We start from the raw sequence: 140,423 nt of genomic DNA, 5'->3' as shown, positions 1-140,423 counted from the left end.
GGTCACTCTACACTCAAAAGAGGAGCTTTTTTAAAAATACCCAGTTGCACGAGGGCCCACTCTTAGAAATTCTGATCCAACTGGTGTGGAAAACGAGCGTCTCAGTGGCAGAGTTAAAGTCTTCAGATGATTTTTCTTACTGGAGATTGCGCACTGCTCGGCTGGGCGGGAAGCGGCCGGGGCGGGGCCTTGAAGTCACGTGGCCCAGCCGGCGCGCTGCGCGGCCGTTGATTGGCCCCGACCTGAGCGGCGGGTGCGTGAGACGAGAGGCCGCCGCTCTCCTAACCCGACCAAAGAGTTCCGAAGCCTCCGCTCTTCCTAGAGGGTACACGGGCGGAGACGCTGGGCTCCACGCGCGCGGGTGAGGGCGGGCGAGTGGCGGGGATTTCTTCCGCGTTCGCGCCCTCGGGTAGGGGGTGGTCATCGGAGGGGCGCGGACCGCAGCGCGGGTCCGGTCGGGAACCTCGAGAGGGGAGCCCGGCCCCTAGGGCCGCAGCAGGTGGATACTGAGAACTTCCTGGCGGAGGTGGCGCGGCGGAGGGTCGGAGGTGCGGAGCAGGTGTGGGGAGAGAGGAGCTAGTGTGATGCGAGGGGTGGGTGGCGCGGGAGAAACCCCGGCGGCCCCGCCACGGCAGGGTCCGGGTTCGAGAGACCCTCAGGGGAGGTCGCAGGGCATTTACGGAGCGTCTTCCTGAAGATGTCAACTTGTGAATATTTTCCGTGGTGTCAGGTCTTCAGCGGTAGGGAAGAACAAGTCCGATGAATGAATGGTTGGTGAATACTGTGGTTTGGTTTCGTTATAGGGGAAAAGGAGATGTGATTTAACGTTTCAGGAGTTCAGGTTATTGTGAAGTGGCGTTTTGGATTCTCACTTCCGATTGCACCATGCTCACGGTAGACAGTATCATTTAGTTAATGAAAGGGTTGAGGTCCCTTCCCCAATCTTGAAGCCCTTGGTCAGGACATTTTTTGGAGTGCCTCCTTGCTTAAAAGCCAGAGCATCTTCCAAATAATGGTTTTAAGGAACGTGAATGGTTCGAGAGACTTTCTTACAAATGCACTCACAGAAAACAAGGTTCACCCCTGGCCAGAAAAGCACAAGAAAAGAATGAAAATCACCTGTATCCCATCACTTGTGTACTTCCCGAGAGTAACGATGTTGAGTTTATAATGATCCAGAAAAACCAAAGTGGAGACCACAGTTTGGGTATACCCCTAGCCAACCACCCTTAGCTGTGGAATCAAAACTTGAACTGTCCTAATTTCCCCAAATGCTGACTCTTCTAGGAAACTTAAGCTGTCTTCATGTCATGTTGACCTTGTAGCTTCCTGGCCAATCAGCTAAAAACAAGTAAACTTGTACAGTGCTTCTATTCTAAAAGGGTTGTAAGTTTCTAGTAAACAGTCACAATAGAAAACAAGGTACTTCCTCATTTCGTGTGTAGGGGTGGAGAAATAACCTTCTTTCTCCATTCTCAGCTGAGATCCCGGCAATAAAAGATTAAGAGAAAAACGAGTTTATTAACATGTATAGGTGGGAAATAACCACGGAAAAATGAGTAACTCCTGGAGTGGCTTAGAATTCAGGCTTAAATACCCTCTTAATAGGGAAAGGGGAGAGAGGATGTAGGCCTCTTAGAGGAGAGTAAATGAATTTTAGGAAAGATGAATGGGTCCCTAGAAGAGGAGACAGGAGGTCCGATGGTTTAGGATAGTTTGGGTGTGGTGTCAACAACATCTAGTCTCATCTCCTGGAGGGAAATTTATGACAATTGAGTTCCTTTTCGAGGATCGGTCTTTAGGCAGATAAGGGGAGCTCAGAGAAAGCCTTTCTCTGTGTTTGCCGCTTTTCAAGTGCCCACAGCTCAAAATAATCTTGGGGTGGCATATTCTGCTACCCCTCACGCCTTATGAACTAAGTGGTGGCTGCTGAGAGCTCAGTGTCTTCATGCTTTTGGTTTTGAAGTCTTGTTTGCTGTGTGTTTCTCAATAAATATTCATATCAAGTAAAGCTCTCTGAATATTCTTTTGACAATGGTTGCTTCTGTGTCTATGATAGGTAGACTGAAATCTTTAACTGCCCTAAAGTCATTTTTATACTCTCTGAGCTGATCCTGTAGGATGTAGAAATACATGACCCCTACCCCCCACAACGAGAACAAACAAAGGCTCTTCATTCAGATCCTGCTATATAGCAAGGGCGTGAGCCACCATTGCTTGTTTGGCAGAGACTCAAAGGCAGGCAGGGGAAAGCTTTATGGTGGGGAAAAAAAGGAAAGCTCAGATGTGCCCATTTTGGAGGTTGTTGGCTTGGGAAAGCTGGAGGTTAATAAATAGAAGCAGAACATCCTATGTGGTTGGGTAGGGGAGTGTATTTGGCTTTCTCTGCTGGTCCTAAATTGTAGGAAGCAAGTCAGAATTAAGTATAAGTTGGCCATTATTGACCCGATGTTGGTTTGGGGCTGATTGCCAAATGGGGTGTGATTTGGATTCTGGGCTGGTGGCTGCAGGTTGTGGGCCAGAGTTCTGTTCTTATCTATGGTCTTGTCCCTTTGTGTATGCAGTCTTTCAATGAGGTGCTACAGAACATATTCTAGGGAGAAGGGGAGGGCAGGGCCCTGGGATAAAGCTTTGGAAATTGAGCCAACTTCAGAAGTTCCTAAAAAAGACTATTCTAGCAGCTTCTTTCATTTTATCCCCTATTTCAGCACCAAACACCGTGACTGTATCCTAGCTCAGGTGTGTTGGCCCTGTTGGAATTCCCTGTCCCAGGGCTGCCTGGTGAGAGAGCCTTAAATTGGGACTGGCCTTTACTCATTATCTTTTTTCCTCCTTCAGTCCAGCCTGATGGCGGCAATCCTGCCCCATCTCGGAGACCAGGACTTGGAAGCTGTATTCCTGACAGCTGGGTGGAAGGTGAGCTGGGCTCTTCCTCCCCTTCCTCAGGGTAGTCCTGCAGCCAGGCAGTGGCTTTGACTCCTTTGTTCAGGTTGAGCCATCTTTATTAATTTGGGGATTTTTTTCCTTCTTGGAAAGTGTGCTGTTAAGGAGCTTGAACTCTGGGGTCAGACAGGTTCAAATCCAGGCTTTGTTGTAGATGTTTTACCTTCAGCAAGTTACATAAGCTCCCTGGGCCTCAGTTTACTTATCTGTAAAGGGGATGATACCACTTATCCCAAAGAGTTATGAGAATTAAGTGAGGCACTTGGTGAAATAGGTAAATAATACTTTACATAGTATCTAGTTCTGTTTTAAGCACTCTCCAATTTTAGATACTGTTACCATAGTTGCTCATTGTTTCTGTCAGTGAGTGTTACTATGTACCAGATACTATCCTTTGTGTGGGGAGATAAACTCTCCCTAAAGGAGTTTACAGGGGTTTTTTTTTTGGATATGTAAACAAACTCTTGCATTACAGAGATAAATTCTGATCTGGGAGTACTAAAGGGCATAAGGGAAGCTTAGTTATTGAATTTGCAACATCATGGAGGTTGATTCTAAAAAGTTGCATTTAAAAGTAAGGAGACAAGTTAGGAAGCCATCCTAACAATTTTCTTTTTTTTTTTTTTTTTTTTTTTTTTTTTAAAGATTTTATTTATTTATTTGAGAGAGAGAGAGAATGAGATAGAGAGCATGAGAGGCAAGAGGTTCACAGGGAGAAGCAGACTCCCTGCTCAGCAGGGAGCCCGATGTGGGACTCGATCCCGGGACTCCAGGATCATGACCCGAGCCGAAGGCAGTCGATTAACCAACTGAGCCACCCAGGCGCCCCCATCCTAACAATTTTCAAAGAAAGGTCGGACACGGGCGCCTGGGTGGCTCAGTTGGTTAAGCGACTGCCTTCGGCTCAGGTCATGATCCCGGAGTCCCGGGATCGAGTCCCACGTCGGGCTCCCTGCTCAGCGGGTAGTCTGCTTCTCCCTCTGACCCTACCCCCTCTTGGACTCTCTCTCTCTCACTCTCTCTCTCTCTCAAATAAATAAATAAATAAAATCTTAAAAAAAAAAAAAAGAAAGGTCGGACAGGAGGGAGGGAAGTTGAGTTATTGCAGTTTGACTGCCTTGCTCCAGCATGTCCGCACTTTCTGAGGAGTCCCGAAGCTCTGCCAAGTAGGTGGGGGCAGGGATGCCTTAGAGCAGTTGCAGAGGTGTGATGAGGCTTAAACCAGACAGTGGCTTACGCAGCGACTGGAAGTGTGTGTAGTTTTCTCCTGGGAACTTGTCCCTTGAGGGAAGGTTAGAAAACAGAAACCAGAGGGGAAGGCAGGCACAGGAATGTCTTTTTAAAGATAGGAGAGGTTTTGGGGCATCTGGGTGGCTCAGTTGGTTGAGCTTCTGCCTTCAGCTCATGTCATGATCCCAGGGTCCTGGGATCGAGTTCTGAAATCGAGCCCTGCATTGGGCTCCCTGTGCAATGGAGAGACTGCTTCTCCCTCTGCCTCTGCCACTTCCCCTGGCTTGTGCTCTATCTCAAGTAAATAAAAAAAACTCTTAAAAAAAAAAAGATAGGAGAGGTTTTGGCATTTTTGCTGATGAAGGGGAAGGAGGGAGGGGAGAAGTGAGTGTTTAGGAAAAACACTCCTGTGTTTCTCTGCTTTCTACTTTCAAGCCACACTTCACTTCGGACACCAGACATGTTGGGGTTTGTCCCACACATCAGGCAATTCTGTGACACCAGTGGGGTGGGGTTGGGGGCTGCAATTTAACTCAGTTTTGACACTCTCTACCTGGAGTTAGCATCAGACCCCACAGGGTAAGGGCTCAGTCCCCTGAGACTGCCCCTCCCCCCACTTCTGCCACCAGCCAATTGCGAGTCCAGGTTGTCACCTGTACCTTGACTGGCTGTGTATTTGGAGGTTCCCATGACCCCCTCCGTGGGTTCGATTAATTTGCTTAGAGTGGCTCAAAGAACTCAAGAACACAGTTTACTTTTACTAGATTTTACTAGGTTTATTATAAAAGGCTGTAACTCAGGAACGGCCAGACAGAAGAGGGGCTCAGAGCTTCCGTGTTCTGAGTGTGCCATGCTCCCAGCACTCCATGTGCTCATTAGCCCTGAAGCTGTCTGAACCCTATCCTTTTGGGTTTTTATAGAGGCTCATTACATGGGCTTGATTGAATAAATCATTGCCCTTTCGTGACTGATTTGACCTCCCGCCCCTCTCCCTCCTCTGAATTGGGGGGTTCATACCCTCTAACCACATGGTTGGTTCCCTTGGCAACAAGCCTGCCATCCTTGGGGCCTTTCCAAAGATCACCTCATTAACGTAAACTCAGGTGTGGCGAAAAGAATTTGTGATGACTAAGGAGACACTCCTTTCTTTCTCTTTCATGACTCTGGAGCTATTTCAGAAACCAAGGACAGAAGGCCAAATATGAAGAGATGCTCCTGCTCTTATCCCTTAGGAATTCCAAGAGTTTTAGGAGCTCTGTGCCAGAAATGAGGATGAAGATTAAATATATATATATATATATTTTAAAGATTTTATTTATTAGAGCATGCGCACGGGGGGAGAGGAGAGGCAGGGGGAGAGGGAAGAGGGTGAGAAGCGTACTCCCCGCTCAGCAGGGAGCCTGGCTCTATCCCAGGATCCCGAGGTCATGACCTGAGCCGAAGGCAGTCAGTTAACGAGTTAACCGACTGAGCCACCCAGGTGCCTCTAAATACATATTTCTTGTTAACAATCACAGTATCACAGGGGAAAGAGAGTAAAGATATGGAAGAGTCCTCGTCATTGGATTAAGACCCTGGGGGAGGGGCGCCTGGGTGGCTCAGTTGGTTAAGCGACTGCTCAGGTCATGATCCTGGAGTCCCGGGATTGAGTCCCGCATCGGGCTCCCTGCTCAGCAAGGAGTCTGCTTCTCCCTCTGACCCTCCCCGCTCTCATGTGCTCTCTCTCTCTCTCTCTCATTCTCACTCTCTCAAAATAAATAAATAAATCTTTAAAAAAAAAAAAAAGACCCTGGGGGAGACACAAGGGAATGGAAGCAGAGGCAGAGCGGAGGGATGGCTCGGAGAACAGCTGCTTTCCCCGAGGGAACAGAGAAAGGGATGAGTGAGAACATAGGTAATGCCTGGAGGGGATGGTGGGGAAGTGAGAGGAATTAGGGAGCATGTGCTCTGGGGGCTCTTTCCTGGGACATCACCGGCAGTGACTTCTGGAAGGGAGTGGTGAGGTGAACCACATGCCCTCCTAGGCTCCTCTGAGTACCTCCCACTGGATCGTTACCGTGTTGACTCCAGCTTTCCCCCTGGATGGTCCGTTCCCTAAGCGGGACCAGGGCTGCTATAGAATCATACAGGTTGTGCAGGTAGCAACTCCAGGGGCCCCCATTCACACAGCTGTGATGTAAATGGTGTCCTGTAGGTGTGAGCTGTGCACAGCCTGAACAGTTATATCCTGTGACCTCAGCAGGACTGGACCCTTTATTGCTGGCCTATGGCTTGAAAGCTAACAACTTATTGGTGCCCAGTGTTTCTTGAAAGAATGAGGGTGGGAAAGGTACAGAAGACCCTGGGGAGTAATAGGAGGGTGAGAGTTTGGGGCAACATTAAAGGCCATACGATTGCATGTATAGGGATTACTCTGTGGGAGATTAAGCCATTTTATTCCCCAGCGCTTACTCACGCTCATGCTTACGCTCACGTAGCATCAGAGAATGTCAGCTGAGGAGACCCACAGGACCGCTGTGGTAGGAGGAGGACGTTTGGGATGGGGGTAGGAGGGAGCTCGACATGGTAACTCTGGAAGCCGGGCTCGGCCGGGAGGAAAGAAGGGCCCTGTAATTTGGGAATTCCGGTATCTGTTTCCTGAGGGGTGGTAGTGGCATTTCCTATTACGGGATCGCCCTTTCCCTGCTCCGATAGCCCCTCAGGCTACACAGTTTCTCCTAAGGGACGGGAGTGTGGTGGGCAGACACCGGGCCTCTGCTCCAAGGGCTGCAGTACTGGGAGGCACCTTCTGTTCTCCGCCCACTTGAGTTGAACACAATTGCAAATGGAAACTTCTGCCGTATAGATTGTACTAAACAGTCTCTGTTTGCCCACCTTTGATGTATGCTTCACCCTCCCCCACTTTGGTCTGTGCCCTCGGAGGCTGACCTTTATACACCATCAATGGGTTCTCTTGCCTTCTGGCTTCCAGTTGGCTTTTGGCAATGGGGTGGAGAGGGTCAGGGGACCAGAAACCTGGAGGAAAGTGGTATTGGGTTTTATTCCCACGGCTCCCGGCCTGCTGGGCTGTGGGATGACAGTGACCACATGGCCCCAGTCTTGCTTCCTCTCCAACAACTTTCTGGATTCCAATAACCCCTCCCCTACCTTCTTCCCCCCTTCAGACACGGTGGGTGATTGTTCCCCGTGAGAGCCCGCCTTGTTGGTTTCCATGAAGCACCTTCCTTTGTGAATAGCCTGCGTGCTAACTTATCTTCAGTGACCTCCTTGAATGCGCCATCTCTTTCCTAGGGGACCCGGGACAGAAACATATTCCGTGTTAAAGGTAGTATTGTATAAGAGCAGAGTCAGCAAACTGACCTGGAGCTGGTAGTCAAGTTTTACTGGAACACAGCCGTGCCCATTCACTTACCCGTTGTTCCTGGCTGCTTTTGTGCAGAATAATCATAGCAGAGACCAAATTGCCTGGGAAGCCTGAAAAATTTACCGTCTGGCCCTTTACAGAAAAAGTGTGTCTACTCTGTAGTAGAGAAGAATGAATGAACTTGGCCGAGTCACTTGACCACCTCAAACCTCACCTGTAGAATAATAGTGGTAGCTCACAAAGTTATTGTAAGAATTGAGCCTATAATCAGTCTCTGTTTTCAGGAGTTGCTGTCCTTTGAGGATGTGGCTATGTACTTCACCAGAGAAGAGTGGAACAAACTTGAGTGGGCTCAGAAGGACCTCTACAGAGATGTGATGCTGGAGAATTACAGAAACATGATCTTGTTGGGTAATGACGTGCGGCTTGAAGATTTGGCTCTGAGTGTCTACACAAGTCCTCAGTCCCTTACGTGCAATTCCAAAATCAGAGAAACTTGGAAAACTAGTTGTTTTTTCATAATCCATTTGGCGGCAAGACCCAACCTGTGAAGTCCTCAGGTGGTAAAACCTGATCTCTTCCTACAGGAAGCTATGTCGCATCCTTATTTTTCCCACTTGGTCTTTGTTTTTGTTTTTCCCACTTGGTCTTTGTATCTATCTATTTAGCATCAGAAATATCAATGTGTTTGATTAAGCGTACAGCTCCAACCCCTGTTGGGGGCGGTATGTAATAGAAAATATACACACCAAGTTGCCTTTCTAAAATCTGGAGAAAAATCTGAATCCTGAAACACGTCTGGCCTCAAGGTTTTCAAATAAGGGATTGTACACAAAGAATAGTTTCCTTTTGTTTTAGAGGTCAGAGACGCTTAATCCACTCCCACCCCGATCCACATCCTCCACATCTGTAGAGCCTGTATGAGCTGAAAAGATTATGGCTGATTTGGATTCCAAAGGTTAGGTTCTTTTTCTCTGTCTTCTCTCTGGAAATGGGTTCCTTCCTTGTTGGCAGCATCACCAGGTATCCAGGAAACGACTCTTAACTGACTTCATTTCTGAACCTTCACTGCTTCTCTCCTTGGGGAGCCTGCCTTTGTCTTATTCCAGTGCAGAGTTTCCTCCTGTGGGCGTTTCCTCCACAAATAGCTTTCTTTCTGGGGCCACAGCTTTGACCCCCACACTGACACTCTTGCCACAGTCTTAACCACCTCTTGTGGGATTGTCCGCCCACCTCTGCAGTTTTTGATGTCTGTTTTCCTTATAAAAGCATTACAAGAGCAGACTTGAATACATAGAAGGTACAGGAAATTATGACAGGGAGGGGAGAACATTCAAGGATAACACTGTTCATATTTTGGAATAGTTCCTTCTAGTTTTTCTCCCCCTTAAAAAATGTGGCTGAACATATCCTTCATATAATTCTGTAATTCCTTTAAATCTTAACATTACAATATCAGCATTTTCCCTGTGCTATTAAAAGCCCCCATAAATATAGTAAATGACCATAATGTGATTCTATTGTATGATCTATAATATTTAACCATTTTCCCATTTGGGGATATTTAGTTTGGCTTTTGTTGTTGTTGTTGGCTTGCTTATGAATTTATCATTTTCTATATTCTCATGTTCTAGTGGATGTTTCTGACCATAAATCCTTATATAAATTTGTGACTATTCCCCAAGATACAGAATTTTGGTGTTAAAGGGTATGGGTACTTTCAAGTCTCTTTGTATTACCCAATGACTTTTCAATAACAGAGTAGGAAATAAAAATCCTCTGCAGGCCCACTGCCCAGAAATGATCCCCGTTAACATTTTGGTTGGACTTTTTCCTCGTCTTTTCATATATGTGTATACTTATGTACATACACACACACATGCATAGTTTTTAAGAACAAAATTTGGATCGTACTTCACATGAGTTTTGCATTCGGCTTTATAACACATAGGGAACATTTTCCCATTTCAATATTCTTGAACACATGGATTTTTAGTATCTGCCTAATACTTTTGCCTTCACTGCATTCACATGCTACGCTGTAGACATTGCCCTGTTGATGTTTACTTTATTTCCAGCTGTGCGCTGGTACAACTCTGCTGAGCGGCTCTGATCCATTCATCTTGGCCCCAGTTGTTCCATAGACTCTAAGAGTGAAATGACCACATCTAAGGCTGCGATGATTGTTGAGGCTTTCCATAAAGATTGTCAGATTGTGCCAAATTCTATTCCCACCAGCCCTTTTGATTATTGTCCTTATCTGTTTGCCACTGTAGACCCAAGGGGGTTAAGCTGAGGTCTAGGTCATCTCTCCGTAACTCACTAACCACATCCCATTTACTTCTCCATGAGTAGGATTTCAGTTTCCCAAACCTGAGGTGATCTGCCTGCTGGAGCAGTGGGAAGAACCATGGATCCTGGATCTACCAAGAGCTGGGACTAGGAAGGCTTCCAGTAGTGCTTGCCCAGGTGGGTGAGGAGAAGGCCCAGTCGAGTGGAAATCCTGAGGAGGCAGGAAAGCCACATTAATGAAGCCCCTTGTGTTGCCCCAGAGATTGAGCCAGGGGTTTGGTGTATCTCCTCCCACTTTTTCATCCCTGCTGCCCTCTGAAAGTAGTACATGTGACCATTAGCACTATTTTCCAGATGAAGAAACTAAAAGATTCAGGGGCTCCTGGCTGGCTTAGTCGGGTGGAGCGTGCAAATCTTGATCTTGGGGTCATGAGTTTCAGCCCCACGTTAGGTGTCGATTACTTAAAAATGAATAAGTAAACTTTGAAAAGATTCAGGTATCTGTCACACAGTAGATTAATAGTTCGGATTCGATTTCAAGTCTGCAAAGCTCAGCCTCATTCCATTGCAGTAGAATGCTTCTCTGAAGCAGCCGGTCTGACAGTTCTTATGCCAAACTAGATATTCTTTATTCTACCCTCGTTACTTATCCTTCCTCTCTGTTTTCTCTTGTTCCTTTGCTTTCCATAGTCCCACAGTGTTTCTTGATGTACCTGCTTTTTCCTACTTACTATGTCCTGATTGCTGCTTCTACCTTCTTCCATATCCTCTGCTCCAGAGTTTATCAGCCTCTGCTCTATTGACGTGCTGGGCTGGATAATTCTTCATTGTGGGGAGCTGTCCTGTGTATTGTAGGATGTTTAGCTCTGCCCACTTGATTTGAGTAGCACCACCCCAGTTGTGACCACCAAAGGTGTCTCCAGACATTGCCAGCTGTCCCCCAGGAGGCAGAATCACCCCTGGTTGAGAACCACTGCTGTATTCCCTTGGCTTTTGTGCCTACTTCCGTCTGGTTCCTTTCCTATTCTGTCTTACACTCCCCATTTTAAGGAGTTGTTTCTCCCAGAACTATTGAAAACCTGCTTATCGAGAAAGTATAAGATGCTCCCTCTCCTACATTACATCACACTACTGAGTACCCAGAGTAAGTTACTTTTCCGGTAGTCGTGATGGGTTTATGCGATTCTCACTTCTCGGGCACACACTTGGGCATTTATCTGTCGGCTAGTTGATGTCCAGAACTTTTTCTGCTATTGAAGCCGGGAGCCCTGTGAAAATCAGAGTTTTGGCCTCTTTAGCCGGATGATGTAACTAAGCAGGCACTTCGTAGCTTCATTTGGGTGTCTGATAGCACACACAGTTGGCTTCTCTCTTTTTTTTCCTTCTGCAGTGCACAGGTCATTTCTGTGTTTTCTTTTTATTGGGCTAGGTTCTGAAGCCAGATGCAAGATGAAAAAGCCAACTCCAAAGCAGAAAATTTCTGAAGATTTAGAGTCGTCAGTGGTGAAGCAGACAACAGCCAACAGATCTGCAGAAGAGTTACATAAATGTAATGAATTGGTGGACATTTACAGACTTGCATTCCCCACTCTTGGTGATGAATGCCACAAGGACTTCCTTCAAAACCTCCAACTTACTCAAGATCACAGTGCTCAAATAAGGAAGAAGCAGGGCAAATGTGAGGAGTATGGAAAACCTTTCAGTCAGAGATCGTTGCTTTTGCGGCATAAGCAAATTCTTACAAACGCAAAATCTTATGAATGCAGTGAATGTGGAAGAGTCTTCAGGCGTCAGGCAAATTTCATTCGACATCAAAGAATTCACACATCAGAGGATCCCTTTGAATGTGACATATGCGGGCAAGCCTTCAAACATAAGTCTACTCTTCTTGTCCATAAACAGTGTCACCCTCAAAAAAAGCCATATAAGTGTCATGACTGTGGAAAATTTTTCCGTCAGATGGCATATCTTATTGAACATAAGAGGATCCATACCAAAGAAAAACCCTATAAATGTAGTGAGTGCGAAAAAACGTTTAGTCAGAATTCAACCCTTATTCGACATCAGTTAACCCACAGTGGAGAAAAACCCCATAAATGTCTCGAATGTGGAAAGGCCTTCGGTCGGCATTCGACCCTTCTGAGCCATCAACAGATTCATACTAAACAAAACACTCACAAATGCAGCGAATGTGGAGAGTCCTTTAGCCGGAATGTGGATCTCATTCAGCATCAAAGAACCCACACCAAGGAGGAATTTTTTGAATGTAGAGAATGTGGAAAAACTTTTAGTTTTAAGGCAAATCTTCATCGCCATGAGGTCATTCATACTGGAGAGAGACCCTACAGATGTGACAAATGTGGAAAATCTTTCATCTGGCGCACAAGCTTTATCAAGCATCAGGGTACTCACAGAGAACAGATATCAATGTGATACTAACTGGAAAAAGACCATTTAAAGATGAGAACTTACCACTCTTGTAATTATGTGTAACTTCATTGTTTTATGAAAACTCATAAACAGGAATTGAAGTGGTTTTGCTGTGGGGACCCTCTTTTTGTAGCTAAGCCTTCTTGCTGGAGTCAAGAATTACTAGAACATGTGGGGCGCCTGGGTGGCTCAGTCGTTAAGTGTCTGCCTTCGGCTCAGGTCATGATGCCAGGGTCCTGGGATCGAGCCCCGCATCGGGCTCCCTGCTCCGTGGGAAGCCTGCTTCTCCCTCTCCCGCTCCCCCTGCTGGTGTGCACTTTCTGGCTGTCTTTTCTCTCTGTCAAATAAATTAAATCTTAAAAAAAAAAAAAAAGAATTAATAGAACATGTAATAGGCTGTCATGTTCAGTCTCCCTTGAGCTCCTCATACCTTCATTGTCCCAAGTCCAGGTGGAAGGGAGCCATAAAAACTTTGTGGTTCCCTAGGCTGGAGACCATTTGATGGATTATGAACGATGTAGGAATACTTTTATTTCCTGTACAACTGGGGGAAAAATGTTTTTAAGGCAAAGAAAGAATGTGAAAAGATACTTTTCTTGGTTGTATGTAGAAAAATTACCTGATACTACATTGACTTTTTAAAAGTAAAATAAGGGCTACTCTCAAGTAACTATTAAGAATTACTAAAATTTGGGCGCCTGGCTGAGGCATCGTGAGTTCAAGCCCCACTTTGGGTGTGGAGCCTGCTTTTAAAAAATTACTAAAATGTACCCAGAAACTAAAATTAGCGTGCTACTAGATTTCTACTCGGAGTTCTAAGTCAACTGTTACCAGGTGCTGTTGGCCTGCCTGTCCTGTGCTTACTCCCTCTGTTGGGCTTCATCTGACTTGCACTGTGTGTCTCGGCCTGCAGGCTTTTTCTAAAACCACAGAAGGCCACTGCTCTGTAGGGTAACTACATCGTGGGAGCAGGCCTCAACTAATGCTTGATGGGAATTTCACAAATAGGATCCTCTCCCCTTGGGTGGAATATCTCTGAAGCATGTGTTTTACACTTGTTTTCGGTCTTGCCATGGGATTACACAGTCACTCACCTTGGCAGCTGCTTTATTAGCAGTCTTCCCTGCTCTGTCTCTTCTATACTCCCCTGCCAGTATTTCAACACTTCTTCTCCCCACAAGTGAGTTGCTTGTGCTCAGAAAGTGTCGACTGTAGTCCTCAAGGAGCCTTAGGTTACATAGGTTGAACTGACCATATGACTCTTCCCTACAGCTCACCAATACAAGAAACCCATTCCTAAGCATCATCTTAGTTCTGCAATATAAACTGCTATTTGGACGCTCTCCTATAAATCCCCTCTAGTTTCTTCTTAGTTTTATTTTCTTGCTCCTACCAATTCCATGACTTCTCACCCAACCTATAAAAATAAAGATCTATTGAGAAAAAAGAAGTGGCACCTCAGAAAATTAAGGAATCTTGAGCCTTGCAGGAGGAAAATAGTAATAGACTGTATATTGTGTTCAAAAAGCAGTGATTTTGTACTGGTCAGCATGAATTGGCTAGAAGAACCTAAACAAAATTGACTTCTGACTGAGGGGAAAATAAGCCAATGAGAGATAAGTCCCACTTAAAACAACCTAGGGAGATGCGGACCTCTGAAAAGTGCTTCCCTCCACTGCTAAGTGGGAGCCATAAAGCTCCCTAATAAAGCAGTAAGTAAGTAAGTAAATAAATAAATAAATAAGCCTGATGGGCTCAATCGGTGGAGCATGTGACTTGATCTCAGAGTTGCAAGTCTGAGCCCCATGTTGGGTATAGAGATTACTTAAAATCTTGAAAAAGAAATACATACATTTAAAAAATGGCACCTTGGTTTCCTGATGGCAGCTCTCCATTGCATGGATGAGAACTGATTTGGAAATCAGCGATCTGGTCTGGGGAGTCTGTTACAGGCATACACTCAGCTGTAGGAGAACTGGAGGCATGCCCTAAAGGCTATTCTTGGGCTGTGGCCAATAGCTGAACTAAGCCCTACAGTCTGGCAAGTGGGCCTTGGACAATTAAAAATAATCATCAAAGTGGGGAGCCCAATTATGATAAGCCCTCTGCCCACCAGAATAATCAGGGTGGATTCTGAAGATAACAGACGTTCTAGGTGAACCACTTGAAGTGGCAATGTGGATATGTGGGCATCCACGATGAGTGGCCACGGAGGCTCCCAAGCCATGTTGTGCCATAAGATCCCACAGTCCATTGGACACCTGCTGGGGCACCAATGGTTGCCAAAGACTGTTCAGAATCCTGCCAGGTTAGCACAATGGGAAATGGGCTCACCTGCTCAGCCTGGCCCACCCCACTGTGTGTGCCTAGAAGATGGCCCTGCCCCACGTCCCTTAACCTCAGATGCCTCACGACCCCCTGGTCCCTCACTCTCTGGTGGGGTTAGTGAGAGGGCTGTCTACACCCCAAAGCCTGAAGGCACCCAGCCCAGCCCTCTCACAGTCCCTCCTGCTGGTTTCAAGGAGGGTCCAAGGAGAAGACGTGCACCACTGTTCCATCACACCCAGGATCAAGGAAGTGAGCTCTGGAAGGCAAATAATTTAGTTTTGGTTTTTGAACATTTAAGGAAAGAAAATTAAGATGAGGTGAGGTGACAAGGCTAGAGTAGGACCCTCAGAATAGAATGTAATTTGGTACTCGCTTTGGGGGAAAGAAACCAGGACAGTGTATTAGCTCACACACTGATCAAGGAATTCTACTTCTGGGAATCTCACCTTAGATTCTAAAGAACAATCCAGATCACAATGACATTCACTATAGCACTGCTTGCAATGAGGAGAAATGCCTGAAATGTCCAATAAAAGGAAAATGTCTCCATCATTATGTCCCCTTGATGTAAAATGATGCAGCCATTAAGCGTAAAGGTTATGAAAACCATGTAAAATCCTCAAGACATAATATTAAAAAGATGTAAAATATAAACACTATGATTTTCATTATATAAGTATGCAGAGAAAAAAATCAGAAGGAAATACGACAAAATGCCAGTAACGGGTGATCAGTGTGGGAGGATTATGGGTAATTTCTTTTCCTGTTATTTTCCCAAATATCCAATAATGTCCTTATATTCCCTTGATTAAAAACAAAAACAAAGGGCGCCTGGTTGGCTCAGTTAGTTAAGTGACTGCCTTCGGCTCGGGTCATGATCCCAGGGTCCTGGGATCAAGCCCCACATCAGGCTCCCTATTCAGCAAGGAGCCTGCTTCTCCCTTTCCCTCTGCCGCTCCCCCTCCCTGTGCGCTCTGTCAAATAAAGAAATAAAATCTTAAAAAACAACCACAAAAAACACAAAAACAAAAAACCCCAAACAGGTTAAAAAAGAACTTAGATACAATACAGGCTCGTGTGTAGAAGTGGAAAGGTAAGGGACGCCTGGGTGGCTCAAGTTGGTTAACTGTCTGCCTTCGGCTCAGGTCATGATCTCAGGGTCCTGGGATTGAGTCCCGAGTCGGGCTCCCTGCTCAGCAGGGAATCTGCTTCTCCCTCTCCCTCTTCCCTCTGGTTGTGCTCTCTCTCGCAAATAAATAAATCTTGAAAAAAAGGGAGGGGGCAGCCTGGGTGGTTCACTCGGTTAAGCATCTGCCTTTGGCTCAGGTCATGATCCCAGGGTGCTGGGATGGAGTCCCACATTGGGCGGGGAGACTGCTTCTTCCTCTCCCTCTGCCTGCCGCTCCCCCTGCCTGTGCTCTCTCCCGCTCTCTCAAGTAAATAAAATCTTTAAAAAAGTGGAAAGATAAGATTGGCTTAGGCTTTGTGGCATGCCTCGTTTAATCCACCAGGGACAATAAAGCCAACCCCAGGGGCGCCTGGGTGGCTCAGATGGTTAAGCGTCTGCCTTCGGCTCAGGTCATGATCCCAGAGTCCTGGGATCGAGCCCCACATCGGGCTTCCTGCTCAATGGGGAGCCTGCTTCTCCCTCTCTCCCTGCTCATGCTCTCTCTCTGTATCTCTGTCTCAAATGAATAAATAAAATCTTTAAAAAAAAATAATAAAAATAAAGCCAACCCCATATCCTTCCCTCACCAGTCACATGGGTGGAAAGATGGCTCTGGGAAGTTAAAGAATGATCAAATTTGAAACCCTTTTAGAGCTGGTGTCTCTCATCATGATGCATGTGCACAAGCCGATGGCCCTCCACCATTACTACCACAGAGGTGCTCCAGCTGGGCAGAGGGGAGGCAGGGTGGGGAGAAGAGGCAAGGCATGGTGGGGTGGGAGCTCAGTGCTAACTGCAAGGAAGAAACTCACGTTACTGGATAAGCAGTCAGATCACCTGAGTTCCTTTTTTTTTTTTTTTTTAAGTAGGCTCCACACCCAGCATGGAGCACTGGGCTTGAACTCACAACCCCGAGATCAAAACCCGGGCTGAGATCAAGAGTCAGGTGCTTAACTGACTGAGCCACCCAGGTGCCCCTGCTCACCTAAGTTCTGAAGCGTCAACTGTGAGCCTTCATTTCTTCCTCTCTACCTGGGAATGATGTAAGTCCCTACTTACCTCATAGGGTTGCTAGAAGTCAAATGGAAAAATGTCTATGGGTGCATTTTATGAACAGAGTATTAATGTCAGTGAATACTGGTAGCAAAACAAGCAAGAGCTGAAGGAGCTTCTGCCTTTCGTGACCTTTCGCGGAACACGCTCCAGAGCACTTCCTTATGTCCCATAAAGAAGCCCTGACAGAAAAAAACGTGGTTTAGGCTATTTGATATCACAAAAGCCTCCCTCTCTCCCCAACACACAAAGCTTACTGAAAGGTTTAGGGAGGACTTTCACCAAAAACCCAAAGTTTTCAAATACAGTGCCCTTAATTTAACAAACTTTGAAAATAATACAGTGACAGGAATTAGGGGGGGGTTGGGTAGGGCCTTCTTTTGCTTCTCATTTTTTTCTTTTTTTTTAAAGATTTATTTATTTAGGGCGCCTGGGTGGCTCAGTTGGTTAAGCAACTGCCTTCGGCTCGGGTCATGATCCTGGAGTCCCGGGATTGAGTCCCGCATCGGGCTCCCTGCTTGGCAGGGAGTCTGCTTCTCCCTCTGACCTTCTTCCCTCTCATGCTCTCTATCTCTCATTCTCTCTCTCTCAAATAAATAGATAAAATCTTTAAAAAAAAAAAAAGATTTATTTATTTATTTTGAGAGAGTGAGAATGAGAAAGAGAGAGAGAGAGGGGAGAGGGTCAGAGGGAGAAGTAGGCTCCTCGCTGAGCAGGGAGCCCGATGCGGGACTCGATCCTGGGACTCCAGGATCATGACCGGAGCAAAGAAAGAGAAACTCTGCAAAACTAGTGTTTAAAAAAGTAAAAAATGTAGAATGCCTCTTGTATGCACCAAACTTTACACGGTGTTTTGGATTATTGTGTATTTGAAATCCTGTCCACCATCGAGGTAGAAAGATAATTAAAAAAAAAAAAAAAAAAGGAAAGGAAAGACAACTCTAAGTGACTAAAATATTTCTCAGGGAAGTAAGTGGAGTGGGTAAGGTTTGGGTTCGAAAGTGGAGGTAAGAAGAGACAAGGACAGCACTGTCACACGTCAGAAGACCCTTCCATGGGACCATCCTTGGGAAGGGTGCCCCATTTACGAATTCCTGCTTCACTTCGATGCTCTGTCAGAGCACTTCAAGACTCAAGTCAGACTGACTGTTTTGGGTGTGATGCCCATGGAAATACGATCCACAATTGACTGAAATACTCCAAATACCAAAGAATGTAGTTTCTGGACAATGGGAAAAAACCAACCAACCAACCAAGCAACCAACCAAAATAGCCAGACAGCAGCCATGTCAGAACAGGGGGACTTTATTTCTGTGGATCCTTTGGTGTCGGATAAGGTGTGGACTCTGTCTAAAGCTTTCCCCACATTCAAGACATTTATAAGGCTTTTCCCCAGTGTGGGTCCTCTGGTGTGTAATGAGGGTTGCGCTCTGACTGAAGCGTTTCCCACACACAGAACACCCATATGGCTTCTCGCCGGTGTGGACTCTCTGATGTTTAGAGAGGTCTGAGCACCGTTTGAAGCTCTTCTCACATTCTTCACACGTATAGGGTCTCTCCCCTTTATGTATCCTCTGGTGTCTGAAGCGGTTGGAAGTGCGGCAGGTTTCCCCACATTCGTTACACTTGAAGTGTTTCTCTCCCACGTGGATTCTCTGGTGCCGGTTGAGGTGGGAGCTCTGTCTGAAGCTATCCCCACATTTGGGGCAGGTGTAGGGCTTCTCGCCCGTGTGTGTCCTCTGGTGTTTAATCAGGGCGGCACTCTGACTGAAGCTCTTCCCACATTCTTGGCATTCGTAGGGTTTCTCCCCCGTGTGGATTCGCTGGTGTTTAAAAAGGTCAGAACGCTGCTTGAAACTCTTCTCACAGTGGTCACATCTATAAGGCCTTTCTTCACGGAACTGCCGCCGGATCTCAGAAAAACCCGCCCTGCGGGAATGTTCCTCACTGTCAACAGAGCTGTGAGGCTTCACCCTCTGACGTTTTACTGGGTCTCGACTCTGTTTACAACTGTCCCCCTGTTGGTTCCTGTTAACGGGCCTCTCCACTGTCCGGATGTGCTGATAAGGAACAAAGTTTGAACTCGGGGCAGTGTTCCCAAATTCATTATTTTTGGAGTCTCCCTCTTCCATGGGACCATTCTTGAGATCGGTGGTGCTGGAGAGTCCTTCCTCTTCAGGAGAATTTTCAAGTTTCAGCGGTGAGGGATTTCCTGACTGCTTTTCTACCCTGTTCTCGTGGGTATCACTACACCCAGAAAACGGGGGAGCCTTCCAGTGGGACCCTTCTTGTAGCTGCCCCTGCGGCTCTACTTCTTCTAAAACCTCTTGCTTTGGAATAAATTCTTTGTTCTCGGTTCTGGTTTCCAAACCTGAAACATTAAAAAGAAACATAAAATGGCTGACATTTCACCCCTTTGCAAGAGTGAAACACGCAAGTGCCTGCAGTAAAATAACCCCCCAAAATATTCTCCATGAACCACTCCCCAAGTTAAATTATTTGAATCAACCTGCCAGATGTGCTCGTATTTACCAGTATGAACCCCATTTCTTTCTTTTTATGTTGTGCCTACACCCACAAACCCATCTCTTTTCCCCCTGCTCCACTCCACTGTTGTAGGAGGCACAATGTCATGACAGAGGCATATCTGGAAGGGGTGTCAAGAAGGGCAGGACAGGGGCGCCTGGGTGGCTCAGTTGGTTAAGCGTCTGCCTTCGGCTCTGGTCGTGTTCCCAGGTCCTGGGATCGAGCCCCGCGTTGGGCTCCCTGCTCAGCGGGGAGCCTGCTTCTCCCTCTGCCTCTCCCCCTGCTTGTGCTCTTTCTGTCAAATGAATAAATCTTAAAAAAAAAAAGAAAGAAAGAAAGAAAGAAAGTAGGGCAGGACATCCTGTACCCCATGAATGAAGGATGGTTTAACAAGAGACATTCTAGTCACATGATGAGTTATCGTAACAGATACCACGTGCCTCCAATGTCTGGAGGCAGGGTCTGGGTGGGAGACAAATCTCAGACTGACTGAGAGTCTATAGAGGAGCAGTCAAGCCACCAGATTCCACCCCAATCCAGAATTTTTGCAGCTTACACTCCAGGGACACTGAACTAGATAAGTTCTGGGTTGGGGATGTCAGGCACAGCTGAGAACAGGGGACAGGGACCATTTCCTATCAGGAGAATCAAGTGAAAATGGACACACAGTTGGGAGAAGTTCAGTGCACTGTTTCCTGCTCATGCCCCAAACTGTGAGCTCTGAAGCTGACATCCTCCAGGCAGAAAGGGAAGGGATTTTTATGGCAGGGATTTCATAGGTTTTATTCCCTATTATGTCCCCAACACCTAGAAGAGCACCTGGCTTATCGCTGACACTCAAAATATTTGTTGAATAAATCTCTCTGAGGTAAAACTTGCCAGCCCAGGCCTAACATATAGGAATTCCCAAATAAAACAGCACCTGAGAGCCAAAGCAATGCTGAGAAAGAATAAAGCTGGAGATATCACAACACCAGATTTCAAGATACGCTACAAATCTGTAGTAATCAAAATAGCATGGTACTGGCACAAAATCAGACACATACATCAATGGGACAGAATAGAGAGCCCAGCAATAAACCCACACTTGTGTGGTCAATTACTTGATGACAAACGAAGCATGAGTATACAATGGGGGAAAAGACAGTCTCTCTAATAAACCGTGCTGGGAAAACCGGACAGCTACACGTAAAAGAATGAAACTGGACCACTTTCTAACACCGTACACAAAAATAAACACAAAATGAATTAAAGACCTAAATGTGAGACCTGACACCATAAAAATGCTAGAAGAGAGCACAGGCAGTAATTTCTCTGAATTGGCTGTTTTCTACATATGTCTCCAGAGGCAAGGGAAACAAAAGCAAAAATAAGCAATTGGGATTATATCAGAATAAAAAGAGCTTTTGCAGAGGGCACCTAGCTCGCTCATTTGGTGGAGCATGTGACTCTTGATCTCAGGGCTATGGGTTTGAGCCCCAGGTTGGGTGTACAGATTACTTAAAAATAAAACCTTAAAAAAAAGAAATAAGAAGGGGCAGGGAAGAAGCTGATGCAATCAGTCCACAAGTTCCAACATCCAAATAAAAGAAATCCCAGAAAGAAAACAGGAAAAAAATGAGGTAAAAATAAACAGGTGGCTAAGTATATAAAAAAATACTAGAAAAATTTTCTCGCAACTCAAAGACATGGGTGTCTATGTTACAAGGAAAATGAATGAAAAAAAAAAAACCCTCACACTAAGTCACTTCATTCTGAAACTTTATGTTAGCAGGAGTAAAGAGGAGATTCTAAAGGCTTCTATGCAGAACAAACAGACCACACACCAAGGATAAAATATCACAATGGCATCCAATTTCTTCTAGCAACATGGCAAGCTAGCCAGAATATTCAGTCTTCAAAATGTAAAATCATTCATTCATTTATTTGAGAGAGGGTGAGGGGAGTGTGCGCAGGGGTTGGGGCAGAGAGAGAATCCAAGCAGACTCCATGCTGAGCCCAGAGCCTGACGTGGGACTTGATCTCACGACCATGGGATCATGATCTGAACCGAAGTTGAGTCTGATGCTTAACCAACTGAGCCACCCATTAACCCTGTCAGCAAAATCATTTCTAATGGGGAATCCAGCCATACTATGATTCGGATGTGCGAGAGGAATAGAGACATTTTCAGACATGCAAACTTTCAAAAAATTAAGCTCCTGAGTATATGTTCTCTAGAAGATACTAGAAGATGTCCTCCATCAAACTGAGGTAGGTAAACCAAGGATGAAAATGGTCCAGGAAAGAGAAAAGGAATTCCAGGGTGACAGTGAAAGAAGGTTTTGGGGACAACAGTTGTGTAACTTCTCTCCAGGAAGCCCATTCACACTGGAGCAGAAGAAGCTTCTGGAGGATTCCTCCAAGGGGAGTATGAAACTGATGGTGTATCTGATACATCTGAACATACAGTTTTACATTTCTAACAGGGAGCCTGTGCGTGAACTCACGTTCAATAGTTAGAAAAGCAAAACTAAAAGTTGTAAAATAAGACATATAATCATATAAGCTATGTGAGTGAATACAGGTAATATTTTCACAGCTGGAACACTGAAACATTACACATCGATATACGAAAGGACTGATTTAACTATAATGAGAGAATCACAGATGGCTAAATGTGTGTGTGTGTGTTGGGAGGCATAATTCCTGTCTTCTTCAGGAGACAGTCAAGGGATAATGCCTGAAATCGGGGAAAAAAATAGCCCAATAAGCATCCTATTTAGGACTATGAAAATAAATACTAGTGAAAAACAAATAAAAGATTTTAAAGTTGTTGTCTCTGCAAAGTTGGAATCAGGACTGAGAAGGGCCTGGTATTTTCCTAAGATTGGAAAAACACAAACCACCAAATAAAAGATTGAAAAATCTGAGCATAGCTGACCCTCAAACGAGTGTTTAAACTGTGCAGGCCCACTCATGTAAGGGTTTTTTTGGTAAAGACAGTACAATACTGTAAGAGTATTTTCTCTTTATGATTTTCTTTAAGAAGGATTTTTTTTGTGCATGTTGAATGCATTTTTTTTTAAGATTTTTAATTTATTTTTTGACAGAGAGAGAGACGACGAGAGAGGAAACACAAGCAGGGGGAGTGAGAGAGGGAGAAGCAGGCTTCCCACTGAGCAAGGAGCCTGATGCGGGGCTCGATCTCAGGACCCTGGGATCATGACCTGAGCCGAAGGCAGACGCTTAACCGACTGAGCCACCCAGGCGCCCCCCTTATGATTTTCTTAAGAACATTGTAGGTAATACATGTAACATACAAAATATGTGTTCATCGACTGTTTATGTTATCCATAAGGCTTCCAGTCAATGGTAGGCTATGAGTAATTAAGTTTTTGGGGAGTTAAAAGTTGTATGTGGAGTTTTGACTGGGGGGGAAGGGGCTGGTACCCCTAACCCCTGCATGTACGAGTCAACTGTATATTAAAATTTTTAAATTCTACATAACTAAAGATGTCATTGTGAAAAGAAAAGCCACTTATATAACCAGTAAAACAACAAAGAGTTAATAACAAAAATACAAAGAACTTCCACAAAACAATTAAAAAAATAACAGAGGGAAAGGAAGGGAGATAGGATATAAACAGGCAATTCATAGAATGTTCAAAACAAAAATCTGAAAAGATATTTAGCCCAGTAGGGATCATCAGGGAAATGCAAGTTAAAACAATAAGATACCATTCATTCATTAATCCACCTGGTATTTATTGAGCGCCTACTGTGTGCCAAGCACTATTCCAAGGTCTTGGGATATATTAGAACCAAGCAGACAAAATCCCCCCCACTTTGTGGAGTTTACATTCTAGAAGGGGTGGTCAGACAATAAAATAAACATAACATAAATTATACAAGAAGTCAGAGGGTGACAAATGCTATGGACCAAGTCGAGGAAGTTAAGGGATCGGTCAGCAGTGTGGGAGAAGGAGACAGTAAAGGCAAACTGCAGGGCGCCTGGGTGGCTCAGTTGGTTAAGTGACTGCCTTCGGCTCAGGTCATGATCCTGGAGTCCCTGGATCGAGTCCCGCATCGGGCTCCCTGCTCGGCGGGGAGTCTGCTTCTCCCTCTGACCCTCCCCCCCCTCATGTGCTCTCTCTCTCATTCTCTCTCTCTCAAATAAATAAAATCTTTAAAAAAAAACAAAAAAGGCAAACTGCAGTATTAAACATGATGGTCAGGTCAGGCCTCACTGAAGACTGAAATCTGAGCAAAGGCTTGAAACAAGTCAGGGAGTTTGCTTAGTGGAGATCTGGAGGAAGATTATTCCAGGCAGAGGGATCAAATAGAGAAAGAACAGGAGGCAGGATGCCCACCATGTTCAAGGAGCAGCAAGGTCAGTGGGCTGAAGCACGGTGAGTGAGGGGCAGAGTAGGAGAGGAGTGGGCAGGGTGACGGGGCCTTGTCACATTAGGCTTTTACTCTGCGTGAAACAGAGAACCAATGCAGGTTCTGAGCATATGTGTGATGTAATGTAGTATTTCAAAAGGAATACGTGAGTTACTGTGTTACATCACGCCATCAGTTTTGAACAGTAAATGTTGACAAGGATGCAGAGAAAGAATTCTCACATATTGCTGGTAGGAGCCCAAACTGGTTACAGTCCTGAATAGCAAGATGGGCAAACATGTCTAAGTCTATTCTCTTTAGGAGTTCCTATAAAGGAACACAGAATGATTCAAGAATGTTTGATGTGATGCTATTTGTAACGGTGAAAACCTAAAAGCTTTGATGTCCACTGATAGGACAGTGGATAAATGAATTCTGGACTATTCATACAGTGAAATAGACAAGTGTTAAAATGAATAAACGAGAGCTACATATGTCGACATGGATAAATCTCAAAAATGTAATGCTGGGAAAAAAAAGGCAAGGTGCAAAAGAATCATACAGGAATATATTAAAATATTGAAATATTAAAATTTGATAAACCCGGGTGGTAGATACACAGGTGCCCATTATATTTTTTATATTTTTCTGTATCTATTTTATTCAAAATGAACCAAAATAAAAAGCTGAATCTATCATCTAACAATATAGAACAGCAAGGTCCTGTTGGCTCACAAAAGAGACACTAACGGATCTCAACCTGGGTATGTGACTGGCCCTCCACAAATCACACACAGCTTGAAACAAAGTCAGCACTTACTCAGCGAGACCAGCGAGACCGTGTTTCTACGGTCCTTCAGTGCGCTCTCCGGGCAGAAGTCCCTCTGAGCTGGGTCCAGACGGTCCCACTCCTCCCAGGTTAGAGACACAGCCATATTCTCAACCGTCACCAACTCCTGAAACAACATGAGACCTCTACTCAGTGCCTGCTGTCCCAGGACAGCATAAGTGACCACTCATCTCAGGATGAGGCCAGACTCCAGAGGAATCTGCAAACACTGAGCAGAAAGCCCTAGGAATCAAGTTAACAACCATGGCTACTGAGTCTTTTCCAGTGAGTCTTGTACTGACTGGAGTTTCAAAGGAACAAAGACAGAGGCTGAAATTCTCTTGCAATCCTGAAAAGCTTTTCTGTGGACCGTCCACACTAATGTGGGGAAAGAGCAAAATCTCTGAGTTGTATCACTGTGATTTATCAAATAGGAAATCTGATCTAGATTAAAAATATACAGGTAAGCAGGAAGTCCCAAATTGCAGGGCTGGCTCTGAGACTCGGTTACCTCATGTGTGAAAAACATACAAATAATTTAAGAAGATGAAGGTAGCTCACTGACAGCAGGTGTTCAATAAAATTTACTTTCCCTTCCCTTGACCATTGCATAAGGTAATTATCCAGAAAGATGATCTTTTGAGGTAGCTTATTTAAATGTAAGTTGACCATTCACAGAAGGTAAAGCCATAGTTCTTAGAAAGGGAAGGTTCTAACACTAGTGTGGAGAGATGTCAGTCTAGGTTTCAGTGATGGGTCACAAATGGACTCCAAGGATCTCTCACTAAAAGATAGGAAAGGGAAATATATTTTTAAATTTTCTATATGTTATGTTTTGACATCTTAAAAAAAAAATCTTTCTGGCTAGGGAGACTGCCCTTCCCACAGCTAGTCAATTCTTAGAGAGAGCAAAAGGCTCAGCCAAGACTATTTAATCTCAAGCCATACCTCCTCTACCTGGCCTGTATACTGTATCTTCTTCATTCTAGGATCAGGTATCAAACCAACTAGGGACCAACCCTATAGGTTAGAGCCTGCTGAAATTATTCAAACCAACCAATCCTAAACTGTTCCCCCTACCCTGCCTTGTCTTTCCCTGGGAAACCTCAGTACAGGCTCTGGCCTAAACTTTCCCCTTTGCTCCAGTTTTCTGCCTCCTGACCACCCCAGGTGTCCTTCCTAGGAAGCTCTGAGGGCCATGATGTGCCTCCTCTTTCTAAGATCTGAGTATAATAAAATTTGTTTTTTCCTGAGCCTTGCCTCCGCTTCCTTGTAAAGGAAAATCACATTCCTGTGTGTCTCTTCTACTTTCAATACTCTGAATATTTTCACTACAATACTTCACTTCTGACACCAGATGTAGGGGTTTTCACATATCAGGCAATTCTGTAATACCAGCTGGGTGTCCTAAAGTTTAACTCAATTCTGATACTATCTACCTGGATATAGAGTCAGATCCCACAGGTTAAGGGCCCGGTCCCACAAGACTATACTCCCCTCCCAACTTTGGAAGCCAACCACAAGTAGTAGGTCTCCAGGTTACCCACAATTCTTGTCTGACTTGGCCACAAATCAGAGGTTCCCATGACCTCCCCTTCCCAATTCGACTCTTTGCCTGAAGAGCTCACAGCACATAGGGAAACACTTAGATTCGCCAGTTTATTACAAAAAGATATGATAAAGGATACAGATGAACAGCCAAATGAAGAAATGCATAGTGAGGTCTGAGCGGTCAGGAGCACATGAGCTTCTGTCCCCAAAGAGTTGGGGTTTTTCACCCTCTGGGTACAAGGATGTGTTCACCAGTTGGAAGCTCTCTGAATCTCACACTATTGGGATTTTTATGGAGGCTTCACCACATAGGCATGATCAGTAAACTCCATTATAGCCCCTCTCGCCTCTCCAGAATACCGTTACCAACTGTAGGAGGACGGGGGTCGCTAAACTTCTAAAATGTAAAACAGAGTGGTAGAGAATTGCTGTTCTAGCCCAAGTCGTTAACGACATGAAGCCACGTTCCACCCGTCACCTTTCTTCCCCAAATAATCTAGTTAAACAGGGTGTCCTGCGATGGGTAAACAATGCTCCCACGTTGGTTTTGTGCTCAGAGGTCTATAACTCAAGGATCATTTCCTGGATAGATTTACTTGTCACTGTTTCCAACGAAAAGAAAGTTTCATGCACATCCCGAAGTTAGGACAAAATGTAGTAAGGAAAGAAGGCCTGAAACTCACAGCAGCCCGTACACCTCTATTCCCTACACCCCCGCCACCAGAATACTTTCACTCCTCACCCGGGGTGGGGCCCCATCAAGCGCTCTCTGAAAAGCGCGCACCGCGGCCGCAGCCTTCTCCCCGCTCTGCGGGCAGTGCCTCCGCACCCAGGCCTGGAGTTCTTGGGGCAGGATGCTCAGGAACTGCTCCAGCACCAGCAGCTCCAGGATCTGCTCCTTCGAGTGCATCTCGGGTCTCAGCCACCGGCGACAAAGTTCCCTGAGCCGGCTTAGCGCCTCTTCAGGTCCAGCCACCTCCTGGTAACGGAACCGCCTAAAATGCTGTCGCGACTTTTCCGGATCCTGACAGTCCCCAGGCGCGTCGGGCTCCTGACCTCCGGGAGAGTCTTCCTCCACTTTCACTATCAAAAGTCCATCACGCAGAGACGGCGCGGCGACCCTGGACCTCGCAGCTGCCATCCAGGCTCCTGCCTCAGCGTCAGTGACTTGACTCGCGGTCAAGCTCGAACTCATCTTCCTCTGGCGCCTGCAGACTTTCCCGGAGTTCTGCCTTCAGGGGACAAGACAGCAAACCCTGCAAAAAGCAGCGGAACTAATCAGACTTCCCCAGAGCAGCGGCTCCCGACTATCCCGTCCCCAGCAGGGCCCTACCCTACCCGACCCCTCCGATACTCCTCCCACCCGCAGGTATTCCCCCCACAACCCGCTACGCCCGGTGACAAAAAGTACTAAAAAATCAGGCCGGAAGTGCGTGACCGACTCCCTGCGGTGCCCTCCCCTCCCGGGCATTTCCGGGGCCTCTCTAGGCGCCCTGGAGGAGTGAGGTCCATCTCGGTGGTTTGCCGTCCCGTTACTTCCAGAGATACTGTGTGTGTACCCTCCTGGAGGCGCTTACGGTCGTTGAGCGCGACAGAACTAAATGATACTTATTTTACAACTTGAATGTCATTTTTAAACACATTGTCCGTGAGTAAAGTTTTGTAAATTTTGTTGCAGGAAAAGATAAAACTCCCAACTGTACAGTGAATGGTAAACAATCATCCATCCATATGGTATTTATTTATACAAAAAAGCTTTGTAGAGTAACTGCTACACTCCCAGGCATCCTGCTTGACACTACGGCTACAAAACTGAGTAAACATAGTCTCTATCCTCAGTCTCCTAAGAGAGTCAGACACTTAGATCGTTACAGGACACGGTGGTAAATGCAACACTTTGGCATGTATGAACAGTACATTTGTACGACCAGGGGTGGAAATAATCATGGCTGATGGCGAGGGTACGATGAAAGACTTCACCTAGGAGATTAAAGCTTAAAATGTCCATGTGGGCTGAAGACATATTTTATTTTATTTATTTTTTAAAGATTTTATTTATGTAATTTGACAGGCAGCGAGCGAGAGAGGGAATACAAGCAGGGGGAGCAGGAGAGGGAAAAGCAGGCTCCTGGCTGAGCAGGGAGCTTGATGCTGGGCTCAATCCCAGAACCCTGGGATCAAGACCTGATCTGAAGGCAGAGGCTTAACGGACTGAGCCACCCAGGCACCTCAGAATCTGTATTTTTAAAATATCCCCAGGTGATTTGTATACACATGAATTGAGAAGCAGTGATCAGATGAACATTTCTGACCAGTACAAAATTTAAATAGTGTGTGTAAATAGATTACCTTTGTCCTTATCGGGACACATAAATATTTTGTGTGACAATGTGAAGCAGAGTTGTATTTCAGGGGAAACTGTGGAAGGAATGGAGATCCACCGCAGGTATCTTGCACTAAACTTTAATTCAGTTTGCAACAGGAAATTTGGTCATTTTTAAACTTTATTTAAAAATATTTTATGATGGGGCGCCTGGGTGGCTCAGTTGGTTAAGCGACTGCCTTCAGCTCAGGTCATGATCCCGGAGTCCCGGGATCGAGTCCCACATCGGGCTCCCTGCTCAGCAGGGGGGTCTGCTTCTCCCTCTGACCCTCTTCCCTCTTGTGCTCTATCTCTCTCTCTCTCAGATAAATAAATAAAATCTTTAAAAAAATATTTTATGATGATATGATTTTGACTCCAGGACTCTATTATGTGACTGCAGCTCATTATAGTGTGTTTGAAAATATAAAAACCGAAGACTTATTTAAGTATCGTGGAAAGAGCTTAACCTTTGGATCCCATGTAGTCAGAAAAGTCAGAAGCAGAAAACAATCTAGCTATTTAATAGAGAAAGATTTTTCTAGTGGTTTTTTTCTTGCTTCAAGAAACAATATATAATAAAAATACAATAGTCATGTTTTACATGTTTCATATCCATTTATACTTTAACAACGTTCAGAAGACAAATCATGCAATTGAAATGAAAAAATACTGTGCATTGGTTTAACATTTACATGAAATCATCTGCATTATTTATTTAACAAGTGAAGAATTATCCAAGTTATATGTTGTAGGTAAATTCATTTTAAAAATTTATCTATTTAAATGAGTACAATTAATATCCTGATTTATGAATGCCAAGTCCCAAGCAAGGTCAGAATTCCATAAGACATCTCTATGGACTAAAGTTTAAATTACAAGCTAATGATTTATCCAAAAGTTGTGCAAAAGCACAGGGAGTCAACCCCTACTTTATGCTTTAGCAGGTAAGTGGCTGTACTAGTCTGTTTGGGATCTGTTTTGGTTAGACATTAACAGGCCACGAAAGAGGCAAAGGCAGATTTTTCAGGATTTATCTTTATGACAAATCCACCTCTAGAAAAACAACTTCATTATTCTCAAGGCTCAGGTTTGTCATTCTAGAAATTTGGAGCAATATATAAATAATTTAATGACATAACTGGTCCCACATTTATTTTTTTTTAAGATTTTATTTATTTATTTGAGAGAGAGAGAGAGTGAGAGACAGACAGCACGAGAGGGAAGAGGGTCAGAGGGAGAAGCAGACTCCCCGCTGAGCAGGGAGCCCGATGTGGGACTCGATCCCGGGACTCCAGGATCATGACCTGAGCCAAAGGCAGTCGCTTAACCAACTGAGCCACCCAGGCACCCCTGGTCCCACATATATATCTGATCTCTCCAAATGGTCTGAAAGTCCCTGGAAGGCAGAAACTTTGTATGAGTCTACTTATTCATCTCTGTGGGAATGTTATCACAATCCAGCAGGAAGTCAAAAGTTCTTTTCCCAGTATTGCGGGATGAGGCTTCCAGTAGGGCCACGTGGCCAAGGATGGGCAAAGGAATTAAGGACAGAATGCAAATTCCTAAGTACAGGCAAACCTAGCTTCAGAAAATATCCATTTATATAACTAATTATGGAATCTGGAAGTGAATAGCAAGTACTGTGAGGGCAATACAAGCATATCTCATCCCCTCCCATCAAGGTGGTCTGCTCACCAGCTGATTACCAGTCAGGTTCTACCAGCTCCTGCCTCTGGGTCGTGTGACTATGGGCTCTAATCATGACATACTGTCTCACCTTCAAAAAAAGAATTGGGAAAATAATTTAAAAATAGGGCAAGGATAAATGGGGCCACGGATAAAATGAGATTACAAGTTGCCTACTGTAAACTCCTGTGTACTGGCAAAAGATAGCTCACAATTTGGCTCCGAAAAGCCTCAGCTGCCAATGCAAGAGGAAAACAAGATCAGTTACATGATATGCAGCGTGCCTTGGGTAAAAGCAAACTATTAATAGTAGCTTAGGAGAAATCCAGCTATTCTTGATATCAAGTGGGAAGAGAAATTTCCCATGACTGCCCAGGAAAAGGACACTGTGTGACATAGTGGACAGTGTCTTAAGATCTCTGTAATAGATAAAATTAATGGATTTTAATGCCCTTTCAATGTTAGCTGATGACAAGTACTAAAGCACAATTCAAAAGAGCTAATTCTGTGAAGGAAGAAAAAGAGTGTGGTTTAAGATTCAGCTCTCTGAAGGTCTGGTTTAATATAAAGACAAAATTCAAAGCGCAGCTCTTTCCAGACCTTTTACCCTGCCATGCAGGCTGATGGTTATGTGAAAAGTCCATTTCCAGTACTAACTGGATCACCACCCTTTTCTCTCCTCTTGATAGTATCTTATTGCGGTATATTGCAAAAATGGCCAAGAAAGTAAAACAAAAAGTATAGAAATACACTTTGCAGTTCCTCCCTGAGGGACTGGAGTCTATTTCCGTTGAATAGAAGTGGAGTCTATTTCCCCACCCTTTGAATTTGGGCTGGTCTTGTGGCGTGATCTGACCAACAGAATGCGGCAGAAGTGACACTGTCTGAGTTTCAAGCCTCAGGATCAAGAACCTTTGCAACTTCTGGTCTGTTGCTTTTGTTGTAACCTGCCACCACCAAGCGAACAAGTCTGAGCTAGGCTGCCAGGTGATGGAAAACGTGTGGCCCACATGCCTCCTAGCACTCCAACTGACAATCAGCCAATCCCCAGAAGGAGAAGTGCTTATCTCACCCACAGCTGACCACAGACAAAAGGAGCCCAGCAGAAAAGTCACCCAGCTATGCATGGACCAAATCACCAGCCCACAGAGTCATAAGCAAAATAAGTGGTTGCTTTTTTAGGTCACTAAGTTTGATGTGGTTTATTTATGCAACAAAAACTAACAGACATACTTTTAAAAACCAGAGTAACTCAAGTCACAATTTTTTTAAAATGTTCTTAATTCTTTTTTTTTTAAAGATTTTATTTATTTATTTGACAGAGAGATAGGCACAGTGAGAGAGGGAACACAAGCAGGGAGAGTGGGAGAGGGAGAAGCAGGCTTCCCGCCGAGCAGGGAGCCCGATACGGGGCTTGATTCCAGGACCCTGGGACCATGACCTGAGCCGAAGGCAGATGCTTAACAACTGAGCCACCCAGGCGCCCCTCAATTCACAATTTTAACAAAAAAGATAAAATACTTAGGAATGAACATAACAAGCTATGTGCAAAATATATGAAGAAAACTAAAACACTCCTGAAGGATCCAAAATTAGGCTTTCTTCCCCCACGAACGGAAAAACATACCATGTTCTTGGACAGGAAAATCAACTTTATAAGAATGTCAATTCTAAGTGAATATAAATTAAAAATGATCCCAATAGAGACTTCTCTCTGGAACTAGAAAAACTGAATCTAAAGTTAAATTTGGAAAAGAACTAAAGAAGCAAAAATATCTCGAAGAAGAAACAGAACTGGGGACATTTGCCCTAAGAGATATTAACACCAAGGGCGCCTGGGTGGCTGAATCGGTTAAGCATCTGCCTTGGCTCAGGTCATGATCCCAGGGTCCTGGGATCTAGCCCCGCATCTGGCTCCTTGCTCAGTGGGGAGCCTGCTTCTCCCTCTGCCCCTGCCTGCCGCTCCCCCTAATTGTGCTCTCTCTCTGTGTCAAATAAATAAAATCTTTAAAAAAGAGAGATATTAAAACCAACGACTGATCCTCAATAAATGAAAACATCATATTATCACAGGTATAGAACATTGCACCAGAATAGAAAATGTAGAGATAGACCACAAAACACGAGGATTTAGTGTATGATAAAGGCAGCATCACAAATCAATGGGAGGTAAAAGACACTTTGTCATAAATGATGAGACAACTGGGTAGCGATTTGGAAAAAGACAGAGTTAGAGCTATACTTCACACCATACACCAAGATAATTTTGAACGGACCAAAGGCTCAGTGTTTAAAAGTGAGTATACGCAAAGTAAATGTAAAAAGTGAAACCACAGCAGACATACCGCAGTGTCAATTTAGGCGTTTGTAAACACATACACAAACGAGAGGTTATTAAGAAGGGCATCCCTTTGGCTAGAGAAGCCCTGCATAGACGAGTCCTCTACTTCGCAGTAATGCGTTGCTCCCAACTCCACTCTCCCCAGCCTGGAGAGCAAGCCACTCCGCCACCATCGGCCTTCCCGGCGGAGGCGCTCGAGGAAACGCCTCCTTGCCCTCCCGCATTCTGATAGGCTCTCGAGACCGAGGCCGCAAAGAGACCCGCGGCCCTATTGGCTAGAGGGCGTGGCCTGCGCGGGGCTTTACGGGAGTTGTAGGCTCCTGCGACTCGGTGTCTGACGTCGGTGATTTCGGCCCCGTGAGCACTGCGGTGGTGAGAGGAGGTGGGTGTGTCTGGAGACGGGGTGCTGGGAGGGACGAGGATGCAGGTGGAAAAAAACGAAGGATTTAAAATTAAAGAGAAATTAGGGTTGCGGGCCCTCAGGAAGGGGCGAACCTACTTGGAAGTGGGGCACAGAGTGTTGGGGTGGGGGAGCGCAAGTTCTACGGCCAATCAGACATTAGCAACTCTTGCCTTAGCAACCACTCCGGACAGCTAAGGCCCGGTCCCTTGCCCCCACTCCAAAGAAAGGGGAGGAGCCCGGGCTGTTTAAATGGCTTTGGGCTCGGGTGGAGAGAAGCCGGCTCCGTTTCCTTCCCGGCTCTGGTGGCGCGGAACCGGCGGCTCGGTGGGCGGGGAACAGCCGCGTCCCGGAGGCACCCCAAACTCCCCGCCGGTTGGCCCACAATTCCTCGGGGGCGGGGTCTGGGACGGGCAGCTCCCGCCCGCTGCGGGGCGAGGACCTCCGGGATTCCTAGAGAGGACTCGGAAGTGCTCTCGGCGGTGGGATTGATGGCTCGACCCCGTTGGACGGGGAAAGCTTGGACTTGCTTACTTCCGGCGAGGAAGTGTTGCGAAGTGTCGGCTTCGGTTTTCTCTCCGTTTGCGGGAAGAAACCTATCTTCCCAAGCGTGGCTGCGGGAGCTTGGTCTCCAGGAGAGCTCCCCGGGACTGGTGCCTGGAGGAAAGGGGATGGGCTTTGTGTCCAGACGGGGGTCCTGTCTCTAACCTTGACCTGCCCGGTTTCCGTGACTATGGGGCCAGGGGCGCTTCTGAAGAATCCAGGTCCAAATCTGTACTTATAACTGTGCTTCTCTTCGGGACTAATGAAGTCTCCTCTTGGTCTGTCATGCTCTTGTGTCATGAAGGACAGGACCCGTTTTGGCCGTTGTAATGTTTTTGACCCCTGTTTTGACTTAAGTTTGGCTTGTGGTAGAGAAAAGCAAGGACTGCGTCTGGACTAGTTAGTAAGTCTTGTCCTATTATTTATATGAAATGTCATGTTCCTCACCATTAAAATTGTATTCGGTTAGGCGTGATGTCAGATTTTTATTGCTCTTCTTTACATTTTTTAAATGTTGGAAATATTCTCTATTAGTAATGTGATGGGTGGAATGATGGCTGTCTTGTAGTCTATATTTTAAAGTAAATGGCACTGTTGAGTGGTCTTTAGTATCGATGACCTCTTTGTCATCTCTTTGCTAATAATGATTTCCAATATATCAGTAGGTTGCACACTAATGGAAGTGCCCTTCAGAAGATCTTAAAGGGCAGAAAACAGATTTGATCTGTGACAGCTAACCTGGAGAGACCTCCCTCTGAGTTGGAATGATAATGACAGAGTCTGGGGAAGTTATAGACTTAGACCCTCCAGCTGAGACTTCACAGGAGCAAGAAGACTTTCTCATAGTGAAGGTGGAAGAAGAAGACTGCACGTGGATGCAGGAGTACAATCCTCCAGTGTTTGAGACTTTTTACCAGCGCTTCAGGCACTTCCAGTACCATGAGGCCTCCGGCCCCCGGGAGGCCCTGAGCCAGCTCCGGGTGCTCTGCTGCGAGTGGCTGAGGCCCGAGCTGCACACCAAGGAGCAGATCCTGGAGCTGCTGGTGCTGGAGCAGTTCCTGACCATCCTCCCTGAAGAGTTCCAGGCCTGGGTGAGAGAACATCACCCGGAGAGTGGAGAAGAGGCTGTGGCTGTGGTAGAAAATATACAGAGAGAACTGGAGGAACGCAGACAACAGGTGAGCGAAAGGGGGAGACATCGGAGCAATGAGGAAGGAGAGGAAGAGAGGTAGTGCTGCTGAGCAGGGGTGAGATCCTCTGAGCTCTGGTGCTTCATCCATATTCTTTTGTTCTCCTGGGATTAGGTACACTGTGGAGATTTCCTGCCACTCCAGCAAAGAGAAGCAGTGTCCAGTGTGTTAATCTGGAGAAGACAGTCAGCGATTTTATTTATTTTTTTAAAATTACTCTTTTCTGTTTTTTGAATGACATGATACAAAATTCAAAAGGTGCATAAGGTTGTTATGAAAAGTAAGTTTCCTCCTGCCCCCAATTCCCCGGCTGCCTAGTTCTCTTCAGACGCAGCCACTGTCACCTGATACCTGTATGTCCTTTACAGAGATAGATTCTCTTCTCTCTCTATAAGCATACGTGTAGATGACATGCTTTAAGAAAACACAGATGTGTTTAAATCACTGTGCGCTTCTGCCTCTTGCTTTTTTCTCGTATCTTGGTGTGTTCCATGTCCGTGCAAGCAACCTGCCTCACTCTCTGAAACTGTGTTATGGTCCATTGTGTGGATGGATGTACCATAATTTAACTCCCATTGAAAGCCATTTAAGTCATTCCTTTAGGATGTTTCTGAACTTTTACTGTAACAAGCTGCAATGACTGTCTTTTACATACACTATTAATTATAGAATAAATGCTGAGAAGAAGTCAGATTGTTGGCTCGGGGGCTATATGCATTTGTAATTTTGACAGCTGTTGACAGATTGCCCTTGGTAGAGCTTATTCCAGTTTTTTCTCCCTACTGCAGGGTGTGAGAGAATTTTTGCTCACAGCCTGATAATGTGATGTTATCCAACTTTTTGTTAGTGCTAATCTGAAAGATGCAATATTCCATTTCTGTGCAATTTTAGTATGCATTTCTCATATTATGAGTGAGTTTGACCTCAGTATGTATTTTAAAGGGCTATGTGTGTACCGTTTGTTTTGTTTTGTTTTTTTAAAGTAAGCTCTACACCCATTGTGGGGCTTGAACTCACAATCCTGAGATCAAGAGTCACATGCTCCACTGAGTGAGCCAGCCAGGCGCCCTATGTGTCTACCTTTTTTTGTGAATTATCTGTTTACATTACTTACCTATTTGAAAAAAGTAAGCAGTGTGTCTGTCATCCGAGTTGCAAGTTTATTTTTCCACTTTGTTGTTTGGCTTCGCTTGTGGAGATTTTTATTTTGCAGGGTTTTTAATTTTTATGTAGTCCATTTATATCTTTTAATTTATGGTTTCTGGGTTTTGTGCCATACTTAGAGAGGTCTTCTCCACTACAATATTATAAGAAAATTTTCTAATAGTCTCTTCTCAGTTTTTTTATTTTTATTTATTTTTTTGGTGCACGGTGTTTGATACGGTTATAACTTTCTTTCCCCAGATGTCTATCCGGTTGGCCTGGCAACTTATAGTAATCCCTTTTTTCCTCTCTGATTAAAATGCCATCTTTATTATTACATACCAAATTTCTGCATGTATTTGGGTCTATTTATGGTCCTTTTATTTCTGTTTTATTGACCTTATTACCTGTTAATATGTCAGTATCTGAATTACTTGAGCTCTGTAAAGGGTTTTGGTATTGATAGGGCTACCCTCCCCCCTTCCAGATTTTTTTCAATATTTTCTTTTTTCCTTATGAACTTTATTTTTTTTTTTAAGATTTTATTTATTTATTTGACAGAGGGAGACACAGTGAGAGAGGGAACACAAGCAGGGGGAGTGGGAGAGGGAGAAACAGGCTTCTCGCGGAGCAGGGAGCCCGATGCAGGGCTCGATCCCAGAAGCCTGGGATCATGACCCGAGCCGAAGGCAGACGATTAACAACTGAGCCACCCAGGCGCCCCCCTATGAACTTTAGAATTACTTATTAAAGTTTTCACCACTCCAAAAATCCTGTTAGTTTTTTTTGGAGGGGGGATCCAGTAAATCATGTATTAATTTAGAGAGGATCGATGTCTTTATGTTGCTATATCTTCTTGTCTTGTCTTTTCTCATTTATAACCTGACCCTCTACCTTTTTGTTGCTAGGGTCACACTCTCTTAAGCCTTTTTTTTTTTTTTTTTTTGAGCAAAGAAACAAAATCATGAGAGCTTAGGTCACAAGAGTTTGAAGCTAGTTGGAGAATTTCCCTCTTTTTTTTTTTTTTAAGATTCTATTTATTTGAGAGAGAGAGAGCGTGAGCAGGGGGAAGAGGAGGGACAAGCAGACTCCCTGCTGAGCGGGGAACCTGACATCGGGCTCGATCCCAGGACCCTGGGATCATGACCTGAGCCAAAGTCAGCTGCTTAACCAACTGAGCCACCCAGGTGCCCTTCCCTCATTCTTGAGAGCCATTGCACTTCATTGTAAGGTCCCAGTCTCATTATTCTTCATCTCTGGGTAAGGGGTACTTCAGCCTTCCAGAACATCATTAGGCTCTTCAGCTAGTTTAATTCACTCCATGAGGCAAGTGGGCAGCAGAGGGAATTGCTGCTGACCCTCAGCCAGACCAAATGATTGTCCTCCAGATGGGAATGTCTGAACCTTTCTATTGCCTCCATCAGGACAGAAAGTAAAGGCTCATGGTGACATCTCGTTATTCCTTTTTTAAGCCTAATTTGGGACATTAACGAACAAACTTTTCCCTACTTTATTTATTTATTTATTTTTTTAAAAGATTTTATTTATTTATTTGAGAGAGAGAGAAAGAGAGCACGAGAGGGAAGAGGGTCAGAGGGAGAAGCAGACTCCCCGCCGAGCAGGGAGCCCGATGTGGGACTCGATCCTGGGACTCCAGGATCATGACCTGAGCCGAAGGCAGTCGCTTAACCAACTGAGCCACCCAGGCGCCCTCCCTGCTTTTTTTTATAGTAATAAATATTCAAAAGTACGGTTAAAAACAGGATTTTTGAAACAGGATTTACAGCTGCTATTTATCTCTCTCATTGTGATATGCAGCCCATCTTTCGAAGGGACACAGAGAAAAATAATTTCTTAGTGGTAGTCTGGGATTTGAGGCCCATACAGGGGATTTTCTTAAGGGCCTCCACAGCTCACTTTGTTTGCCTTTCTCTCTGCCTGTCATCTATATCCCCAACATTGTTCCTCAGCTTTATCTCCAGGCGGTTTTTGTCTCTGGCAGGCCTTTTCCCAGGCTTTATCCTTTACCCCTCCTCCTTGGTTTCTCTGTCCTAGTGTCAGGGGACCTCAAGGCTGCTTTGCTTTTCCGTGCCAATGTGCCCTTTGACATACTTGGCATCATCTTAACTCTTATCCTGAGCGGGTCCACAAGGACACACAAATTTCCATGCAGAATGATCGCAACTGTTTTGCAGCCACCTGTTGATGTAACTCCTGTTCCACTTCTGCCAGTGCTAAGAGGGTTAAGATTTAAAGTGCTTTGAAACATAAGGGAGGGGAAGAGGGGGATGGCAATTCTCTTTCAGGGCAGGATCTTAGTATCTGCTAGGATGCTGCTGAGCTAGTACCTTCCAGAAAAGACAGATTGTGGAGACTGGTTGTGGCAGAGTAATTGTGTGTCCCCTAGGGTTGACCGAGAGCCCAGAACAGAAAGATGGAGTACTTAGCAGGTCAGACAAGAACTAGCTCTGGTCTTGGTGTTGGTCTGTCCTACTTGAACGGGGTCCACTACGAACTGAGTATGGCTTCCTGTGTCCTATATTGGCTTTTGCAACCTCCCTTCTCACTTCTCTCCCCCTTCACTAAACTTGGCCCACCCTGGCTTTCTTATGGTTTCTTGACTGTACCAGATACCTGTTTCTGCCTGAGAGTCTTTGCTTATGTCGTTCTCTCTGCCCTGGACACTTCTGACTTTTTTCTCTGAGGGCTTCTTTGGCCCTTTAGGTGTTTACTTAAAGCGACACTTCCTCAGAAAAGCCTGCCTTGGCCACCCTCTCTAAAGTAGTTTCATCTGTTCTGTCTTAAGGCACTGCTTTCTTCTCTTTTCTGAGGTATAACAGTTTGTAATTATGTATTTGTGCGTGGATATGTTTAATGGGAGCCATCTTCACCTAGAAAGAAACTGTGTTTATTAAGCCACTGTGTAGTCAGTTTGCTTGGCTCATTGTAGATGCACATTAAATATTTGGCAAAAGAGTGAATGGAAGAAGAATGGGAATTTGCTGGATTCTTCCATCGCCCTCCCTGCAATGTGCTGATTGGTGTGGTTGTGCTTGTTAGATCGTGGTGTGTCCTGAAGTGCTTCCTCAGAAGATGGTGCCACCTGGAGTTGTGCAGGAGCCCCTCAGCCACCAGCTCCTGTCCGCGGACCCCCAGTCTGAACAGGAGCCACAGAAGCCTCATCTCCTGGAGGAAAACGGTGAGGACGTGTGATTCGGTGGAACAGATGTGGCTAGAAGTGGGTGCCCTGGCCACGTGGGTAAGCGGTATCTGTGTGAGACTTCGGGCTGGGCAGCCACTCTGCAGTCAGCAGTATCGGGAGCTTGGGAAGGGCTGGCGCCTTGGCATCGAGTCCCTGGCATTCGGAGAGAGGTCAGCTTGTAGGAAGGCTAGGCTGTGCACCGTGGTTCCGTTGCAAAGCTGTCGTGACGACGACAGCTCTAAGCGCAGGGACTGTCAGAAGACCTACGGGAGTCCTTTACGAAAGCGTCGCACTTGCTTTACGACAGCCGTCCGGCTCCCCCTCGTCGATTTTGTCGTCTTACGGCTGGTGTAAGAAGAGCACTCCCGTTCCCGGTTGTGCTCGTTTCTGGCTGCTCAGTCGTTCACCTTGAAATCTTATTTCAAACAGTGCCTCACAGTGACCTTTAGAGCGACTGTTCTCTCTCTCGTCCCCTACCCGCCTCTCCACCTTATTAACTTGGATTAGACACAGGAAGGGAGAAAGTGAACTGCGTACCTTATTTATGACGCACATGTCCACAGGTCTTCAATCCTCATCAGAAACTCTATCAGATATATCTTAGGATTCAGAAATTTTCAGATTTATTAAGGGAATAGGATTTATATACCATATAGTACAGTACCAGCAGGATTTGAGGTGGGACTCCACAGTGACACACATTAGTGGAATGTATGCAGCTGTACAGTGAGTGGATTAAATAACAACTTTAGAGAGCTTCCCATCAGTTCTGGTCAGGTTTTGCTGTCAAATTAGTTCAGTGTGTAACTTAACGAGAGGAAGGCCTTTGGTATTGAGAGCTTGGGGATTTCAGAATGTGGAGAACCTGTGTTCCAGGTTCGCCCCCAGGCTTGCTTCTGTTCTCCCCTTAGGGGTCAGGCCTTCCATTTCACATGCCCCACGGCTCTGACCTTCTCCAGCTTTCCTTTCACTGTGGTAACGATAACAGAAGTGTTACTTATATGAGTTTACTGAGTGTCGGCAAGTGTCCCAGGTGCTTTACTTGTTGGAATTCATTAAGCCCTCAGTGTACCAGAAAAAGTAGTCTTCACTGTTTACCACCCGGGGCCAAGGGATCCTTTATTTTATATATATATATTTACTCTTTTATTTTATTATATTATTTGTTATTTTACTTTATTATGTTATCATGTGTATGTTATTTATGAGTCATTTACGGAAGAATCAAAGGATAATAAAAAATAATTCTCAAGGAAATTTTGATAAGAACCTCTTTATAGCAAGTACATTTTGATAATAGAAACGTTGTAAAAAAATGAAAGAATACCGTTACACAGTACTGTCCCTGTTCCCTTTAGAAAAATGAATACTGTCCTTTTCACAAAATGGGATGGTCCAGAATCTTGTTGCAAAATCTTGCCTCATGAAGTCCTTCCTGTTGAATAATTCAGTGGATGAGAATGTCATATTTCCTTTTTGAAATTAGAAATCAGAGTGTTTATCGTTGGTTGTTATGTTTGAGAAAATTTACCCCTGATATTGTTTGTAGACTCCTTCAAAGATTTGCCCTTCGGCTTCAGTCTCATCATTACCGTGTAGAATCCACTGCTCCGTCTCTTCACATCGTCTTCTTACTAATCTAGTAATAGTGAAGTGTCTTTTCCTGCACATTTTTTTCTCTTTGCTAATAGGGGTGGAAAATGAAAAATTCTGAATTCACAACTATGCTCAATGAAAGCTAAAAGCAGGTGTCAATAGTCTTATACCTTCTTGAAGATGATGCAAAACTCTGGGCAATGAATTTAACACTTGGAGACTAGTGAAGAACGATGATTTATTTCACTCTTACATCATCATCCTAAGTATTCTGCTGTTTATTTATTTCCTTTATTCTCCTGTTTTCTCACTATTTTAGTTTTTTATTCTCCTGTTTTCTTACTATTTTATTCTCCTGTTTTCTTACTATTTTAGTTTTTTCTGCTATCATTGGGAATAATTAATGAGTAATGATTGGTAAATATGTGGTAATTCCTAGGATGATGAATTAGGAAAATGTTTTATGATACAGGAAAAATAAGATCACTCAGATCTCAAAATGTACCCTACATGTGTAGAAGAGGCCAGTGGATCCATATAGAAATGACAAGACAGAATGAGTCGTACTCTATTTTTTAATAATACTAAAATAAATTTTCTTTTTCTTCTTCAGAAGATCTCTAAAGGGATAAAAGTCATGTAATTCCAGCCTTTAAAAATAGTTAACACTGAAAAAAAAAGAGCTAACACTGTTTTTTTTTGTTTTTAAAATTTTTATTTATTTATTTGACCGAGAGAGACACAGCGAGAGAGGGAACACAAGCAGGGGGAGGGGGAGAGGGAGAAGCAGGCTTCCTGCTGAGCAGGGAGCCCGATGCGGGGCTCGATCCCGGGACCCCGGGATCATGACCTGAGCCAAAGGCAGACGCTTAATGACTGGGCCAGCCAGGCATCCCGAGTTAACACTGTTTAAAAAAGAAACGCCAAACCCCAAATTGTGTCTAATACACTTAGTCGGCATAGCAAGGGTTAATGCCCACACTGACCCAATAGAATAGGTACTACTGTTATCCTCATGTTAGAAATAAGAAACTGAGGCCTAGTCAGGTTAGGTGATTCATTCAAGGTCACGGAGCTGTCAGTGACTGAGCTGGGATTGTAAGCCCAGCAATCCAGCTCTGCATTTATCCTTCTACCCCAGTCCGAGCTGTGCTGCGTTGGCCTTTCCTGCAGCCCCCCCCAAGTGCAGACTTCTGTCCTCCTACCTCTGCTGCCGGGGTCTCCTCATGCCAGGCTGCTCTTCCTTCTGTCCCTAGGTGCTGCTGCTCTTCTCTGCCCTGTTAGCTAGACCCAGCCAGTTCCTTTCTTCCAACCAAATTACGAGGTTTGTTTCAGTTTTTAATTTCTGTGCACTGGGGAAGGCTGCATTCCTCGTGCCCTTCATAGCACCGAAGGCTGGTTTTCTGTCTCTGGGACTAATTCCAGCGTGGGAAGGGCGAAGTCATTGGCAGAAAAGCTAAAGAAACCAAAGGTTTTACAGGAACTTCATAAAATAAGTGGTATTGTTTGGAGTGTAATTATTATAATTATTCCAGTTGTAATTGGAATGTAGTCTATACTCAAAATCAAAATCACTGTTTAAGTACAGACTACATTCGTGCCTTTCTTTGAGTCCTGTTTCAGCTGCCATCTCTGTTTCTGGCTTTCGTCTCTAACCATGATGTCTTTCTTTTTGTGTCATTGCTAATTACTTCCTAGTCCTTGGACAGAAGCACGCTGCATAACAACATACATCTTCAGGACCAGGGAAACCATAGCAACATCCTAAACTGTCAGGTTAAAGATTAATACCAGGTGGATCTGTCCAGATCAGGGCATATATAGACAATGAGACCGTATGCAGCACCAGTCTCACACAAAGAACAAGCGGAGGTGACACAGCAGGGGTCAGCAGGTCACCAACATCTAGAGATCAGACCCTGCAGGCATTGCACATGCCATTCACTCTGCCCAGAGAGCACCCTCATCCCCCCCAACCCACCCCAACCCTACTTACCAGAGTCACTTCCTGTGGAAAGACTTTGCCGATGCCCCCACCTCCCCCTCTCCACCCTGGAGGTGCCCCTGTTTCCCTGCTCCTGTGGGAACTTGGGTGAATTTCAAGTATATTACCCTTTCCCTGTGCTGGAAGTAAGTGAGGCTCACATGTCTGCTCTCCCCACTAGACAGTGAAGTTTTTGAAAGGCAAGAATTGCTTTATCTGCCTGTTCTTATAACACACAATGTAGATTTAGTGCATTACTAATTGCCTGACTCTCCATCAACCATAGTAGCTTCTGGAAGGAAGAGAATGTGGACTAAGACCTTGCTAGTCAAAGCGTGGCTCAAGGAGCAGCGCCAGAATCACCTGGCTTTGTTAGAGGTACAGAATATGGGGGCCACCACAGACCTGCTGAGCCATATCTGCCCTGTACCAAGCCCTCCACATGATTTGTGTGCGCATTAAAGTTTGAGAAGCCCTGGGCTCTCAGTAGCGCTTCAGCTTCGTGGAAGCTATAGGACTGGTTAATCTTTGAGATGACTAGATTTGATCTTGGCAGAGCAGATTGCATCCTTTACAGGGGACTGTCACAGTCTTGAGGTCACTGGCAGGGATTAGCCTGACCAAAGCAGGGAGTCTAGTTTTTCGGCGGGAAGAGTGAGTGTAGTTAGGTGGGGGAGGAGTCACAACGCAGAGGGCCTTGAGAGCCAAGCAGAAAAATTTGGCCTTGCTGTAGCAAGGCGCCATCGTGGATTCTTGAGCGAAAGTGGAACATGATGGCAATCGGAACTGGGCAAAGATATTCTCACTGACACCTCTTTTTCTCCCCCCTCAGCCCTACCTGCTCTCCAAGTTCCTTCCCTTCCCCGGAAGGACAGCCAGGAGCTGACAGCCTCACTTCTCTCGGCTGGGTCCCAGGTGAGCCGGTGTCCCATGCCCGCAGTGAGGACCCACATCTGTTCTTGGACAAGTAGCTCCCCTAATCCTGAATCTCCACTAGGAGTTCTGTCTCTCACTGCACACTGGGCCCTTCTGGGGTTCCTACTTGAATGTTGCTTTCCCTTCTACCCAGTGCTCCCCTCTCCTCTTTAAAGCACAGACCCTCCCTCCTGTTTTTTCCCTTCATGCTCCCAATTGTTCCCCTCACTCCAAATTTGAACCTAGGGAATGGAAATTTAGTGGCGATCTCGTGTTTCAGAAGTTGGTGAAAATTGAAGATGTGGCTGATGTGGCTGTATCCTTCATCCTGGAGGAATGGGGACATTTGGACCAGTCCCAGAAGTCCCTCTATAGGGATGACAGGAAGGAGAATTATGGGAGTATTACTTCCGTGGGTAAGAATGATTTCATCTGTGCTTGGATTAGGACCTCTTAATTTTGTTATAAAAAGTATTTCTGGCACATCAGATAAAAGCATGTCTGTGACTTAATTACTGTGACTTTGCTTATTTTTTTTTTCTGTGAAAGAGTAAATCGACATTCCCTTTTTTATTCTTATTCAGCTTATTCTGATCATTTCCGTCATCATCAGGGTATGACTGACGTCTTGATGATACTTGGGGGATAGTATTTGCAATCCAGCATATGTTCTCGTTTTAGTGCTTTAAGATAAAAGAGCTCAGAACTAACAGGCTTGGGTTTTAACAGATTCGTAGTAGTTATTGGATTCTATTCCTTGACAAATTGAATAATTATTTTTTTTAAGATCTTATTTATTTATTTGACAGAGACATAGCGAGAGAGGGAACACAAACAGGGGGAGTAGGAGAGGGAGAAGCAGGCTTCCCGCGGAGCAGGGAGCCCGATGTGGGGCTCAATCCCAGGGCCCTGGGACCATGGCCTGAGCCAAAGGCAGACACTTAACGAATGAGCCACCCAGGCGCCCCGACAAATTGCATAATTCTTGACTGAATAATTCTCACTTGCAAAAGCATCTCCGACCTCACTGAGTAACTGTTTATTAGAGTACATTTGACCCTTGAACAACACAGGGCCAGGGGTGCCAACCCCCCCATGCAGTCAAAAGTCTGTGTATAACTTTTGACTCCCCCAGAACTTAACTACTCATAGCCTACTGTTGACCGGTAACATAGAGCCCCCCCCATTTTTTTTTAATTAAAAAAAAAAATAAAAAATTTTAGAAAAACCATGAAGCCGATTAACACATAGTTTGTATATGTGTCATATACTGTGTTCTTACATGAAAGTAAGCTAGAGAAAAGGAAGTGCTATTAAAATAGTAAGGAAGAAGAATTGCATTTACAGGGCCGTATGTATCGAAAGAAATCGGTGTGTCGGTGGACCTGCGCAGTTCAAACTCATGTTATTCAAGGGGCAACTGTGTTATTAGAGGATCTCCCTTTTCCCCAGTGCATGGGTGGCTGGTTGTTCATTCCATCTCCATTCTCAGATCATGGGTGCTTCTTTCATGACGTTTGCCTTGCCATCTCCATTTTACATGTCCCATCCCTTCTTGAATTTTGTGCCCCAAATGAGATTTTGAACCTGTTTCTGAATTATGATCCTGGAAACTCATACTCGATTATGTGCCTAGAGCAAATTAATAAAAATCTCAGCACCTGATTAACATAACAATAAAAAATTAAAAAAAAAATCTCAGCACCATGGCAAATATTTTGGAGCTTATGGCTTTTAGCTTCTTTTGAATGAATTTTCTTAAAAGAACCACCACATACCAAGCACTCTGGTAGACTTTAGATGAAATACATATATGATGCCAAATCTGTCTTTTTTTTTTAAGTTTATTTATTTAATTAATCTCTACACCAGGCATGGGCCTCAAACCCACCACCCTGAAATTAAGAGTCGCGTGCTCCTCTGAGCCAGCCAACCCCATATAATGCCAAATTTCTTTTAAGCATTATAGCAATTTACATTGTTCTGAAGAGTTTTAGTTCACTTGCAGGCTTTTATTTAAAAAATAAAATTGACTCCTACTCTCTGAAATTTTCCATTTCTTTTAATACTAGTGGTACATATTTGTATTTCCTTTTCTTCGATTTATTTGTACGTGTTCTCTGCGGCTTTATCTGTGGGGATCTTGGTGGTATTTCATCTCAAGGGATTACTTATGTAGCACAAATGCTATATGCAGTGAAGATATTTTTTCATTCTTTTTTTAAATGAATTTCAAATACCTCACTTGTCTAATTTGAGCCTGGTAGTATTTCCTTTTTTTCAGTTACTTTGCAGGCATTTAATGGGTGTCAGGCTTTCAGAACTTGGCACAGTTCTTTTTTATACTGTTTTCCAAGCAGTTTTAAATTTGTCCTTTCCGATTTTTTAAAAAATCCATCTGTTCATTACAACCTCTTTTTACAACTCTAGTGTACTCCTACATTAAGAACACATTTGATGATTTCTGCCCCTTAACTTCTCTGGGAAGGCCACAATAGATTATATTTTCATGCCTGTGTGTTCCTAATAGCATTGAGTAGGTCAGGATTTGGGGCGCCTGGGTGGCTCAGTTGGTTAAATGTCTGCCTTTGGCTCAGGACATGATCCTGGGGTCCTGGGATTGAGCCCTGCGTCGAGTTCCCTGCTCAGTGGGGCTTCTCCCTCTCCCTCTCCCTCTGCCCCTCCCCCTGCTCATGCTCTCCCTCTTAAATAAATAAAATCTTTTAAAAAGAGAGAGAAGGTCAGAATTTTAAAAATATCCATCAGATTCAGAAATGAGATTTTAGAAAAACAGATGTATCCTGGAGACAGCCATTTCAGTGGAGTGTCCAGGACGTTGGGGAACAAGAGACAGTTTCTTTGAAGATTGCAAAGGAGAGGAATTTGAGAAAGCCATCACAGATAAACTTTCAAGAACACTGTGGAGGAAATGAGAAAGGGGGTTTATCACTATAAGGGTACATAGCTTAGATGGCTAGATTGGTTTTGTATGCTCTCTTTTTCTTTCTTTTCTTTTTTATGGGGGGGGCAAAGGGAGAGGGAGAGAGAGAGAGAATCTCCAGCTGACTTCCCGCTGAGCGTGGTGTCCGACATGGGGCTTGATCTCACACCCCTGAGATCATGACCTGAGCCAAAATTAAGAGTTGGATGCTTCACTGACTGAGCCACCCAGGCACCTCTGTACGTTCTCTTTTTCAGTGGGAGAGTTTTAAGCCTACTTAAATGCTACTGGAAAAGAACTAGTAAAGAGTGAGTTTGAAATGTTGGGGCAAGGAAGAGGAGATCATTGATGAGGGTGATCCCTCAAAAACAGGATTGCATGGGGAGGTCGGGGGTCCGGGAGGGAGGCTTGGCCTTGGTCAGAGACAGCTCTTCCACCATGAGGTGAGGGGAGGATGACAGAGGAAGGCTGCCAGCAAGTCTTTGGTTGGTCTGTAGGATGTTCAAGGAGCTTTGCCTTTCTTTCAAATAGGAGACAGTCACCTGTTGAGAATGAGCAGGTGATGAAGTAGGTGGCAGAGAAGAGGTTCGAATACGTTGGAGAACCTTGTACATGCACATAGTGAAACATATTCAAATAGTATAAAGGGGTATAAAGTGAAAATTGAGTCACCTACCCTGCTCCTCAATCTTCTGTTTACTCTTACCAGTTTCTGGATTGTATCTCTAGGCATATTCTGTATACACACGTTTTTGCAAAACATGATAACATGATAACATGCCATACACTAGTGGAATTTTAAAATAACAGTGATATATCTTGGAAGCCATAGTGGAGATATTTTGACATAGCTGATGAGAAAAATGAGTGGGGAAAGGAGCCAACTGTAGGAACATAGAATGCCAACAGGGCAGCAGTGAGGTTGAAGAGCCTGAATCTTTAAAGCACCAAATCTGCCTGATTTGTTTTTGTCTCCCCTGCCCCCCACCATTGCATTACTAACCAGCTGGGCAGAGCATTGAGCAAGAAGCATAGTCTTCTGTCAGATACGCAGATAAACCAAGAGAATCAACAGAAAGCTTGTCACGTACATGGTAAAGAGGTGGGGAAAGAGGGAAAAAGCAAATCTGTAAACCCATTGGTGTGACAACCTATATAATCGCCTTATCAGGAAAAGGGCAATTGTTAATAGAACCAAAGAGGTGCACTGGGCCAATCCGATTTTTTTTTTTTTCGAATTCACCCCTGCAAAAAGAAAACCATGTGCTTTTTTGACTTGTTGGATGGGAGAGAATTCTAGTAAGAATAAAATGTGTGGGCGTAAGCAGATGTGAGTAAAAGAGAAAAAGAAATCCTGTGATGACAGAGATTACCTGCCTACTTAAATGGGAGAGGAAAAAACGATTCTTTTTGATTATATGTTTGTTTCTACTACTAAGATGTCTTTTTAGGAAGAGAATTAAGGTCAAAGAGTTTTAAGAAATTAAAATTCAAGTTTTCTTGATGGAATAAGAATTATAACTTCTCACTCTGTCAAAAAAAAAAAAAGGTTAGTAACAGTATCTACCTCAAAAGGTCATTGTTAGGATTATATGCCATAAAATCGTAAAACACTTATAGGACTGGTCCATCGTAGCACTCAGCAAATGTTAGCTTTCATTGCCATTATTCTGTAATATTTGAAAACAACCTTGCTGTTTACAAAAGGTTTTTTTTTTTTTAAGATTTTATTTATTTGACAGAGAGAGACAAAGCAAGAGAAGGAACACAAGCAGGGGTGCGGGAGAGGGAGAAGCAGGCTTCCCGCGGAGCAGGGATGCGGGGCTCGATCCCAGGACCCTGGGACCATGACCTGAGCCGAAGACAGACGCTTAACGACTGAGCCACCCAAGTGCCCCCCCCCCCAAAATCTTATTAGAAAGTTCTCAATAGACCCTGGTCTCTCTCTCTCTAGCATATAAAAAATAATATTCTGTATTTTTTAATTACTGAAGATTTGTCTCTGCAAAGCATATTAAGTGTCTGTGCTTCAAGTGAAATGTAGGTTGCTGATCCAGTTACATAGGGAGATGATTGCAGTTTGTCCGGCGTCTGTATTCATCAATGACTATTGGGTGTTAAGCTAGCTCTTGTCAGTACTGGATTCTTCTCTGGGTATAGAAAGAATACTTTTTTTCCTTTAGACTTATTCATACCAAACTGAGATTCTTGGGGGATTAAAAAAGCTGGAAATATCATCTTTCTTCTCCAGGCTATGAATGAACAGGAAGAAGAAGGTGAAAATTGGGTTAGCTGCACAACCCGATACCACATTTTGTGAAGAATTTGATATTGCACAGGTGTGCACAAACAGGGACTGTTAAGTACCCCACCAAGAGGACATCGCCTTCACTAAATAGAAGGACCGCTCTCCCAGTTTCATCCGTTTGACACATTCTTGCCAGCTCTTCTGTCCCCAACCTGCCTGTTTCTGCTGGAGGATTCTTTGTCCTCTCCCAGGAGCATAAAGCCCCCTTGCCAAGTCCTGTGGTGCTAGCACATGTCGGCTTCATAATTACCCACGTCCTGAGTCTTTTTGTTTCTTCCAGTATGGGGAATAGCTAATCCGTTTTCCTTCTCTTATTTCAGATTACGAATCTGGGCATGACAACGTGGAACTCGCTGTAAAGCAGATTTCCGATGACGCTGAACCCCACTGGATGACATCAGGAAGCCCTGAAAGAAATGTTCCCCAGAGTCAAGGGTTTGGAGAAGTTAGTGACCTTCATGGCATGGTAGAGAGGTGGCAGGTAAACCCCGCAGTGGGGAAATCAAGGCAGAACCCTTCCCAGAAAAGAGATCTTGGTACCATCACGGATGTTAACCGTAAGCACAACACAAGTGGCGAGAGAGGTCACAAATGTAACGATTGTGGTAAATTTTTCCTTCAAGCCTCAAACTTCATTCAACATCGGCGAATCCATACTGGAGAGAAACCGTTTAAGTGTGGTGAATGTGGGAAAAGCTACAATCAGCGGGTGCATCTGACTCAGCACCAGCGAGTTCACACTGGTGAGAAACCCTACAAGTGTCAGGTGTGCGGAAAAACCTTCCGCGTGAGCTCACACCTCGTCCAGCATCACAGTGTGCACAGCGGAGAGAGGCCATACGGGTGTACCGAGTGCGGGAAAAACTTCGGTCGGCACTCCCATCTGATCGAGCACCTGAAACGCCACTTCAGAGAGAAATCCCAAAGATGTAGGTATTGGGAGTTTGTGTTCAGAGAATAGATGGAGGCGAAAATGGTTTTATGAGCTTAGAGCAGCAGGACAGATGGGTTGTGCTGACTGGGAGCAGTAGCTAAGGGGCAGAGATCACAGTCCATTTTGTTGTTTTATACTTTTTTTTTTTTTAAGATTTTATTTATTTGACAGAGAGAGAGACAGGGAGAGAGGGAACACAAGCAGGGGGAGTGGGAGAGGGAGAAGCCGGCTTCCTGCGGAGCAGGGAGCCCGATGCAGGGCTCGATCCCAGGACCCGGGGATCATGACCCGAGCCGAAGGCAGACGCCCAACGACTGAGCCACCCAGGTATCCCTTGTTGTTTTATACTTTAATTGGTCCAGTGAGTAGGCCAACCTATGCCCTCTCCACCCTCCCCACAGCTTCCCTCTTGGCAGAGGCACGTACTTTCAGCTCTCTTACATGTTTCTTCTGGTAAATCCCCCCCCCCTTTTTTTTTAAAGATTTTATTTATTTGAGAGAGAAAGCATGGGCAAGCGGTGGGGAGAGGGAGAAGCAGATTCCCCGCTGAGCAGGGAGCCCGATGTGGGACTTAATCCCAGGATCCCGGGATCATGACCTGAGCCAAAGGTAGACGCTTAACCAACTGAGCCACCCAGATATCCCTGTTAATTCCCTATTTGTCAATAATATATCTGTTGCCCGACTTAACCGATTTTAAACATTATCTCTTGCGTTTCTGTTGTAGTAAATGAAGATTTTGGCTCTCTCTCGCATGCTTCCCTCCCTCTTTCTCCTTTTCTCAATTTTGTTAACTCACATTTTATTTTAAAATGATAAAATAATACTAGAACAGGAAGTTTGGAGGAAAGAAAGCAGGAGGAAAAAAAAGACCCACAATCCCACCATCCTAATAGAACTGTTATTATTTAGCATATTCCTTCTATCTTTTTTATTATAAGCTTATTTTTATGTAGGTGTATTCAGAGGGTACAGTTAAATATTAGACACGCTTTGTCCGGTGTGGCTTGGCTCTCCTGTTTGTTATTTCTGACAACCTGCCGTTGTTTGGAGACATCAACACTTAATTGTTCCTCAGTTGAACTTTTTTTTTTTTAAAGATTTATTTATTTGAGAGAGCGAGAATGAGAGAGAGAGAGCACATGAGAGGGGGGAGGGTTAGAGGGAGAAGCAGGCTCCTCGCTGAGCAGGGAGCCCGATGCGGGACTCGATCCCGGGACTCCAGGATCATGACCTGAGCCGAAGGCAGTCACTTAACCAACTGAGCCACCCAGGTGCCCCCTCGGTTGAACTTCTAATTTTTTCTCTTTTGTCCTGATAACTGTGCCTTAAAAAAAAAAAACAAACCTATGCCTTAAAAAAAGTAGGATTATTTCCTTATAATAGATGCCCAGAAGTGGGATTAGTGGATGAAACGCCAAAAACACTTTTATGGGTCTTGATACCTACTGCCAAATTGCTTTTAAAGTCACCACATATTAGTTTTCCTATATTTCTCCCAGGGTGATCAGACCTTTTTTTTTTTTTTTTAAGATTTTATTTGTTTATTTGACAGAGAGAGACACAGCGAGAGAGGGAACACAAGCAGGGGGAGCGGGAGAGGGAGAAGCAGGCTCTCTGCAGAGCAGGGAGCCTGACGCAGGGCCCGATCCCAGGACCCCGGGATCACGACCTGAGCCGAAGGCAGAGGCTTAACAACTGAGCCACCCAGGTGCCCCAGACATTTTTTTTTCCCACAAATGGGGTAAGCAGAAGAGATGTCTTTTCTGTATTCATTTTCATTAGTTTGGTTATCAGTAAGGTTGAACAATTTTCTCTGTTCGTTTACTTATATTTTCTTAGCTGTTCAAGTGATGTTAAACTTATGTATGGAAGAGATCACAGTCAATCATGCTGTGAACTTAGAGGCTCTTATTAATATTTTTCACATAACTCTTAAGACTGGCTTTAAAGTATTTATTTTTAAAATCTGCCGTTGACGTCCCCAAGCCCAGCTACTTGTCATTCTCATTAACAGTGACTAGCACCTTCCCTATCATGGAATAGAAGGTTATGAAGTTCTCAAGGCCTTTAGAGTCTGGCTGGAGCTGAGCTTTCTCCTCTGCCAGTCTTGTCCCTTCTGCTTGGTGGCCGCCTCCTTGGGGAAATGCATCCAATAGCACTCCGGACCTGGGGAAGCAATTACTTTAAAGTAGTCTCTATTCTTTCCTATCTTCTCGACAGTTGTTCTTACGACTAGTTTCCTAGTTAACACTCACCTGTCCTGCCCCCGCCATTTTTTTTTTTTTTTTTTTAGATCAAGAGAGGGATCTTTTGTGCGCTCACGCAGCCCTCGTTGTCGTGAGCCTGTGGCGCTAGGTGGTTGGGGTAGAGCAGTAAACAGAACCACGCAGTGTGTGCCCTTGTGGCGCTGGTGGTCTGGGCCCAGGAGCAGATCGGAAGGGTGGTGAGCATTCAGAGGTTCGATGCCCGGGTGGGGAAACAAGCTCAGGTGAGGGCGAAGAGTGACGAGAGCAGAGATGGGCCTATCACCCACCCTCTCGACAGTAGTTTTTACTGGCTCACTTCTCCTTGGTCCTGGGTGCTCATCACGTATCCCTCCCACTGCCTGTCCCCCTCAGAGTCCTGTGCTTCCTGTCCTTCAGTTCTTACCTGCTCTCTCCATCCAGCTGTGTTTCTGTTCTGACTCAGCCTGTCTGCCTCAGTCCTGTTTGCCTTCGGAGTCCTCTTCCTCCTTCCTGGATGGTGGAAGTGTGGTGCTCCTGTCTAGCAATTGCCTCGCCTCAGTCACTCTCACCATCCTGCTTAGCGAGCCTCTTCATCTCATTCTTTTCACGAGACAAATTCTTTTGGCTCCCGCCGGCATCAGGCACGTGCAGGCATCCTCCCTCCACTTTGTTACTGCCTGCACTTCATGCTTTCACCCGACTGTCCTTTCTCCTGACGGTTCAGGTTTCTACTGGAAAAGCACCGGTGACAGGGGCGCCTGGGAGGCTCGGTTGGTTGAGCGGCTGCCTTCGGCTCAGGTCATGATCCTGGGGTCCTGGGATCGAGCCCCGCGTCAGGCTCCCTGCTCGGCGGCGGGCCTGCTTCTCCCTCTGCCTAACCGCGCCCCCCCCCCCCCGCTTGCTCATGCTCTCTCTCCCTCACTCTCTCTCTCAAATAAATAAAATCTTAAAAAAAACCCCACAACAAACTGGTGACATTTGCATTTCCTCTTTATTTCAGGCAGTGACAAAAGAAGTAAGAATACAAAATTGAATGTTAAGAAGAAAATTTCAGAATTTTCAGAAGCCGATGTGGAACTATCAGGAAGAATCCAAAGAACTGTTTCTCAAGGTCAGGATTTTGGAGAAGGCCATGAGCACCCAGGCAAGTTGGATAGAAAGCAGGGAGTTCCTATGAAAGAGATACTAGGACAGCCCTCTTCAAAGAGGATAAATTTCAACGCAGTCACGTATGTGCACAAAAAATCAGCCACAGGAGAGAGACCACATAAATGTAATGAATGCGGAAAAAGCTTTATTCAGAGTGCACATCTGATTCAACATCAGCGAATCCACACAGGGGAGAAGCCCTTTCGGTGTGACGAATGTGGGAAAAGCTACAATCAGCGGGTGCATCTGACTCAGCACCAGCGAGTCCACACTGGTGAGAAACCCTATACCTGCCACTTGTGTGGGAAAGCGTTTAGAGTGCGGTCCCATCTTGTTCAGCATCAGAGTGTGCACAGTGGGGAGAGACCCTTTAAGTGTAATGAGTGCGGGAAAGGCTTTGGGAGGCGGTCCCACCTTGCGGGGCATCTGAGACTCCACTCTAGAGAGAAATCCCATCAGTGTCATGAGTGTGGAGAGATCTTTTTTCAGTACGTTAGCCTCATTGAACATCAGGTGCTCCATATGGGTCAGAGAAATGAAAAAAATGGCATTTGTGAGGAAGCTTACAGTTGGAACCTGACAGTGATTGAAGATAAGAAGATGGAGTTACAAGAGCAGCCTTATAAGTGTGATATCTGTGGCAAAGCCTTTAGTTATAGTTCAGACCTTATCCAGCATTACAGAACTCACACTGCAGAGAAAACCAATAAATGTGATATATGTAGAGAAAGTGTTGGCCAGTGTTCCCACGTAAAACAACACCAAAAAACCTTCTCCAACATGAAATCGCATCAATGTAATGAGTGTGGCAGAGGCTTCACTCTGAAGTCACATCTTAATCAGCATCAGCGAATCCATACTGGTGAGAAGCCCTTTCAATGTAAAGAATGTGGAATGAGTTTCAGTTGGAGTTGTAGCCTCTTCAAACATCTGAGAAGTCACGAGAGGACAGATCCCATAAATACCTTAAGTGTATAGATGTTTCTGTTGGAGAACAGCTCTTACTCAATTTTAGAGAAGCCTTCCTAAGAGAAACCCTCCTCCTATAATGAATGTAATAACAACTTCCAGCATTCTCTCCAACGTAACCATCAAACCTACAGATATGTTGAAATCCTTCAGTTGGAACTTAGGAACACTGGAGAATCCACAGTGAATAGATATCTGTTTGCTTTCCCCATCGAGAAATGCTTCTTCATGCTTAAGAATCTAGAGAGCACCTATGGATATGGTGGATGAAGGAGAGCCTTCAGGTGGCACTCATTCTTTGGTTGAATCTCAGAACATTGACACTGAGAAAAGCCTCACTAATGCAGTAGAAATAAGCTTTATTTGTAGTTTCTGCCTCGTTTGACAGCTTATTCAGGGAAGAGCACAGTGAAAGGAAGAGAGAACTCTTCAGCATGATACCTGTTTTGGTACCTCAGCAATGAACCTGTTCTAGAAACGATGATCCCAGCCACTAGAATGCTCCAGCTATTGTTCCCATCTTGAGTATTAAAGCCTTTGAAAAGAAATCGACTTAAGGTATTTATATCCTGGCAAAATCGGGGTTCAGAGACTGGATGGTATGTGTTTCCGTTGCATTATATGGTCTCTAATTTCTCCATGAAGCATTCTCTACCTTGTTTTCATTTTGATTCTATTAGCAACAAAGTTGGCTAGTACCAAGAGGAGTTAAGTGTGTAAATCCAGGAGAGAAACTGTTGGTCAGTCACATCTTAAGGAGAAGAGAGAGGGACCTTGGGAATAGTGAAGAGAAAATAGGCCAAACTGTGGGCTGGTTTTCAGTCCGTCACCCACAAGAATGAGGGCAGCTGTGTTCATGGAAGAAATTAGACCAAGTTGAATTAAGAATCTTGGTCCAAGGAGGATGTGTTAGCAACTCCCAGTGGCCCTGGAGATAGACCTCCTCCATAGGATAATGGCGTATAGAATAAGTGTCAGTTTGGATTGCAGTTGGATTTGAAAGTAAACTGTAACCAGGAGCAGAAGGGTTCGTGTTCTGGTTAGTGCTGTCTTGTGGGAAGGTCGGGGGGAAAGATGACATGGATAAGAGGGTTAATTTGAGCCTCTTTTCTAGAGACAGGGAAAGAGTGCTTCTGGGAACTGCTTCTACTGACTGCTGGGCTTACAATAAACAATAAATACTTGTTGACTGTATGTGTTGTACATTGGTGCCCTGCCCAGATCCCCTTTATCAAGCTGGCATGCCCATCCCCCAGCTACTCTGAGTTTTGGCTGTTGAGTGCTCACAACTCTCCCCCTTCTCCAGAGACTCTGGAAAGTTGTCCTCAGATGATGGGAGCTGCCTCGCAGCTGGGATGGGAGCTGTCCTCCGCACCCCCCAGCCAGTGGCTGGTTGATATGGGGGGTACAAAAGGCTGATTCACTAGGTCTGTCTCAGTGGGGGATAGGGGGAACTGTGGTGCATTTATGCTCCAGAACCCTCCCTTTGAGGACTATATTTGAGACTACATCCATGCTTGGTTCTTGCCTTTCTCTATCCTGTTTCATTCCTTCCCATAAAGACTTCTGGAAGGGATGCCTGGCTGGCTCAGATGTGGGAGTGTGCGACTCCTGGTCTTGGGATCATGAGTTCAAGCCTATGTTGGGCGTAGGATTTACTTAAAAAAATAATAAAATCTTTAAAAAAAAAAAAGATACAAAAAACTTTTCCTGAAGAGCACTTCCTCAACAGATCACATGGCTCTGAATCCCTTTCTCAGGCTCTGCTTTAGGAAATCCCCGATCTAAGACATTTGGTGCCATGAGTGGTCCTAGGAGGCTGACTGTAAGAATGGATTGTGGAGTTGGCCACTCAACCAGGAGGCAGGGAGGACCCCCATCACTGATGGTGGGCGGAGTAATGGTGGTTTCTGGTGTGAGGTGGCTGTTCAGTTGTGGGACATTCACTGTGGTGAACTGGGATGGGATACAGGTAGAAAGGGATGTGCTGCTGTCTTATGTAAGGTTTGGGGGGGAAATGAAAGAATGGAAAGGTTATGGAATTGGGTGGCTCTTGCTGAAAGCCACTAGTTGCAAGACTTAATGGAGAATGAAAACTTCAGTGAAGACTGGTGTTAATGTTTATTGAGCATTTACCACGTTCTAAACATCATATGCTTTTATGTGGATCATCTCACTTAATCTTTACAACATTATGAGGTGGTTTTACTTAACACCCTCATTTCAAAACTGAAGTTTACAATATTTAATTCACTTGCCCAAAGTCACACAGCATGTGGCAGAACTAGTATTTGAACCCAGCCAGACCACTTTCCACTTTGCCTCCAAAAGCTAAGCTCTTAGGCACTAAACTATATTATGTCTTATATTATTTTTTTTTAATTTTTTATTGTTATGTTAATCACCATATATTACACAATTTGTTTTGGTGTACTGTTCCATGATTCATTGTTTGTTCATAACAAACACCCAGTGCTCCATGCAGAACGTGCCCTCCTCAATACCCATCACCAGGCTAACCCATCCCCCCACCCTCCTCCCCTTATATTATTTTTTTAAAGCTTTTTTCTTTATAGAGAGAGTTGCCCGCGTGCGGGCACCTGACCTGGGATGGGGGTGGGAGAGGGAGAGAGAATCCTAAGCACCCTAGGCATGGAGCCCAATTCGGGGCTCTATCTCACAACCCTGAGATCATGGCCTGAGCTGGAATTAAGTGTCGCTTAACTGACTGAGCCACCCAGGCACACCTGTCTTTTATTATTAAACATCAGACATTGCAAAGTGGTGAAACTGTTTTTGTCACCTGTGTGAAAAATAGTTCTGATCCAAGATACCATAAAATCATAGTTACAGAATCTTAAAATTGTCAACAGGTCCCATGGGATTCTCAAACCCAACCTCCCACCCTGATGGAGGAATCCCCAGTTTGCAGGCACATTTATCTAACAAATGCTTAATAAACATGTTGAACTGGAGAAAACATTTCCTGGCCATTGGTTATCCAGTTTCTGATTGCCAGAAACATCTTCCTGAGCTGAAAACTATGTTGATCTGTAGTCTTACAGCTTTCCTTTATTGCTCCTAGGTGCAGGAAGACCAAAAAAAAAAAAAGTTTTATGATTTTAATGTTTGAAAGCTTTTTGCTGTTAGTCACCACATCCATCATACCTTCTCTTCCAAACCTCCAAAAGGAAAGGGAAACAAAACATTAGGCTCATACATTTTATTTGCTCGAGTTTGGGCAAGTTAGAGCAAGATTTGTTGGCTCGAGACACTACTTCCTTGTCCTTTTTAATATTAAAAAAGTTGGAGGGGACTAAGGCAAAAGGAACAGAACAGTAGAATCTATGTTCCAATTAATTACATCAGTAAATGGGTGCATGGAGCATGTTGGTCAAATTGTATAGAAATGTTTGCTACGGTACTGGGGGCTGAGAGGAAGCCTGTGATTGACTCTATAAAATTTTGCTATTGTTTTTACAAAAGTCCTGGAACCATATGAGTGCAACTAGGCTCCGGTCATTAGCTTGAGGTACTTTCCCTGCAGAAGGAACTTGTGACCTGCACCTCTCCCCATAGTTCCCTTATTTCTTTCTCATTGGGGAGGAAATGCTTCTAATTTGGTCTTTTTCCCAGACTAGGGAGGCTCAAGGAACCACCGAGACGGCGAGACCTCCCAGATTCCTGGAGAACACCAATGAGGTGGGGGGGGGGGGTGGTTTGAGGCACTTCCGGTGGGCTTTCTGGGACTTGTATTTGTCCTGAAGGTCTGGGGTTCTGCTCATCTTCTCTCTTCCGGGTCGACCCCGCGGCTCTGAGTTCTGGTGTGCGGGTGGCGGAGGGGTCATGAGATGCATCGTCAGCACCGTGGCGTCTGGCCCCAGCAGGATGTGGAGGGAAGCGCCTCCCTGACGGGGCCCTCGGCCCCTGTCCAGCCCAGCTTTGTGCTTTGACTTACACCTAATGATGGGACCCATTAGAAAAGGCATGGGAGGCAAAACGTACAACTAGCGTTTTTCTGCCCTTGTACAGAATCGTAGAATGACTTCACCAATAAGTGCAATTCTGGTGGCTTGGGCCTAAGGAGAAAGGACATAACCTAGAGAAGGTCCAGAAAAAGGAAATTACACAAATCAGAGGGACCACAGATTTGAACCTGTCAGATCACATGTAAGTAGAACTAAGAGACACTATTTGAAATCAGAATGACACAGGGTGAAAAAGTAAGGTTAGGAAAGTAAGGAAATACCTACAGAGATACAGAAAATGCAGCAGATAAAAAAATTAGGGACATTCAAGGATGAAGACCAAAATTGAGAAACTAGCATGTTTTGGACTTGATGTCAGGGACAGTTTTACCTCTTTACATCTGTCTCTTGGTACCTCTGAGCATAATAAATCATGAGTTTGGTGCAGTATAGCAACTGCTTTGTTTTATCCTTGGCCAGAAATATTACAAGTACAGTATATATCACTGGTTGTGAGTGCGACCAGGAGAAAATAGGACTGTGTTAGGACAAAGCCATCACTCAGTCTAGATAAGCAACCTTAAACCTTTTGGGTTATAATCTTGTTTCTAAGAAAAAAAGTTACATTTGTTGTGCATTTGATAATGTGTTTATTTCTGTGTTGGGTACTTTGCATGGTATATCAATGTGCTCCTGCTGCTGTAACAAAATGCTGCAGAAAGGGTGGCTTAAGCAACAGAGGTTTTTCTTGCAGTTCTGGAGGCTGGAAATCAGAGATCCAGATGACAGCAGAGTTGGTTTCTACTGAGCCTTCTCCTTGGCTTGCTGACAGCTGCCTTCTTGCTGTGCCCTCATATGGCCTTTCCTGTGTGTGTGCGCACTCCTGGTAGCTCTTCCTCCTCTTATAAGGACATCAGTCCTATAGATGAGGCCAACCCTGTGACTTCATTTAACTTTACCCCCTTGTCTCCAAATGCAGTCACATTGGGGGTTAGGGCTTCCACATATGAATTTTGGGAGACACAATTCAGTCCTACTTAGGAGTGTATTTACAACGTACTGGCTTCCAGTGTATTTCCAACACATGTAGATTTACAATACAATGCATTTATAATAACTACTTAGTAGTGTGTCCCAATTTTATTTTTTTAAAAGATTTTATTTATTTATTTATTGGACAGAGAGAGACAGTTGGAGAGGGAACACAGCAGGGGGACTGGGAGAGGAAGAAGCAGGCTCCCCACTGAACAGGGAGCCCGACGTGGGGCTCTATCCCAGGACCCTGAGATCATGACCTGAGCCGAAGGCAGAGGCTCAACGACTGAGCCACCCAGGCGTCCCATGTGTGTCCCAATTTTAGAGTTGGGCAATCTGAGCTTCAGAAAATTAATAAATTTTCCACGGTCAGATAGGTAGTACGGATCAGAGACAGAATTCGTCAGTGCAGTTCTGAAGCCTGAATTCTTTGGCAGCATGTGGCATATCTTTTTTCTTATGTATTTCTCTGAGTATTTTTTTTTTAAAGATTTTATTTATTTGACAGTGAGAGACACAGCGAGAGAGGGAACACAAGCAGGGGGAGTGGGAGAGGGAGAAGCAGGCTCTCTGCTGAGCAGGGAGCCCGATGTGGGGCTTGATCCCAGGACCCTGGGATCATGACCTGAGCCGAAAGCAGATGCTTAATGACTGAGCCAACCAGGCACCCCTCTGTATTTACACCCTGTTTATGTAGTGCTTTAAGTTCGATGACATTTAATTATGGTCTTCAAAAGCTCTGCAGGGAAAGCAAGCAGTTCAGTCCTCATTTTACAGATGAATTGATGGAGGCACAGAGATAGGACTTGACCATAACTTACCTCTGAAATGGAGCCTGGAGCCTCAGCTCTCCTCAGTCCTAACGTAGACAGTGCCCCACACTACAGTGAGAGAAACGGCCTGTATCTGATGTTTTCACAGCTTTCTCTTTCTGGCAGCAAATTGTGTGAGCTTCACTCCCCATTCCAATATCTTCCCAGATAAAGATGGGTGACTGGGATGTGCATGTGTGTTCTCCCAAAGGGGTCAATGCAATTCCAAATTGCCCCTGGTTGAATGGTGCTGGTGAGATGTGTACTAGTTATGTCATCATGAGAGAACACAAAGGAAGGAGGTATTTGATCCAGAAGGGGCAGGATTTTAGTAGAAAAGACCCATCATGAACTGCCACAGCCCATGAGGATGGTGCTCAGGCAAACCTGTATCTTGGAGTTTGGCCAAAGGTCAACTGTCACTAATCAGGAGACAAAAAGATCTTGATTGTGGGCAAAGGAAACCAAACAATCCTCAAGGACACAGAGATAAGACTTGGTCTCCCCTGTCCCCGTCTTAGTCAGTTTGGATTCTATTTTCACAGGGTCCATCCTGCTTCAAGCGTTTATCACTAATCCCTAAAACTCACCCTCTACTGAAGTGGGCAAGCTATTCTTGGTTTAAGCTGCTGGTCTTAATACAGCTCACTGAAATTTTGCATGAGTACCTTTTATTTTGCAGCTTTCAAATCTATCAGATGCTTGTTTCTTCTGCTTCCTTTTACACAATGGCATGAGACCGTGTTAGTTTTTAACTGTTGGTAGTACCCTGTCACCTGATTTTACTGTAGATGATGTCCATGACTTTCCGTTTGGCTATCCTGGTTGCTCTGTTTTTAAGGAGGGACTTGGGGAGATTCAAAAACTATGCCCCTAACACTGTCTTCTCTTGTGTCCCTTTGAGAGCAAGGGACCCCTTCACAAAAATATCCTGACAGAGTGTTCTACATGGGCATCTCATTAGCTAGAATTATAACACGTGCCCATGCTTAAATAAACCCAGTGTGAGAATGGTGTTAAACCATGATTAGCATCAAGATTCACTTCCTGGAATGAGAAGAAAAAAGGAAGAACACATAAGTACATAGATGGTGAGAAACTGAACCTGAATGGGGCTCTGCCTGAAAGGAAGAAGCAAGGCAGTGGCGGTGAAGATGGGGACAGATCTGAGTATAAGACTACGTATTAAGAGTACTATTTTTCTAGGGCGCCTGGGTGGCTCAGTTGTTCAGCGTCTGCCTTCGGCTCAGGTCATGATCCCAGGGTCCTGGGATCGAGCCCCGCATCAGGCTCCCTGCTCCGCAGGAGGCCTGCTTCTCCCTCTCCCACTCCCCCTGCTTGTGTTCCCTCTCTCGCTGTGTCTCTGTCAAATAAATAAATAAAATCTTAAAAAAAAAAGTACTGTTTTTCAAAACTGACAGTAATATGCAGAAATGTATTTTCACATCATTATTCTGGATACACATACATCTTATTCGTGTAAGTGGAACCCTGAAATGATACTACATAGGAAAATGAAACACAGTAAATTCCAAATATAATTTTATTAATATTTAAATACAATCTACTAAAAAAAAAAGCCCTTAAAAGAGTACAAAACCAAAATTTCATGGAGATTGGATTTAATGTGAGGGGTGTGCTTGCCTGTTCATAAGTTCATTCCAGTCAGGAACACAGGAGGATAAGGCTACACGCATGTCAGGTGCACTGTTGAGCCTATTTCTTTTCTTTGTTTTTAATCGTGTCAAGATTGAAAATCCTAGTTCACACAAATAGGTAGTTGTGAATGGTAGTAACAACAATATACTCTTTCTACTTAGCAATGGAAATTCATCTTTAATCTTAATCCAAAATGCTGATAAACTTAACGTCTTGTAATAATTCTTTAGTGTGAATGATGAACTGAGCTGCAATAATTCATTCTCTTCTTCAGGCTCCAAGTTTAACTCAATGATTGATTCTGGGGTTTGAAAAACAAATGGATCTTTTATCCAAATATTTTCCTTTAATGATTCAAATTTCTCTTCTGGAAAGTAATGATGAAAGGTTTGAGACAAAGAAGTGAGATGCATCAGTATCTCTAATTTTATTTCTTTTAAGCAGTCTTCATTTATAATGTTCTCTTCAATGTGTTGCAACAAAGTTGGGAACATATAGTAGCTAGGGCGATTACTTTTAAGTCTTGCTTGCCACAACAATAATGTCCTTTGGAATCCTAGAATATGTTCAAGATACTGGAATACATCGTTTTTCCCCTGTGCTTTCAAATTTAACTCATTAAGAATGCCAAAAACATCACTTAAATATGCCAGTTTTGTTACCCAAATGTCATCTTCAAAAACACTTGCCAAATGAGATTGCTTTTCGATGAGAAAAATGTAAATCTCATTCCTGAGTTCATATACTCTGCTCAGTATTTTGCCTTGAGACAACCAACGAACTTCCGTATGAAACAGTAAGTGGGTATGGTTAACTCCAATCTCTGAACAAAATATTTCAAGAAGTCGACTGTTCAGTGAGCTTCCTTTAATAAAATTAACAATTTTCACTGCATTTTTCAATACATCCATTAGACTCGGTGGAATTTCCTTGGACACCAGAGCTTCTCGATGAATAAAACAGTGATTCCAAAGAGCCCTATTACATGTTACTTCTAACAATTTTTCAATAACCCTGCTATGTTTTCCAGTCATATTTGCTGCTCCATCACTTGAAATTCCTTTACAATTTTTCCAGTTTAATTTATATTGACCAACAATGCACTTTTCTAATTCAGTAAATAAAGCTAATCCAGTTATGTGTGAATTTAAACTTAAACAACACAACAGATCCTCTATAAAATCATCTTGCCACACATACCTGATGTAAACCAGGAGAGTTGGACAACTTGCAGTATCAGTGCTCTCGTCAAGTTGGATTGCAAAATCTATCCCAGACTGTAGCCGCGCAATAAGCATCGCCTCTAAATGTTTTGCGATCGTACAGATTCGACGTGATATCGTATTGTCACTAAGGGGTATGGTTCTTAATTTATCAGCTGATTTATCATCAAACACTGTCCGTACCATATCCATACACGCTGGAAGAATAATCTTTTCAGCAGCTGTGTGAGCCATTTTTTCTTTTGCTACTCGATACGCAACCAAGTATGATGATAACAAGGCCCTCTCATTCATGGTTGTGGACCGACTAAGAAATGGTTGGGATGATTCTATGCTGTTTCTTTCCCTTTGGAAATGGTCTTCCTCATCTTCATTTTCCTCCTCCACTTTCACGATCACTATGCCTTCCATCTCCTGGTTGGCCTGGGGAGACCAATCTGCGGTGTGCCTTGACTCAGCAGTGTTCAGGTTCAAAGAACTGGCTCACTTGATCCAAACACGGTCTGTCTGCAGGACTGTCCTTTTTGTCCTAGATGTTTCAGGAGACCAGTTTTTGCTATCCTGCAGAGTAGAAAAATTTAATAGCAGTATGAAAAAGTAACATTGTAGTGTAGTGCTGACACCTCATGTGAGTAGTCATGAAGACAATTCAGTAAATCCAATGTCTTGGTATCCATGTGCAGACAAATTCACTTCATTACATAATGTTTTTGTATGCAGCTCATTTAATGCCCACGGAAACCTTACGCAGTACATGATTACTCCTATTTTAAAAAGCTCAGAGGGCCGCCTGGGTGGCTCAGATGGTTAAGCGTCTGCCTTCGGCTCAGGTCACGATCCTGGGGTCCTGGGATTGAGCCCCGCATTGGGCTCCCTGCTCAGCTGGGAGCCTGCTTCTCCCCCTGCTCATGCTCTCTATCTCTGTGTCTCGAATGAATAAATAAAAAAAATCTTAAAAAAAAAACCAACTCAGATTAAATAATGTGTCTAACACCACAGTGTAGTAGATCCACTACTCAAACCCAAGTCTTAAGCCCAGGGTCCTAACTGTGCTGCTACACTGTTAATCTAGTCACTATAAAAGAGTGATCTGGTCATTCTTAAAATGACCATCTGAGTGGGGTGTACAGGATGACCCACTGGGGCACAGGGGAAAAAAATAAAACCTGTATTTGTATTTTAAAAATACCGAAACCCACTTAACCTTTCCTGATAGCCCCCCCTGCTTCGGTCCCCATCTCACAGCACTTATATTCTGTCACCATTTGTGTTGCTGAACTTCACCTTCCAACTATTAAATTTTCTTTGCTCATTTCTCTCCATGTTTAGTGACAGATCTTCTGAAAAATCCCATCTGTCTGTGGTCTTTTAAGATGAAGGAAAAGGCATCTCAGTCTTTGACATCTGGGTCAAAGTTTTGTTTTGTTTTGTTTTTTTTAAAGATTTTATTTATTTATTTGACAGAGAGAGAGACACAGTGAAAGAAGGAACACAAGCAGGGAGAGTGGCAGAGGGAGAAGCAGGCTTCCCGCCGAGCAAGGAGCCCGATGTGGGGCTCGATCCCAGGACCCTGGGATCATGACCCGAGCCGAAGGCAGACGCTTAACGACTGAGCCACCCAGGCGCCCCTGGGTCAAAGTTTTAAAGGCGGGGAAGGGGCAGTCAGATCACATGTTCCTAGATGCGTTCCCTCATAGTGGGAGTATGAATCAAAATGAAGGGACACGGAGGAAGTGAAACTCCAAAGATACAGGGCTGAGGTCAGGGGCACAGTCACTCCTCCCTGACCTGTAGGCCTGCAAGGAGTGGTGGTGCTAATATTCTGGGCAAGGGCAGCAGAAAGACAGGGTTTTACTTTAGATTACTTGAATGATCCCAGAACCCAGTCCTCTCTCAAATTCAGACTCACTGTTTCCATTCCTAGTTTGGTATGTATAATATTTTTATGGCTCTTACCCTGAAATTTCATTTGTAATGGTTTCATGCCTTATCTCAACTAGACTACCCCTTTGCGCTTTTGCTCTTATCGTTGCCTGTAAGTCATTCTATGTAGTTCCTTGCAACTCATAGACATTTAAAAAACACTCATTTGAATACAAGGTCAGTATCTGCTGCCCATTTTTAGAAAGATCAACAAATTTGTTATAGGTCTGGGATTTCAACATTTGGAAGGGCATGCCATTTATAAATTAAACTGTAAAGTTATTTGTAAAACATGTGAATAAGAATGGGAGGAGTATTATAATAGCACAGGTTTAAAGTACAGAAATAAATTATGTGTCCATGGGTAAGTTACTTACCTCCCATTGCACTGTGTAACCAACCTACTTCTCCAGCAAATAGGTTTCATTGATATGCTTTCAATGAATTCTCTGCAACTGATTGATTAGTTGCATACAATCTTTTCAGCACTGATCTGTGTTGTGTTTTCTTGTTTGTTTGGTCCTTTGCCACTTTCAATAATAAAAGTATCTTTCTGGTGGCACTGCAGGAAATGGAGATGGGACATTAGGTTTGGCCCAGGTGGATTTTTCAGTTAAATTCACTTATCAATGAATTTCCAAGTTGGAAGGACCCTTTGAGATAATCTAGTTAATTTTACTTAGGACAAAATTGAGACCTGGTGATGTTCTGTCCAAGATCATCCTGCTAATCAGTGGCACAGAGAGCACTGGAAATGGTCTCCTATTAGCCCAACACACTTTCCACTGCATCCTCACAAATCCCCTTCACCACTCACCGCTTGAGGTCAAGCACAATTACCTTGCACAACTGAAAAATCCACCTGATGTCTGAAATCAGACATTTAAAAATCAGAAAGTTCAGAAACTGCAAGGAAAAGAGTGAAGTGTCTATCATCTTTTCCTACTGCGTCCAAAATCACTTTATTCACTAGGTTTCAAACACTAATCACCACCATTATTGGTGATGGGTTTGGGGGTGAGCACATGATCTGCAAACATTCACGAGGCTTAGCAAACTTGTACCCTTAAAAAAAAAAAAAAAGCCCGTGGAGCTTGGTGGGTCTTCCTCATTTTACATTTTTGGGTCCTTAAGAACTCAGGTAAAAAAGCCCTCACCAGAAGGAAAGCAAAGGCGGACAATTGGGGAATACACATTAGCCCAGGTTCCTTTTGTCCGCTACCCCCGGAGTGAAAACCGAGGACAAGAGAGCCCAGGCGGGGCACGCAGCGGACTGCCTCTTCCCGGTCCCAGAGGCACCTCATCCTAGCCGGAAAACAAAACGCCGTTCCCTTCCCGCTCGGATCCGGGGCTGTTCTCTGCTGGGAGACCGCGTCCTCCGGCCGAGGCTGGGATGCAGGATGGGAACGTGGACCCTCCTCCACCCGTCGGGGGCGGTCGTTGGCGAGGGAAGTCGCGGAACACGGCTCTACACATCCACCTCTGTCCCCGCCCATCCTCCCTGGCCGGACCCACGTCTCACCGTGAACCCCGGAGAAGTCCGGGGTGCTGGGACAGAAGAGGGAAGTGAGTCTGGGGTGGTCGAAAAGCAGCACGCAGGCCTCCGCTCGCCACAACCCTCAATGCGCGCGCACGTCCGTCTGGCTCACAGAAGCCGGAAGTGCGTCAACACCGGCCTTTCGGGGCCGGGCTGCCCTTCGGGGTTCTCTCTAGGAACGCGGGAGGACTGCGGCCTTGTTCTCCAATCGCCAGTCTGGCTTTGGGGATCTGTCACCTCAGCTCAGCTTTTCCCTCCTCGAAAAAGGAGGCTTAAGTTTCCTTTGATACCATCCTGCTCAATTACTTACACGTTTATTGATGGCAGTAATCATAAGAATTCTAGTTCTTATCAAACAATACTGCTTAGTGATGGTGTGTCTGTATCAGAAAAAATGTAGATTGAGGAATATCAAAGGCAAGAATGAACGGTTTCACAAAGCCAAAGTGGCGGCTTCTCTGGGGACCCTGATTATGTACTGCCATTTGAATGGGCAGTATTTTCAAAAATTTCTTCTATGGGCAATAAACTTCTTTAGTACTAGATAGTGGTGAGATTCTGAGCTTGACTAAAGTTACCAGGGAGTTTTCGGCCTCATAATAATGTAATTACTACAGTAAATCCAATTTTGCTGTCAAAATGTTAGCATAATAGTTATACGGCGTTTACCATTACTTGAGGAGAAGATGAAGAAACCTCACCTTTTATAAAACCATAAGCAAGACCTTGAAAGACTGACACGCTTGAAATTCCAAGACAAGTCTGAGCACAATGGAAAGCCCACCAGAGTTAGAGCCACATGCTACGGAGGCAACCAATGACCAGTCGATTGAGTAACCTTCCAAGCCCTAAATAATATCCCATTCCCTATGAGGTTTGACCTTGCTGTGGTTGTCGCTGTTTTCTTTCTACTTCCTCATTGACTCTTCAATAAACCACTTGAGTAGATCTTTTGCTTCTTAATCCCTGGCTGGCTCACTAAACTATGGTCCTCCTTGAAGACCTTGTAGTCCTAGAACTTCTTCCTCTACAAATTTCCTCAAATTTCCTTCCAGTGTTCCAAGTCATCTCCAAGAGCCATCACATTGTTATGCATTGTTTTTCTTGTCTAAACCCTTTCATCCCTACCACCCCCCCCCTTCATTCCTACACTAAAGTGCCTAAAAGGTTCAAGAACGTAGGTTATTGAATGCAGATGGCCGGTATGTTTTTGTATTTATGTAGCGTGTGTGGCAGAGACTGTGGGGGACCTTTATAACAATTCCATTCTTTGCCTGTTGATCTACTGGCACAAGGAACCTGAAGTGGCCTGGTGATATTCTCACTTTCCAGTTCACTGGAACATTTAATGTAGCTCCTAGAAGAAATGTTCTTTTCTGCGAATCAGAACCATAACCAAGGAGACTCTGGGTTTGGAGATAGGAAGCACAAATTCCACAAGTGAGTTACTGCCTATGATAGTAATAGGGGTTGCTCCTGTTTCAACCCCTTGGTTCCTGTACCCACTTAATCTTTCTATTGGAGACAAAATATCATATATATGTTATTGGTTCAATAAGTATCAGTGCAAATACTGTATCCTAGAGGACAGCTCCCCAACTTTGCAGGTTGTAATTTAGCTGAGTCTTCAATATGCCATTCCACAGTTGTCATTTTTTTTTTAAGATTTTGTTTATTTATTTGACAGAGAGAGAGCAGGAGAGCACAAGCAGGGGGACCTGCAGAGGGAGAGAGAGAAGCAGGCTCCCCACTGAGCAGGGAGCCCGACACGGGGCTCGATCCCAGAACCCCAGGATCATGACATGAGCCAAAAGTAGACCTAACCAATTAAGCCACCCAGGTGCCCCTGCCATTCCACAGTTCTATCGGATAGCTGCTTCTGGGTGATGAGTAAGCACCATGAATTCTGTGGTTACAAGCTCATTGTCAGACCTCCTTGACCATAAAGTGGGTTCCTCATTTTAAGGTATGTCTAATGGATAAGGCATCCTATAAACCCTCAGATGATGGTGCTGGTGGAGATAAAGCAGTCAGGGAAAACAAACCCTTGTTTAGAGCCTGTGTCAATTCTGGTGTAATATTTTCTTTCTTTAGTAACTATCCATGCCTAGTGCAATGGTGGGCATATGGGAAAGACCAAGGAAGTGCTCAATCCCTTGGGAATAGTTGTTCATATATTTTTTCTTTGAAGCAATAGAGTGTAAGAGAAAAACGACAAACTTTATGAGTTGGCTAACTGTTGCCACCTATGTCATCTGAAGAACTGTTGAAAATTTTGCTCAAAATCAAAATTAGTTTCTAACTACTTTTTGTTAGGGATTGATGCCTACTGAAGAGAAGTGGACTTTTTTTTTTTTTACGATTTTATTTATTTAAAGAGAGAGGAGAGAGAGCACGGAGGGAGGAGCAGAGGGAGAGGGACAAGCAGACTCTTCAACGTGCAGAGTCGGAGCCCACAACCCAAAGATCATGACCAGAGCTGAAACCAAGAGTTGGATGCTCAGCTGACTGAGTCACATAGGTGCCCCGAGAAGTGGACTCTTTTTTTTTTTTTTAAAGATTTTATTTATTTATTTGACAGAGAGAGACACAGTGAGAGAGGGAACACAAGCAGGGGGAGAGGGAGAGGGAGAAGCAGGCTTCCCGCTGAGCAGAGAGCCCGATGTGGGGCTCAATCCCAGGACCCTGGGATCATGACCCGAGCCGAAGGCAGACGCTTAACGACTGAGCCACCTAGGCGCCCCCCGAGAAGTGGACTCTTAAATGAGAGCCTCCTAAGGTACTCTCACTGGAGTAAACGGCCTGAGTCAGCTAAAACTTAAGACACAAATGCACCACTGGCACAGTTTGCTCACCTCTCCTGAAGAACTGCAGCAGTCTAATTGGTACAACTTGTGGGGAAATGGCAACTCAGGAAAAAACCCCAAACTCATAGCGATCCTAGAATATTAGAAGAGCTATTAATGAAGAGGAGGAAGTAATGGTGCCATCTACTGTCCCGGGATCTCAACAGGAACAACAAACATCACCAGGGGGTATATTTTTGTTCAACACAAGAAAAAGGTTCTAACTGGAGCTGTACAGCAAGCAACTAAGCAGTGCATCTTCTGTGATGCTGACGCCACTGTGCCGGATACTGTAGATTAGAGATTGTGTCGTAGTAGGAAGTTGAATTAGATCGATGACACTCAAGAAGGAAAGAGAGGGAAGGCATATTAGAATCTCTGAGAGGCTGATGGAATTTGAAAAAGCACGTAGAATACTATACTTCTGATTTTTCTTATATTTAATTTGAAATGTCAAATGTCATTACAGGATCGTACTTGATTTGTAAACTTAAAGGACTAATATCTAAAGCCCCTTGCAAATCCGGTTCCACCACTAGACATCCCATTCTGGAAGGGTCTGGGAAGTCACAATGCCCTCAGGGCTTCTGTTCTAGCGCCCGGCCTGCCTGTCCTCATGCGCCCTGCTTTACCTATCCATTTCTGTAGAGTCCAGTCTTTCCACCAGGAACGCAGCTGTCTTCCACGATCAATTTCTCTGACAAACTCCATCTTCCTCAATGCCCTGTCCCTTCCTCCAAAACATTAATAGTTTCTGATCCCACGATTTTCTGTGGTCCTCATACCACCCAAACGCCTTCCACCCTCGCTTTAGTCGGTGTGTTTTGGGGGTGCCTGGGGTGGCACAGTTAGGGGAGGGACTCCTGGTTTCAACTCAGGTCTGATGTCAGGGTCATGGGACCGAGCCCCACAGCAGGCTCTGCACTGAGCAGAATCTGCTTGAGATTCTCTGTCTCTCCTCTGCCCCTACCCCCCATCTCCCTCTCTAAAATAAATAAATCCTAAAAAAGCAATCAGTGTACTTTGTACCCCTGTGCTGTTTCCCCACCCGCGGACTTAAGGAAGTGGGACCATGAGGTCCGCCACGCCTCCTCACCCCCGGGACACGCACCACGTGGGCTGGCCACCACCCAGCGGGGGCTCGAGCGGTGGCTGGAACCAGGGAAGGGCCAGCGGGGCCGCTTTCCCAAATCCGGGGCTGTCGCGGTCATTACTGGTATACTGGCTACAGAGGCTGCCAGAGGAGTCAGCACCGAGGGAGGTCAGACCCAGAGAAGTATACGGGGGGGGGGGGGGGGCGGGGGGGAGGGAACCCAAGCACGAGAACCCCGCGGTACGGGGCCCTCATCCGGGTCCTGCCTTTGGCCGACTGCCGTCGGACTCCGCCTCCGGAAGTGCCACTGAGAAGCGCCGGCCTCCAAGCGGTCTAGAGCGACCCCGGAAACCCTGGGGCTGCTCCTAGAGCGAGGGTGCCCGCGACGGGACGGCCACTTGGCCTGCCCCTCCGCTCGGGTGAGTGCCTGGCAGCCGTTCTGGGGTCGCGGTGGGCGTCGTCGTTAGTTTAGGCTCCCGGGAAGGAGGGGGAGGCGCCCGGTTCCGGCCGACGGCGGTTCCCGTCCCCAGGAGCGCTCCGGGGCCAGGGTTGCGAGGGCCTGTTTCTCCTCAGTCAGGGTTCACCCTGACACCCCGCGGACTGAGGGCCTCGCCGCCGGGGCCCGGTGACCCTGCCCTGGTGCGAGCTGGGTCTCTGTGGCCTGCCTTGCTCTTCGGGGAGCGCGTGTTCGCCTAAAACAGGGAAGTGGGAGGAGGGCAGCGCCGGGCGAGGCCTTCCGAGGGCAGGGCGCCAGGGCCGTTTCTGAGGGTTGTGGAAGCGGGACGGAGCCCTGTGGCGTCCTTGGGCTTGAAGGACACGAGCCAAACCTGTTTGAGGCGCGGCTCTTCCCTGGATCACTGTCAGGGCCGTGGGAAGCGGCCTGCCCACCTCGTCTGCGTTGGTGAAGAGTCTGACCCCGACCCACCCCACCCCGACCGAGTGGGAATTTTGTCATTAGGCAAGCCCATTTAGGAATTCAGAGTGGGCAGAGTGTTTGCCAAGTAATTCCTCGGGGGCCTGCCTTAAAAGAAAAAAAAAAAGGTAATCATAACCAGCATGTTTTTCTGGGTACAAACTTGACCCTTGAAAGAAGTCTGTACATTTCAAATATTTAAAAAATTTTTTTTAGGGCGCCTGGGTGGCTCAGTTGGTTAAGCGACTGCCTTCGGCTCAGGTCATGATCCTGGAGTCCTGGGATCGAGTCCCGCACCGGCTCCCTGCTCAGCAGGGAGTCTACTTCGCCCTCTGACCCTCCCCCCTCTCATGTGCTCTCTCTCTCTCTCAAATAAATAAATAAAATCTTTAAAAAAAATAAAGTTATTTCTAAAAAAAAAAAATAAAAATAGAATTGTTTTTAAAGATTTTATTTATTTGACAGAGAAACAGCGAGAGAGGGAACACAAGCAGGGGGAGTGGGAGAGGGAGAAGCAGGCTTCCTGAGGAGCCAGGGAGCCCGATGTGGGGCTTGATCCAGGACCCTGGGACCATGACCTGAGCCACCCAGGCGCCCCTCTACATTTCAAATATTTTAAACTTTCCTCAGAAATCTTTAAGTTGTGCTTTCTTGATTTTTGTTTTTCTTGAAATACCACAAATTCTGAATTTGTGGAGTTTAAAGTTGCACACTTGGACCATATGATTTGGTTCTTAAATATTTGAAACTGAATAATTTCCATTTTTCTTTCTGTTGTTTTATTTAGGTGGTTGGTTATTACTAACTGTTTTTATTGAGTACCTGCAGTGTGTAAGATACTTTGCTAAGTCCTGAGGATGTAAAATAATGGGATGGCTTAACTTAGTGCAATAAATTCTCGCAATCTCACTGGGCAGTGATGGTCCTTGTCCTCCATAACAGGGATGGAGGAAATATCCGCCCAGGAAGCAGCAGGATCACCAGTTGTCCAGTTTCAGTCTTTGGAGAGCCTGTCTGAGGGTCTGTCCCCAGAGCCTCCGTTCGTGCAGGGACACCGACATGGAACAGGAGCTCAACGGGGTAAGGCCTAGAGAGCACTTAAATCCAAGAGAATGGGGATGCAGTGGGGCTCCCGGGCCTGGTATGAGAGAGGCCGGGAACTTCAATAAGAAGATGGCCCCTAGGGGAGGTCTGGAAGGGAGGGTCAGATGTGACTCAGTTCAGTCCTGGTCTTGGGCTCTTCTATTAAGGACAGCCCATCTTTTCTTAATAGGCAGAGTGGTGGTCATTCACTCTGCTTTGGCTTTTTTTCGTTCATACAACCTTCACTTTATCCTGGTTTCACATCCAGAACAATTTCTAAGATACGCTGCTTTTGCTGCATCTCAAAATCCTTGCCTCGCTTTTACTTCCTCTTAGATTTAGGGCCCTTCTCTCCCCCTGTTCCCTTTACTTAGTTCCTTCCCTCCTTGATGACTTTGCGAGCTTTGCCACCTGCCATTCTGTTGCAGCTGCAGTGTTTGTGACTAATCTAATTTTGGCCAAAAAAGCAACCATTTAATTCCTTGGTCGAGCACAACGCCTGTACGAGCGTATACATATCACATGTTGACTCAACAGTAACATCTTTATGTATCGTATAGATAGGTTGACATGTCTTGTACTTTTTTTGTTTTGTAAGAACCTTGTTTTAAATTGCTGTGGCCAACGGCAGTGCCTGAAATAACTTATGTGTCAGCAACACCAGTTGAGTGCCGTCGTGTGTAGAGTGCTGTGGGGTGTTGTGGGAGTGTGGAAAAGGTTGTGAGGAAACAGATGACCATTCCTTATTCTTGGGAGCCTTACACAGTGGTTGCAGAGACAGTGCCTTTTCACATGAAGGCTTACTGAAATTTACAGAACAGTGTCCGGGAAAGCTTCAGAAGTCAACTAAATAGTCATTGCCCTGGACAAGTCACTGCAAGTCTTTATGCTTTGCTTTGCCCATCTGCAAAACAGGTATAGTGCTTACTCTCCTGTTAGAGGAATGTCCTGTCATGGGAATAAAGTCAAATCGAGATTTTATAAGAAAATCCTGAATCATGGGTCTAAACATGGGCAAGGAGGGCATGCTGATGCTGAGAAGGAGCAGAGTAGATGCACTCAGTACCTGATAAACGTTCATTGGTTTTACTAGAATGTTGATGTGAAGAAGGGTCCCACTGACTCCCTCTTCTGTCAGGGAGCCCTGGGGAAGGGTTGCTCTCACTCTTGGCTCCTCTCTCCTCCCTCAGCTCCACCTGTTCCCCAGGTGCCTGCTCTTCCCCATGAGGGAAGCCCAGGAGACCAGGCAGCTACGCTCCTGACAGCCAGGTACCAGGTGAGCTGAGGAACCCTCTGCTTTTCCTCAGGGACTGTTGCTACTGATCGACTGTGGCCCTTCCCTCATCCCATCCGTAAACCCTGCCTCGAATTTTTTTCAATAGCAGACCCCCAGTTTGGGAATTGATCCTCTTCAGAGACCTGGACTTCACAGAAACCACCTTCCCATTTCCCCACCTCCACCAGTAAACCACTGTTCCTTCTCTATCCCTGGTGCTGTGATGGGTTGTTTGTTAGATGTTAAAGGTTATGGAACTGATTCCCTAGTTTCTAGTCTGTTTTCCCTCCTCCCCAGCTTTGCTACACATTGGGACACCCTCGACACCCTCTCTGTGTCTTCTCCTTTTTTTCTGGCTACGATGCTATAGTGGCCTCATTCCCCAGAGCAGCCAGGCTGTGTTATTTCAGGAGTTTGTGACATTCGAGGATGTGGCTGTGCACCTTACTCGAGAGGAATGGGGATGCCTGGACCCCTGTTCAGAGGGATCTCTACAGAGAAGTGATGTTAGAGAATTATGGGAACGTGGTCTCACTGGTAAGGACTTTCTTATTATTCAGTTTACCTGTTAGGATTTCTTTACTTCCTTGTTTCTGAGGAGGTGCGAGGTCTCTGAGAAAGTAGAGTTTGGTTCAGATTCCAGGTCTTAGAACCTCTGAATCCTCCATCTTCAAGATCATTTCCTCTGGGAGTGGGTTTTCTTGGGCGGGGGGGTTCAAGAGGAGACATTTTACTCCTTATCTTTAAATAACGATTGCTGCTTTCATGGGGCATCTGTTTCCTGTTAGAAAAGGGAAACTTGCTTGTGCTTTGCCTAAGTTCTCACCTTCTCTATCTTTTCCTTTTTTTTATGAGGGGGACTTTAGAGCCTCCCAGTCCACAACCAGACACGTTCCTTCCTGGTAATTCAGTGCCCCCGTATCTAAAAGTTTTCCATTTTCCTTGGAAGAGGAAATCTTTTTTTTAAAGATAGGCTAAAATCCTTGTTGAATGATCCCTCACCTCTTAACATTCCTAAATTCATCTCCAAGAGGCAGAGTTTGAGAGACTTCATTTAAAGACATGACTCACTGCAAGTCTATTTCAGTGAGTCATCCAGATGGTAGTCCTAAGTAACCTCACCCGGAGCAGAAGAAGTTTCAGCTTTAAACCGAGTCTCTCCTTTGTTGTTTGGATGGTTTGGATTAGGCACCCAGTAGTGCTCTAGAGCAGCATCAGTGGGGCTGTTGGCAGCCCCCTTGATGTGAGCATTGCTCCTTTTCCTCTTTTTTTGCCAGTCTCTGCTTCTGCTTTTTTTTTTTTTTTTAATCTTTTGTATGTATGTATTTAATCACACTTTTTCTTTTCTCTCTCTCTCTCTCTCTTTTTTTTTTTTGGCTTTGCCTATGCTGGTGGCATCCAGGGTGTTCCTTTGTCTCCTTGATTATGCTCAGGACTAAAGAAGGCTTTTTACCTGTGGGGAGGCAGCCTGCCCACTGGGAAGGTTTTTAGTGTGTTTCCCATTCCTGGCTCTTTGATCTTTGTAGGCATACTTCTCCGCCTTCCTACCACCCGGATTCATAGTGTGAATTCCTGCCCGGCCCTGAGTCATACCCAGGCAAGTGCTTTCTCTGGAGAAACACTTGCAGTTCTTTCAGCAGGAATCTCCAAGAGATGGCCCAAGTATCGGCTTCCCATCGATATTGCTCGTCCCCCGCTCGGAAACTCCTTTTCCACGATTGTAAGATATTACACTTGATTGATGCTCTCAGGATGCCACCACTATGTAAAATTGCAGCTCCTCAGATGACCTTTGTTAAATTTCGGAAGGGCCAAGGAGGTCCTCCATTGCAGCCAGATGAATTTTGAACTTGAGTTCTGAGTTCATTCATAAGCCACGGTTGGTGGTCATCTACTTGTGTTCTGAGAAACCACAAAGTTCAACTGCAGCTCCTCAGTTATGATCTTTTCATGTTATTTTAGAATGTGGAACATATGCTGTGCACCTCTCTTTTCTGTAGTGAATATGACCAGCCCCTTCTGTTGTCTGACTTTTCAGTGACCCCTAGGCTTTCCTCATGTTTAACACTCTTGTCTTCTCCTTTAAGTCCCCATGGCCCCCTCCAGGGCCCTGACTTTGTCCCCTTTATTCTTTGTGGTGCTATACAGTTTGATGCATTTAAATGACCTTTTCTAATCAAGTGTTCCTTAGCTCTGTCCTTGATGGATGGGAAATGGGAGGGCAAAAGAGTTTAATTTCTTTATTTCAGGGTATCAAATTGAATGTATATTTAACAACTTTGTAAACTGTAAAGTGATGTAATTGTAAACTGTTAATTTTATCTAATAATTACATAATTTCCAACAGTTAACCTGTCTACTTTTTGGAGTAAACAAACTTCTTAGCACTTTAGTCAGCCTCGTAGCACAGCGTGCTATTAGACTGAATTTTATCCCATTTCCTGTGTCACCTCTGCACAAGTACAGGACATGCATGCACACGCACGCATACTGGCTACAGACGCACACAACAGACTCTCCTGTTCACCTTGCTTTTGTGACCAAGTCAGCAGCATCTTTTTAGTTAATTATTTTTTACAGTTCTCAGGAAATCATTTTCGTATTTGTGGGCTCAGCAGACTCCACCTGAAATGTAAGTTTATACACTTAATTAGCTTAATGTTTGGTGTTGTAAAATACGGACTTAGCAGCCCCACTGTCAAGTTCACATCTTTTCCCCACGGCAGTAGCTCAGTTGTCACAGACATCAAAACTTTCTTCCTTTGGGTAAGTGCTTTTACTATATAGTAGTAAACATACAGAGTATGAATGGCTGAATAAAAGAATAAAAAAGTAAGTAAAAAGTCATATTTTTCATTACCAAATCTAATTCTAAAAAAGAATTTCATTACCAAATTAACTTGCTGTTCTGTTGACAGCGAGTGAATTACTGGCTTGAGGGTCATACCCAAAGGGAAGTTACTTGTGACTTAGTGCCGGAGGTTAAGACCAGGAAAGTGGTCTGGATTGCATTTCCCACAGGGTCAGTGTGGCAGGTGCCTTATTAGATGACATCATTAGAAACATGCCTATCAGAATTCTGGTTGTTAAGTTGATAAATCAGGAAATGTTTGGCACATACCCTTTGCTTTTTGAAGTTGATGTCATGAGGACAAAAATGATTTTGTATAGAATGTCTTACTGCCATGGCTATTTACTATTTATTGAGGAGCCAATGTGTTAGCAGGTACTATACATATCTCATTTAATACTTGCCATAACCCTGTGAGCAAATGTTATTCTATTTTATACCTGAGGAAACTGAGGCTCAAAAGTTAAGTGATCCACTCAGGGTCAGAACTAGGCATAGGACTCAGATCTGAACCTGAAGCGCATGTTCTTTTTCATTGTTTTGCCCCTTAGGACAAGTAGTCCAACCACATATGATGTTTTTAGCTTTTGTTTTTGTTTTTTAAAGATTTATCCATCTATTTCTTTAGAGAGAGAGAGTGGTGGGGAGGAGCAGAGGGAGAGACAGTCCCAAGCGGCCTCCGTGCTGAGCGCAGAGCCCGATAAGGGGCTTGATCTCACGACCCTGAGATCACATTCTGAGACAAAACTGAGTCAGATGCTCAACCAACTGTGCCACCCAGGGACCTCACATGTGGTTTTTTTATATTCTTAACGGCTTTATACTCTGATGACAATTAGAAAAAGCCATGAAAAATTGGACAGATGGGCATTAGGTTGTACAGTTGGGGAGCAGAAAGAACAGGCATTCAAGAAGAAATAAAATTGTGTAGGAATACAGTCCATTAAAATAGGTATCTAGGGGGCGCCTGGGCGGCTCAGTTGGTTAGGCGACTGCCTTCGGCTCGGGTCATGATCCTGGAGTCCCGGGATCGAGTCCCGCATTGGGCTCCCTGCTCAGCGAGGGACCTGCTTCTCCCTCTGGCCCTCCCCCCTCTCATGTGCGCTCTCTCTCTCTCTCATTCTCACTCTCTCAAAATGAATAAATAAATCTTAAAAAAAAAAAAAATAGGTATCTAGGGGCGCCTGGGTGGCTCAGTCGGTTAAACAGCTGCTTTTGGCTCAGGTCATGATTCCAGGGTCATAGGATCGAGTCCTATGTCATGCTCCCTGCTCAACAGGAAGCCTGCTTGTCTCTCTGCCCCTCCCTCCTGCTCTGCTCTCTCTCACTGTCTCTCTCAAATAAATAAATAAAATTAAAAAAAATAGGTATCTACATAAGAACAATATTACTAAGGAGAGATTTCTTTCGTCTATTAAGGACCAAGAAGAAGGGCATAAAGCTTCCAGGTGGCTAAAATCTCAGCATAACTGGTGTAGGCGAAAAAACAAATAATGAGGTGAATTTTAAATGTTATTTCTAAAGACCAGATTAAGTTAAAAATAAAGCTAATTGGAGAACTGTCAAGGTTTAAATTTAAAAAAATTAAAAGGTTTTGGGGCGCCTGGGTGGCTCAGTCATTAAGCGTCTGCCTTTGGCTCAGGTCATGGTCCCAGGGTCCTGGGATCGAGCCCTGCATTGGGCTCCCTGCTCAGCGGGAAGCCTGCTTCTCCCTCTTCCACTCCCCCTGCTTGTGTTCCTGCTCTCGCTGTCTCTGTCAAATAAATAAATAAAATCTTTAAAAGAAAAATAAAAAAATTAAAAGGTTTCAATAAAAGATTAAATAATTTTGGATAGGAAAAATTAATTGCAAATGCATATTTTGAAAGCATAGAGTTCTGACTTTAAAATTTAGGAAAAAGGCATTCAGGCCAATGGCAAGAAAACCTGCCTTAATGCTTCCTGTGACCCTTAGAATGTTAGACTAGAAAGAATATAAACTGTGGAATCAGACTTGGGTTCATCTTATCAACTGTCTACATTGAGCAGATTATTTAAACTGATACCTATTTTCTTCAACTATAAAACATGAAAAATAATTGTCTGCCTTTCTGGGTTTATGCCAAGGATTAAATTAGATTAAATTATGTTGTGTGTGTAAGTACCTGGCTCGTGGTAGTTACTTAAATGCTTTTTTGGAAAGGACTGCATGTGATAAGAGCTATAGATCAGATTTAAAAAAAAAAAAATTTTTTTTAAATTTTTTAAGTGGGCTCCACACAGGGATTGAACTCACAACCTGAGATCAAGACCTGAGCTGAGATCAAGAGTTGGATGCTAAACCAACTGAGCCACCCACGTGCCCCAGACCAGATTTTTTAATATAAACAAATATCAGGAGTATGTTTAAATTATTTCTTTATAATGAATTTCCTCCGATTGAATATTGCTTATACTTTTGTAAAAGAGTTTGGATTTTTATTTTAAGAGACTTTCATTTCTTTGACACTAAGTGATCTTTTAGTTTGCTTTTAATTAGAATATCCATGACTCCAAATATGTTGGATCCTGGCTCTCCATGTATTACTCTATAATCACTATTTCTCTGTTCTTTTTTTTTTTTTGAGAGAGAACAGGAGTGGAGTTGGGGGGCGGGTGCAGCGGGAGAAGCAGACTCCCCACTGAGCAAGGAGTCCGAGGTGGGGCTCGATCTCAGGACTCCAGGATCATGACCTGAACCGAAGGCAGACAGACGCTTAACCAAATGAGCACCCAGGCGCCCCTCTCTGTTCTTTTTTATTTATTTTCACCTTTTACTCCATTGTCGGTGTGTTGATCTCCTGTCTGTCTTTCTGTACATATGTTGGAGGAAGGGACAGATTCATTCACAGTCATTATTTTTTACTAGCAGATTATGTGAAAGCCAGGTTCTGAAAGACTTCGCTTATGATGAATTATGATGAGTATTCAATTAGTGAAATTTGTAAAGTCCTTGGTGTGGTACTTTGCACCTACCAAATGTGCAGTAAACCTTAGCTTAATATTTTAATGATACTGATGATACAGATAACTTTTAAGTCTATATTTTGAACCCTGTTGTTCATCAAAACTAGTCTTTTTTTTTTTTTAAGATTTATTTATTTGTCAAAGAAAGAGAGCACAAGCAGGGGGAATGGTGGGCAGAGGGAGAAGAAGCAGGCTCCCCACTGAGCAAGGAGCCTGATGTGGGACTCGATCCCAGGACCCCGGGGTCATGACCTGAGCCGAAGGCAGACGCTTAACCGACTGAGCCACCAGGTGCCCCCAGAACTGTAGTATTTTATCTCTAACTGCCTACTAAACATTTTCTCTTATTCCTGACTGCATTAACTTAAACACAATCTACAGTCAAACCCTTCTTTCCACATGGAGACAGTCTTTTTTGTTGTGTATAGGTGATGTGGGTATAGATATAGAATAAATAAGCAAAATTTGCTTCAGTTATCAAATACTTAGAAACACTTTGATATCTGAGCTAAAAGTTAACAAATTCTGTTACCAGAATTCTGAGGATATTTGCTGCTTCATGCCATGCTTTTTTTTTTTTTTAACTTGAAAACTATTTCATTTGACATGGAGGACCTCAACTAAATAAGCGTCCAAAGGGGGGAATAGACTATTAATGCCCAGCAGGAATTCAGAAGCACAGTAAATGCCTTTCTTTTATCTGTTCTGTATCTGCCTGTTCATAGGCTCTCACATGGAATCCTAAGAGGATGGCTGTTGGTTTGTCGTATTTTACAGGCCCAATGCCCTCTTATAAACTGGTTATCTGTTATATGTTGACGCTAGGACACAAAATTGGCACTCGTTAAGTAGCTCTTAAGTAAATAAGTCAAAAAAATTAAAAGATATAAGATACATGGTCCCTGCTAGTAAGAGTTTATAAATGAAGTAGGGATGATAATTCCTGAAGCCAGTTAAATAAAAATCTATAAACTCCATTATATAGTGACGTGTCAGCGTAAGAGGAAAAATAATAAATTATGTAGACAGTAAGTGGGAGGAAAAAGGCTTTTGGAGTTGACGGGCTTGAGCTAGCTCATGGATGTGTGCTACTAGAAGATTTCTGGTCTGAAGACGTATAAAAACTTCCCCTTTGATACTATAATAGTTCTGCCCCCCTCAGGATCAGACTGCTTCTTGCTTTTGCTTTAAAAGAGATTAGATCGTAGCAGTCATTATGTAAGCCAAGAAAGACCATTTTTTATGTGAAGGTGCACTTTCATTGCACTTGTCTCTCTGTATCGTATTATAGTTAGTTGTTTATATCTGTCTCTACGTAGTTTCCACATGGGAGGCGACCCCGGTAGATGTTGTTGAATAAACAAGAGTGTAACTCCTAAAGGGTAAGAATGTGTTATGTTATTTTTTGTTTCCTCATATGCACTGAAGCGAATTGAGATTGACGTTTCTTGAGATTGGTTCTTGGAATATCAATCCTCACTGATTCTGTTGCTGCAGTTTAGCTCACCACACAACAGGTGCTTGAGTATTCACCTTCCTCCAGTCCAGCGAAGTTATATTTTGATGACTTCCCTTTTGACCTGGTCTATACTTCTAGACCAGGTCTAATACAAAGATTGATCTATAGGCAACAGCTGAAGAGTGAAAATGATCACTTCTGTGAAGACAGGTACACACTCAAGCACCAATTCCTTGTCTGAGTAATGTTTAAATGAATACTTCTCCCAAAGTCATCAACTTGCCCCGTAACAACACCTCTTCCTGGAGCACAGGTAGGAGCTCTCTGTAGAGGATCTTTGCCCTTCTCACTCTCCAGCCCTACCCTAATGTTTCTAAGAATTTACTTTCTCTCTCCATTAACTGTTAGTTAAGAGAAGAAGAAGTGTCTTTGTGTAGTGTCTGGGGATAAATCGCCACATCCCATTTCCCTTCTCTGTGAGCAGGATTTCCAATTTCCAAGCCTGATGGATCTCCCAGCAGGGAACAAGATCTACAGGTCTTTGATCTGGAAACTAAGAATAGAGAAGTCTTAAGAGATGACTGCTCAGGTGAGTAAGGTAGAATCAATCAGATGGAATTAGGAAGTAAGAGTCAAGTTGTTGAGCCACATTGTAGCTGCTTTGGCAGTCAGAATGAAGAGAGCTCGGTCTGCTATACTAGACGGCGAGCTCCCTTCCTTTTCCCTTCGGTTTTTGATGAATTCTTTGCATTTACTTTATCCCCATCCACAAGTTGTACTGGGTCCCTGTTCAAGTTGCTTATCTATAATTCTTTTGAACTACTTCCCTATTACCTGCTTTGAAACACCGTAATTGGTTATCTTCTTTGCCAAAATGTCCTCTGTTTCTACCACCCTGAACCATTTGTATATTACCTCACTGCTCCTATTCATGTCTTGCATCTGCTGTTGAGATTTTGTGCCTGTGCTTCAGAGTAAATAAACTCTCATATTAGTAGATTGTAGATTCTTTAGTTTTCTCCTCTCTGAGGTTTTTTTTTTTCCCCCCTAAGCACAGGGTACAGATTACTTTTGCATTTTCTATTTATATGTTGAATCAGATGGAGAGACCAGAGAAGAGAACAAGCTGTTGATTCCCTAAGCAGGAAATTCTGGAAGAAGTACATTCATACAAAGTGAGAGTAGGAAGACTCAAAAAGGATATTGCCCTGTTCCTGGACTAGAGAAGTGTCTAAACCTGAGGACAGATTAGAAAGGCTTCAGGAAATCCTAAGGAATTTCTCTTCTGGAGAGAGCATTTAGGCAGATAACAATCAGCAAGAAAGCCTTCACAGTGACAATGAATGTAATGAACCTGAAAAAGCTTCAATCTGGACTCTACCCTTGATACAGAACAGAGAGTTCTTAGAATACAGAATATTGATGATACTGATAAGTATGACAAGGGTTGTGAACCAGATTCAGCTGTGGTAAACAAGAACAAATAAATCTCATACAGGATGTTCAGAGTAGTGAATATAAGGAAAGCTTAATGGATCTCTCCCACCTTATTAATGTGGACAGCATTCCTGCCACAGAGAAATCCTATAAATGTGATGCATGTGAGAAAGTCTTCCATCAGAGCTCTGCCCTTTCTAGACATCAGAGAATTCATACTAGAGAGAAACCCTACAAATGTAAGAATGTGAAAAATCTTTCAGTCAGAGTTCAAGTCTTAGTCGACATAAAGAATACACACTAGAGAAAAACCCTATAAATGTGAAGCATCTGATAAATCCTGTGAAGCATCTGATAAATCCTGTAGTCAGAGCTCAGACATAACTCCACATAAGAGGATTCACACTAGAGCAAAGTCTTATAAATGTAGTAATTGTGAAAGAGTTTTCGTCGTAGTGTACATCTTACTCAACATCAGAAGATTCACAGAGAGATGCCCTGTAAGTGTACAGTATGTGGCAGTGACTTCCATCATACCTCATACCTTGCCGAACATCAGAAAGTCCACTGTGAAGAGAAAGCCTATGAATACAATGATTGTGGGTTGACCTTTATGAAACATCAAGAATTCATCTCAGAGAAAAGCCCTATACGTGTAATGAATGTGGAAAAGACTTCAGATTGAATTCCCATCTTATTCAGCATCAAAGAATTCACACAGGAGAGAAACCACATGAATGTAATGAGTGTGGAAAAGCTTTTGGTCAAACTTCATGCCTTATTCAGCATCACAAAAATTCATGGGAAGAGAAGTTCTTATGAGTGTAATGATTATGAGGAAAGTTTCAATCATAGCTCAGATCTTGTTCTCAGCAAGAAGTCCTCACCAGAGAAAAGCCTTTGATTGTGATGCATGGGAAAAGAACCTCAGTCAGAGAGCACACCTTGTTCAACATCAAAGAATTCATACCAAAGAGAACCTTATGAATGTGGACGAACGTGGGGAGACATTTAGTCAAAGTCAGGCCTCATTCAAATCTGAGAGTTCACCCAGGGAGAAATTATATATGTACTGAAGGTGGTGAAGCCTTCAGTCAATAGCTCAACCTTATTCAGCAACAGAGAATCCACCCCAGAGAGAAACCCTCTGAATGTGATGAATGTAGGCAAACTGTTTTGTCAGTGTTAAACTTCGATATCTGCCAAACCCATACCAATGAGAAAATCTAAGAATATATTGAATGTGGTAAATGCTTATGCTATTTTCATACTTAGTCACCATTGGAGAATCTTACTGGAATAAAATTCCATCACTGTAATAAATGTGAAATTGCTTCAGTCAAAGAAACTACCTTGTTCAGCATCAAATTCATTCCATGCCAGAAAGCCTATGAATGTAATAAGCATGTCTGTGCATGGGAGGATTCAGTCATATTCTACCCTTATTCAACGTCAAAGAATCTGTGCCAGGAGAAGCCATTCAAGAGTAGCAAAGGTGACAGATCTTTCAGTGGGAGTTCAAGTCTTTTTTCATCATTAGAATCTCCACACCAGACCAGAATCTGATATAATGCAAATGGAAAAAATGTACCTCCACATTTCAGGCTTTACTCAACATCAAAATACTGGAGAGAAAATTTTATATAAAATTGTTAATATATAGCCCTGATTTTTTCATTGCAGAAGAAGATAGTCTGAGGAGTGACTTGGTGAATGCAATGCTGTTTCCTCATGGCATTCTTTTATTTAATAGGTGGTGTAGGTAGGTATATAAACTTTATTTATGGAACTCATTTATGGCCTATGAACATTTTTATTTTTCCTGAAATTTGGTTCCTGTTATAGCTTCTCTAAGATATTGTTAACACACCCATGTAAAAACATAACTTCTGGAAAGCAGCTCATTTAGATTTTTCTGCTGTTCTCAGCCCAAGTTCTCTCCAAAACAGACTCTTAGGTCTGCTGTTTTCTGAGCATTCTACTTTCCTGTTGTTTTCCAGCCACAACACTTGGATTCCTGTTAATTTCTCCATTTTCTTAGTATCTTCAAATGATGTTTTCTAGTTTTAAGCTTCTCACCAGCAGGTTTGCCGTCCCTACTTGATGTTCGTGTTCTGGTGTCTTCTTTCCTAAAGTGAAGCATCTACCTTTAAAAAGAATTGGATTTCCACATTCTGTCCATCCATGAGTTTGAAGGATTCCATCTCTACTGTGTTTGCGTCAGGCAGCTAAACATTTTCAAATGACACCCCACCCAATAGCTGTCTTGTCTGCATCCACAGCCCTCCAAAAGAGATAAGGACATCAGGGAGCCAACAAGACTCCTGATGGTCTAGCTACATTCATTCAGCGCCTGTTCTGCATGTCAAAGTTTAGAATTATTTTATATACTTCTGTTGAAGGACAGCAAAATGCTCAGGTCTGCTTTTGATAGGGCAAAATATAAAGAACATACACAGAAAAGTCAGAACTTCATAAGGGAATGCAGCTTTTCAAAAAAGAAAACAAAAGCTGTTCTTCTGTAATCTCTCTGGAGAGAGTATTTCAAGAGAGTGGCAGGTCTTCCTGGTAAAATTTTAACTGCTACGATTGCTTCTTTATCTGTTTGGATTTTTGCCCCCCTCTCCCGTCAATCCAGGACAGTATTTGAAGTGTGGGGGCTTTGTGTATAATTGTTTGTTCATCATCGCATTTTCTGTATTTTACGAGTCTACAGGCCATATAAAAGAATTTGGTTTTTTGATTGATAAAAGTGATCACAGATGTCAGGATGTCCAGAGTTCGGGGTCACTGTCAACACCTAGCCAAGAATTCATGATTCTTTAGATGTTGTCAAAGCATTTTATTATATTTTTCCATCTTAAGTTTCGTAACACTTTGTGAATAAGACAGGTGTTACTTAAAATTCTTATTGTCATTCCAGCAAGTGAGGCCTTCATAGTTCAGATGTTATAATATTCACTAGGGATTCTCAACAAATATATAACAACTTACTGCTTATTCTGTAATCCTCTTATGGCTAAGCTCTAAGATAGTTCTACCACCGTATTTTGCCTTTTAGTCATCAGCAAGCATAGGATCTTATCAGGGCAAAGTAGAGATCTAAATGCATTGATTTAAATGTAAAAGCAAATGAAAAATGCATGTTTTTTTTTTTTTCCCCCATGTGTATGCCCTTATGTACAGAGACCAATGGTCACTTCTGGTGATTATGAAACAGATTAATCCCTAAATAGCAGAATATGTAAAAATCACATGTATGCATTTGGTTTTAGGAATGTGCTTTTGTACTTCCACTTGAATAAAGGTGTGTTTGATACTCAGAATCTGTTTCAAAAAATATCTAAAGGCCTCAGCCAGAAGCATTTGGAAATCTTGGAATCACCTTCCTGGCTGCGACTCCCGTTTCTTCCAGAAACCTGCTTCACAACAGGAGTGGATCACTCTCCTTCACACTGATACAAAGCTTGCTCTTCCACAGACTTCGGGAACAAAGTCTGAATGTTTAAGGTTTTAAGGATTATTCATTTGGGATGTTGTTGGCACATAAATAGTTTGAGGTTTCAGTAGAACTAGGCAGAATGTGTGTGTGTGTTTTTTTAAAATAAGTAAAACACATTTTAAAAAATGAGAAACCAAAATAATCCTGGAGGACAATTAACTTGTCTCTTTAAACTTGCAATATTTAATCAGTCCAATATAATGTGAGTTTGTGTTTTTAGTGTTTTAATCTTGAAGATTAAAGGGAGGGAAGAGAAGAAATGTAATAGTTGAGGTACACCGAATTTAGTCTGTCTTCTATCCACCTACCTACATGCATATGTATGTTCATATTCAAACTTAATCCTCACACCTCTGCAAGGGAACTAGCTCCGTTTTACAGAGGAACTGAGGTGTAGAGAGGTTGAAGAATCTGTTAGGGTCACTCAGCAAGTTAATGACTCAAGTCAGGCCTGACTCCCAGGCTTTCCATCATCATGATGTTGATATTAGACACATCCCAGAACCCAGAGAAGTTTTCTTTAATAGCTCTTCATTCCCTGTTATATCCTCAGTGGTTGGCTATTACCAGTTTGCAATTAATCTGAATGCTCCCAGAGCTGTCTGGGATACTAGAGAGAAAATATCCCAGTATCTTTTGGGAGCTAGTCAGAGATCCTGCTCCCTGAAACAGGCTTAGATGATTTTGACAATGACATGCCACAGGTCAGAGCTCCCAAATTCTTACCTCCTGTTAGCTGTCCCAGCTCCCATTACTAGGTTTACATTTCCACTTCTCAATGCCCAGAATGTGCTCTTTTTCCCTGCTAACTGGAACTTGCTGATTGATGGACATGTATTAGATTTCCCATCACTTCTGACTAAATTACAGCAATGGAGCAAGGTGGGTAATGGGAAAATCAAGTTTGATTCGTAGGTTTTTGACTTGAGCAAAAGCGTGGATAGACATAGACTGGAGAGATGGGGACCACCGGAAGAGGAGCAGGGAGAGTATTTCAGGCAAAAGAACATATCAGAAGGCCTTCAGATGAAAGAGTTTGGCATCTTCAAGGTAATCTCTCTAGAGGAATGCATCACCCTAGGAAGTAGTATGTGGGCAACTGAGGAAGTTTAAGAATGAAGTTGAAAGGAGGCCCCTCGGGTGTCATAATGGCAAAGCACAATGGAATCCCCACCTCTGAAAATGTGACCTCATCTATCTTTTCATTCATTCAGTAGTACAGTTGCCAGATGCAATGATGTTCAGTGCCAGCGCATGGGCACAGTTAACATAAATCAGACCATCTATTAAGTGATGAAGACTAAAACAGAGTAGTTGTCACAGCAATGACTGGAATTGGACATTTCTGTGTTTGAACTTCGCTATTTACTGGCTGTGTGACTTTGGGCATGTTAGCCTCTAGTTTCCTTGTCTATACGATGGTTAATAATAGCATGAAAATTAAATGAGGTAATGTAAAAGGTACTGGCTATATCTTTTTTTTTAAAGATTTTATTTATTTATTTGACAGAGATACAGAGAGAGATACAGCGAGAGAGGGAACACAAGCAGGGGGAGTGGGAGAGGGAGAAGCAGGCTTCCCGCTGAGCAGGGAGCCCGATGCGGGGCTCAATCCCAGGACCCTGGGATCATGACCTGAGCCGAAGGCAGACGCTTAACGACTGAGCCACCCAGGCGCACCGGTACTGGTTATATCTTAAGTGCCAAAAAGTTAGGAACATAAACACCAATATAAAAACCAGTGAGAATGTAAGTGTTTAGCATAAAATCAAAAAAAGAGGGAATTAAGGAGCAAGCATTTAGCAGTGCAGGACTAGCATTGTCCAGGGAGGGATACTCTGGTTTTGGAGAACTTAAATACGAATTGAGAGGTCATCAGGAATCCTAGACTGTGGTAGGAACTGCCTCTCCGTAGGCACTCCTTACTGGAGTCAGCAAGCCTTGACATCGGTCTCTTCTTGCTAACATTTGTATCCACTGGCATCACATCTGACACTCCCTTCAAAATATGGGCACATGAGTGAACCAGTGTTTACTCTGAAACTGGAAGGGTAGTTTCAAACAGCGTACTGTACAAGTCAATGAGAAAATAAATACTGGAATTTTTCATTTTGCTGATGCATCCCATTCACACTTCACTTTTTTTTTTTTTTAAGATTTTGTTTATTTGACAGACAGCGAGAGAGGGAACAGAAGCAGAGGGGTTGGGGGAGAGAGAGGCAGGCTTCCCGCCCAGCAGGGAGCCCCCGATGCCGGGGGGGGGGGGGGGGGGGGGGGGGGGGGGGGGGGGGGGGGGGGGGGGGGGGGGGGGTGGCTGGGTTTGATCCCAGGACCCCGGGATCATGACCTGAGCCAAAGGCAGACGCTTAACGACTGAGCCACATGGGTGCCCCCACACTCTTCACTTTTAGGAAATAGTTAACCTCATATTTGTATCCCATTCATGTTTATAAATTTACAACTTGGGCGTAATGACAGTATCTGTCTTTTTCTTTCCCACACTTGATCCTATTACCAATCTCCACCTGGTCTAACCTTTGTCCTCCCCCAGGCGCAGTTTGACTCCAGGCTCTGGTTTGAACTGGCCAGGGTTCTAAAGGCTGCCTTTACTTGCTTACTGAGTCTGCAGTTTTTGGCACCTAAAATTGTGAAAAAGTATGAACTTCATGGGATTGTTGTGAAAATTAATGAGATAATGCCAGTTTACTCCAAAACTGGTAACTGTTTCTGAGTTTAGCAGGAAACCCGCCCATCATGAACAACTCATTTCCCTAACATTTTTCCTGCTTCAACATATCAAAGCTATCTCTGGCAAACTCGTCCAGGCACAGTTTAGTGTTTGACATCTTGACCCTATTTCTAAGGCTTTTCTTTCTCTTTTAGCCCATTGGTACCAATGTTACTCCTGCTTACTTACATACTCAGGCACAATTGGGAGGTAATGGAGTAATGTAGGGAAAACACCAGTCCGGTTGAAGCGACCTAGGGAGAGGACAGGCTGGACTGCGGGCGTAGGGAAGGGGGGCGTAGGGAAGGGATTCGGGCCCAGCAGGGTCATCCCTGCCTTGTGATTTGCAAGGAGGGAGGTGGGGATGGGTGGTAAAACGGCAGGGGTCAAGGGAGGCGGCAAATGAGGTGCATATGGGACAGTGGGGGGTGAGAAAGAAGGAAACAACCAATTTAGATCTTAGGTCCACATGGGCGATGAAGGACAAATAGAGAAATCTAGCCCCATCCTCCCTCAATGCCTCCTTGGGTAAGGACAAACGCCAAAGAAGGCGCCATCCCAACGCGGTTCTGGGCGCAGCTCCCCAGCGGCCCCTGCAGAACCCGCGATCGAGAGGAGACCTCCGAGCTGCCTAGACGGGACCCGGAAGTGCGCGCCGGGGAGCCCGAGTTTCCAGTCGTGCCCGGGGACCGAGGGCGCCGCCGCTGCGGAGCGGCTGCGCGAGTGAGTATCGGGGTCCCGGACTGGGGGCTGCGGGTCCGCCCTGCCGCGGGGGGTGGGGCTCGGGCCGAGGGGACGCCGGTGGCGTGGGGTTGGGGCCGCGGGCCTACCCAGCCCCGGGAGAGTGAAGTGGGAGCCTCTCCTGGAAAATCTTCGCTTGCCGTTTCCCCTACATCTGCCCTCTTCCCCCTCCCTTTCCCGCAGTGACTGCCCGTCCGTTGTGCCGCGCTCTGAAGAAATTTTAGAGGAGGTCTTGTCTTTGGAGCAGCACTGGGGATTGGATCCAGCCCATGGAGAAGCTGCCTGAGCAGATAACCCCGGAGTCCCTGTCCCCATCCTCCAAGCAGGAGCCCCGAAAGAGCAAGGGTGAGGAGCTGACCTAGCTGGCTTTCTTTGTCTAAACTTTGTCCTTCCAGCCGCGGCCTCGGATCAGATGGACACGATTAACTTTACACTTAGAATTGTCCTGGTGAAAAACGACTTTTTTTTTTTTTTTTTAACCCCAAGGCTCTATTACATGTAAATAAAGCCTATAACCAACGTTTCCTCTCTTGACTGTGTGGAGCAGACCTGCAGCACAGTACTATCCTAGCACTAAGTCTTGGAGGATCTTGTCATTCCAGCACCTGCCAACTTGCTTGGCCTTTGGAGAAGCTCCGTAAATGTGTGAATAAATAAATGAACTCAGCCAAGAATGTCCCATATCTCAAGTGCCAGGAAAAGAGCGGGCTCCTCCACTCATCCTACCCAAGCTCTCCTTCATCCTTAGGGAAGATACATTTACCACCCAACATATAAACTCCAAGCGGGTGCCTTGCCTGTGGAGTACAGTAGATAAGCCAGCCACCTGCTGATGGAAAATGAGGTTAAACTATTAGTATCAACATTTTTGTTTCAATCTGCCATCCCACCATTATCTGGTGTATGTCTGGCCTCTAAAAAAATGGACTTGGATTATTTAATTGGTTGACAAAGGCTTAGATAATCCACATCATGGACTCTGAGATGGCTTATATTTGGGGAGATTTTCTTTTACACATTTATGTGTAAAAACTATGTTTTCAGACTAATTTTTAACTTGACAGGTATTTATTGAGCTGTTAGTATGAGGTGTTGAGACTAAGTTGAAAGAAAACCTAACCCCTACTCACCCACAAACTTAAGAGTTGAGTTGGAATAGTTACCTGTGAGAGGCTGTGGACAGTAAACTATGTAGAAGTTTACCAGAGGAGATCCTGTGAACTGGGTTTTGGCCCAGGAAGTCTTAGAAAGTCACAAGTTTGGCCTTGAAAGAATTTAGAGTAAGAAAAGAATCAAGTTGGCCTTTTTTAAGTAGTATACTATTGTTATATTTATTTAGAGAGAGTGAGTGAGCCAGCGGAGGGGCAGAGGGAGACGGAGAGAATGCTAAACAGGCTCCATGCCCAGCGCGGAACCCGGCATGGGGCTCGATCTCACAACCCTGAGATTATGACCTGAGCTGAAATCGAGAGTCGGACGCTTATCTGACTGAGCCACCCAGGTCCTCCAGAAAGGGGTCAAGTTTTAAATGAGAGGGGATAGATGCTTACCATAGGCTCCCTGTTGTTAGTCTTTCTAAAAGGCCAAGTGCCTGTACTAACCTTCCTAAAATACTCGTTTACTCATGTTGGTTCACAGTGCCCACTGCATTCAGTCCATACTCCATAACCTGGCATCCAGGGTCCTCTGCAGTGTGGCCTCAACCCACCTTGAAAGTCTTTCCTTAGTGTGCCCCAAAACAAACCAGCAAGACTGGTGTGTCTGCACAGAGTAATGCCAAAGACCCTGCACTCTCCACCGTTGTGCCTTTGGTCCTTTTTCTCATGTACATTACTGTCCCCTACATTCTCTGCCTATCCAAACGCCACACATCCCAGCATCCCGCACAGGGCAGCCTCCGAGGTGAAATTTCTGAAACAGACTTGAACCGTGAGGAAGGAAACAAACAGATGCAAGAGACATTTACACAAAAACCCGAGGACTTGGTGGTTGATGGAGCATTAGGGGGAAATTGGGAAATTGGGAAATCGCCCTTGTTCCCTTCACTGTCATACCTCTTAAAAAAAAAATCATCACTAGTTGCTATTGCTTTTGTAATGCAGGGCACTGCTTCTGCTCCATCAGAACTGATGGTATCCAGGTTGCCAATGGCTTAGCTAATGAAGCCACTGGACACATTTTTTTCAGCTTTAATTTTTTGTTGATGTGATCACTCTTCCTTGCACCTCTGTTCTTTGGTTTTGGAAGCACCATTTTCTTTTCTTTTTTTTTAAAGTTTTTTTTTTTTTTTTTTTATTTGACAGAGAGAGCACAAGCAGAGGGAGAGAGAGGGAGAAGCAGGCTCACTGCTGAGCAAGGAACCCGATGTGGGACTCGATCCCAGGACCCTGGGATCATGACCCAGGCTGAAGGCAGCCGCTTAACCGACTGAGCCCCCCAGGCGCCCCTGGAAGCACCGTTTTCTTCTGGTCTTCCTCTTGCCTTCTCCGGGCCTTCCCCACTCCTGTTTCTCCATCTGTTTTTAAACAATTTTTCCCCAAGACCGTTCTTAACCTTCTTTTTTTCACTCCTGTGGGTGATCCTATCCCCTTCTAGGACTTCTCTTAACCGCTATCTGCTGCTCTTGCCGCCATCTGGGTCCTGAATACTAGATGTTCATGGTTGTGCTTTGGAGCGCCTTGTTTTCTGTCAGGCCCACACCTCCCTACCTTCCAGTGACTGCCTTGGTTAATTTAATTTTTTAATTTTAATTTTTTTTTAAGATTTTATTTGTTTATTTGACCGCGAGAGACACAGCGAGAGAGGGAACACAAGCAGGGGGAGTAGGAGAGGGAGAAGCAGGCTCCCCGCGGAGCAGGGAGCCCGACGCGGGGCTCGATCCCAGGACCCTGGGGTCATGACCTGAGCCGAAGGCAGACGCTCAACGACTGAGCCACCCAGGCGCCCCCTGCTAGAAAACTTGGAGTTGTACTCTACTATTCTCCTTCCCTCCGTATTCAGTCTGCCACCAAATCTGTCAGTTTCTCTTCAGAAAGGCCTGATTCTGTTGCCTATGATTGCCATTTCCTCATTTTAGGCCCATCCTAGTTTTCTTGGATTGTTGACACATCCCTGTGCTATTGGTCATGCCCCTACTCTAGGCTGTCCTCCACTGTGCTGCCAGAATGAATTTCCCTGGGGAACAAATTTGATCATGTCAGTCTCTGTCCAAAGCCCTGGCTGTGGTATACATGCCTCTTCATATCTGGCTCTACTCTATTTTTCTTTTCTTCTTTCTTTTTTTTTTTTTTTTTGAGAGCACTAGAAAGCGCAAGCAGAGACAGGGGCAGAGGGAGAGAGAGAGAGTCCCAAGCAGACTCCATGCTCAGCGAAGAGCCCGATGTGGAGCTCAGTCTCAGGACCCCAAGATCCAAAATCAAGAGTCGGACGCTTGACTCATTTAACCACCCACGTGCCCCGTCTGGCTGTACTCTATTTTTCTGCTATATCTCCTGCTTCCTGCCCACATGGGGCATACATTTCACTCACATGGAGTTTTTGTTTTTGTTTTTCGTTTTCTATTCCTTGAACTTAGTGTTCCCTTCTATGTTGCTGAGCCTTAGCAGATGTGATTACTTTTGTCTGGAATACTCTTCACCTTGTTGATCCTGATCATAGTTCAAGATCCAGCTCAACGTCATTCTTTGAGGCTTCCATCTCCAGCTCACCTAGGTAGGGGTTGTCCTTCCTAATTGTGCTTTGAAGCACCATTATAATCCCTCTACCGGTATCTTGCACGTAGTAGACGGTATGTACGTTTCCTGATTGGTTAAATCAAACAGGGAGTGTATTTGTTTCCTAGGGCTTCTGTAACGAATTACCACAACTTCATGGCTTAATACAGCAGAACGGTATTCTCTCAGTTTTGGAAGCTAGAAGTCCATGAGGGCTGTGCTACCTCTGAAACCTGTAGGGAAGAATCCCTCCTTGGCTGTTCCCAGCTTCTGATGGTCCCCAGCAATCCTTGGTGCTCCTTGGCTTAAGGCTGCATCACTTAGTCGGTGTCTCCGTTGTCACATGGCCTTCTTTCCTGTTGTGTTTCCATGTCTGAATCTTCCTCTCCTTTCTCTTATATAGATGGCAGTCATTGGATTTAGGACCCACCCTAATCCATTATGACCTCATCTTAACTCTGCAAAGGCTTGGCTTCCAAACAAGGTCATATTCTGAGGTACCAGTTGGACATGAATTAGTGTGGGTGGGGCAGGGAAATGACACCATTGGACCCAGTACAATAAGAATTGCTCATTTCTTCTACTGTTAGAAGTAAATATACTTGGGGTCCCATGGCTTTGTAGTTAAACAAACTTGAAGAACTGCATAGATTTTTACCCCTTCCCTTTAAATTAGAAGCAGATCAGCGAAGAAACTTTTTTTTTAAACCTTTGACCACAGGGACACATTTGATTTGCTTATTTCAGGGGGCAGCTGCTCTCTTCTTGGGCTTCTCAAGCTCTGTCTCAGACCAGCCACTGTCTGCTGAGGTATTCCAGAGGGTCCTGCTCTCCACCAAGTTTGAATCCACGTTTTTGATATTTTTTCTGTAAGTGGCTCTGACCTATGAGGAGATATACCTCTCTGAATTCTATTTGAGCCTCAGTCCTGAAGACTTTTTATAAATGGTCTATTTGGGACCCTCAGTGACTTACAGATTCTTCTCTTGATTGCTGGGAAATAATCAGGAGCATTTTGAAGCACCGAATGTGCGCAGGGTTCTTTACATAGCACTGGGCTTGGAGACAAAGAAATGGAAGACATCTTTTAATCTAGAGATGCTTTCAGCATAAATTGAAGGGAACACACACACAACTAAAAATACTTCTGAGGAGAGGCCCAAAGACAATGTGGCTAAATGCCATGAAGGAGACAGGAAGCGAATGCTTTAGAGATTTAAAGGAGAGCTCACTTCCAGCTGGGATTAGAGTAGGGTTAGGTTTCAGGAAGGAGGCTGCCTTGAACTGGGTCTGGGAGATTGAATAGGATTTTGATAGGTGGAAGAGAAGTACAGGTGTGCGGATATACACGTTCAGGAAACTGTTCACATGGACTGTGGAGAAGATGTGACAGGAGATGAGACGGTGAGGCAGAGTGGAGTAAGACTGTGCGAAAGGAATGCCAGGCAAAGAGCTTAGCTTTCGTTTGGCAGATATTGAAGTATGTTATGTTAGCTTTTCTTAATAGGCGGCCAGCCGGTGAGCGTTGTATATCAAGGGAGAGAATCTGATTTGTTGAGTGTGGTATGGGAGGTGAGGTGATTAGGATCTGACTTTAGGACGTTACTAGTGATAACAGGAAGGTAGGGACAAAATCCAAGAAATGTGTTGTAGGTGGAAGCAATAGTACTTATTTACTGAGTGGATGTGGGGGCAGAGAAAGGACTCACTGCTCGTTGTCACCCCTTCCCTTTTTATTCTGAAAAATGCTAAAGCTACCGGAGAGTTGCAAGAACAGTATAACAAATACTCATACGCCAGGAGGAGGAGACATACTGATCTGAAGAGACTGGTGTGAGAGCCACGTAGAAATGTCTTTTTAGATTACTGAAGATGCTGTAGTCTGTTATAAATATCCCCCATTTCAGGAGATGGGGACACAATCCCTCCAGCCTCTCAACCCAGAGAGAAAGCTTTATCTCATATTCATACCCATCAATCAGTAATCTTGTCCACACGACCATCAGCATTTCTTTTCCAGAATCCCAGTACTTACCACCTCTGCTACCATCTTGGTCCAGGGTGCCATCATCCCTCACCTGGGTTATGGCAGTAGCCTCCTGGCTGGTTGTCCTGCCTCTGGCATTGCTTCCCTATTGTCTCTTCCCAACATAGCCGGCAGGTTAAAATGTCAGGTTTTGTCTTCCTCTGGTCATAAGCCTCCCATGGCTTCCTATCTCACTCAGTAAAAGCATACCTCTTACAGTAGCCTATTGGGCCCTGTGTTCTCTGATTACCTTTTTATGTCTCTGACCTCATTTCTTACTACTCTTCCCCTCGCTCGTTGTGTTCCAGTCATACTTGCCTCTTTGAACACCCAGGGCCTTTGCACTTGCTAATTCTTCTATGTGTAATGCTCTTTCCCAGGAACCTTATCTCCTTTAAGTCTTTGCTTCAGTGTCATTTTCTTAGTCCTTCTTTGACCATGGGGTGTAAAATTGCAACCCTTCTGCCCTCTCCCTCCCTCTGACACTCTACACCTCCTTCCTTGCTTTTGTCTCTATACCACTGTGTCATCTGCTAGAATGTAATTTACAAGGTTTCTTGTCCAGCTCCCTTACTATAATGGAAGATCTTAGAGGGCAGAGTCTTTGCCTGTTTACCCCCTGATGTATCTCAGCACCTGGAACTGTTCCTGGCATGTTGCTGGTGCTCAGTAAGATAAATGTGAATGAGTCAAGTGTCACAGGACTGGTAAGGGGAAGGATTCAAGAGTTACGGGAGAAGGATCACCTTCAGCTTAATGGAGAAAGTGATATTGAACAGGGCCTGAGAGCTGTAGGATTTACATTCTTGAAGATGTCGGGCAGGCTGTCAGTTCTCTGTCTGTGGGCCACGTAAAAGGCGCATCCTCTAGAACATTTAAGCCTTCAGAAGTTGGGAGAGAACAAATAGTGTGGTCCAACAGAAAGGAGAAGAGGCTTCGTGTAAGGGAGGAGATGGGAATGAGGCTGGGAAGACAGGGGCCAGGTCAGAAAGATGTAGAAGAAACCCTCATTTTAATATTTGCCCAAGCCAACCACAGAAAGCACGTCTCCTGCTTCATAAAGTATTCCAAATCCAAGTCCAAATGGAGGCATTCCCAGGCTATGGATCTTTCAATTTTTTTTAAAAGATTTTATTTTATTTATTTTAGAGAGAGAGAGCAGGGGGAGGGGCAGAGGGAGAGAGAGAATAGCAGACTCCAAGCTGAGTGTAGAACCCGATGGAGGGCTCGATCACATGACCCCGAGATCATGACCTGAGCCCAAACCAAGAGTTGGAAGCTTAAATGACTGTGCCACTCAGGCTCCCCTGATCTTTTACTTTCTGAAGGGCTTCTAAGTTTAGGTGCCCCCAGGTTTGGGGGACAGATGTGGCAGATTTAGAAAGCTCTTAAGTTGTGCTGTCCACTAGTGTAGCACCAGCTACATGCATTAATTAAATTGAAATTAATTAAAATCAAATACAATTAAAAGTTCAGCTGCTCAGTTGCACTGGCCACATTTCCAGTGCTCAGTAGCCACATGTGGCCATTGGCTGCTCTATTGGACAGTGCAGATGTGGACCAGCTGTATAACCACAGAAAGTTCTGTCGGACTGTGCATCGTGAGTGACTCGAATTTATAGTACCAGTTCATTATGGTATCTTGCTAAAAAGAATTGGCTGCCTAGCTAATATTTAGACTCGATTGATGCCTTTATCTCTTTTTTTTGGGTACCTAACTTTTTAGACCTAGTCGGTGTTCTCCAACTGTTTGCAATTTGTGTGACATATAAGAGAAACAGTTAAACACATGTACAAGCGGATGTAAAACATTAAGCCAGTAATCCCTCACACCCGTTAGAATGGTTGTCGCCTAAAAGACAAGAAGTAACACGTGTTGGCGAGGATGTAAACTGGTGAAACTACCAATAGAACTACGTAAGATCTGTCAATTCCACTTGTGAGTATTTATCTGAAGGAAATGAAAGCACTGTCTCAAAAGATACCTGCACCCCTGTGTTCATTGCAGCATTATGTACAGTAGCCAAGACATGGAAACAGCCTAAGTGTCCATCGATGGATGAGTGGATAAAGCAGATGTGGTGTACATACAAATATACGTGAATATGCACAGTGGAATGTTGTACAGCTGTAAAAAGAAGGAAATCCTGCCATTTTCGACAACATGGATGGACCTTGAGGGCATTACACTAAGTGAAATAAATCAGACAAAGACAAATACTGTGTGATCTCACTTATATGTGGAATAAAAAAAAAAAAAAAAGCAACTCAGGCACAGAAAACAGACTGGTGGTTGCCAGACATGGGGGGATGGGAGTGGGGGAATCGGGTGAAGGGGGTCAAAATGTAGAAACTTCCAGTTATAAGATAAATAATGTACAACCTGGCAATTATAGCTGATAATGCCGTATTGTGTGTTAGAAAGTTACTAAGAGAGAAGATCTTAAAAATTCTTATCACAAGGAAAAAATTGTTAAAAACACAATATCTAACGATGGACTCTGAAAAACAAACTGAGGGTTCTAGAGGGGAGGGGGGTGGGGGGATGGGTTAGCCTGGTGTTGGGTATTAAAGAGGGCACGTTCTGCGTGGAGCACTGGGTGTTATGCACAAACAATGAATCACGGAACACTACATCAAAAACTAATGATGTGATGTATGGTGATTAACCTAACAGTAAAAAATTTAAAGAAGAAAAAAAAAGACAATATCTAAACTGAACATACAGAGGATGAGGGCATAGTTAGAGGTGGAGAACAGGTGTAAATATGGTTCTGTGATAAGATATCACAGACGGTTATTAAATTCCTTAAAGAAAATGACCATTGACAAATAAAATCAGGGCTGTTTATTGTGTTAGGCTTTCACTGCTGCTGGAAATGCTGCATTGGCTATTTCTCAGCAGCTCCTCCTTTCATAAAGATCCCTCTTAGCAGTGGGCCTACTTTCTCTAATAATATTGCAAAACAACCTCTCTAGCGTTAGTAAGCCATATTTCAGTTAAGAGGAGAGATGTATTAAACAGGAGATGTTTTTCTATCTTGTCTCCCTTGAACGCAGGGTACAGGATTTGTTTTTGTATATTCTCTTAGAGTCGAAATCGACTTGGGAATATTTCTCTGTACCCTACCCTGTGCTTCATATTATAAATAACTTTTCCTTCTCCCCCCTCTTCCTTTATCAGATCTTCCCCACTTGCAGTATTTCTAAAAGATGCATATGAGGTCTGAGTGTGTCTGTGTTCACGAGTGAGCATGTGAACATCTGAGTGTAGAGAGAGATACTCTGGTGAGGAAGGTGTTGGTCTCTGATTACACGAAGGGAATCTTCTCTGTTACCTCAGGGATGATCATGTGGCCAGGGTGCTATGTGGGCAGAACCTCTGGGGTGAGGTTCTCCTCTTTATTCGGTCCCTGCCCCTCCCCACATGTAGCCCCCAGCATCTCCCTTCTAAAGTTCTGAGATGACTCCACTTCCCTCAAACTCTGCTTCCCTTTTCTGCTAATCCCAGTATGTCTGTCTGGTTAGCTACTTCATATATAAACCTGAATTTTAGTTTCCCCACCGCTTTCTCCAAATCTGTTCAACGTGTATCCATCTTTTCCCTATATTGCAAGGCCATTTTTCATACTTTTTTGAACCAAATACTTCTGGGATACTCTGATCATCCTGTTCCCCACCAGGAGTTTTTGTTACATTTTACCTTTTTTATATTTTCTGTCAGATGGTGAGACCTGGACTGAGGATCAATTAATTATAAAGCAGAAAATTCTTGAAGTAGGGCTGCGACTACACGAAGGAGATGAATGTGAACAAAACAAAAGGGGCTCTGTGAATATGGACAAAACTTTCGTAACATCACAAACTATCCAACAGCCACAAATTCTTAATTGAAGAGAAATCCCAAATGTGTAATATTTGTGGAAAATTACTCAGGTGGAACTCATACCTTGTTCAGCATGAAAGGATCCATACACAAGAGAAACCTTATGAGTGTCATGAATGTGGAAAAGCTTTTGGCCATAGTTCGAACCTTATTCAGCATCAAAGAATACATACTGAAGAGAAACGCTATGAATGTAGTGACTGTGGAAAAACCTTCCAGCATCAGATAATTCATACAGGAGAGCTGCCTTATATGTGCAATGAATGTGGGAAAGCTTTTGGTCGGAGCTCAAGTCTTGTTTGACACCAGAGAATCCACATGAGGGAGAAACTCTATGCATGTAGCGAGTGTGGGAAGGCCTTTACCAGAGCTCAACTCTAATAGAACACCAGCAAGTTCACACCAAAGAGAGACCATATGAGGGCAGTGACTGTGGGAAAACTTAACAGTCGTAAGTCGCACCTCATTGAACACCAGAGAGTCCACACAGGGGAGACTCCTTATGATTGCAGTGAGTGTGGGAAATCTTTTAGTAGGAGTTCACTTCTTATTAAACACCACAGGATTCACACTGGAGAGAGACCCTATGAATGTTGTGAATGTGGGAAGGCCTTCAGTCGGAACTCTCACCTTATTCAGCACCAGAAAACTCACAGTGGAGTAAAAGCTGCTGAATACAAAGAATGTGGGAAAACCTTCAAGTACAGTTCATACCTTTCCAATCATCTGGGAATCCACACAAAAGAGAAACTGAATGAAATGAAGGTGGTAGAGCCTTTGGTCAGAATTCAGCTCTGATTGAATGTCAGAGAGCTTGCAAATGGGGAGAACCCTTTAGGTTTTGTGAGGGTGGACGGCCTTCAGTGCTGGTCCAACTCTTATTAAAACCTGAAAATCCATATAGTAGACAAATCTCATGGGTGTGTTCAATGCACAAAAACCTTTAGATGAGAGTTTCAGCATCAGCAGATTCACTTTGGAGGAGAGTGTGTCAGAGAGGGGCGTGAAAGGGACATAATGCAGCATGACCAAGGTGATGGCTAAGCGGAACCTTCAGTTAGCACTATTGCTTATTTGATGTTGAAGATCTGCATCAGAGGGAGATTCTGTGGTTTGCTTTCCAAATCTTCATAGTTGTCCTCTGAAAATGGAATGAGTTAGGTCCATCCCAGGGAAGAAAGAATCAGGGAATTCTGGATTCAGACTTCTAGGTCAAGAAAGTAGCAGGGTGACCTTTGAACCCAGTAACTCTCCTATCTCATCTATTCAATTTGTTGTAACTATTAATGGAAGTGGCTCTTGGGTCTTAGACCAGCATTTCGCCCCTCAGTGTTCTGCAGACTATTGAATCTCTTTTTGTTTTATATGACATAAATGAACTTAATAAATGGGCAGATTTTCTAGACCAAACAATTTCTCAGTATGACATGTTACGGGCTTTGTTATGTGTCAACTAGGCTGAACTACATTTGCCATAATTCCCTTTCCTGTATTTTTTGGTTCTTGTGGGCTAGAGGGAGATCCTTAGACCAGGAAGGTGGAAGAAAAGCAGCAGTTACTATATTTTGTGGCTCATTCATGTTGTTGCTAATCAGCTGACTCAGCTCACTAGGGAGACACAGCAGCTGGGCCTGCAACTGGTCTACCTTCCCCTGGATCCTCTGCCTTTGCTGGGCTGTGTGTGTGTGTGTGTGTGTGTGTGTGTGTGTGTGTGTCTCCTCATAGTTTTACTTCTCTGATTGAATCCTAGTCAAATGCATGCTTACTGTTCTTGTAACAAGTATGCAGTTATTTTAAGTTTAGATAGAAGTGGTTAATTTCTGGCTGTTTTTGAAAAAAAAAACTCAATAATTTTTAAGATTTCCTTTGAGAAAAAGCCACGGTTCAAACTCCTTTATAAGAAAAATTATATCATAACCCGAGGCAGAGCTTCATTACTGTGTATTATCGAGGAAAATGTTGAATAGCAAAGCAGTTGAATAGTGTGCTACATAATGGATAAAACTTTTTAAAAGATTTTTTATTTTTAAGAAATCTCTACACCCAGTGTGGGGTTCAAACTCACGACTCCAAGATCAAGAGTTACACTCCCCACCAGCTAGCTGAGCCAGATAGGCACCCCCATAAAATTAAAAAAAAAGAAAAACATCAAACTTTTGAGTACCCATTTACTATGAATATTTTAATCATTAAAAGACATTCCAAATGTACCTCTACTGGGTAGTATATTGTTAGATCAGGTATCTGAGAGAAATTCCTACTTTGTTGTAAGTGCTTTTTTTTGCCTTTTTTTTTTTTTTTTTTTAAACGCAGGGGTCAAACTCATGACCCTGAGATCAAGACCTGAGCTGAGATCAAGAGTCGGACGCTTAACTGACTGAGCCACCCAGGTGCCCCAAGTAAAGGGTTATTTTTGTTTACAAAAAAATCAGGTTATTTTTCCTCCAGTTAGTTTGGGTTAATGATTATCTAAAATATCAGTGAAAATTATACTTACAATGTGGACTCTTAAAATTGAAAATTGCCTGTCCCGTAGCCCCCAAGCCTGGTCTGGTACTGTGCACACAGTAGATATTGAGTGGATGGCTCTGGAATGAATCTGTTTACCAGACACCAAAATCTTCTTGTCTCAGATCTCCTGTCTGCACTCCTCTACTTTTCTTCCTCTGTAATCGATAGGTGATTATCAGCACTGAGGGTCACCTTGCTCTAAGGACCGCCTTGCCTTCTGGATGTCCCGAGTATGGACTCGCACTATGTGAGGTCAGGCCTGAGCTCTGAGCCAGTGTGCCTGCTTACTCCACTCGACACACAACCCTCCTTGAGTCCTTCCCCACTCCCTTCACCACAGAAAGGGCCCTTTCCTTCTGTGGAGTCTTGAGAGGCTTCAGGGATGAGGCAGGCTTGATGAGTTGGGGTTGATAGGCAGGATTCTGATTGGCAGAGAATAGCAGGGGTCACGTGCCAGGCTCCAAAGGCAGAGGTGTCTGTGGAGACCAGGAAAGGGGAGAAAAGCGTTTGTCTAGCAGCATCAAAGGCACCAAAGTTGGTGTGTGTTGGAGTTGGGGAGATGCCTGGCTGGCTCAGTCAGTAGAGCATGTGACTCTTGATCTCGGGGTTGTAAGTTCAAGCCCCGTGTTGGTTATAGAGATTAAGTAAAGAAATAAAATGTTTAAAAAAAAAAAACCCACTAAAGTGGGGTTCTGGTTCTTTGGGCGCAAGTATTACAAGTGGCCAATTGACCAAGCCCTTAGACCTCAGGTAAACACAAGGGCAACCACTCAGCCCAGCTGTTGGCCAGGACTTTCTCAGTCTTAGTACTGAAAGTCCCATGTCAGGAAATACTCAGTCCTGTGTAAACCAGGATGGCTGGTCACCTGACCCCATAGTAACCCCACCTCCCTGCCCCCTCATGGCTCCTAGCTGCAACAGGACCCAGTAGTGCAGGAATTCGTAACTTAGGTTGCATACTGGAATCACCTGGGGAACTTTCAAAGTACTGATGCCTCCGTTCCAATCGCACAGATTTTATGGTGTGGAGTCTGGCCTGGATATTGGGATTTTGCAAGTTCCCAGGTAATTCTAATGTGCACCCAAGGTTGAGAACCTATACAATATACAGGTGCTGAGAAAAAGACACAAAAAGACCGCATAGGATCTGTGGCATAGTCACTAAGGGCTAGCAAGAGGAAGGCGCTGGGAGTATGGAGTGCTCCTATGTGAAAGTGGAGAGAGGGTGTCCCAGGTGGAAGGAGCTGTGGGAGGGGGCCAGCTATTGGATTCCCTGCGGGCAGTAAGCTCGGTCTGGGGGTGGGGGGGGTGGGGGGGTGGGGGGGGTGGGCAGGCACCTGCTCACTTCCCAGCTCGTTACCTGGTAAAACTGCAGTTTGGGCGATTTGGATTTTCCCTTTGAAGCTCTGGCCCAAGGAAGCACAGAGCGTAGGGGAAGTCAGAGCCCCAGCTCATGGGGACTCCACCCCATTTTCCAGCAGGCAGTTACTCTTCCCTTGCCTGAACTCTACCCTGGACCTGGGAAAATATGAAAATGCTTCCAGAGGAGGCTATAACCTAAACCTGTGCACACATTCTAAAATTTGCAGTCCTAGTGGGGGCGGGCCTGGTAGTCCCTGGCCATGCTGTGTACACAGCCTTGGGACCCCTGAGTGAGAGGCATTTCCTGTGCTCTGCTTAAAGAGGTAGGAGTCTTGTGCAAAGGGAAGATAGGAGGAGGAAGAGAAGTTTGGGCCTTGGGACCCAAACGTGACTGCTTTAATCTCACCTCTCATAGGATGAAATTACAAGACCCTTCACGTCCCAGCTCTGCCCATTGATTTCTTCCGTCCTCTTGGGGCTACTCCTTCCAGTCATTTTAAAATTCATTGTGTCCTTGAACAAAGTATTTTTCAAATGTAGGTCAAAGCAGCTAGTGGGTCATGAGATTAATTTATCATAGAGGCACCTGGTGGCTCAGTCGTTAAGCGTCTGCCTTCGGCTCAGGTCATGATCCCGGGGTCCTGGGATCGAGCCCCATATCGGGTGCCCTGCTCGGCGGGAAGCCTGCTTCTCCTTCTCCTCCTCCGCCTGCTTGTGTTCCTGCTCTGGCTATCTCTCTGTGTCAAATAAATAAAATCTTTGAAAAAAAAAAGATTAATTTATCTTTTTGAGTGAGTTGGAACCAGCACTGAGGGTAAAAGAAAAAAGTAGGCAGGATCAGAGTGGGATAGAAATTATTTATGTGCATTGCACATAGCAAAGGTAAGTGAGACTTTTCCGTGTGCATGTGCACACGTGTGTGTCATGTATAGTAGTGCTTGCTGTAGAGCGAGTAAAAACCTTTGCACAATGCAGTCCCCCTTTCGGGGATAAGATTCCGTCTAAATCCTGCCTCCTTGCAGGTCTTCCTTTGAACTGAATTGTCCTCTGCAATCCTTGTAGCATGCTATGCTGCTTTTGTGCATTGATCACCTTAAAAAAAAAAAGATTTATTCAGTTACCTGTTTCTGTGCTAGATTGCAAGCTCCATGAGGGCAAGGACTGTATGCAGCAAACACCGTATCTGACATTTGAGAAAGCACTCAGATACTGTGTAGCTGAATGATACACCTGAGTTTAGGGTCCAGCTGTATGTGTGTGTGTGTGTATATATATATATTTTTTTTTTCAAGAGTTTACTTATTTATTTGAGGAGAGAGTGAAAGTGAGAGAACAGGAGTGGGGGGAGAGAAGCAGACTCCCGGCTGAGCAGGCAGGCCGATGTGGGGCTTGATCCCAGTACCCTGAGATCATGACCTGAGCCAAAGGCAGATGCTTAACCATCTGAACCACCCAGGTGCCCCTATATGTTCTTCAACAATAATTTTATCTGAGAGATTTCAATATACCAAAAAGTTGAAAAATAGTATAAATGAACACCCTACATATCCCCTACTCAGATCAATAATTATTATTGTTTTCCCATATCTGCATTCTATCCATATACTTTTTTTCTGAATTATTTGAAAGTGAGCTTCTCTAAGAGTAAGGTTGTTTTCCTATATAATTGCAACACTTCTCTAAGAGTAAGGTTGTTTTCCTATATAATTAACATACCTAAGAAAAAGAATTTAATTCCCTAATACCGTCTAAAATGCAGTCCATATTCAGACTTTCCCCAGTTGCCCCAAGAATGTGTTTTATAGCTATTTTATTTTGAATTGGGGGGGAAAAATCAAGGGTCACATTACATTTGGCTTTATGTCCCTTTAGTTTCTTTTTTTTTTTTTTTTTTGGTCCCTTTAGTTTCTTTTAATCTAGAGTAGTTCCTCTACCTTTTTTTTTTTTTTAATGACCTTGACTTTGGAGGAGTCAAGAACAGTTATCCTTTAGAATTTTCCACAAAACTGATTTGTCTGTTTTCCTGTGGTGGTATTTTTTTCCCCTAGATTTTATTTATTTATCAAAGAGAGAGAGATAGAGGCAGGCAGAGGGAGAAGCAGGCTCCCCGCTCAGCAAGGAGCCCAATGTGGGACTTGATCCCAGGACCCTGGGATCATGACCTGAGCCGAAGGCAGACGCTTAACCGACTGAGCCACCCAGGCATCCCTCTTGTGGTGGTATTTAACTTTCTTCCCAACCCCCTGCATTTCCTCTAAACTGGAACAAGGTTTAGTGGCTTGATTAAGCATTTTTAGCAAGAATACCTCACATGTCATGTCTCCATACTGTATCATCTCAGTAGGCAACTGACGTCAAATTATTCTACCCTAAGTAGTGCTGTTTGTTCACCTGTTAAAGGTAGCGACTGCCAGATCACTCCTATGTAAAGGTGTTTTCCCTTTGTAATTAGTGAATTAGTAATTTTTAGGGATGATAAATTCTAGCACCATGCAAATCTTTTCTTCTACAGGCTAATGTTTTTAGCAACCATCCATGATCTTTTGGGCAAGTTCTTAACCTGAGACTCAGTTTCTTCATCTGCAATATGAGGATGATAATGCCTGTCATTTGGATTTACTGTGTAATGATATCTAAAGTATTATATAACAGTGCATATGAAAACACTGTCAGGGTCTGCTGTAATTTTCCCTTCTTCTGAGAACACCATCCTTCTTCCTTTAAGAAAGTTCTTATGTTGCTCCCGATAGGTGATCCAAATTGCTGGCTTCTCAATGACCTAATCCTAACCCCTAAACCTAACCCTAAACCCTAACCCACAGCTGACTTAACCTTTTCTGACCAGAGTGGAATGAGCATGTGACCCGAGCTGAGCTTATTAGAATGCTTCCCTGGGAAATCGTGGACCAAGCAGGAGTGAGAATAGGGTGAGGAAAACATTCTTTTTCTCCAAGGCGGCTAAATATAGGGATGTGAGTCTGGAAGCAGACTGTTTCCCCCATCACCTGGAGAATGAAATCCAACCGGGTGGAGGAGATTAAAGTTATCTGCTAGAGATCAAGGCAGAAAGTGTTCCAGGGGCGTCTTCCTGGCCTAGCTCTGGTCCTGCCGGCTCAGCCAGTAGAGGCTCTCCCTGGTGAGCTTCTACAAATTGGGTCCTGAACCTGATGACAAATAGAATCTTGGACAGTACAGGGGCCGTCACATGCCTCTCCCAGGTGATTGGGTAAATCAGTGGTCCCTCCCACCTCATGCCTTCCTGTTGTTTTTGACTATGTCCAGGGCTAGTGGAAAGGTGGGAGGAAGTGCCGGAGATGGTACTGGCTTTTTAAAATCTTGGAGTTACAAATGCATTTCCTTGATGAGGGCAGACTCAAAGCAGGGTGGGGTGTGTGTGGGGGGTTAGGGTTAGGTGGGGACTGGTGGCTTATCCAGCTCCAAGTGTGGCCACTCCGGCCCCTACCAGTCTCCCAAAGCTGGAGACCAGTCCTACCTCCACCCAGTACCCTCTCTTTGAAGATTCTTCCCGCAGTTTAAACCCAGCCCGCGTGGTCAGAGGTGCCGCCAGCCTTCTTAGGGGAGCGCAGAGAAGGGGAGAGGGACAGAGGATGAGGGAGGCCTGAGGGTGATCGGGCCATGCGCAGGACAGGGGCTCAGGAGGCCGCAGGGGTGGGGCCGGGGGGGGGGCGCGGTGAGGGTGTTGGAGAAAGGGAGTGACTTGGCTGGCTCCTGAGAAGTCAGGGCGCTTCTTCCAGGCGCTTATCATTAGACCCTTTCAGCCATCCGACCGGAAGAGTTACTATTATTATTCCCGTTTCACAGATGAGAAAACTGACACCCAGGAAGGAGAAGTAACTTACCCAAGATCACCCTGCTGGTAATGGCAGAGCTGGAATTCGAATTCAGTTCCGCCCGGCTCCCGATCGCTTCCACCCCCACCCCCTTCAGCGCACCGTTGAGCGAGGCCCGCCCCGCGAACAGCCCCGGAGGCCAGGTGCCTCTGGGCCAAGGGCCAGGTGAGCGGAGGGCGCGGCCACAGGTTGGGTGAGTCCCTGCCCGCTTCCGCAGGGCCCCGCTGACTCCATGGGCGGACGGCGCATCCTCTCGCTGCGGGCCTCCAGGGCCAACAGAAGCTCAGGGCCATGGGTCCGAGGGGCGGGTGAGGGGTCGCCCCGCCGTATGGGGGCCCTCCTGAAGGGAAGTCCTGCCCAGGAGACCCCAACGGTGCCCAAGGAGGGAGGGGAGGCCACGGGGGAGGGAGGGGTGGGGTGGCTCCACGGAGAGGGGGGCGTAGAGAGGGCCCCCAACCCCCCACCTCCAGGCCACACAGAACCCTATGGGGCTGTTGGGACTCACTGCGGGGTGGGGGCGGATCGTCAGATCTGGGTCCATTTTGGGGTCTGGAAAATGTCCCCGTGGTTTTGGGGCCAGAGAAGGGCCGAGGAGGCTTGTCAGCAGGAAGGATCCTCTGACCAAATTGGGGTCAGTTTGCTGCCCAAGTTGCCCCGAATCACTGGTGGGAAAGGAAATGAGCCTCCCTGAGGCCCTGACAGGTACCCCCACCATTCCGACCCAGATATACTTTCTGTTGCCCACCTCTTTCAACCCCCAGTACAGTTCCCTGCTGACCCGGGGGCTGCGCGGGGCCTTGGGAGGGGACAGGGCTGCATTCAGGCTGCTGCAGGGTGGCTCAGGGCCTCTTCCAGAGGGAACCGGGATTGAGGAAGCTCCCCCAGGCCCACGGTGGCTCCCGGGCGTCCAGGCTCCAGGAGCGAGCAACTCTTTTACTTTCCTGGGTCTTTTTAAATAATAATTAAGACAGTGTGATAGTTGCTGACAGTTGTTTTTGTTTTGTTTTGAATGCTTTTTTTTGGTTAAGATTTTATTTATTTGTCAGAGAGAGAACGAGCGAGCACAAGCAGGGGGAGCGGCAGGCTGAGGGAGAAGCAGACTCCCTGCTGAGCAGAGGGCCCCATGCAGGACTCGATCCCAGGACCCCAGGATCAGAGGATTAACCAACTGAGCCACCCAGGCTCCCGATTCCCTGTTGTATTAACATGGCTAGGGTCCTTTGAGTCTGGCCTGGATCAGTGCATCCCCCAAGTTGTATATCCATGGGGCACAGTCATCCAATCCCTGTGCTAAGGGCTGTTCCAAAAGGCTGGCAAGGTCTTCCTCGCTGGAGAGCCGCGGGGTGGTAGGGGGGTGGAGGAAGGGGACAATGACAGACAGGATGTGGTGCGCTGGGGTGCACCTGGCCCTGAAGTCACCCAGGCAGGGGGAAGGAAAGCATTGTACCCAGTGACCTGTTTATGTGTCTTTCTCCCCATAGTTACCAAGAGCCTGTGAGTTCCTGTCTTTTTTCATCCCTGAATCGCTGCCGCTGGCCTGAGCTGGGCATGGGGCGTCCAGTAAGTGTGGAGGGAATGATGGACAGTGGCTAGTGGCTGGGAGGGCTGCATGTGGTTTACGGGGCCAAGCTGAGCTTTACAGGGAAGGCAGAGAGGGCACCCCCAGGGAAGGAAGGCCCGTGTGGAGGCTGGAGGTGCTTGGAAAGGAGACCTGTGGGCGTCAGGCAGGAAGGGTGGGGGCTTGGGGGCTTCCTGGGAGGAAGGCCGATGAGATGGAGGTGTGGTGAGAGAGAGAGAGGCCAGCGTGAGCTCCAGGCCAGTGCATGGTGACAGATCATGGCCGAAATGGGGGAAAACACGAAGGCCCGTTTTAGACAAGTTGAGGTTGTGGGAGGACAGACAGGGGCACAGACCATCTGCTGACAGTGTCTAGCGAACTCCGTCCCATCTGGAGCATGGGAGTCAGGATGGAGCCATGAACTCTCCTACCAGAGAGTTTTAGAGCTAGGACTGCTCTCGGGGCTGACCGACTCCATCATTTTAGAGCAAAGGAAACAGACCTGGCAGTTGAGGTGACTCATCAGTGTGGCCTGGAGGGTGGAGGGAAGATCTAAGGGGAGCTTTGGACGGAGGGAAGGATTATTCAGGTGGGAAGAAGAGAAGCTAGTGACAGGAAGGAGGTGAGAGCCCATGAGGATGTTTGCAAACCAGTCTGACGGCACTCAGAGAGGAATAGCTGTTCACGTGTTTATAAACAGCAGATTTGGGAGGGGGGTTGCAAGAGTGCACCCACACTCTGCCCTCTGCAAGTCCCACAACCTCAGAGACACTCCCTGCCCCGGCTGCAGTGAGGGGGTCTGCCTCAGGACCGAGAGAGGCCACAGCGCCTGGGCATGAGCACAGATGTTTGCACAGGGTGTGGACCAGAGAGAGCAGCCGACTCACTCTGAGGGCCTTGTCTTCTACACTTCAGACCCTGGCCTAATTACCACCCCTATGGTCATCCTGAAACCCCAGGGCTATTGGCTGTTAGCTGCCTGTGGAGCACAGTGTGGAGGGTCTTTGTAGGTGGGGTGATTGTTAACAGAATCCAGTGGCGAGAACTTTAGAGTTGGCGGAGGTTTGGGGATGGCCTAGTCCAACCTAAACCTCATTTTATTGAGGCTGAAATTGGGGCTCAGAGAAGGGACCCTACTTGCCCAAGATCCCCCGGTGACTTAGCAGCAGAAAATGTCTTATGCATTTTTTTAGGTCTGCTGAAGAGGTCTGTAAGGTTGTAAAATTTATCCACGCAGAGAAATCAACATTTCCTGAGGCTCGTGTATGTGCTAACATTTCTGCAGGCGTCATCTCCTCGCCCCTCCCTTTTCCCTTGAACAGGTGATGCTGACTTTAGAGGACAAAGACGTAAAGGGATTCACGTGGGCCATAGCCCCCGCCTTGACCTCCTTGGGCTACCTGCTCATACTGCTGGTCTCCATCTTTCCCTTCTGGGTGCGGCTTGTAAACGAGGAGTCCCACGAGGTGTTTTTCAGTGGTCTGTTTGAGAACTGCTTCCATATCAAATGCTGGAAGCCTCGACCCTTATCAGGTAAGGAGGGATGGAGGTAGGCACAGGAGAGGGGTAGATGGGGCCAGCGTAGGGACTTGGGTGACAGAGGACTGGATGGAGTCAGAGAGGACAGAATTTAATAAGCCCATAAGGGCATTTTCTGAGTCTCTGCTCTGGAGGTTAGAGGAAAATATGTGGCTAGCAAAAGGTTAATAGTATCAAGTTGACCACCAGGGTCAGCAGCAAATGTGTCAGCAACAAAGTTTATTTCTGGGGTAGGAGTGGCTCCACCTAGGATGGAGGGGTGGGGGTCCTGCCCTACTGTGTGAGGCCCCATCACCTCTCAGGGCTGCAGTTAGCTCCCCGACATGGGACCTTTTTGTGTGGGCACAGCTCCCAGCTGGGGAACAACCTTGTTAGTAGAGCGCAGGCTGGATTTCAGCCCCCACTTGTCCCCTCTGCCAAACACCTGTCCAACTCTGGGTGGCAGCTCTGCAGATAAGGTGCTTAGGCCCGAGTACCGCGTTTTCAAGGGAATGCACATGAATATGAGCTCAATGGACTGTGGACGCACCCGAGGCCGTGTTTTACAAGGGACTTGGGAGGGTCAGGAGGATGTCTGTCTTGGAAAAGAGGTGAGCCTCTTTGGGGAAGAGCCTTTAGGGGCTCTCTCCTGGTAATAGAAGAGGAGAAACCTCTTTGGGGAAGATGGGCCACACTGTGTGCGCTCTTTGATCTGGAGTTCCTCAGCCTTGGCACTACTGACACTTTGGCTGGGTAATCTTTCTTGTGGGGGTTTTCCTGTTCCTTGCAGGACAGTTAACAGCACCCTTACCCTCTATTACCCGATTGATGCCCTCAGTTGCGACAACCAGAATTACCTCTTAGCACTGCCAAATATCCCTGGTGGGGGTGTAAAACTGCCCCCGATTGAGAACCATTGGTTTAACCCAAGAGTAGAATCTAGAACATTTGGGTCTTTAGCAACACCTTTGTCTTTTTGTCCTACGACCAGCTGTCCATCTCTGCATGCTTAGGAGGGTATACAAACTTGTTTTAACATGGGTCTGAGTCACGCCAATAGTAGGGGATCATCAAGACCCTGGCTCTGCTATTTTGGGTGTGTTTCATTACTTCTGTGAACCAGGATAATTAAACAAGCATTCCCCCCAGAGTTCAGAACATCTTAACCTCACAAGTTCTGATTTTCCACCTGCGGCTTTTTTCAGTGTGACGAGTACTGATGCAATTCTTCACGTTTTCACATGCAAATTTTATAATTTTTATTGTTTATTAAAATGACCGTTTGCCCATCTAATTTTTTTTCCCCATACCCTTCCATGTCACAGGGAACAAAATGTTGGGACCAGAGCACTCTTGGAGGCAAAGTGGTGGGGTTGGAGCCATGGTCCCAGGCCGCACTGTGGGACTGAGGGTGCCGAGCTCCGGGGGCCTTCTCTGTGCAGGCTCTGCGGGGCTCTGTCCCCTGTCACGGGTCAGGGTGCCCAGCTGCAGCCCAGCCTCCCTCCCCCACAGTGCACATCATTCTCGGCCGCGTTTTCCTGCTGTCTGCAGTCATCCTGTCTTTCCTCACCACCTTCATCCTGGTGTCCTTTGCATCTCAGCTCTTTCCGAGGACCCGGAAGCGCAATTTGGTGTCAGCCTTCATCAGCTTCCTCACAGGTGTGGAACAGGCAGGCAAGCCTTGTCCTCAGGCAAGCCTCAGCTTTGGGGAGGGTTTGAGAGGGGCACCCAAAGGCAGGGAGATGGTTGGTTTCTGTGATGTCAGGAGAGCGGGAATTTTTAGGGCCCCTCTCTCCTGCTGCCTTCTCTGAGGCAGCCTGCCCTCCAGGATGACAGTCGCTCTTCCCGGGGGTCGCTTGACACCCTGCACTTCCAACTAGCACAGCACTCACTGTGTTGGCTTGGGGCCATTTGTCTGGGGGTCTTTTTACCATAACCTCTATCCCAGCAACTGTCACAGAATCTGGCACACAATGATAATACGGAAGTGAAATATATAATATAAGTGGAATATAAGTGTTTCTTGGACAAATGGTTGGAAGACTCCATCTCTGCCCTTTGGAACCTTTTGACTTTAAAAGGCTGGCCATGGCCCTACCCTGGGAGGCTCCCATCACATGAAGGAGGTGGAACGCTCACAGTGGGAAGATCAGGTTGAGTTGTACCCAAAGCATCACACCCAGGGGGCCCCATCTGGAGTCAGCCAATGGCATGGGCACAGAGGGGACCCGGGAAAGGGATTTCTGGTTTTGGGGCCCCTGGGAGGTGAGGCACATGGGCTTTGAAATGAGCTGGGATGGAGGGAAAGACAGGCATGTGGGGTAGAGGTTACGGGCTCTGAGAGGGCACAGATGTGGGCTGGGGAAAAGAGCCTCCACACAGGAGCCACACTGGTTGTGGGCCACGTGACTCTGTCTGATTAAGGGCAAAGGTGGGAACCATGGGAAGAGAGCAAGAGTGCCTCCCTGTGACCCTGCAGGGGTCTGTGCCTTCCTGGCCTTGTTGCTGCATGCCCTGGAGATCCAGAATCTGAGGATGAAGCCCACCCCCCCCCAGATCTCCGTGCAGTGGCCTTACTACGTCCTTGGCTTTGCCATCGTTCTGTTCATAGTGGCTGGTGAGTGTCCTGGGGCTGGTGCCCTTCTCCCTGTCCTCTGTCTGGATTCAAGAGCCATGGACGCTCTAGAGTGGTGCTGTCCAAAACTGTAGTCACTAGCTACTTGTGGCTATTTAATTAATTAAAGTGAAGTAAATAGAAATTCAGTTCTTCAGCCATGCTAGCCACATTTCAGGTGTTTGGTAACATTTATGATGTATCTGGTAGCTGCCATATTTAGTGGTGCCGATATAGAAATTCCCGTCATTGCAGAAAGCTCTACTGAACAGCACTGCTCTAGAGCTCAGCCCTATCTCTCATCCTTGTCCCCCTTGACTTTAGAACCAACCTCCAGGTTTCATATTCTATCTTATTCTGTCCTGACTCCTACAGGTTTCGGTGCCTATCTCTCTCTCTTGGAATCTATGATCTTATTCACCTCACCTTCACCTTACTGTCTTATCTTTATATACCATCACCATCTAAGCCCTCAATACTCTCTAATTTTGTCCTTTTTCCTAATCTTCCTGCTATATTTTTTTTTAAAGATTTTATTTATTTATTTGAGAGAGAGAGAATGAGAGAGAGCGCGCACAAGAGGGAAGAGGGTCAGAGGGAGAAGCAGACTCCCCGCTGAGCAGGGAGCCCGATGTGGGACTCGATCCCGGGACTCCAGGATCATGACCTGAGCCGAAGGCAGTCGCTTAACCAACTGAGCCACCCAGGCACCCCATCTTCCTGCTATATTAACCTGACCCATAACATAATCTATTTTAACCTGATTTTATTATACACTGAATATATAAAAATATTTATAATATATGAGCTAGGTAATTAAAAATAAACTGTCTGCCCATTTCCACCATTTAGTTTAAGAACTAGCCATATTTTCATGGAATCCACTGTTTGTAAGTTACATTCTTATTTATGTATCACCGAGAAAGAAAAAAGGATGCCAAGAATAATTAATTATAAGGTGTTGTAGCTCGTAAGGCACATCCTCATTTCAGAAACGTGAAAAGAATGGGCTTGTCAACATTGATGAAATATGGTAGAATATTAAGTATCTTTGAAGTCTTTCCCCCCTCAACCCTGTGGCTCTTCCTGATCTCATTCTCTTGTCTCCCCTCAGGAACCGATTATTCTGAAGTTTGTGATAATCATATTTACTACATGTGTATTTATCCTTAAACAACTTATTACTTTGTTTTACTTGTTTTAAAACTTTGTATGATCATACTGTGTTTATACAACAGTATAACCTCCATGTTAATACAAGGAACTCTAGGGTTCATTCATTTTTTTAATTGTTTTATCGTTATGTTAATCACCATACATTACATCAGGGTTCATTCATTTTTACCATCTTAAGTATTTAATTGTACAACTAAGCTTGTTTGTAGAAGGAGCATGGTATTTCTCTGTGGGAGAATTTTAAGCTCATGATTCAGTTTCTTTTAATGACTATAGGACTATTGAGGTATTTGATTTCTCCTTGAGTTAGTTTTGGTAATTTATATATATTTCTATAAGTTTATATATTTTGCTAAATTTTGAAATTTATTGACATAAAGCTACTCGAAATGTTTTCTTTTTTAACTTTATTTTGTGGTGCATCTGTAGTTACGTGCTTCATTTTTCATACTTAATTTTTTCTTTTTTCATTGCCAGACTTGTCAGAGGTTTACCACATTTTTAGTCTTTCCAAAGGACTGGCGTTTAGCTTTCTTTTTTTTTTTTAATTTTTTTAAAGATTTTATTTATTTATTTGAGAGAGAGAATGAGATAGAGAGCATGAGAGGGGGGAAGGTCCGAGGGAGAAGCAGACTCCCTGCTGAGCAGGGAGTCCGATGCGGGACTCGATCCCGGGACTCCAGGATCATGACCTGAGCCGAAGACAGTCGCTTAACCAACTGAGCCACTCAGGCGCCCACGTTTAGCTTTCTTGAACCTTCATATTTTATGTTTGTTTCCTATTTAATTAATTCTTCCTTCTTATTTTGAACCTCCCTCGCTACTACATTTTTGCATTTATTCTGCTATTCCTTTTCCAGCTTCTTAAGTCAGGATCTAAACTCATTGCTTACTTCTTTTCTTTTTTTAACATTTTATTTATTTAATTGAGAGAGAGAGAGAGGATGAGAGAGAGAGAGCATGAGAGGGGTGAGGGGCATAGGGAGAAGTAGACTTCCCGCTGAGCAGGGAGCCCAATGCAGGGCTCTATTCTGGGACTCCAGGATCATGACCCGAGCCGAAGGTAGACGCTTAACTGACTGAGCCACCCAGGCGCCCCTACTTCTTCTTTTCTAAGTAGGCAATTAAAGCTTCAATTTCCCTGTAGGAATTGCTTCATTTGTAGCTCCCATTTTCATATGCAGTATTTTATGTTACTGTTCTATTTCAAATATTTTCTAGTTCCCCTTATGATTTTTTTGATCCATGAATTATTTTAAACTATACTTTTACATTTCCAAGCATATAATTTTTTATTGTATCTTTGTGTTAAATGATTTTGACTTGATTTCAATGTGATGAGAGATCATGGTCTATATAATCCTAATGTGTTCAGATTTATTGAGACTTGTTTTATAGCCTAGTTTGAGGTCCATTTTCATGTTTTATGTTGAGTGCAACTTTTATAAACATTAGATCAAGCTTATTCATTATATTGTTCTAATCTTGATTTAGAATTGTCCTATTTTAAGCTAGTCACAGAAGGACAAATACCGCATGACTGCACAATATGAGATGACCAAAATAGTTGAAGTTGTAGAAGCAGAGTAGAATGGTAGTTGCCAGGGCCTAGGAGGGTGAGATGAAATGTTGTTCGATGGATATAATGTCTTAGTTATTCAAGATAAGTAAGTTCTAAAGATGTGCTGCGCAACATAATGCCTATAGTTAAGAATACTACTGTACACTCGCAAATTTGTTAGGTAGGTAGATCTCATGTTAAGCATTCTTACCACAATAAAAAAAATTAAAACAATAGCTGAAAATAATGAATTTGTTTTTCAAAAAAATGGAAATGGTAAAGATATCCAAGTATATTTTTCTAATAAAGAAAATTACATTAATTTTAAAAAGCTGAAAAAAAATAAAAGTACCATAGGGCCTACTCCCTATAGGCAGTTCTCAATCTCATTCACTTATATGCCCTGTTTTCCTTTCTCATTACTTCCAACTTAACAGGATAGGAACTCTTCCTGGCAATTCAGATGCCAGTTTCAGAGGGGCAGAGCTTACACATATATGGAAACTTTCCTCTTGATTTTTGCCTGCAAAACTCTTCTAAACTGTCTTCATAAGCAGCTTAATGACAGCCTAACAATTGACCTTGCTCTACCACAGAATGCACAGATGTGGTTGGCATCACTCAGGCCAAGAAACAGAGTTGAAGCAACGTGGAAAGATCCACAAAATCACAGTCTCCTGTAAAAGCATACCTGTCCAGAAATTCAGTTATTAACAAAGTTAACTCACGTTTTAATTGCATCATACTTGCTTCAAGGATAAAGCAAGAAAACACATGTGTTCAAGTTTTACCAGTAAAAGAGACAAATATATGTATAATGAAATTGTATTCACAATTTTTTATAAGCCTGGACTCGTGCTCACAGCGAAGTAGAAAACCACATCACAGGAGTGGCAGCCGCAGAGAAATTCACAGGTTGACAGATTTTCAGTTCAACATGAAGAAGGAAAGTCTACCAGTTATAGCTATAGAACAAGCCTTTCAAAACCCGATGAAATGGAAATACTAGCACAAGTATGGGAAAATACAAGAATGTTCTCAGCAGCATTATCTAAGGAAGGGAAATATATAAAATTATGTTACATTCATGTAATGAAGTACTATGTAGCTGTTAAAAAGTATAGTAAGTCTTTATGTATTGATGTGGAGGGCCATTCACGCTCTATTAACTTGGGGGGGGGAACAAGTTGGGAAAATTGTGTATAAAATGATTTTAAAGGCAAAAAAAAAAGAATTGTTCTGTTTTACTGGTGACTTGAACTTTTAATCATTATGCATGCTGTGATCCTTTTTATTTCTAGTAATCCCTTTTGCTAAAGTCTGTTTTATCTGATATTACTCTAGCTACTTCTACATTCTTTAGGTTAGTATTTGCCTGTTATATATCTTTCTAATCTTTTACTTATATGTAATCATATAGCTGATGATTATATTTTTTTCATCTAGTTTTATAATTGTTGTCTTTTAACTGGAGTATTTATTATTGATTTACATTTATTGTGACTACTGATATATTTCTATTTTTTCCTACCACCTTACTTTTTGTTTTCAGTTTTTTCTGCTCCCCACCCCCCCAACCTCTCTTGCATTGCTTTGAATTGATTGACTTTTATCAATACAGTTCTCATTATATTATATTTTCCCCCTCTTTAGTTTGGAAGTTATGTAGTCTATTTGTATTCTTGTAGTAGCTACTCTTGATATTTTAACATGCTTACTAAACAAAGTTGAAAGTTCATCAGCATATTTATTTTCTTTATAAATAATACAAGGTAAAGCCTTCCCAATTTATATGCTATTTTGCACGTTTTAGTTTCTTCTCTTTTCTTTTTAATTTTATATATTTGATTGTATTGTTATTTTATGCATTTGATATTTGTTGGTTATTTAAATTTACCCACATATTTACCAATTTAGTTGCTTATCAAACCTTCTGTCCTTCTGCCTGAAATACATCCTTTATTATTTATTTATTTTTAAAGATTTTATTTATTTGACAGAGAGAGACACAGCGAGAGAGGGAACACAAGCAGGGGGAGTGGGAGAGGGAGAAGCAGGCTTCCCGCTGAGCAGGGAGCCCGATGCGGGGCTCGATCCCGGGACCCTGGGATCATGACCTGAGCTGAAGGCAAACGCTTAACGGCTGAGCCACCCAGGCGCCCCCTGAAATACATCCTTTATAATGGGTTTTAGTTAGGGTCAGTTAGAGATACACTCTCTCATATTTTGTTTGTATGAAATTATCTTCCTTTCATTTTTGTTTATGAAAATTAGTTTTGCTGAACTTACATTTTTAAGTTGTCAGTATCCCCAAGCATTCAAGATATTATTCTGTTATTATTATTTTACCACTTCCATTGTTGTTGACTCTAAAAATATCATTCTTTTTGAAGCAATCTTTGTTTTTTTCTCAGACTGTCTTTGGTACTTTAGGTACTGGGTGTGGATATTTGTATCATGACTTGTGGTATGAACTGTCTGAGGAATGATGTCTTTCAAAATTTCTCGATCATTTTAATCTCTTTTATATCTCTATGTTCTTTCCTTCTCTTTTCTTTCCTTTGTGAACTCCAGGAAGACATCTGTTAGACTTTGTCACTCTATCCTATGTCTCTCTCTCTCTTTTCATGCTTTCCATCTCTTTGTCTTTCTGGGCTGCATTCTGAATAACTCATATAGATGTATCTTCAGTTTCATCCATTCACTTTTCAGCTGTGTCTGGTTGGCTGCTTCACCTATTAAATTTTTATTTCAATCTGTTTTTATAACTGGAAATTATATTTCCCCTTAATTCATGTATTTTTATACTCTTTTCCCTCACATATATAGTTTTTAAAGATTTTATTTATTTATTTGACAGAGGGAGACACAGTGAGAGAGGGAACACAAGCAGGGGAGTGGGAGAGGGAAGAAGCAGGCTTCCCGCCGAGCAGGGAGCCCGATGCGGGGCTCGATCCCAGGACCCTGGGATCATGACCTGAGCCGAAGGCAGACGCTTACTGACTGAGCCACCCAGGCGCCCCCGTACTGGAAAATTCTTAACTATGGTCTCTTCAAATACTGCTTCTTCCCCATTTTTTCAGTCTTTCTGAAGTTCATATTATTAGACGCATCCACCCTTCTGTCTTTTATGTTTGATTTTTTTTCCTTCATATTTTTCACCTCTGTGTTTCCATGCTGCATTCTAATCATATCTCTGGATCCGTCTTAGGCTCATCCAGTAATTTTATCTCTTGCTGTATCTAATTTGCTGTTTAATTTATCCTCTTACTTTCTTATTCTGATTTTTTTTTAAAAAGATTTCATTTATTTGACGGAGAGAGACACAGCGAGAGAGGGAACACGAGCAGGGGGAGTGGGAGAGGGAGAAGCAGGCTTCCCGCCGAGCAGGGAGCCCGATGTGGGGCTTGATCCCAGGACCCTGGAATCATGACCTGAGCCGAGGGCAGATGCTTAATGACTGAGCCACCCAGGCGCCCCCTCACTTATATTTTTAATCTGTTCTCTAAACATATTTTTATTATACATGTTAAGCATACCTTGCATTCTGTGTCCTTTAAGTTTAACAACTGAATGATATGATATGCTGGTCTGAGTCCATCGGCTGCTGTTTTTCAGGCTTTTGCTTCTGGTGCCTTGTTTCTTGGTATGTTTGTGAATTCATTTTCCTTGGTTTTTTTTTTTTTTTTTTGGGTAGAAATTCTTTGAGGCCTGTATTTAAAGTGTTTTTTCAGAAAGGGATTTGCATTTGCTTCTGCTTGGTGCTTGGGTGCACAGCTAGCCAAGAATCACAACAGGTATTGTGAATTTTAGTTGCAGACCCACAGAACAGCTAGCCTCTGTTTATGAATTCTCAGTCAATACAGGTAATTTGAAAGTTCTAGCTTCATATGGCAGACCCTTCTTAGATTGCTCATCTTGAGCAGGCCCCGAGCTTTTCCTCTCATTTTGTGTCCCAAATGGCCAACAGAATGGAAACTCAGAGTTACCTGGGTTGACTGCATGTCTCCCACATGAAGGCTAATTGTGTGCTTGCTTAAACTCTCTAGGTTTCTGTTTTCACTAGGGTTTTGTTTCTAAAAATGCCTTACCCTGATGCCAGTTTGATGATGTATTTACAAATAGGTGTTTGAAGAAATATCTTTTTTTTTATTATGTTATGTTAGTCACCATACAGTACATCATTAGTTTTTGATGTAGTGTTCCATGATTCATTGTTTGCCTATAACACCCAGTGCTCCACGCAGAACGTGCCCTCTTTAATACCCATCACCAGGCTAACCCATCCTCCCACCTGCCTCCCGTCTAGAACCCTCAGTTTGTTTCTCAGAGTCCATCGTCTCTCATGGTTCGTCTCCCCCTCTGATTTCCCCCCTGAAGAAATATCTTATATAGAATTTTAGTTGTTTTTATTGGGAGAGTATGTAGTCTGCTATCATGCTGAACATAGAAGTTGTTCTTTCTCTTAGCCTTAACCTTAATACAGCATTTATTATTCACTCAAGAAGTCTACATTTGTTTTATGACATTAATTCTCTTTTTCTGTTCTTTTACTTTACTGGGGGTCTTGAGTTGGGCATCAAGAGGCCTGGGTTTTGTGTTTGACCTTCCTCTTAAACCTTGTTTTCTTACCTATTAATAGTTAGCTGGTTGCTAAGATGCCTTCCAGCACTGGCTATGGTTCTGTGAGTTTTATCCATCTTTTTGTATGCCTTGTCTTGTGATGCATTATGTTTTCTGTCTGTCTCTGTAATACTCTATATTGGAGGGGAGAACTAGGGAGGGCGGGTGCAGACAAGGGGGTCACATTCGAGGAGGGAGTTCCTGACCTCACTCTCCAGCCTGACCCAAACTTTCGCTGTTACCCAGGTGCCATCTGCCTCTTTCAAGAAACAGCCTGCCTTAGCTGCCATCGGTTGCCCAATTCCCGGAGTATCGAGGAAACCCAAGGGGTCCCCCACCTGGAGAATCTGGAGAGTTTGGGAGGAGACCTGAGCTCAATACAAAAGGAGACACTGCTGAAGGAAGAAACGATTACCTAGTCCGGGAGAGTGTCCTCCACCCAGCCTCAGCTCTGTGAGTGCCCGCGTGGGGGCCTTAGGGGCAGCCAGTCTCTGCGGCTTCTGATAAGCTTCCTGAGTCAGATCAGTGCTCCCCTTCCCCGTACTCACAGTGATTCTGTCTTGCTTGTCTTTGCAATTTATTAAAAGTTTTTTGAATTATTCTGTTTCCTGAGTGGTTCGTGTGTGTGTGTGTTTAAAGATTTTATCTATTTATTTAACAGAGAGAAAGCGAGAGAGGGAACACAAGCAGGGGGAGTGGGAGAGGGAGAAGCAGGCTTCCCGCTGAGCAGGGAGCCCGATGCGGGGCTCGATCCAAGGACCCTGGGATCACAACCCGAGCCGAAGGCAGACGCTTAACCGACTGAGCCACCCAGGCGCCCCAATGTGTGTGTGTGTTTTGTTTTGCAGGTGTTTTCAATAAAAGGACTACTGAATGTTAATCCAAACCTCAAGAAAACCAGCCTGGAGGACAGGAGGGGAGGAAGGAATATGACAAAAAGATCAAGTGAAGTGAGCTTTTGTAAAACAAAAACCGAACAGAATATAACCCCAATAGAGGGTGTTTGAGTTAGTGACATTAAAAAGAAAAAGTGATGGGGGCACCCGGGTGGCTCAGCCACTTGAGCGTCCGCCTTCAGCTCAGGTCGTGGTCCCAGGGTCCTGGGATCGAGCCCCGCATCGGGCTCCCTGCTCCTTGGGAAGCCTGCTTCTCCCTCTCCCACTCCCCTTGTTTGTGTTCCCTCTCTCGCTGTGTCTCTCTCTCTCTCTCTCAAATAAATAAAATCTTAAAAAAAAAAAGAAAGTGATGTCCCCAGACAAAGGTGTGACTCAGTACAGGAAACTTAAGTATGTGTTGGAAGGAAGGGTTGGGAGTGGTTAAAGGTGAATGCTTCTCAGGATTAAGCCCCCAGGTCTGGAAGTCTGAGCCTAATGGGTCTGTAACCCCCTGGGGGCAAGCAGAGGCAAGTTAGCCAACTAACATATGGGTGTTCCATCCTCTCACTAAAGCCAGGGGCATCTCTAACGTGTCCTGATGGTGCTTACAGACTGGGGAGCTCTCAGCCCCACCGCTAGGATGGGTGTGGCTGGGAAGTAGGAATGCTTGGGGGGGGGGTGCAGCTAGAACAGTGATCCAAGCGCTCTGCAGACTTCATATCCACCCTTCATCTGAACAATACCCACCAGCAATGCTTCCCCACTTTGCTCTGTAAGGAACACAAAGCGGGGGGAAAGCTATCATAACTTGAGGAGTGCAACTTCAGAAACAGGTATGGGCAGCCCGATCTCAGGTCCTGAGCTGAAATCAAGAGTCAGTTGCTCAACTGACTGAGCCACTAGGTGCCCCCTATAACCTTCATTTCTATAGTTAATGCCAAAGCAACTCTTATATCTGCCATTTTACTTTATCCTGCTAAAGATAGGCCAGGTATAATTCTACCCATTTTTCTTATTAAAGAACCAGAGAGGTGATGTCTTCTATCAGATAATTTTCTTTCTCTCTCCTTCTGCCCCTCTGTCTCTTTCCCTCTTTCCTTCCTCCCTTTTCCCCTTCTTTTCTCTCAGGACCTCACGATGCTCTCGACTCATTTAGTACCATGTTCCTTGCTAGGAAAAAGTGCCTTCATTTGCTCAGCATCCCTGAAAATCTGTCTTCTTTTTGACATTGCCATTTCCCTAGCATTCCTTTGGTTATATTCTGATCTCTCAGGGCCAGGAGCATGAGGTTGGAATTTGTCTGGTTTCCTTTGCAGTTTTTAGACTACTGTTCTTAATTTTTCTTCAAAAATCTTCTCTTTATATCATGGGAAAGAAGGGCCAGTGATGTAGAAAAGCTCTTCCAAATATAAAAGATAAGTATAAAACTGTGGTTATTAAACAATTTGGCAGGTCTTGACATAGGATCCAGGTAGATTACAGAATTGGAGTCCAAATATAGAGGCAACTTTATACAAGGAAAAATAGAGCCTTCAACAAATGGTGTTGAGGAAAACTTGCTAGCCATTGGGACTATGGAAGGCACAGATATTTTTTTATAAAGATTTTATTTATTTATTTGAGAGAGAGAGAGCATGAGCAGGGGGAGGAGCAGAGGGAGTGGGAGAAACAGGTTCCCCACTGAGCAGGGAGCCTGATGTGGGGCTCGATCCCAGGACCCTGAGATCATAACCTGAGCCGAAGGCAGACTCTTAACGGACTGAGCCACTCAGGAGCCCCTGGAAGGCACAGAGATTTTTTAAAAAATTTTTTTATTGTTATGTTAATCACCATATATTACATCATTAGTTTTTGGTGCAGTGTTCCATGATTCATTGTTTGTTCATAACACCCAGTGCTCCATGCAGAACATGCCCTCCTCAATACCCATCACCAGGCTAACCCATCCCCCTACCCCCCTCCCCTCTAGAACCCTCAGTTTGTTTTTCAGAGTCCATCATCTCTCATGGTTCGTCTCCCCCTCTGACATACCCCCTTTTCTTCCTCTCCTGTTATCTTCTTCTTTTTCTTTTTTCTTAAAATATGTTGCATTATTTGTTTCAGAAGTACAGAACTGTGATTCAACAGTCTTGCACAATTCACAGCGCTCACCGTAGCACATACCCTCCCCAATGTCTATCACCCAGCCACCCCATCCCTCCCACCCCCAACCACTCCAGTAACACTCAGTTTCTTTCCTGAGATTAAGAATTCCTCATATCAGTGAGGTCATGTGATACATGTCTTTCTCTGATTGACTTATTTCACTCAGCATAACACCCTCCAGTTCCATCCACGTCGTTGCAAATGGCAAGATCTCATTCCTTTTGATGGCTGCATAATATTCCATTGTGTATATATACCACCTCTTCTTTATCCATTCATCTGTCGATGGGCATCTTGGCTCTTTCCACAGTTTGGCTATGGTGGACATTGCTGCTATAAACATTGGGGTACACGTACCTCTTCGGGTCCCTACATTTGTATCTTTGTGGTAAATACCCAGTAGTGCAATTGCTGGATCGAACGGTAGCTCTAATTTCAACTGTTTGAGGAACCTCCATACTGTTTTCCAGAGGGGTTGCACCAGCTTGCATTCCCACCAACAGTGTAGGAGGGTTCCCCTTTCTGCACATCCCCGCCAACATCTGTCGTTCCCTGACTTGTTAATTTTAGCCATTCTGACTGGTGTGAGGTGGTATCTCATTGAGGTTTTGATTTGGATTTCCCTGATGCCGAGCGATGTGGAGCACTTTTTCATGTGCCTGTTGGCCATTTGGATGTCTTCTTTGGAGAAATGTCTGTTCATGTCTTCTGCCCATTTCTTGATTGGATTATTTGTTCTTTGGGTGTTGAGTTTGAGAAGTTCTTTATACATTTTGGATACTAGCCCTTTATCTGATATGTCATTTGCAAATATTTTCTCCCATTCTGTCGGTTGTCTTTTGGTTTTGTGGACTGTTTCTTTTGCTGTGCAAAAGCTTTTTATCTTGATGAAATCCCAATAGTTCATTTTTGCCCTGGCTTCCCGTGCCTTTGGCGATGTTTTTAGGAAGAAGTTGCTGCGGCTAAGGTCGAAAAGGTTGCTACCTGTGTTCTCCTTTAGGATTTTGATGGACTCCTGTCTCACGTTTAGGTCTTTCAACCATTTGGAGTCTATTTTTGTGTGTGGTGTAAGGAAATGGTCCAGTTTCATTCTTCTGCATGTGGCTGTCCAATTTTCCCAACACCATTTGTTGAAGAGACTCTCTTTTTGCCATTGGACATTCTTTCCTGCTTTGTCAAAGATAAGTTGACCATAGAGTTGAGGGTCCATTTCTGGGCTCTCGATTCTGTTCCCTGGATCTATGTGTCTGTTTTTGTGCCAGTACCATACTGTCTTGATGATGACAGCTTTGTAATAGAGCTGGAAGTCCGGAATTGTGATGCCGCCAGCTTTGCTTTTCTTTTTCAGTATTCCCCTGGCTATTCTGGGTCTCTTCTGGTTCCATACAAATTTAGGATTATTTGTTCCATTTCTTTGAAAAAAGTGGATGGTATTTTGATGGGGATTGCATTGAATGTGTAGATTGCTCTAGGTAGCATTGACATCTTCACAATGTTGATTCTCCCAATCCATGAGCATGGAACGTTTTTCCATTTCTTTGTGTCTTCTTCAATTTCTTTCATGAGTATTTTATAGTTTTCTGAGTACAGATCCTTTCCCTCTTTGGTTAGATTTATTCCTAGGTATCTAATGGTTTCAGGTGCAATTGTAAATGGGATCGACTCCTTGATTTGTCTCTCTTCTGTCTTGTTGTTGGTGTATAGGAATGCCACTGATTTCTGTGCATTGATTTTATATCCTGCTACTTTACTGAATTCCTGTATGAGTTCTAGCAGTTTTGGGGTGGAGTCTTTTGGGTTTTCCACATACAGTATCATATCATCTGCAAAGAGTGAGAGTTTGACTTCCTCTTTGCCGATTTGGATGCCTTTGATTTCTTTTTGTTGTCTGATTGCTGTGGCTAGGACTTCTAATACTATGTTGAATAGCAGTGGTGAGAGTACATCCCTGCCGCGTTCCTGACCTTAGGGGAAAAGCTCTCAGCCTTTCCCCATTGAGAATGATATTCGCTGTAGGTTTTCATAGATGGCTTTTATGATATTGAGGTATGTACCCTCTATCCCTATACTCTGAAGAGTTTTGATCAAGAAAGGATGTTGTATTTGTCAAATGCCTTTTCTGCATCTATTGAGAGGATCATATGATTCTTGCTCTTTCTTTTGTTAATGTATTGTATCACATTGATTGATTTGCGGATGTTGAACCAGCCTTGCAGCCCAGGAATAAATCCCACTTGGTCGTGGTGAATAATCCTTTTAATGTACTGTTGGATCCTATTGGCTAGTATTTTGGTGAGAATTTTTGCATCCATGTTCATCAAGGATATTGGTCTGTAATTCTCTTTTTCGATGGGGTCTTTGTCTGGTTTTGGGATCAAGGTAATGCTGGCCTCATAAAATGAGTTTGGAAGTTTCCCTTCCATTTCTATTTTTTGGAATAGTTTCAGGAGAATACGTATTAATTCTTCTTGAAATGTCTGATAGAATTCCCTTGGGAAGCCATCTGGCCCTGGGCTTTTGTTTCTTGGGAGATTTTTGATGACTGTTTCAATTTCCTTAGTGGTTATAGGTCTGTTCAGGTTTTCTATTTCTTCCTGGTTCAATTTTGGTAGTTGATACATCTCTAGGAATGCACCCATTTCTTCCAGGTTATCTAATTTGCTGGCATAGAGTCGCTCATAATATGTTCTTATAATTGTTTGTATTTCTTTGGTGTTGGTTGTGATCTCTCCTCTTTCATTCATGATTTTGTTGATTTGGGTCATTTCTCTTTTCTTTTTGATCAGTCTGGCCAGGGGTTTATCAATCTCGTTAATTCTTTCAAAGAACCAGCTCCTAGTTTCGTTGATCTGTTCTACTGTTCTTTTGGTTTCTAGTTCATTGATTTCTGCTCTGATCTTTATGATTTCTCTTCTCCTGCTGGGTTTAGGCTTTATTTGCTGTTCTTTCTCCAGCTCCTTTAGGTGTAGGGTTAGGTTGTGTATTTGAGACCTTTCTTGTTTCTTGAGAAAGGCTTGTATTGCTATATACTTTCCTCTCAGGACTGCCTTTGCTGTATCCCAAAGATTTTGAACAGTTGTGTTTTCATTTTCATTGGTTTCTATGAATTTTTTTAATTCTTCTTTAATTTCTTGGTTGACCCATTCATTCTTTAGTAGGATGCTCTTTAGCCTCCATGTATTTGAGTTCTTTCTGACTTTCCTCTTGTGGTTGAGTTCTAGTTTCAAAGCATTGTGGTCTGAAAATATGCAGGGAATGATCCCAATGTTTTGGTACCGATTGAGACCTGATTTGTGACCTAGGATGTGATCAATTCTGGAGAATGTTCCATGGGCACTAGAGAAGAATGTGTATTCCGTTGCTTTGGGATGGAATGTTCTGAATATGTCTGTGAAGTCCATTTGGTCCAGTGTGTCATTTAAAGTCTTTATTTCCTTGTTGATCTTTTGCTTAGATGATCTGTCCATTTCAGTCAGGGGGTGTTAAGTCCCCCACTGTTATTGTATTGTTGTCAATGTGTTTCTTTGCTTTTGTTATTAATTGCCTTATATAATTGGCTGCTCCCATGTTCGGGGCATAGATATTTACAATTGTTAGATCTTCTTGTTGGATAGACCCTTTAAGTAGGATATAGTGTCCTTCCTCATCTCTTATTACAGTCTTTGTTTTAAAATCTAGTTTGTCTGATATAAGGATTGCCACCCCAGCTTTCTTTTGGTGTCCATTAGCATGGTAAATGGTTTTCCACCCCCTCACTTTCAATCTGGGGGTGTCTTTGGGTCTAAAATGAGTCTCTTGCAGACAGCATATTGATGGGTCTTGTTTTTTAATCCAATCTGATAGCCTGTGTCTTTTGATTGGGGCATTTAGCCCATTTACATTCAGGGTAACTATTGAAAGGTATGAATTTAGTGCCATTGTATTACCTGTAAGGTGACTGTTAACTGTGTTGTCTGTGTTCGTTTCTGTCTTTGCTGCTTTTAGGTTCTCTCTTTGCTTAGAGGACCCCTCTCAATATTTCTTGGAGGGCTGGTTTCGTGTTTGCAAATTCCTTTAGTTTTTGTTTGTTCTGGAAGCTTTTTATCTCTCCTTCTATTTTCAATGATAGCCTAGCTGGATATAGTATTCTTGGCTGCATATTTTTCTCGTTTAGTGCTCTGAAGATATCTTGCCAGTCCTTTCTGGCCTGCCAGGTCTCTGTGGATAGGTCTGTTGCCAATCTAATGTTTCTACCATTGTAGGTTACATATCTCTTCTCCCGAGCTGCTTTCAGGATTTTCTCTTTGTCTCTGAGACTCGTAAGTTTTACTATTAGATGTCGGGGTGTTGACCTATTATTATTGATTTTGAGAGGGGTTCTGAAGGCACAGAGATTTTTAAAAAAGAGTGAATGAAGGGTGCCTGGGTGGCTCAGTCGCTTAAGCATCTGCCTTCCGCTCAGGTCATGATCTCAGGGTCCTGGGATTGAGCCCTGCATTGAGCTCCCTGCTCAGCGGGGAGTCTGCTTCTCCCTCTCCCTCTGCCCCTTCCTCCCCAACCCCCCTACTCTGGGCTTGTGTGTTTGTGTGTGTGTGTGTGCGTGTGTGTGTGTGTGTGTGTGCGCGCGCGTGCATGCGTATGCTCTCTCTCTCAAATAAATAAATAAAATCTTAAAAAAAATAAAAAAGGATGAATGAATTTGAATACGTAAAACATACAATCTTTTGCCGTGCATGAAGTTCCTTAAGAAAGACAAATAGGGGGGCGCCTGGGTAGCACAGTTGGTTAGGCGTCTGGCTCTTGGTTTCAGCTCAGGTCATGATCTCAGCGTCCTGGGATTGAGTCTCGAGTTGGGCTCTGTGCTCAGTGGGAGTCTCTCCCACTCCCCCTGCTTGTGCTCCCTCTCTCGCTGTCTCTCGCTCTGTCAAATAAATAAATAAAATCTTTAAAAAAAAGTAAAAAAATTTATTTGAGAGAGAGAGGGAGAGAGCACGAGTGGGGGGTGGGAAGGCAGAGGGAGAGGGACAAGCAGGCTCTCTGCTGAGCAGGGAACCCAACTTGGGGCTCGATCCCAGGACCCTGAGATCATGACCTGAGTGGAAGGCAGATGCTTAATGCCTGAGCCACCTAGGCACCCATATAATTTTTTCTTACATCATTCCTCACAATAGATATTTCAGTTTTTACTCCATTATTTAAGCCTATCACTGTCCCACGCATTCTCAGCAGGCAATATCACTGGGGCAAGAGGCCAAGAAAGAACTCCTCAAACACCTCCGTAGTATGATTTTAAAACCATCTACTTCAGAGGTCAGCCAACTACAGCCCTTGTGTCAAATCTAGTGCTGGCTGTGAGCTAAACATGGCTTTGACATTTTTACAGGATTGCAAAAATGAATATGTGAAAATGTGTCCAGCAAAACCTAGGATAGTTACTTTCTGGCCTTTCATAGAAAAAGTTTGCTGAGCCCCGACCTAGACCATCACTCATCTTTGAATCTTTTCTTTCCAATTCAGAGGAGTCCCCTTTCCTCTCCAAAGCTGCCCTGGAAACCCGTGATCTGATCCAATCTCCTCCTGCCTTTGCCAGAATGCTCTCTTCCCTGTGTCTTCTCCATGACAAACTGAAGGAAGGTTTTTGATATCACTAGGAATAGTTCAGTTTTCCCAGACAGATTGAGCCAATTGGGCAGTTTCATTTGGCCCCAGATGACAAGGTTGTCTCATACCTCTCAGATGTGAGTGCATGTTAGTGGTTGGTGGCTATCCGACACTATTCCCAAGGTGGATTGATCATGTAATTTGTAATATAAAAGAATCTGAGATCCCGTGAGCCCAGCTGGACTTGGTCCTGGATGCAGTATAAGGCCAACATTATCTCTTTCCAGACGACCGATCAGTTGTCTGCTTTTTAAATGTTCATCCTTATCGATAAATGTGGCCTTGGTCATTTACTAAATTATTCCACCTTCTCTCTCATCCTTCAGACCCAATCAGTCCTCAAACCTTGGCAATTTTACTTCCTCAGTAAGTTTCCTATTGAATCACTCCTTGCAATCTCTGTTCTCACCGAATGCCCCAGGTCTGTCTGACCCTCTCTCTCTTGGACTGCATCTTTAAGCCTCTTTTTATGCGACAATCAGCCGTCTCATTTCTCCACCTCCCTCCCTTCTTGCTCCGTCTTTCTCGAAGGGTTCTCAGCAACATCTTTCCAAAAAGTGTCCCTTCCCACCTTTAAACCTTTCCATGGCTTCCCATTGCCTTTAGCTTATCAACCGAAATACTTAGTTTAACCGTCTGCTCAAGTGGCCTGGGTGGTGTGGGAATAAGGTCAGTCCCTCCACACTCACTAGGGACACTCACCTCACTTTTTAAAAGGTCCACCCTTCAAATCTGAGCTGAGGTGCCGGCTCCTCCAGGAAGCCTTCCCTGACTCCCTCCTCCCAACTACCCGGGTGGAGGCCCCTCTTATGCGAACCTATAGCATTCGGTGCTTCCCTCTGTCACCCTCGGCCCCTGCGCCTTGCACAAAGTACAAGAAGCGCGGAATAAGCACGTGTTGACCGATTGGACTCTAAAGCCCACTGACACAGGCTTCGCGTCGGGTAGTATGTCTGGAGGGACCTTCTCACGGAGGGAAAGCAGATGCAAAGCCACAGAGGCGCCAAAGGGCCTGACGATCGCGAGGACCGCGAGCCTCTAAGGGACGAGTTAGCCCGGGAAGAGGCACTCGGTCTCCGGGGAGAGGCCCAGGGGACCAGCGACCATAGAGACACACCGACCTCCGGGAGTCCTAGAGAGGAAGCGGAAGGGGCTCTTTCCTCACGCACCTGTCTGACAGCATCCGTGGCCCACTTCCGATCCGCTGAGGGCTCGGGCCAGGCGGGAGCTGCTGAGGGACTGCGGGTGAGAGGCGGGTTGGGGTGGCTAGGTCGAGGCGGAGGCGGCGGCGGGCCGGGCTTCGGGGCCGCTGCTGGCCGCGGCGGTGGCGGGGCTGGCGGCGGCGGTGGCGGGGCTGCGGCAGCGGGCGGCGCGTCTCCCCGGAGCTGCCTCCCGCGGCACGGAGGCCATGGCGGGGCGGGACGCGGGGGCTCAGGTGGGAGCGGGGTTGGGCCGGCCCGGCCAGGGTTACTTCAGCGCCGGGGGCGTCCACGAACTCGAGACCTGGAACCAGCGCGGATCTCTCACAAAATTGAAAGTAGCCATTTTAGAGCAAGACGTGGGACACTCACGTAAAGAACGGCTTCTCTTTAAGCCTTCTCTTCGTCAAGTGCCAGGGATGAGAGATGAGTGAGGACCTTTCGCGCCTTCGGGGAATCTGGTAGTCGGAGACACATTGGTAAACATCTGCGCCGTAGTGCCCTCAATGCAACAGGGGAGTGAATAAATGCAGTAGCTGCGAAGTCATGAAAGAGAAATCTCAGTTGGTGCAGCAGAGAAAATGAATCGACTGAAAACGTAAAATAGGTTTAGGAAGGTTATATAAGTACGCAAACACCCAGTAGAATATTAAGTAGGAGCTTCGGAAGTACCTCCTGCCAGTTTATTCTCTGTGGCATTAAGCGTGATCTTTCCCTCCTCTAAAAACTGAGCCCCTTCCCCACTTTGGACTCCTAGGTCCGTCTCCCCAGCCTACCCTGCACCCCCAACCTGAACCCGGCATGAAATTAAATAGTACTCATCCTCCAGTCTAGCGTAAGCCCCTTCTTTCATGAGTACTTGCACCGACATTAACCTTTCTCTCATTTTGGCTCCCCCTGTGGCTTATCTGTGCCATATCCTTTAGGCTGCGGACCTTGGCCACTAATCTCTTCCATCTCCAGTTTCTTCGTTTGAAAAGTAGGGGGAGTAATACTCCTTATACAGAATGGTTATTTTTTTTTTAAGATTTTATTTATTTATTTGAGAGAGAGAGAGCACATGAGGGGGGGAGGGTCAGAGGGAGAAGCAGACTCCCCGCCGAGCAGGGGGCCCGATGCGGGACTCGATCCCAGGACCCTGGGATCGTGACCTGAGCTGAAGGCAGACGCTTAACGACTGAGCCACCCAGGTGCCCCCAGAATGGTTATTAAGTATCAAATGAGAGTGTGTGCTCAAAGGCTTTCTAACTGGTAGAGCCTACACAAGTTAAAAATCTGTAAAAAAAATTTTTTATTTGAGAGCAAGAGCAGGGGGTGGAGGGGCAGAGGGAGAAGGAGAGAATCCTGAAGCGGACTCCATACTGAGTGTGGAACACAAAGACGGGCTGGATCCCAGGACACTGAGATCGTGACCTGAGGGAAATGAAGAGTCTGCCCTTAACCGACTGAGCCATCCAGGCACCCCACAGGTTAAAAATCTTTTGATCAGTTATAATGACATATGTGTCACTCTTTTGTTTTCTTTAGGCTGAGCACACGGGCACATCCAAGCCACTGGCAAGTCTATTGGTTTTACCTCCAAAATATGTCTTGACTCTGCTTTGCCACCATCCCGAGCCTCTCCTGCTTGGACCACTGTAAGTGCTGCTTCCCTTCTTATCCCCTCTAACCTGTAGTCCCTTGACACAACACAGGCAAAATGACCTTTGTAAAATAGGTGGCTTCCCGCCGAAGTAAGGTTAAGCTGTAATTTTTAGTGTGTCCCAGTTCCTGGATAATCTGGTTCTGCCTGCTTCTGCCACCTCTTCTCGTGCAGCTCTGTCCCTCACTTAACTCTGCAGAAGCCATACTGCACTTTGGCTTGTTCTCAGATACACAGAGTAATTTCTGGCCTCAATCCTTGTGCCTGGAAAAATCTGAATGACTCGCTCATTCTCATCCTTTGGGTTTCAGCCTACGTGTCATCTTTTCAGAAAATGGTTTTTCAAGCTGTTCATCCATTAATAGAGCTACCTACATATTTACTTTCTAGAACTTATCTTCATTTATAATTTTAATTTATTTGCTTATATATTTTTTCTCTGCTGCACTAGTATATAAGTATCAAAGGGTAAGTGCCTTGTTTGTTTTGTTCTGTATTATATTTCCTTGTTTTTTTTAAAGGATTTTATTTCTTTATTTGAGAGAGAGCAAGAGAGAGAGAGAGAGCACAGAGGGAGAGGGAGAAGCAGACTCCCCACTGAGCAGAGAGCCAGATGTGGGGCTTGATCCCAGGACCCCAAGATCATGACCCAAGCCAAAAGCAGATGCTCAACCGACTGAACCACCCAGGCATCCAATCTGTGTTATATTTCTAGCTTCTGCAGGTCTGGCATATGTGTTTATTGAAGGTATATTATACCTTTGGAAGAGTAGGCTGGCATGACTGATCTAATTATAACCGATTTTATATTCTCTGGTATTAGTGTTACCTCCCTAATGAGATCCTGCAGTGTTTGTGGGTATAAAGTAAATCCTATACATTTTTTTGCACATACTAGCTGGTTAACATATACTTACTGAATTGAATTGACATGATTTTCAGGATATACGTTCAGTCTTCTGAAAGTAATTGTCATGTTCTCTAGCAGAATATCCATTGATGTAGACACAGAACTGGGATGGACTGACTTTTCCTTTGTCTCATTTAGGCTGCCATTTTTGTTTGTCTGGTCTTCCCAACAGACCTTCAGTCTTCTGAGAGGGGTGTGAAGATGCTTAAGGAGCGTCCAAGGATGGCAGAAGACCCTCAGCAGCAGATGGGTGTTCCTGTGGTGAAGCTAGAGAAAGAGTTGCCGTGGGGCAGGGGAAGGGAGGACCCTAGTCCGGAGACTTTTCGTCTGAGGTTTCGGCAGTTCCGCTACCAGGAGGCAGCTGGTCCTCAGGAAGCCCTCAGGGAACTCCAGGAACTCTGTCGCCAGTGGCTGAGGCCTGAGCTGCACACCAAGGAGCAGATCATGGAGTTGCTGGTGCTGGAGCAGTTCCTAACCATCCTGCCACGGGAGTTCTATGCCTGGATTCGGGAGCATGGCCTGGAGAGTGGCAAGGCTCTTGTGGCCATGGTGGAGGACTTCACAGAGAGAACATTGGAGGCCAAGGCGGTGGGTGAGAAGGGGGTATCTGGGTCTTATTTCATTGGTGTGGGAAGGGGAGATGTAAAGAATTGAAAAGTTTGAGGAAGCAGGGGGAGTAGATGAGGTAGACAGTCTCCTTCATCTGCTCCCGGACTCCCTGAGGTACTGTTTGGAGGGCAGTGGAGTTTTCAGGAAGAAAAATCATTCTCAGGGAAGGTGCAGGGCCTGTAGAAGGGCTGTTAGCTTCCTTTTTGGTCATCAGGACAGAGGCCTGGCCATATTTCCCTTGTGAGCCTCAGGCCTAAAGAAGGCAGTTGTGACCAGTTTTAAGGTCCCTCATAGACTCATTCCTCTTTGGGCAGAGATGCATGGGCTCAGGGCTTCTTGAGGACCATGCAGAGAATTCCACTTGGGTGAATGTTCTTACTAAGAAGCATGGTCTGCACAGTGCTCAAGTGGCTCACGTTAGCGATTCTGTGGTGGTGGTCTGGTAATACCAGGCAGTTGCATCTCAGATGCTTCCTTGGGACTTTGGCAACATGTCTGTGACTCTTTGGTACAGTCACCTGATTGTTGGCTGGGAAGGAAGAGAGCAGGACTTAACATAACTGTTTTGCTTGCAAGTAACCATCTTTCTTCACTTCATCCTTCCTTTTCCTCCTGTAGTTACCCCTGACTTCCTCCATAACCCTAAGAATTTTTTTTTACTCCCAACCCAGGAGCTTTAAAGTAGACCAAAAAGGGCCTGTTTTTGTGACTGTGTCTCAATGTGAGTTGTCCTGATTTTCCTTGCTATTTTTAGAGCAAGTTTTTCTCACTAGCTAATTCGCTACGGAATCAAGGTTTGTATTTTTTACTTTTAGCATTTATAATTGGGGGATTTTTTTTCCTAGTAGGGAGTGTTTTGGGCTAAAGTTCTCAACCAAACAGTATTTAGCCTCTTTGTGATATTATTCATGGTGGAATTTGGTCAGGCTGAAGGGACCCTTACAAAATGACATGGACACATAACAGTTGCATAGAGCCTGATAAAAAGAGGTTAGCCTCTTTTTCACCTTCCCACTGACATCCTGGGGAAGAACCTAGCCAGCTTTTTCTTCCCCTCCCTTGCAGCTGGAATAGTTCTTTTCTTGGTTCTCTTTTTAGGTTTTAATTCAAATCCCTCACCCAGGCCTCATTCTAATAGGTGTTGGGGATTGTCCTTAGGTTCCATGCCACGTGCAGGGAGAACAACAGGAGACAGCACTTGGCAGAGGCCCTTGGGAACCAGGTGTCCACCTGGGGCCAGTGGAGATCAAGCCCGAGTGGGGGATGCCTCATGGGGAAGGAGTTCAAGGCCTAGACCAAGGCACTGAGGAGCAACTCAGTCAGGATCCTGGAGCTGGGACCCAAGCCTTCCAGGAGCAGGGTAAGATGCAAACAGTAAAGAAGTAAGGACACAGAAAACTGCTTTGTGACTCCGTCCTTTACAAGTCCAGCAGTTGATAAATTAAATGACCTGTGGGCTGTAATTATGAGTTTTCCTGGTTACTTCCTTGACTTCAGTAGGAAACAGATGAAATGAAATTGTTTTCTATATCTTGACTCTGATTTCTGCAGGGGATGCCTGGGATTATGCTCTCTTTCCGTTTCTTTTCTTTTCCCTCACATCCCTTTCTAGAAACCTCCTGGAAATATGCAGGTGACATGTAGGAGATATTTTGTAAGTGGGCAGACAAACCATATCCCTAAAAGTAATATGTGACTTCATTGTGTTACTGAATCTCAAAGGGGGTTATTTCCAGAGTGTGACCAGGGAGCATGGCTGGTCTTCAAGGGGCAGGACATATTGGGTTGGGATTGTCTTCTTGGTTGAGAACAGGGTAGGCTGTACCCAAACCCCATCTGTATGGAGTCTCCTTAAGGTTCTTAGGGTTCTATTTGTCAGGCAATGGACACCTTTGAACAAGCTAACTGCAAGACAGCGCTAATCTTGCTCATGCTTTTTTCCCTTTGCTTAGCTCTGCCGGGTCTTCAGGCTGGTCCTGGCCTCCCTCCAGTGAACACCAGGGACCAAGAGATGGCAGCTGGGTTCCTTACCGCCGGATCCCAGGTGAGCTGTACCTCTGTCCTTCTGGGGACCATGACATTGTTTTGAATGAGGTTCACTTTTCCTAAGGTTTCTCTGCACAACGAAGTGCCATCCACAGGTTGAATTATTCCACCTTTCTTGTTCTGATGGATATGACAGCTTTGTTTTCTCCACTTTATCATCCTCAATTAACTTGAGTTGAGCCTTATGGGTCAACCCTAAGGGTCCAGGCATAAGGCTCAATACACTCGTTTTTATTGCTCTGTCTTTTTTTTTTTTTTTTTTTTTTTGCTTGACTCAGGATTACTCTTTTAATTGTGAGGAAGAAGACCTTATCGATAGAAACCCCCTAGGCTTGATCTAGGCTGTGGCATTTGGTCAGTAACCCTTTGCAGATAGCCTTTATGGATACTTCTGCTGCTACTCTTCCTCTGAACCCTCCGTTCGGGATTCCCTGGAGCACTGAGCAGAGTGGACCCACTGGCCCCTATCCTGGCTACACCAGGAGTTTTGGCCTTGTTTGCACTTCTTTGCCTGCCACAGATGGGGGTGAAGAGCACAGATGGGGCACTCTTGCCATGTCCACTGGGTGCTGTTACCAGGGAGGTGGGGGATTTCCAGCAAGGCACTTTCTGAAAGGCACAGTGGTTTTATTTATTTATTTATTTATTTATTTATTTATTTATTTATTTATTTATTAAGATTTATTTATTTATTTATTTGACAGAGACAGCGAGAGAGAGAACACAAGCAGGGGGAGTGGGAGAGGGAGAAGCAGGCCTCCCGCCGAGCAGGGAGCCCAATGCGGGGTTCGATCCCAGGACCCTGGGATCATGACCTGAGCTGAAGGCAGACGCTTAATGACTGAGCCACCCAGGCGCCCCGGGGACAGTGGTTTTAAAGTGAAGAGTTCTTGTAGAAGGAAAGCTGTCATTTGGCAGGAAAAAAAAATGAATCAGGGCTGGTCTAACTAAAATTTTGGGCAAGGTTTATGCCTGTGTCATTTCCTATTCCTGTTTTCCTGGGATGGAGATAAAGGATGACAACATGTTTTAATTTTGCCAGACCCTCCCCTTCTCCTATAATAGTTCATGGTGTTGAATGATACTGAATTTATTTTAACACAACATTGTTCTTAAGACAAGGCCTGCCCAAATATTTACTTACCTCTGAGGGAAAAATCAGTTTTAGATGAGTGGATCTGCTCTGAGGCTTGAATGGAGGCACTTGAAAAATGGGAATTGGGTTCTGTGGTTGTGAGGGTATCAGCTCGGTGGCTGCAGCAAAGTCTCGGAAATACAGGGGCTCAGATGAATCCATTACTTCCCTGTCATTAAACTGTCAAGAGGTAGGCCCTTCTGCCCCCAAGACCACTAACGACTCAGTTCCTTCCGTTTTCTTGCTCCATTCTTCCATAAAATGTTGTCCCCTGTTGTCCTGCTTTTAGACTCTTCCTACCTTAGGATTATTTTTCTATCTATAGTAATCTCCTATTGTTTCAGGGGTTGGGGCCATTTAAAGATATGGCCCTGGCCTTCCCCGAGGAGGAGTGGAGGCATGTGACCCCAGCTCAGATAGACTGCTTTGGGGAATACGTGGAACCCCGGGACTGTGGGGTCTCAGCTCCAGGTAAGACTGTTTCCATCCCAAAGGTAAGAAACTGAGGAATTTTGCAATTTTGGAAATTTGAAAACAGGAATAGGAAATGACACAGGCATAAACCTTGCCCAAAGTTTTAGCTAGACCAGGTCAGAGTTCTTGCCCTTGCCCCAGATTTCAGAACCTGGTACTACTGACAAAAGAAGATGAGTAAATGGGTCCAAGGAAAGAGCGTGGATCCAGGTTTAAGGAGCTGGCCATGTGCTTTCCTATCAGGAGAGGAGCGGACAAGGGGGCAAGAAAACACCAGGCTGTGAAGAGACAGGTCGGTTATTAGGATTCCTGGAGCACCTACTCTGTTTGTGACTGAAGAGTACCCAGGCTCGAGAGCAAAAGAGCGGCAAAAGATGATCCTCTGATCTTGTTCATTCAGTAGGGATTTATTGAGTGCCCTCTGGGTGCTGGCCCCACCTTGGCAGTTTTGTGTTGGGGCAGGACTAATGGCAGGGAAGCCTTCAGAGCATGAGGTGTGTGTACAGAGGATGGCAGGAGGATGGACAGAAGGATGTTAAAAACCGGAGAGGTCCATGTGCTCCCATATCACAGAGCGAGCAGAGCCTGGGCTGGGCCTGTCTCAGGTGGTGGCCAGGTTTTACCTGGGGTTGGAGCTGGAAGGGTGAGACCATGATGCAAATGAAAAGAGCCCACAGGAGGAGGAGCAGCAAGAGAGGAGGGAAGAGCGAGCCCAGGGAAGTACAAGGAGAGGCCCTGGTAGGAAAGCCGGGGAGGAGGGGGCTAGGGACTGCCAGAGTGGAGAGGAATCTCTGCGGGCTGGAGGGAGGGAGGAAAAGAAACGTGGTTGGGAATGGCCCTCTCCTTTGTTCCTTCTGCTTCTTTCCCTTTCATAACTTTCTATGTACTGACTGCTCATCTACTGACCCCACCCCATCTGGCCCATTTTCATCTTGAAACATGTTGAGGGATGAGTGAGAGTATCACTATACTGCCTTTAGCACATGAGAATCCATCCTGGTTCCATCACTTACTGATTGTGACCTTGGACACCACAGGTGACCTTTTTAGGGCTCTGGTTTCTCAGTTGCAAAATGGGAAATCTCATGGCGTTGTGAGGATTAATGTTTGGCGAATATAGTAGTGTTATATATTAGCTCTACAAATATTATTTCTTTGTGAGTCAGTCAACATTCATTTATTTCTATCATTCCAAAATATTTATTTGGCACTTACTATGTGACCAACATTCTGCCGGTGACTATGAAGTCTTAAAGGTCCTTGCCTCTACGATCTTAGCAGCTCGGATGAAGAGCCCAAGTGTATGTGATAATGGTCATTATGGAGTAGTGTAAGGGGCACTTAGAGGAGGGAATTAGGAGAACTGGGTCCAGGACAGGGTTGTCATGCCATGGCAGTGATGTGAGTGGCCAAAGGCTGCCAACATATGTTACAAAGAGATGTAAGACTTCTGTAATGGCAGAGGACGTGGAAACCCTCGGACATAACTGTGCAGCGCAGGAGCTCCTGCAGTGTGCCCCAGGTGGTGGTATTAGCATTCCTGCACCTTGGTTCCCCTCAGGGACAAAATTCTGCCACCAACGCTGCTGTGTGCTGGAAGATTCTGCCCTCCTACTGCTAGAGGGTTTTTACATGCCCTTGGCCATTCTGACTGTGCTAGGGAGTCTGGCTGTATGTTTGTCCTTTTCTCATTGTTTCAAAAAACCTAAGCACTTCCCTAAGTGTTTATGCTGTCTTGGTGGGCTGAGGTCCGTTTCCCACGCATACTTTCTACTGGCTGTCTCAACCTTCAGATCATCCTGGGATTTAGTCCCATGAACGTGTGGCTCCTGCATTGACAGCTGTGTAGGATTGGGCCTGAGAAACCAGAATTCCATGACATGTAATACCTAGCACATACTCATATCTCCTCAGGGTCTAGGTAAAGCTCGTGCTTTACATTTAGTTTCAGTTTTACTATTCATAACACCTCAAAACTGGAAACTACCCAAATGAACGTCAGCCAAGTTAACAAATAGGTTCCAATACATCCTTACAGTGTAATACCGTACACTAACAAAAAAGAACATAGTGTAATTATAGTATATTCCACAATGGAGGTGAATCTTAAAAGCATAATAATGAGCAGAAGCAGCCATAAACAATGTCTGAATCCAATGCATAAAGTTCAAGACCAGGCAAAAGCACTTTATGGCGATAGAAGTCCGGGTAGCATGTTTGCCTAGGGGGGCAGGATATAGTCACTGGAGGGCATGGGGGAGGGCTTTCTGGATGCTGGTCATGTTTCTTGAGCTGGATGCTGTTTACATGGTTGTGTTCATTATGAAAATTCTTTGAACTCTATACTTAATGTTTTGTGCAGTTTTACTTTCCTGGGAAATTTACAAAAGAATCCATCAGAGGTGAGAGTCCTTCATCTTTGTTTAGGTCAGGAGGCATGTCATGTTTTTCTTTTTGCATTTTAGCAATGTCACCTGAAAGGACCCTTTCCATCCTTAAGTGCTGCTTGTTGTCTCTCTCTCCTTTTTTAAAAATTTTATTTTTAAGTAATCTATATACCCAACCTGGGGCGCGAACTTACAATCTGAGATTAAGAGTCGCATGCTCCACGGACTGAGCCAGCCAGGCGCCCCTTGTTTCTCTTTTTTTTTGTCTTGGCTATTTTGCTCCCTAGAGCCTTCCCTTTTTTTCCCGCCTTCCTCCTGTTCTGTAAATAATTGTTGTGTTAATTTAGAGAGAATGAAAGAGGGATCAGAGGAAGGACGTCTAGACAGGTTGGGGCATTTCAGTAGCATTCACGGGCATTTCAGTCTGGTAGAAGTCAGTGACAGAGTGGGTTTGTTCATTCATCCAGCAGCCAGTAAGCCTATGCCAGGCTTCCAGGAGACCCAGATTGATAAAACCTGGTTAGGCGGAGGGAGCAGCGTGAGCAGGGACCACTTGCTGAGCAAGTGTAGGGAGGATATGGAGAACTCCCAAGTAGTTCACCATCCCTGGAATAGGTTTGTAATCTCTAGGGAAGGCAGAACACCTTGATGAATGTAAAATAGCATTTTCAACAAGATTGTGTGTAAATAAGTGCAGGATAAGCAAAGTGCTAATTCAGTATATAGTCACTGAAGAGAGCAAGCAGGGCTGGTTTCTTCAAGGAAATCATTGAGTTAGATTTAGAAGGAAATGAAAGTCCGAGTTAGTAGAACGTTAAGTGAATGGTTGTTAAAATTTGGCAGACTGTTCTGTTAAAAGGTACAGAGATTGTCTTAGCTCGGGGTTGCTACAATAGAATATTATAGACTGTGTGGATTAAACAACAGACATTTATTTCTCAGAGTTCTGGAAGTTCAAGATGAAGGTTCCTGTAGATTCATTGTCTGGAGAACACCCTCTTCCTCTTCTTGCACCTGGCTGCCACCTCCCTGTGTCTTCACATGGCAGACAATGGAGGGATCCATCTGTGTCTCTGCCTATTCCACGAGGGCAATAATCCTATCATGAGGAATCATGCTCACATGACCTGTGTGTGCAAAGTGCTCTGATTTCTCTTCCTTTTCTTATAAGGACACTAATCCCATTTGGGGGGCTCCACCCTTATGACTGTACCTAATTACTTCTCAAACACCCCATCTCCTGATAGCATCACATTAGGGCATAGGGCTTCAACCTATGAATTTGGGGGGTTGGGGACACAAACATTCAGTCAGTAACAGAGATGGAGAGAAGTAGAGCAAAGTCTGGTTTTAGAGTCAGTGAAAGGAAACTGTTTTGAGGTTGTCAGTCAAAGGGAAAAAGAAGGAATTGTTAGGGGGATACGTTAGGAGCCAAATTCTAACGTATAAATTTACTTTCATAGTTGCTGTAGAATCAGCCTGTATCTCCTTTGTCCTGTAGGCATTGGGAGCAAGGAAAAGGAGTCTAAAACCCAGCAGGCAGACCTCAAGGGGGCGCTTGCTCGGGTGACGTCAGAGAGGTTTGGGGAAGCCACGCTTCAGAGCCCTGAGCTGGGAAGAAGCTGTGAGCAGGAGCCCAGCAGTTCTGTGGGAAACATGCCAGGGCCGCCGCCTCAGCAGCATGGCGTCATACCCCTGCCGGATGACCTCAAGACCCACAGCTCCTTCTGGAAGCCTTTTCAGTGCCCCGAGTGTGGAAAAGGCTTCAGTCGGAGCTCAAATCTTGTCAGACACCAGAGAACTCATGAAGAAGAGAAATCCTATGGGTGTGTCGAGTGTGGGAAGGGGTTCACCTTGAGAGAGTACCTCATGAAGCACCAGAGAACACACCTGGGAAAGAGACCCTATGTGTGCAGTG

General features: G+C 44.6%; 7 protein-coding genes and 1 pseudogene across 29 annotated transcripts in view; 6 read left to right on the top strand and 2 right to left on the bottom strand.

The window, feature by feature from the left end:
• Window positions 1-260: 260 nt before the first annotated feature.
• Window positions 261-12,521, top strand: ZNF789 (zinc finger protein 789). 8 transcript variants are annotated; one of them, XM_027613036.2, is made up of 5 exons: window positions 261-361; window positions 2,839-2,916; window positions 7,822-7,948; window positions 9,893-10,006; window positions 11,259-12,521. In XM_027613036.2, exons 2-5 carry the CDS (start codon window positions 2,848-2,850, stop codon window positions 12,260-12,262), a joined length of 1,314 nt encoding a protein of 437 aa, XP_027468837.2. In that variant the 5' UTR covers window positions 261-361; window positions 2,839-2,847; the 3' UTR covers window positions 12,263-12,521. The 8 variants fall into 8 exon arrangements, with proteins under 8 accessions (XP_027468837.2, XP_027468840.2, XP_027468843.2 ...); XM_027613039.2 differs by having other exon boundaries at window positions 265-325; XM_027613035.2 differs by lacking the exon at window positions 261-361 and adding an exon at window positions 389-548.
• A 5,273-nt stretch (window positions 12,522-17,794) lies between these two features.
• ZNF394 (zinc finger protein 394) lies at window positions 17,795-27,471 on the bottom strand. The gene is made up of 3 exons (XM_027610366.2): window positions 26,822-27,471; window positions 24,520-24,655; window positions 17,795-19,179 (listed from the first exon to the last, which is right to left on the bottom strand). The coding sequence occupies exons 1-3, from the start codon at window positions 27,272-27,274 to the stop codon at window positions 18,098-18,100; spliced, it is 1,671 nt and encodes a 556-aa protein (XP_027466167.2). The 5' UTR covers window positions 27,275-27,471; the 3' UTR covers window positions 17,795-18,097.
• A 5,295-nt stretch (window positions 27,472-32,766) lies between these two features.
• Window positions 32,767-55,581, top strand: ZKSCAN5 (zinc finger with KRAB and SCAN domains 5). 8 transcript variants are annotated; one of them, XM_027610356.2, is made up of 7 exons: window positions 32,767-32,853; window positions 34,077-34,592; window positions 38,808-38,946; window positions 43,362-43,444; window positions 43,725-43,860; window positions 49,014-49,622; window positions 52,856-55,581. In XM_027610356.2, exons 2-7 carry the CDS (start codon window positions 34,179-34,181, stop codon window positions 53,980-53,982), a joined length of 2,508 nt encoding a protein of 835 aa, XP_027466157.1. In that variant the 5' UTR covers window positions 32,767-32,853; window positions 34,077-34,178; the 3' UTR covers window positions 53,983-55,581. The 8 variants fall into 8 exon arrangements, with proteins under 8 accessions (XP_027466157.1, XP_027466158.1, XP_027466159.1 ...); XM_027610357.2 differs by having other exon boundaries at window positions 32,815-32,853; window positions 34,080-34,592; XM_027610358.2 differs by lacking the exon at window positions 32,767-32,853 and adding an exon at window positions 33,362-33,817 and having other exon boundaries at window positions 34,080-34,592.
• A 5,732-nt stretch (window positions 55,582-61,313) lies between these two features.
• On the bottom strand, window positions 61,314-66,244 carry FAM200A (family with sequence similarity 200 member A). 2 transcript variants are annotated; one of them, XM_027610364.1, is made up of 3 exons: window positions 66,116-66,244; window positions 64,971-65,155; window positions 61,314-63,231 (listed from the first exon to the last, which is right to left on the bottom strand). In XM_027610364.1, exon 3 carries the CDS (start codon window positions 63,079-63,081, stop codon window positions 61,411-61,413), a length of 1,671 nt encoding a protein of 556 aa, XP_027466165.1. In that variant the 5' UTR covers window positions 63,082-63,231; window positions 64,971-65,155; window positions 66,116-66,244; the 3' UTR covers window positions 61,314-61,410. The 2 variants fall into 2 exon arrangements, with proteins under 2 accessions (XP_027466165.1, XP_027466166.1); XM_027610365.1 differs by lacking the exon at window positions 64,971-65,155 and having other exon boundaries at window positions 66,116-66,242.
• Window positions 66,245-71,926: 5,682 nt separating this feature from the next.
• LOC113932023 (zinc finger protein 3) lies at window positions 71,927-81,225 on the top strand. The gene is given in 10 exon segments (XM_035722055.1): window positions 71,927-72,031; window positions 72,033-72,062; window position 72,185; window positions 73,256-73,341; window positions 73,752-73,814; window positions 73,816-73,878; window position 74,744; window positions 74,868-75,031; window positions 75,033-75,973; window positions 81,121-81,225. Coding segments are annotated over 9 exon segments (546 nt in total). The 3' UTR covers window positions 75,066-75,973; window positions 81,121-81,225.
• Window positions 77,933-87,033, top strand: LOC118355951 (annotated as a pseudogene). The gene is made up of 3 exons (XR_004819343.1): window positions 77,933-80,846; window positions 81,121-81,225; window positions 81,737-87,033. The product of XR_004819343.1 is annotated as a zinc finger protein 655-like (transcript).
• A 1,630-nt stretch (window positions 87,034-88,663) lies between these two features.
• On the top strand, window positions 88,664-120,441 carry TMEM225B (transmembrane protein 225B). 3 transcript variants are annotated; one of them, XM_027610382.2, is made up of 9 exons: window positions 88,683-89,026; window positions 89,228-89,389; window positions 106,365-106,586; window positions 107,875-107,953; window positions 109,274-109,484; window positions 110,982-111,128; window positions 111,949-112,086; window positions 119,690-119,896; window positions 120,292-120,441. In XM_027610382.2, exons 3-8 carry the CDS (start codon window positions 106,423-106,425, stop codon window positions 119,860-119,862), a joined length of 912 nt encoding a protein of 303 aa, XP_027466183.1. In that variant the 5' UTR covers window positions 88,683-89,026; window positions 89,228-89,389; window positions 106,365-106,422; the 3' UTR covers window positions 119,863-119,896; window positions 120,292-120,441. The 3 variants fall into 3 exon arrangements, with proteins under 3 accessions (XP_027466185.1, XP_027466183.1, XP_027466186.1); XM_027610384.2 differs by lacking the exon at window positions 120,292-120,441 and having other exon boundaries at window positions 88,664-89,026; window positions 111,071-111,160; window positions 119,690-120,036; XM_027610385.1 differs by lacking the exons at window positions 88,683-89,026; window positions 89,228-89,389; window positions 120,292-120,441 and having other exon boundaries at window positions 106,424-106,558; window positions 119,690-120,042.
• An 8,840-nt stretch (window positions 120,442-129,281) lies between these two features.
• Window positions 129,282-140,423, top strand: part of ZSCAN25 (zinc finger and SCAN domain containing 25) — a 13,617-nt gene continuing 2,475 nt past the window's right edge. Inside the window, exons 1-7 of one of the 5 annotated variants that reach the window (XM_027610367.1) lie at window positions 129,282-129,348; window positions 130,830-130,939; window positions 132,027-132,442; window positions 133,622-133,823; window positions 134,416-134,507; window positions 135,989-136,115; window positions 140,007-140,423. The exon at window positions 140,007-140,423 is cut by the window's right edge and continues 2,474 nt beyond it. In XM_027610367.1, the coding sequence (XP_027466168.1) occupies window positions 132,056-132,442; window positions 133,622-133,823; window positions 134,416-134,507; window positions 135,989-136,115; window positions 140,007-140,423 (1,225 nt within the window). In that variant the 5' untranslated portion in view covers window positions 129,282-129,348; window positions 130,830-130,939; window positions 132,027-132,055. Of the gene's footprint in view, window positions 129,349-129,626; window positions 129,782-130,829; window positions 130,940-131,992; window positions 132,447-133,621; window positions 133,824-134,415; window positions 134,508-135,988; window positions 136,116-140,006 lie in introns of those variants that run through there. The other 4 variants (XM_027610368.1, XM_027610369.1, XM_027610370.2 and 1 more) reach the window with 4 other exon arrangements.

The sequence above is a fragment of the Zalophus californianus genome, chromosome 10 (assembly GCF_009762305.2).
Source record: "Zalophus californianus isolate mZalCal1 chromosome 10, mZalCal1.pri.v2, whole genome shotgun sequence".
Taxonomy (NCBI): domain Eukaryota; kingdom Metazoa; phylum Chordata; class Mammalia; order Carnivora; family Otariidae; genus Zalophus; species Zalophus californianus.
The sequence above is the reverse complement of the archived record's forward strand: the minus strand, read 5'-3'. Positions and strand labels throughout refer to the sequence as shown.

Coding starts and splice junctions, on each gene's coding strand:
- ZNF789 (XM_027613036.2), top strand. CDS start 2,848: ATGGCGGCAATCCTGCCCCATCTCGGAGACCAGGACTTGGAAGCTGTA. Junction 2,917..7,821: donor TCCTGACAGCTGGGTGGAAG/GTGAGCTGGGCT, acceptor CTCTGTTTTCAG/GAGTTGCTGTCCTTTGAGGA. Junction 7,949..9,892: donor CAGAAACATGATCTTGTTGG/GTAATGACGTGC, acceptor CTCCATGAGTAG/GATTTCAGTTTCCCAAACCT.
- ZNF394 (XM_027610366.2), bottom strand. CDS start 27,274: ATGAGTTCGAGCTTGACCGCGAGTCAAGTCACTGACGCTGAGGCAGGA. Junction 24,656..26,821: donor TTGATGGGGCCCCACCCCGG/GTGAGGAGTGAA, acceptor ATGTTGTTTCAG/GAGTTGGTGACGGTTGAGAA. Junction 19,180..24,519: donor GGTCTCGCTGGTCTCGCTGA/GTAAGTGCTGAC, acceptor TTAATGTTTCAG/GTTTGGAAACCAGAACCGAG.
- ZKSCAN5 (XM_027610356.2), top strand. CDS start 34,179: ATGATAATGACAGAGTCTGGGGAAGTTATAGACTTAGACCCTCCAGCT. Junction 34,593..38,807: donor TGGAGGAACGCAGACAACAG/GTGAGCGAAAGG, acceptor TGTGCTTGTTAG/ATCGTGGTGTGTCCTGAAGT. Junction 38,947..43,361: donor TCATCTCCTGGAGGAAAACG/GTGAGGACGTGT, acceptor CTCCCCCCTCAG/CCCTACCTGCTCTCCAAGTT.
- FAM200A (XM_027610364.1), bottom strand. CDS start 63,081: ATGGAAGGCATAGTGATCGTGAAAGTGGAGGAGGAAAATGAAGATGAG.
- TMEM225B (XM_027610382.2), top strand. CDS start 106,423: ATGGCAGAGCTGGAATTCGAATTCAGTTCCGCCCGGCTCCCGATCGCT. Junction 106,587..107,874: donor AGGGCGCGGCCACAGGTTGG/GTGAGTCCCTGC, acceptor TTCTCCCCATAG/TTACCAAGAGCCTGTGAGTT. Junction 111,129..111,948: donor CTTCATCAGCTTCCTCACAG/GTGTGGAACAGG, acceptor GTGACCCTGCAG/GGGTCTGTGCCTTCCTGGCC.